Below are 144179 nucleotides of genomic sequence, written 5' to 3' on the forward strand. Positions count from 1 at the left end.
GGAGCCCGAGGCGACGGGTGTGAGAGAGTGTTAATTATTCTTCAACTTAATTGCACTTATTTATCTTCCATCGACACGGCTTTGGCTGCAGCGGTTCGCGGCACGGAAATGAAGTCATCGACCGTGCTCAGCACAATCCTGCTGGGTTGTTTGTAGATCGGGTTTTCAACACCCCGGTGGAGACGGCGGTGTGGGATGAGGGGCAAATCCTATCCCAGCATGAAATCCCAAACACGCGCCAGGAATCCGGAGCAGCGAGGGATTAAATGCGGAGTTCGGAATGAGTTAATCAGCCATGAAGCTCCACAATGATTGTGTGCCTGCATAAACGGGTTTACCAGTTCGGGCGGGAGTCGCACAGTGTGTGATGTGTTGGTTTTCTTTTGTCGATGCTGGATCACATGGAGACACTTATGATGATGACAAAATATTGTGGCCAATCTTAAAAAAGTTAATAACAGTGGTGTGTGTTCGAGGTGATCGAGTCGGAAGAGATTGCTGTTTCGTAATTCATATAGAAGTTCAGTAACGGAAAACATTAAAAAATCTCTTATGATGCTTTCCTATCAACAACACCTGTTAGATGCGAGATAGATTCAAGCATAGGCTCCGGCGAGATTCGAACTCACGATCTCCTGTTTACTAGACAGGCGCTTTAACCAACTAAGCCACGGCGCCGTTCAAAACCGTCTTTGAATTATTAAAGTTGGATAAAATCTCCCACAGATAAAATATCGATCGATCACCAGTGGAACAGGTTCCAAACATACCGAAACCTAAGGGAATGTGTGATGTACGTATTCTAAATATAGAACACACTATTTCTTATGAAGCTTTACTTGAACCGTATGTTCCTATACATGACTAGAATGAGGGAGGCTCATCTCATCATCACTACAGTGTAACTTAAATGGGAGGGGAAAAAAATTCAAACAGCGGTTGTGTTGAAAAAGTGTGTGTTGGTATTTATGAAACAAGCCAAACTTGCTGTTCAAACAACACTCGTGCTGCTGACACACCATTTCAAAAGCTAAATGGTTCATGAATGGCAATACATTTGTGAACCGTAGTGTATTTTCTCATCTTCATTTAGCAGCTAAGCTAACTTTGTTTTGAGCAAGTCACGCTGATAAGAACATTTGATAAGCTCCTAGCACTGGAAATGTGCGTGCATTGCTGTTCCAGATCGCTTCTAGGCTTACCCCTCCCAACCGGCCTCTTTAGCTCAGTGGTAGAGCGCTGGTCTCGTAAACCAGCGGTCGTGAGTTCAATCCTCACAGGAGGCAGTTGTAAGAAGACTTTTTTTCCTACTTTAAGCATATCAAAGAATTATTTTTACTTGTAATAATACAGTCAAACAGACTTGAACTGCTGTCGCTTTCAACCTTGACCTTAATTGATTCAGATTTTCGCAAATTAGTGAAACACCATGCTGTGTTTTGGGCCAACTGTGTACCCAGTTAGACGAAAGGTAAAATATCAAAAATATCTCCTTTTAAGTGAACTTTTACGATCGCTTAAAAGTGATCCAAAAAGGATAAAACCTATACGGCCGGCTCACAGCAGCCGAACGGAGGCGGTTTTCCAAAGATTCATTAAACATCCCGCCAACGAGGCAGGGGAAGGCTTTAATGTATGCCTACACACCATTAAACGATACGAATTCCGTGCTAATTAATTAACGACCAATCACTTTCGCCGCGATTTTCCCTTTTCCTGCGGGCGCCATTACGAGCCCGGCCGGCCCGAGCGGACGGTACTTTATATGGTGCAGGTATTAAGAGCATCCAGCGGAATCAATCGAGCCGGCCACGATCGCGCCATGTTTAATTATTTTCCCTAACCGTTCGCGATTTCCAGGCCTGACCGTGGAGGTCGATCGCTGGTGCACACTCATTTGCAATTCGACCACCGCGAATGAGCTTCGCGTCTCGGCCGTTCTTGTTTTAATCGTATAAATTTATTTTACATCTTGCCGCCGTCGCCGCCAACGAGAGCGTTTTTTGGTAGCATTAGTGGTGGTAACGCAACAACGACAAAATAAAAAGGAAGAAAAACGATCGCTAAAACCCGCCAAGGTAGTGCCCTCTGACCCGGCGAGAGCACAAATTAATAGCATGTTGTAGCGCGGCGGAGATTGGCTAACGATGGAGGACAAACGGTGGACTGCGGACAATTTGTCACCGCGAGAACCGATAATTTCTCGAACCTGGCACTTCACAAGCAAGACCCAGTGAGTTGTGCGAACGAATTAGATTACCCGTAGTCTTATGGCGCTTTCGATTCACCTTCGCGAAGCGCGCTGTTTCCTCCCGATGGATTATCGGGTTGAGCTTGTCACATAAACAACACTTTTCCATCGTTGTTGTTCGTATCCCGAAGGACGGGCCAACTGTCGGCCCACGGTCCGCGCACCGGGTTTCCTCAACTCAATTACGATAAACTCGACGTAACGTCCAAACAGGAGCCTCCGGCAGATAGTTCCGTCGAAACCGGAGAGGCAGATGGAAACGGCGACTCATCTATTAGCGAAATTGATGGTGATGGTTTTCAATTAACTTTACATTAGCGAGCGGTTGGAGCTTTCGGTGGGCAGTGGTGCATCTGGTTGCCTGCCAGCCGGAAAGTCGATCAGCCTACACTCTTCAGAGGAGTGTACGACCACCACGACAGGACCACCGGATTGTATCGCCTGATGACAATTGATGGCGACTGGAAATGAAGCTTAGCCAAATTCACAGGGAAGTGTGAGGAAGATGAACTAACTAGGTCGTGTTAAATGCAAGAGTTATAAACTCTTTACACTTTCCCTCACAGTGATTGAACTCCGGTGCTCCAGTGGAAGATAGACCTCCACGAACCCGCAGACCCGCGTAGACTTTATTGCATTCTTCGATAGGAGTTTCTATGTTGTGCGGAACAGGTCTACGGCAAGCATCCTCCGCGTCCGGTCCACCTTAATGGGATTTTGTTCGTTGTCAATTTATTTCAATTATGGAGCTCTTATTCAAATTGCCCTCTTGCGCCGGTCGGTGGAGATACTTAAGATCCCCGTTTGTGGGCCGGGAGGGCGAAACTGGTTCGTGGCCTCGCGACCACAGATGAGGCTGCTTGTCGCGCGTCCGGTGGGCTCGCCAAGGTTCCTGAGTCTTCGACGGGGGACGCGCGAAGTTGCGAACCCGGTTGACATGCAAACAGATAAACACATAATGACGAGCGATTAGGGCTGCATGGGTCGGGTTCCTAGACACCGGCCCGGATCTCCATTGTCCGCAGGAACTTCGGCGCCCGGCCCCGTCATGCATATTCCTGGCTGTCTAATCATTTTAATTGAGGTCTCGTTTGATAAATCGACCACCACGTGTGCAACAAAATGGCATAATTGCATCGCACCAACGCAACCCTTGCTGGACGTGTGTTTGACGCCACGCGCTGCCTTGTTACGAAAACGGGGGCTCTGAAAAACGGGAGCTGCATCCCGTTTAATTCCAGAACACTATGTAGCGGAAAGGGTTGATCTTCGATGGAATTTTTCTGAACGATTCAACTGAGCTCCTGAAACCGGACGAAAGAATTCGACAGCAGACACCGAATGTGGTGGAATCAACTCTGGAGGCTTAACTTGTAAACCTGCCTTTCCTCTCTAAAGTTGGACTGGGCGTATGAACCCGCTTCTTCTGCTCAAGGAGTATTTCATCTGTGGCTCTTCGCAAAACACGTAGCTCACAGCTTGATTTCGTTTTACGAGCGGTGGCTTATCAGAACATAAACCCCGATATGCGACCGTGCTTCCGTCGTTCGCTCGATCGACACGGCCATCGGCGGATCGGGTCCTCGCGGGCTTCACGGGGCGGCTAATAATGCGAGATTAAAATCGGAGTGTTTTTAATTGCAAAAACTCGTTGCACCAGTTCTGTGGTACCATCTGTGTTGCCAGTCGTCTCGCACGAGTGAACGTATCGGCCGGTACGTCCCACCGCGTACCCCCTTGTTCGGTACTTCCTTCGGTAGTTGGCACCTGCAGAACTTGATCTCCGATCGAAGACCGTCTAATGGACCGTCTTTCGGGGTCCCTTCTCTTTTCTTCTCTTCCAAGCTTCATGCAACAGACCGTGCAAAAATTCACCAGAGCCGACGACGCGCTGTGCTCATAGACGATCGGGATGGTTATCGGAAATTCCACATCTTGGTACACCGTTTGGGCCAACCCGACCCCATGAAGACACTTGTGCCCGGGCACGATGACGTCGGATAAGGTCTCGAAGTAAGCGTTTTCACCTTCAAACGAAACCACCCCGGTATCGCTATCGTCATCGTGCGCGAAAAGGGCGGCAAAGGGGGCGAACTGGCTTGGCTGCACGAGGAGGACATAATTCAAATTTTCCGCCCATTACTCGCACCCATTCGCATCATCCCGTTCGCCCCACCCAGGCAATCATGAGAAACCCGAGGCCCACCGTCGTGGCATCGCGCGTATCGCCACCGGCCGATCGGCTGGCTCCTTCGGATATCGACTTTGGCGGCGCTTAATTACAGTGCCAATACAAATCGAAGCACTTTGCAATGCCAACAACGGATAAATGGATGCACCTCTTATCGCACTATCTACCGCACGCGGGCTCTGGCTCGGCGTTCCGCCAACATGGACAGCGCGCGAACGACTCGGAAGAAAACGGTCCGACCTGATTTTGCCACGCTAAAGATAAAAAGCTTTCCGATAAGCGCAGGTGTAAGCACCGAGACCCTAGGACGAAGGAAAATGGCTCCAAAGTGTGCGATGTTTCGTATCGACAACGCTACGAACTGGCAACACCGAGCTTAAGGTTTGCGCCGCGAGATAACTGGTGATAATTTGCGCTGGTAGCGTTGGAAACTTATCGTTTCTTCGAAGCCTGCCCATTTTTGCAGTGTTTGTTGTTTGTTTTGGACTTTTAGAGCTTTTCGTCTACATTTTGGCACCTTTTGAATGTCAGATAATCAGTGCCAAAAGGACTTTGATAATGATGCTGTATGCTTACGTATTACTATTTGCCAGAATATTCCAAAACATTTACGATTCCATCTTCTTTTCATTCTTCATTTCCATTCGGGCAACAATTTCTTCAGTTTGTTGAAATATTTTTATTTGATTTATTGGCCCTCAAGGATCATAAGGTCTTTTCATACCCAACTTTACCGTCTAAGAAAATCAGTAGTTTTCGCATGAACTCAAAACTGTTTCACAATGTGACGCAACTTAGATCCAGAAGGTTCTGACCCTTGAGCTCCCTCGAACCACGCGTATGCGTCATGTGACGTTGAACGGATTGTGACAGGTGAGCACTTCAAAGCCGCTACTCCATTTTCTTTACCTTTACCGATCGGCGTGTGCATGAGACGGCTATAGAGAAACGTCGGCGGGGCAAAGGGAAAGCCTAGTCGGGACCACCTCCAATCGTAGCCAACATTATCGCCAGGCGTAAGTGAGGGGCTGCCGAAAATCCTTGAAACTCTGCTCCGCCACCGATGGGGTGGAGCCAAATGTTCAGTTTGACATTCAACGCCGGACTGACCGCCTGCCCAGAGGGTGGGAGTCAGCCCATAGAGACTGAGGATCGAGTGGTTTCCAGTTGTGGGTCACCCTGTGCGGACGGAATTCCGTTCGACGGAAGGGCAAAGTGGTTTCGACGAGGAGTCATCGAGTGCGGTGATCGCGTGGAGTTAAAAAATGGTGAACGTCAAAGGTACGCAGGTGACTGGCGCAGTTTGGTTCGAGCGCGTGGTAAATGAGTCGCACAAGTCGCGTCGGTTACATAAGGCTGAGTCGCGTGAGGACTCGGACACCTCCATCGAATACTCACACACACTTGCACTTGTAATCCCGGCAGGTGCCGGTAAAGCTCCGTCAGGGTGAACGTGGTCACATGCCGTTCCGAGCCGCTCGCGTTGATTGGCAAAGGTCGAAGACGATGGTGGGAGATTCGAAGTCCACATGAACATGAAGCTAGAGTGCGATCGTTCATCCACTTGGAGAGGGCAAGACAAGCTGTTTGGGGCTGCAGTTGCACTACACTGCAGCAGTTGTGGAAGGTTAAGTGAAACTTTTCCACACATTACACTAATTTCGAATGGTATCGCTGGTCTTATGATTGGGTCATACATTATTATACACCTCGTCTCGAGTGCGATCGTTATCCTTTTGATCGATCGTTTGCTCACATGAAAGGCGCGTGCTGTGTTTTCTTGACTACCGCCGATTATTTCGAGGATAATGTGTCCTGGACCACGCTCCTCGACACAGCTTTAATCGTAAAGTACATGAGCTCACGAACACTTGCCACCAGTTTTGGCACGTGACTCACCGCCATCACCACAAATCGATGTAAAACGCCCCCATTTGCACGAGATGTGAAAAAGTAAAACAGCCACTCACACCGCGCTCGTCATTCTAGACACCCTGGCGACTTCTCTCACCACCTTCCGCTACCCTTAAGCCATCTCCTTCTCTGCCTCCAACGTCCTGGTAAAGTTTTAACTGAATTACACTGGAGAACCCGCAACCTTCGGTAGCGCCTCCTACGTGCGAGATGTAAGTGTAGGTTTGACCGCGTTTTAATCTCGCACCCCCAACTTCCGCCGCACCGCCACCTCCCTTCCCGGCCGAGCGCCCGGCCCTGATCTTGACTGTTGAGCCGATCGTCCGTTCTTACGCGAATGTCGGTCAAGGTCGGTTTGTTTATGACGTTTGATTATTTATAGACCGCACCGTGTCACCGTGGAAACTGATCTGGAGTCGATCTGGGGCACCATTGATAACATCGTTGAAGACCGTGCGTAGGTGATATATGTTCAAGCATTTTAATGGGGATACTTTCAACATTTCATTTTGCTATGCTTTTCAATGCCTCTTTCGAAAAGTTTTGAAGACTTTGGTTGTACTAAATTATTTGTAAATAAAAAAAAATCTTTTTAGGTAGAATTTGATACCCTTAAAACAGATTACCTATGCAAAGTTTTTAAATAGTGTTTTGAACCAAATACGAATCAAAAGGTTCTCGTCTGATTCTTTGTATGATTTTAAAAACCCCAAAAAATGAAATTACTCTACAACATAAAACATTTAGTTTTGTTTAGTAAAAATTACCATTTGTATAATTTATGACCCATGGTACAAGGAACTTAGATGTATCTTTACATTTATAATTCTAAGTTTCAAAGTTGAGAAGAGAGAATAACCATAGCACAAGTTAGAAATTGACAGGAATAGTGTAGCTTTGAAGTGCAAAACATCAATTTTTGAAGAAAAACTGTAATATAAAGATTTTTCCATTCGGGATTCGAACACTAATCCTTTGGAACGAGACCAAACACCTTGAACAGTGCACAATCGTGAGTAACGAAATTGCGGAAAATTACAGATAAAAATGCCTCTGTTAGCAAACTGAACTACCAAGTTTTTACATATGGTTATGATAATTTGAAATCTATGTTACAAAATATGTTAAAATTGTAACATTTACATAACATCTTTAAAAAAGCAGTAATGAAAAACATGTTTTTAACAACCGTCAAATTTTTCACAGTCCTGTTTTGTACTCTGGACCTCCGGAACAATACCATTTACTACATGACAGCAGCAAAATATTACCGATTTTGCCAAATTTTGTCAACCGGGTAGTATACGTTATGCTTTGAATTGGTTTTTATTGTTTCGTGGAACCATTAGACATTTTCTTCTCAAAGCATGCTCTTTGTTTACGGCAATTTTATGAATTACACAATACCATATTATGAATCGATAATCCGCTGGGATTGTATCTTTATCTCGCGCGATCGCAGCTTTGCGAAAGTGATTTGGATTTGCATAATACTCGAGAGCGAAAAACTGCCTTCGTCAGACTGCCGTGGACAGCATGGACAGTGGTAAAAGATCCGACGGGTCGGAGTAGAGGTTGGCCACATTTTGCTCATTCGATCCCATCCGTTCACGGGCTTTTCGCCAGAGGGACAAACTGTCGTATGTTGTTACTTTTTTTATGGGCGATATGTTTACTCGGTGCCATGGTTTTATGCGTTGCTCCGAAATGTGTTTTTCTTGTACGCCCGCCTGCGGGGTGCTTTCCTTCCGTTCCACCCGGCGCTGGTCTTCCGGCAGCGTTCAGTGCATATGACACATGCTTTACTTTCGGCTGGTTCCGTCCACGCCGGATCACGAGGGTCGTCGTAATTATGGCTAATCCCCTTCCCGTGGCGGCAACTCTGGATCAACTCTGGTCGCGAGCGCGCTCGCCCTCGGGATCGATTTGTCGAAGCTTGGCGTGTCGGCACAAGCGAACAGTATCCAAGTAGAGCACCCGGGCCGACATTTAAAGATCATTTGCCTGAAAGGCTCATGTTGTGCCCGGGGAAAAGCACAAGCAGAGCCGCGTCCGTGTTTCCCAAAACACCCGAACAGAGAAAACCAACAACAAGAAACGAACATACATGCCGAGCGACTCGCGTGGAGAACTGGTTCAAGATGATGCCTTTTTTGGAAGTAGGTGAAGAAGTGTAAATGGCGTGCCAATCGAATCCGGCCGCCAAGCATACTTTCATGACCGGAGTCAAGTGGACCAAAAATAAAAACCTCATCGAAATCGAGACGCAGAGATGGAGCAAAAAAAAACGACAGCGTTCAAAAACTGGTATTGATTGCAAGCAATTCAATGCTGGATGCTAGAACTGACCTTAAGTTATAAACCTATGAGAATTTTCCCACCAGAAGTTTTTTTTTCACTGTTCGAAGAGATTGACCGCAAGCATAAGGTTTCATTTCACTTTGAATGGGATTTCACTGTTCTAGCAATTAAAACCTCGAATGACAGTTTTCATCTGATGGATTAAATATCCCCAAAAGTGGTTGGGCTCGTCGAAATGGAAATATCAATTAAGCGACTAAAAACGGAAGGCCTTCATTATGGGCCCGCCGATAGGAGGTTAATGTTATGCTTCCAAATGCAGCGCCGCCACCGCACGAGCCACGCAATCGTAAAAGGACAAAATTGATTTCCTCAAAACTGAGACAACAACTGAACGGGGAAAAACAAATGAACCGAACCGCAACACCACGCGATGGCTAATTATACTGCCGCGGCCGTTGACGTAGTTAAGCTTAAAATAATAGCCCTTTTCACCCGGGAAAAGGAGGTGAAAAGGAAGCTGGAGGCCGATCCTAGTCACGACTAATCGTCCGCCGCCGTTTCGTGCCGTGCTCGTGCGTGCAGGAAACAAACGGACAGCATTTCGGTTCAACAGGCAGGCCAAGTTCGAGCCGTCTGGCTCGAATACAACTCCGTGGTACGATTATGTTTATTTTGTGCATTTCGATGGTTGTTTTGCTTTGTTTTGTTTGTGCGTGCTAGCTAGTGCTTTTCCAGTGTCGAAGCTGTTTCGGCTTTTCCGAATCGGAACACCTGTTCGGAGAGTCTTGTTTTGTTTTTATTTTTCCCCACTGGGATTCCTCCTCAGCTCGGAAACGGTCGACTTGCACCGTTAGTGCTCTTTCATTAATCAGTAAACTGTCGAAATCGAAACTAATTTATCTTTAACCTCCCCGAAAAAGTCTTATATTTCAATTTTGCCGTTAACATTCACGCTTGGGCACGGTGCGCGATTTCTCCATTAGCCCCTTTTTTTTTGGAAACCCACTCCTTCGGGTGGATTGTGTGTTTATGTGTGCACCCACCGATCGGTGAACCTCAAGACTGCTGCTTCTACAGATAATCTCTTTTTAATACCACACTGACCCGAGCTGACATGGGAAAAATTCGGCCGACTCCCTTTCGATAATGGCCCGCTCGGTTTCGGCCAGTTAGAGTCAGTTTAGTGGCGAATAGTACTGCTGGCGATGAAATGCGATGCACGGACTGTTCAATTGTGGGGAGAGCAAACCAGTGTTATAGAGACCTCATCGAAACTAATAATCGTCCCCTCGGGGTGGTGCTTCAACAGGTGAGATGACCCGTTGACGGGCGACGGTTGCATGATATCTGGCTTTTGGCAGTCTGATTGGAAATTGTTGGAGCACATAATTAGACGCCATGCGATGCCCGACGGCCAACTGAGCTAAGGCTGACGAAAAGGTCATCGACAAGGAGCAGCGATTTGTGTCTTACTTTAGAGCTGGGTAAACTTGGGTTGTGAGGGATTAAGTCGTTGCCTTAGTAGTGGGTTAACTCAAATATACGAAAATATTGAGTTTTTTGGACGACTATTTGTATAAATATTAAAAAACAATAAAACTCAGCTTAAACACTGAGTTGAACAATTGCATTCAGTAGGAAAACGTTTTTATCTTTTAAATAGTTTTTTTCGCTTTAAGTTGCCCATTTATGCCCCTAATGGTTGAGCTCTGTCTTGATATTCCTCGGTAACTAGAATTCCATCCTCTGCTTCTCACGATCAACCACAGGCCGCTTCAGGACGGCAATGATGATTGATAGCGGAAACCAGAAGAGTTACTGCCGCCACCGGCAGTTGCGGTCTTTTGCCGACTTTACCATCCGTCTATCGCGTTTCCTCCGGCGGAACTCGTTTAGCGAGCGGAATGAGTGAGTTGCGAGACATTTCCTTCCAGGCCTGGAAATCAGATCGACTCCGGACCACACCGCCGCCAGCCAGTCGAAATGGGATTATTAATAAAAAGAAAACGCATCATCCCGTGATTCCAGCACCGATGGACCGATTCCGCGACAAACCGGATCAGCTGATGCCCGGTAGTTGCCTTCCGACCGGTAATCTACAATTAATTGTTTCATTACAACGATCGAGTGAAATAAAACGCTCATTAGTCACCGATTATGGGCCGTTTTGTGAGGGCTTTTTTTCCATTGCGATTGATTGCGAAGTACATGATAGTTATTTTCATTTCCATTTTGCTTGTTCATGTGACTCACATGAAAATGATAAATGGGAGATGAAAAGATAAATTTAAATATGAGTCAAACATATTCCGCCACAGATAAACTAAAGAGCTGCGTGCAAGAGTGCAACATATTGTTACAATGTTAAAGGTAATCGAAGCCAGGTTTTCTCGCTTCATTCGGAAGCAGCCGCACAATAAATCTTTTATCTTGTCTGCGGAACATTGTAATATAACATTGTCGAGGATAAGATGGAAACCGACTATGACCACCGGAGAAGTTCGGTGAAAACTTGTGCTCCCTTCTTGAGTGAATTATCACACTTTGGCCAGCGGGTAGGAACAATCTTTTGGCGAAACTGCTGTCCCACGAGAGTTGCAAAACGAGAGGTAAACAGAGTTGTTTGTGCCCTTTGGCGACGGTGGCTCGCGATAGCTGATTTATGATACTTGTGTACATGCTTCTTATTGCCAAAACTTGGGTGATCAAGGGCAGTAAACTTTGCTTCAGCGGTAGAAGAAAATCAGATAGTTTATACAATATGTACTTTGTTCAACCATTAACTTCTGAATGTAGCATTGTTATATTCCTTTTCTGAATTCTCTGCTATTTTTCTGTCTATATATGGCTAATGAATTGATGATCGGTTGGAAATATTTGCGAATGAATATTTACATGTTTAGCATGCCTTAATAAACGCGAACGGTAGAAGAAGGAACGTGCGGGGAAGGAAAGTGTTAAATTAACAACCTTGCGATAAATCGCTACACCGTAAGCCAAGCTAACACCTTCACCTCAGTTCTTCTGGTTCTCTGTTGCGAAACAATGAGCATTCCAAAGGGTCGGCAGAAGTTGTGAGAGCGAAAAAACAGTGAGAAATTTGATCGGGTAATAAATTTACGAGTTGCCCCTTCTCATGCTTCCTCTGGTCCCTTCTTCGGAAGGAGCAAAATTAGCACATCAATCGCGAGCGCGCCGAAAAGGATATTTTGCTTTGGGCTGTTTGGAGCTCCGTTTTGGAGCCTTTTTACCTTGAGCGATTTCTTCCGCTTTGATGGGGTTCCTGAGGGAAAGCCGTGGAAATCCTCTGGGACTAACCGGAACGGCCAAGTGCTAATTTTCGCACCTTTTTCAGTGCACTTTTGCTCGAAGCGAGCGGGTGATAAATTGCGGACGTCGCAGTGGATGTGGAGTTGTATGTAACGATTGGGTCGATAAAAAACTTTTCCGCTCTGGAGAAGCAAGTTTGCGGCATCGAGAAGCACAAAAATCGCTTCGAATCGTTGAACGATCACAACGGTACGATAAGCAACGAACCTTTGTAATACGACGACGCCGCCCGCAAGGACGTGGGAGACGGTTCGCCTTTCGGTGTCCGTGGTCAACGCCAGTGAGTAATTGGAGGCACAAGATTCACCTGACCGCACCTCCGGAACGATGCAACGAACGCTGGCCAAGAAAGGGAAAAGTGGAATAATTTTTCCAACGTTCCAAACAAGTGCAGGGCGGTCGCGTCAAGTGAATTTGTGTGTATAAATATATGCAAGGCTGTGTGGTCGGCAAAAATGGGGCCTCATGGGAAAGAGATCATGCACAGGAAACGATTCCGATCGCGTGATAATGGCCCATGATGTTGAACGTCATGTTCGATGAGCTTGATATTGAACGGACACATTAAACGAAGGTTAGCTTTCGATTCGCGATTTCGCTTTGTGATTGACATCGCCTAGTTTTACCGATTTTTGAATGGGTTTCAGAAGCGTTCAAGAATGCAAAATATGTTATAGAAAACAAAAACTGGATGATGGATCAATTAACTTTTTAACTGTAACCCATTAAATCCAATATTGTATTTTAATCCTCTTAAAACACCACGCACTTCGAAAAATCAGCGACACGGGAGAAGGATTAAATAAATCATTAAATGGGTGCTGGTTTAAAATTCCAACCCGGCACAATTAAAACATCAGCCAACCTTATCCCGAACGTCAAATCGATGATTTAAATTCTTTTATTTTTCGGCTCCACTGAACCGGTTTCCGCCGTGGCGGCTTTGGAGAATCCCCTTTCCTTTGCAGCACGCTGCAGACAGCCGTCTCGGAATGCAATCTCATTTGGTTCCACTTCCACCGAATGCTATCAGTTACTTCCATCATTTTAATTAACATGTAAGTGCCTGTCGAAGTGGCGTTCGAAGGCAAGTTTTGCGCATGCAAATGCGTTTTCTGCATTATGTTAAGGTAGCATGACATGACTAACAAAGATGAATTTTGCGATGAAAGAGTTTCGGAGAAATGATTTGCACTTTCCAAAAAGGCTACTGCATTTGCCAACCAACTTTCGAGAATGTCAGTAGCATAACGAAGAACTTGATGAACAGGACGAGATTTTCTGACACATGTCTGTTTATTTCTCAAGTAAAATACATCCTGTTTTGGGTGAATGGCGATTGATTGATAAATGCGACATCCATACATTGAACTTTGTTTCGTAATAAGAAACTTGTCTGACGTGTAACGATACATTTTATTTCAATTTTGAATAATTAAAAATATAAATGTCACCAAATACAGTGTCTGTGTTTGTAATGCAAAGCCTGAAAACTAATATTTTGCTGTTTGTTTGTGAACGACAGAACTGTCTGTGGATAAACTACAAACATGAGAATAATTGAGCTACAGAAGCTACAAAAGCAAGCGAACTTAATTTTGGTGGAAAGGAGAAATCGATCAATTCATTTTGGTGGTTCCAACAAAGTCACCTTGTTTCAAGCACATTCAAATGTCTTAAAATTGGCTTATTTTTGGACACCAAAATGATTAAATCCGTACCTTGGGAAGGATTCGACCAAAAACTGTGTGCTTGTGCTGTAGATGAGGAAAACAAAAATCGTGCTCGTCAGTTTTCTCCTTGCAAGCCGTTGGAAGTCCGGCCAAGAATCCAATAATCATTAAATCATGAATACACGAGTCGTAAACATGGTTGTTTTACTTTGCCGATGACGTTCGCTTCTCTTCTAGCGGAGAAATTGGAGTTTCCCCCGTAAACATTCCCGAAAACTGAAAATCGTCTTTTCGAAGCACGTATGCCCGAGATGGATTACTTTGCAGGCTATTTTGGTGTGTGTTCCTGTTGATCCCGGGACGAAGATCCCGCCTTGCCGAGCGTCACGCAAATACAAGCTTACGACGTTGGCCCATCCGCGCAAACAAAGCGGTAATAAATAAATTGGTCTGATTGTATCTCTCCGCGGATTTCTCTTTGGTCAGATGGTGATTTTCCTTACGGGGTAAAATTTTCATCAACCGCAAGAGTTATTTTTTCCCACACCTTTCCGCGATGTAGATTGGATTCGCCAAGGTTGCCAGCCAGATTGCTTCTTATGCCGAAAGAAAAATATTCGCAGTCGATTGGATAAATTTACAAGGATTTCATTACGAGTTGCATCGAAAACGGAGGGGGTTCTTAAGGATGTGACCTCTGCAGCGGCTTGATTTGACATCGAATGCCGAAATAAATGGAAACAGTGGACACACGAGTTGTACGAGAAAGGATAGAGTTTTCATCATCGCTGATTGGATTGGAGGGAAGCGATAAGGTGCAATGATAATGCCTCAGAAAGAGAGATTTTTAATGAATCCCTCTCACTCAATCGGTCTTATTTATTTGGCTTTGTTTCAGAAGTTGATTCAGCTCATGTTGTGAAAGATTTTATCGGATGACTTTCCGACATGGGATCGAATAAATTGGTTTTGCTTCGGCCAAGCAAGGGATTGTCAGCATGAAGGGTTGAAAGAAAGAAAATCATTTAACGTTAAATTATTCCTGCAAATTAACGAGACACAGATAGCCTGTTCGAATAGAAATTTATTCCTCGGTCGCTCGAACTGAACTCACATATCGATTAACCCCGAGTGGGAGTGATCCTTCAAGATCACTCTAGCGCCCCTCCATGAGGTGGTCCATTAAATTAAAATCATGCTCCAAAATTCCTGCCTTCCTTTTCGGTCAAGCATGATTTAAATATTTGATTCCGTCCGTAGATAAACAGCCGGTGAAGGTTCGCGAAGGTTCGTTTTCCCTTTTCGCCAATTACAGAGCGCGTGCAGGTTATTTTCCTCCTTTTTGTGTATCGTGCCCCAATATTCAACTCGTTCATTTTGAGGTGAAGTTGGACAGTTGGACTTCGTTTCGGCGCCAGCTGACATGCTCATGCTCTGCCCAGTGCATTTTTACATTCGAGTGCATCGCATTCGACTGGCTGGAGCACCGTCTCTATTGAGTTTTAAGCACCGAATTGAAGCAAGGGGTCCCTGGAGATTTGCCCGTGATCGATCGGATTTGTGGCATGCAAATGCTTCCAATGGCACGTAGAAGCTAACAATGCACTTCGCACAAGGATTTTGTTCGTGTGCACATTCCTCACATCGTCTCATCGAGCCTCTAGGCGCACGCGACTTGCAAAGATGATTAGCTGGATTATTGGAAGCTTCTCAATCGATCGGTTCCAAGCGACGAACGATTTCGCCCGGACCGGTGATCTCGTTTGCCGCCACTGAGAAAGCGTTTTGCGCTACTTCGGATCAACTGAAAAAAGAAAACTTAAAGGAAATAGGTAATGGGCTGGCACTGGTGCGGACGGGTGCGGCATGGAAAGGGCCTTCGGAATTGGCTTACGCGCGCAGGCGCACCGGCGCTACCTTAAAAGGAAGCGTTGATTGAACCTCTTAATCTTCGGCGACGAAAACCCGAAACGAAACGCCAGCTCAGTGCTGGCCGGAGAAGGTCGCGGGACGGTACGGGGGAACGGGGTGCGGGAACGGAAGGAGTTGAGCAAAGCTGCGCACGGGTGAAAGACGACTGGGACTAATTTTCTGCCTCATTTAAGCACGTTACTTCGAACTTTTCGTCTTCGCGGATGGAAGCGGGGAATGGGAAGAAGTTGCAAAATTGACAAGGCTAGTGTAGGTCTGGTGGTTTCGGGGGCTTTCGGGCAAGGCGCGAGGGGCACTGAGGTAGGCAAAAGAAGCAGAAGAAACGAGATTAAAAGCGAGTCGAGCAGTTCGCTAAATGACGCGTTTAGGGAAAACAGCGTTAAGTGCGACGGTTGCTGAGCGGTAGCGCAACGAAAATCGCACCGCTTCGAGGGGAAAGGAGTGGCGGGCGAGAGGGAGAGGGGGGGGGGAGGAGGGTGTATGCGAGGAAAAGGAAGTGACGGGTGAAGGTTGAGCCGGTGGCACGGTTAACAACAACCTGCCAACAACCGAAACTTGCGGTGAGGAAAAAATCAAATAGCAACAAAATTACTCGAAACGGTACCTTGGAAAAGATTTCGGCCAAACTCAAGTGAAGAGCGTCATTATACTCTTTTGTTTTCATGTGCGAGCTTAGTGAGCCTACACATATGAAAGCATTACCTCGTGGAATATTTAGAAGAACATTTGATTCCAAGATCGACCAAAACTCAGAAATAATATTTGATCCACAATGCACTTGCTTGCTGACCATGAGATCTCCATGATGTTCACATACGTCGAAGGGTTGTCGTATCCTTGGCGGACCACCAACATGGCTCGGATCGGAACAGCAGGCAGTAGGATACGACCCTCAGCAACACGTTGTCGGATTCGTTGTATTGCCATGCTTCGATCCATTTTAATGAGCCCTATTTTTTCTCTCCTCCAACAGGCCAACACTTGCACATATGCAGAGATCGTTCGTGCTCGAGTTTTATCGCCTTCTCAAATGGCCCTCCCCGTTCCTTGCCCGTAAGGTTTGATGTCCGGCCGTTGTTCGGACAAGGTTCGGGAGCAGTTAATGTGTGTGGTTTTTCAGCTCAGTTCGGTTTGGGCCACCCACAAATTTTCACCCTTTCCGATGTTACCCGCAGCGAAACGGTAGGGGAGGGGCGTGGTACTCCATTCTTCAGGTGGCAATTACGACGCCGGTGGTCCGATCGATTCCGATTCGGAGGCGAGGATGGTTGTACGATCGAAAAATTGGCCCATTTAGGAACAGAAAACGTATTACAACCGACAACTGTAGTGATGGTATTTTCTTTTCAGCATACATTTGTATAATTTATTTTTATTTTAAGGAATCATCGAAGGTTGAAATCATCCTTGAATTTATTTTGAACTTCTTCTTTTGCTTCGAAGGACATTAGTATGCGATGGTGGTAGAGGAGAATGTACTGCAAGCAAAAAGTCAACATCAGGCAAACTGAAATGCAAAAACATCGCCCCTATTGCGTTGCATCCAATTAAAAGCATGTGCCTTCCCGAAGGTGCGAAGGGAACCTGCGTGAATGTCTAGATAGTGCCAAGAAAGACCGCTTCGTTGCGTGAATCAGAAGTTTTAACGATTGCGTTTCATTTTTTTTGCTTATCGCAAAAGCATATCAAGCGGCACTCCGCAAAACATATGCTCAAACACTCACAAAAGAGTGTTAAAATGGTGGGCCTTCTTATCAGTGGAGCAGGGTCTCGAAATGGCTGCTACTATCATCTTCAAGGCAGTATATTTTGACAGTGGCAGTTGAGGCGAGAAACGCCAGCAATCGATGGCGCTGCACGTGAGATAGAGCTTGGCAGATTGTGTTCCGTATTTTGCTACTCAATTGAACCAGATTAGTGAGTCTTTTGATGTTAAATAGTCTGGAACGAACGCTAAAGAGCGCGTTTAATCATTTCTGATCTTTTAGTGTCTTCTTTATGCCAATGTTATTTAGTTGTGAGTCGGCAATTTTACTTCGTAAATTAAATTTATCAATTTTATTTAGTTTTAGTTCATGATTCATCTATTGGATGTATACTATATAGAATATCATTTTTGTCATTATTTATCTGTATTTTTAACAACAGTGTTGACAACAGGATCATGCATAACTATTAACATAATAAATATTTGGTACTAACTAAAACTTAAATAATATTTAATCGGAATTTCACTGAACGAGGTAAGTGAAATTTGGCAGCTTAGAAAATACGTTTAAATCCGCGAGTGAATATTTCGAAATACACAAACAATGTACTCGACAAATCGGAACAAAGTATATCTCAAGTAAGAATACGTTAATTCTAAGAATTAATTTATTGATATTCTTATTGAGCTCTTACAGTAAATTGTCTAGCAAACCTCTAATTACCATTCTTATATTTTCTAACTACCTTTTATGCATTTGTTTTTGCTCAGAGACAACATTGGATGTGTAAGAGATAAACACAGATGCCCTAGAGGTTTAAATGTCGAAAGGAAATGCGTTTGACATAAAAATTGATGAGTTATTTCAAAACTAGTGCTTTAGAGATAAAACCGAATGCTTTTGCGACAAAATTCACTAGCAACGGCTGATAAACATTCAAATAAAGGATATATTTCTTATTTTCGCTAACATTTACGGAGCAACATTTATGCCGCTTGGTTTTCATATCGTTTATTTTGAACAAATGCTGACACAAATCAGCAGCGGTCATTTATTTCCTGTATATATTTCTCCCCCCAACAGATCGGTCATCGTCATCGTGCGATCATCGCCATCGCTATCGGGTCGCGGATGCCGGGAATGTCAGTTTACCATTTCATTAGCTTGACGGTTACGGGTTGACACTAATTAGGCGCGATCGGATCGTTGCGAACGTTGCCGGGCCGACATTTTCCCATCCGCCCCTTGTGGCAGCGGATCGAAACGATCCGAAAACCGGACGGCCCGTCTGCGCCATCCGGTACCGTCCGGACATCGCTCGAGTTCCTTTCGAATGCCATTCGGTTCGCGGCTTTAATGGCGAAGGCGCAGCCCAGCGCAGGCCAACGAAAGCGGGGAATTTGAACGTGGCATTAGACGAAGAAGAAACAGAAGATGGTGACCAGGCAGTGGAAAGGAGCAGAAGGTTACAAGGGTTTGCATTATGTATCGAAGCATATATGAACCGTCCGAAACCACCGAGGGCCCGTTGATCGACGCCCCGTTCGACAGCCGAACAGACAGCGCACTTCAAAACACTCGCAAACAAATTGCAACCACTCGTGCACTCGTGCATGGCGGCCGAGCGATGGCCACTGATTCGCGGGCCGTTCTCCATAAATATATACATTTTCCACGGTGCACAAGCCTCCACTGGGTGGGCATAGTTTTCGCCACGAGCCACTGCCAAGGTTTTGAGCGCTAATCGCACGTGACGCCCAGCCGCATCTCGGCCGCGTCGGTATATGGAAGTCGGTACACACCCTACTCAGAGGCTGTTACGATTCTGTCACCCGGACGGACTCCCGGACCTGGGGAGGCATTCCCTTCGGGCGCGCGCGGAGTGTAACGATTTTGACATTTAACGACATCGCACACGCCGTCCGATCGGAAGAGGGCAGAATCCCAAAGGCAGCTACCCTCCACGGGGCCGTCGTTTTTGTCTGACACTCGGTGAGCAGCATGGTGCAGTGCATCGAACACAATGGTGAACATTAATAATCCTCTAATGGGGCCCAACAATTCGCACGCCCTCGCAGCAGCATCGCTCGATGAGTGGGCTTTCATGCGCGATGGGCAAAAGCGTTGAAGGATTTTACACCTCACAATGCGTGCATTCGGGATGGAGAGAATGCGTAGGTCTTGCGCAGTAATGAGGCAAAATGCAGAAGAAACATGAGGTGACAGTCGCGCTTAAAGGCAACTCGGATTCCGGATCGAAACAAACACTGCTGGTACAGCTGGTGACAGTAAAGCCTACCTTTTACTGTCGCATTAGACTGGTTTACCGCAGCCAGTGATTTCTGGTGGCTTAACTTTGGTCGATGGGGAGTTTTGACGAATAAAAACAACTAAAACAAAACCAGTCTCCATTCGACAGCCAAAGTCGTCTTGACAGCTCTCGTTGTGAGCTCTCATTTGAAACTGGTCGATGACATGAAGCACCTGACATCGGACAATCGTGGCAGGCCCAGGCACACTTGCTAGACCGCAGATTCCATGCGCCAGATTGTTTGGATTAACCGAAACCGCCAGACAGGGGTGGGAAACCTTGGATCGATCTTGAAATTTCATCAACTTTACTACGTCTCACGTTTGACGGTGGCCGAATGGTGTTTCAGGTGGAAAGAAACTCGGAAATAGGCGATTGGGAAAAAGGAAAGCACAACCGTTTGTGGACCCGACATGATCGATAACTACTTGTCGGAGTTGCGATTCTATCGAATGTGAGAAGTTTTCTCAAGCCCGACGGGGGGTTCTTCGATGTCCATTCAACAGATCCGGTGGTAGAGGGAGTGGTAGACCTTATTTCCGCCCTATGATTGCTTGAAGCAAATCGTAAATTAAAGAAATTCTATTCCCTGTTCGCCAAATTACTCTCACAGCCCGTTGCGCGGAGTTTACAACTCGTTTCATTAGTGTTCGCCGTTGTCATTTAATGCGATAAATGAACAGCCATCCCGTTAGGTGTTAAAATCAACGTGCGGTGGAATGAGCTGCTCTTAATTTGAGATACAACACCTTGACATCGCTCACGAGAGATCAGTAGTGTCGAGCGTTGGCAAAAGTGACGAACCCTCGTAAATTCGCCACACCGCCACCGCGATGATCTTCCCCGTTGCCGGTGAACTAATTAGTATTTTACGATCAGTAGCAGATTCCATCGGGCATACGCAAACACACACAACACACACAACACACACACACGCATCATTCATTCGGTTGCGTCTTCACTGGCGCGGGATTAGCGGCTTCATTAGCGAAATCTGATCGCGAGCCGGGGAAGTTCCGTGGAGGAGCGGGCCAAACGGAAGGTTTCCCAGCTGGTTTGCGGTCGAGTAAGGCAAACAAATTCGTAACTGCGGCGTGGAACCTCGGGACAACAGTGCAAACAACGGCATTGCGGGTCTTCGGATTTGCTTAGAGGCGAAACCTTGCGAGACTGTGGCATTTGCACGCGCGAAACCGGACGTTCGTGTTTTTTTTTCTTTCTTTTTGAGCGTGCGGCAGCAGGTTGTCCAGCTGGTCAAGCATCAGACTTGCCGTATGCCAGAAACCGAGTTTTGGAGTGGTACTTGAGTAAAAATGGAATGTTGTTTCCAAATAAATAGAAAAAGACGTAACTAAACAAGAGTTGACTAAGAAATTTGTATTAACCACATTCAGATAAAAACAGGCCCGAAGACACCTTCGTATCGGTATTTCAACTCAGCTTTCAAAGCGATAACGAAACGTTTATTATCAATCATCAGTAAATCTTCTTCGCAATTTATTTACAACGCAATGAAAAATGAAGTGGAAACATATTGCCATTAACATGAATCTTTCATAACTATCTAAGCTGATTAAAATCTATACACGGATTTGTACTTAACATTGAACAGTTGAGACAACTCTCCGCGTTTATACTGAAGCAGCATTTGGCAAATATTTAGACACTTTTAATACTCACGTTAGGAAAGTCATGTATCACAACATAAAAACCAGTCGTGAGTTAAGAAAAGAAAACAAACACCACTCGAAGAAACAAGAGCTCAATCAATGGAAAAAAATGTTACCGCAGCATCGGGCCTTTTTCCCCCTGTGCAGCCAAATATCAACCACTCAAACCTAGCTGCAGACGGTGGGGAGGTAGCCGAGGTGTGGTGGGTGAATTGAAACCGGGAGCTCCCTTGCGTCCCATTATCCGAGGGTCGGTGGAAACTAATAAATTCAATAAGTTTATCTAGCACTCCACATCTCGGTGTTTTCCTCGCGGCCAGACAGTTACATACATAAGCTCGCGAGGCTGCACGGCCAAACGGTGTTGGGTTTCCGCCCCTGGGGCCATCATTCTCGCCTCGAGGAGATCCCGCTCGGAACGATCAAGTGAATCCAATTGTGCTTGTTGGTCGGCAAAGTGTGGGGCGGCCGGGGAAGGGCGTGTTGCCCATCCGTTGGCGTTAGCTCGGGGAGGAGGAAAAGCCCGAGCCGGGTTATTATTCGGCACTGAATGGCATCAAACCACTTGAGGTGTGCAAGATTCAGCCACTTTTCTTGCCAGAGCAATCGATGCGAGCAACTGGTCGCCCAGCTCTTCCTCCATCCGATCAAATTGTCGATTGGCGATTTTTATCGATTATTAGTCGCAGCTTATTAACTCTCGAATAAATTACGCCTCGGAATGAGTCTATCTGGTTTGGCGTGAAGCGAAGGCTCTCGTGGCACTGGGGGAGGGGTAGGGCAACAATGTTCCGGAAGGGGGAGATCGGTTATCGTATCTGAGACCACAGCAGTTGGCCGTACTCGAAAGCAATGCCAACCATAAGGTTCACGCTGAGGTTTCATAAAAATTCAGAATGTATACGAGTTCGCTAGGGTTGCCTTTCTTTACTGCTCGTTTTTCTCTTATCTCTCTCTCTCTCTCTCTCTCTCTCTCTCTCTCTATATCCAAAGGTGCACTACTTCGGTGCATAGTTTACGGACGACGATTCAACCTGAGTTTATGTCACCTTCGCCCGACCTCGTCCTGCCGTAATCACCCGAAGGCACCTGCACCAACGCCAGCGCGATGCCAATTACGAGAAAGCGCAAGGAAATTTGCATTTCGGGCTCATAAATTAGACGTGAAAATTGCCACCTCGAACCCAGCGTCGGCGAAATGTTGGGGCGCAAACCGCTGTCACCAACGCGCAGCCCAATTGGATGCCTTTCGGGCGCATATTTTGAAGGCTCGCAAAGCACCTGTGCTGAGAAGTGTCGTAGCGACCGAAAAGGCCAGCTTTTGTGCCGAATGTTTGTCTTGTTGCCCGCGACAACACTTCAAAGTCGAAAATGATAAACTCAAACGGGGTGTAGTGTTGTTTTTTTACCTTTGTAACTTCAGCCTGTCAAAACATTAGTTGGCTGCGGGGAAAAGAAGTCCCGCTTGACAATGGATAGCGAGGATAGCCCTGAGGGATGATATTTCCAAATCTATTAATTCAATACGATCAAATTAATCTAACGTGTGTCCTGAAATGTTTCGAACAGATCCGTGTATGCTGCTCTCACGATCACGGTAGCTGATCGCTTTTCAAGACCAAGCTGGTTTCGGGTGGGAAAAAAATTAATTAAATTTGTATCAGATCAGAGGAAGTCCGTAGGCTTCGCTGGGTTAGATCGAGGCCAGAGTTGACACATCAAAAGACAAATAGTTGTAGCTTGGCGCGCATGCGAGGTTGGAAGCCGAACCGGGTAGCAAAAGACGGGGCTAGGAACAAATAAAAACATGATGGAAAAAGGTTGTTACGCTGCAGGGCACAATCTGGAGAAAAGGAGATAAATCTCACAGGCAAACAAAATATGCCGATATAAAATCGGGAAAAAGAGGACATGTTTCGGAGCCTCTAAAAATTTGCTTTACAATTCCACTAGTCTTTGCTTCGGTTTTCAGCATGAAAGTATAACGAATTGTACAAGATACAACACTTTGCATCGAAGAAAAGTTCATGCAACATCGGTATAAACAGTGAAAAGGTTCATGCAACACAGAAGACTGTGCTGTGACTTTTTCACTTTGGAGGTTCGTCGCTGATGATTTTGCCTACCGTCACCAAGTCTTTTGATTCGAACTGAAAACTAACGAAAAAAGCGCCAGACGATTTATTGGGTTTTATAGGGCAAGATATTTAGAATCCTGAAATCAATACCGTGCGAGAAAGGAAGGAAAGAAATCTCCGTTTTTCGTATGGTAGCGCGGGCATAAAAATTATATTTATGTCACGCGCAGGCTGTAAATTACACTCTTCACGATGATCTCCAGTTCCTTTCATCGACACCGGGCGTTAACAGCGGCATATCGTAAACCTGACTTATAGGCACTCTCTTCTGCACAGTATCTTTTACCGACGCTTGGACACCGAAAACTGCAACACAAAACATCCCCGAACCCCGGTACATCCTTTGCGTGGCGGACGAGGAAAATGATTCGATCGGCTTCCAATAAATGAATATCTTTCGCCTGTAAAAATAACTCCCGCGAGGAAACCGCGGCCAGTGTTGCTGCGGTGATGGTGGCCGATTCGGTTTTTGGCTATCTTCATAAGTCTTGTGCCATTTTATTAAACGACCCACGGCGGTGAAGCTGAAGCCGTTCGGCGGAAGGAGGGGTGCACTCCATTAGGAGAGGCACGTCGGTCAGCTCAACCGTTTCGGCTGGCAGAACATAAGTGGCCGCCTCGAGTGGATGATATGAGGTCAAACCGGTCGCGCTGCAGCGGGAATCACGATCGTAAAACGTTTCATCCGTTATTGTCACATCATCCGTGGGGCCGAAAAATCTGGCTTGAACTTTTCGCTTTTCTCACCCGGCACAGGTTTGGAGGGGTTTATCCTTCATGCATATTGGCAACGGGTCCTCCGAGAGGTCAGCAAAGATGCTTTTGGGGTTTTTTTCTTCTCCTTAACGGTCACTTTTCAAATCCACTTATGGCACTTTTCGGATTCCAAACATAAACTTCACGGCTTACGAGTTGCAATAATAATCTGCTTTGGAAACATTTGTTTCAAAAAACAAACAATACATTTGAACACAATATTAAAACAATGTGTAGAATAATAAACAGTTCTTCGAGATTTAAAGAAAATGAAACAAGTGTATAAGCAAAAACACAATCAAGTATTATTTCACCAAAGAAAACATGAAACAAATAAAAACCTTGATCGAATCGCTCGCAAATACTACTTGCCATAGCTTTTCTTCACATAAAAAATAGTCTGAATGAACGTCGTGCTATTCTCATGGCGAAATCGAAACCACTCCAGACCCAGCAAAGAAGCAACGACAGGTTGCCTCTGCGTTGAAATATTGTTAACCTCCTGTAAAACAGCACAAAAATTGGCGTCCGGTCGGGTTCCGTGCCGGGCTCGCGCGCGCGTGTACATTTCATCGCATCGGCAATAACTTACGCCGCGACTCATTCGCTCATTTGTGCGCTCGAGAATTCGTTCCGTTTTGGTTTGTTTTTTTTTTCGCACACGCTTTCCTTCGCCACGAGAAAATGTTATTTAATATCCACCAAAACCCTCTCGGTTCCCCAATGACGTGTCATCTGACTTTCCATTCATGCGTTCCACCGTACGTCCGTCCATCGGTTGATCCGCAAGCCACGGGAAGACACGAAAAGCACACGAGCAAGTGTTGGCAGTTTTGTAGCGGCAAAAAGGCGGAAGATCTCCAGACGAGCGCGAAAGAAGGAAAGCAAACGAAACATGTTAAGGAAGAAGAACGTAGCGGAGCGCCAAAATATGTACTTCACGCATTCAAAATTCGAGTGTTGATGAACATAACGTTGGCACGCTTGGGAGCCCCAGAGCGTGGTGGGGGTGAAGTGGGGTGGAAAGGGTAGCCCACGCTCCCTTTTTTCGTCCCTGTTCAACGGGGTCTGATACATTTCTTAATTTGTTGAAATGTAATATATTTTAATGGTCCGATCCATTGAACCGTTTTATTATTTATGATGTTGTTTATGCTCAATTAGACCATATATATAAATATGGAGAAAACGACGCTCGAGCCGGTCGGAAAGAGAAGGTCCCTATACCCGCCTTCTTCCAGCACTGCTCTTTCCCCCTGTCTAGCTCGCTTGCCGTAGTTGAGATCGAGTTTCGACTCGAGGCTCCAAGCGTCCTCTTTTCTGCGCGCGAGCTCTTGGTGGTGGTACAAGGGGAAAGATCTTGAAAAAAAAAACATTGGCAGAATGGGATCCTACTCTCACTACCCTGTCCTTCTCCCTCACGTCTCTGGCCCTTGCAATAGGGAAAACATGGATTATTGCTGCCACGGGGAGGCAATTTTGGAGCAGATTCGTCTCAGGGAAAAAGGGGTTCGGGGCAAAAGTGGAGCGTCGATGCCGATGATGGCTTGTAGGTTATTTTTCTGGAAACGGGACCGTTTCGCACGGGAATGATTTATTGATTTTCATCCCCTTAAGCAGTCCCCGGTCTAAGATTCAGCGACGATGAAATGCCCGGAGGAAACTCGTCGCTTTGCTGGGGAAGGTTGTTTAATAAACTGTTTCAACTAGGGAAGCTTAGGAGGCAAAGGTGCCCCAGAACTAGATCAGTCGTTAGATATGGCCCGTTCAACAGCAACGGCCCGTTTCGGGTTTGGGCGTCTGCGCGCAAAGGGGAAGAAAATGAATTTATTACCAACGGAACTTAAATGCGTCCGCCACGGATCGCAATCTCGACTGCCTCCGACGCACAGCAGCAGCACCGGCATCGTCCACGGCGTAAAAGGAAACAGTACCCCGAACGGCGAACGAGTGGCAAACGAGTGCGCGATTTTTATGTACCATCGCACGTTTGTTTGTTTTGGGGCCGGAGCTGCTAGGCAAGGTTCGCTAATAGGCTGTCGTTTTCTTCGGCCGCCCGCAAATGGTTTTCCCCGAGTCATAAATCACTTTTCTGAGCGCTAGAAACGACCGCGGGCCCGGCGGTGGACGTTATCCTTGTTCCAGTTTCCACCCCGGTTGATGGTGGCTTATTAAAATATTTGCAGCGAACGCTCGTCCCAGGGCCGGCTCTCGACAGCGATCGCTTAGAAAAATCGCTCTTGGGGGAATAAAATTAAGTTCGATCTGTTTTGCATCATTCCTGGGGGAGACGGTTGCGATGAAGCACGAACACACATGGCAAAAACAAACCAGCACCGCACCCGGTACCTGTTTCTGTCGTTGTCCGGCCAACGCTTGGACAATGATTGACAAATTGATTCGTCCTTTGTGGAATCCAAATTTGGGCAATTGCTTCATTTGCAGACACGTATCAAAATGCCGCCCGAAGGATTGCAATGGTACAACCAGGCATGTTTGTTTGTTTTTTAAAGGAACAATCTGAAAGAAAATGACATCGAAACGAAAGGGAACCCGAATGACGACTGTGACACAGTAAAAATGACAAAATTTTCGTTGCAAAATGAGCTTCGTTCTCTCACCTCACGGAGGTTCGGGTTTTTCGCGGGGCAAAAAGAAGGTAAATCGATAACCTTGTTACAGGCGTCAATTTGTCATCGGGTGGCAGCATTTTTGTCAAGCGAAGGGAAACAGAAAATTTAATTTTGCGTGTGTGTGTGTGTTCGGTTTTTTGTTTTTACCGGGTGGAAAAACAAGCACAACTTTGCACCAACGTGCTGTTCAAGTGTTGCCTCCTTCTGGAGCGAACGTTGCGTCCTCCCGCAGCGATAGCTTCTTGGTTGCATTCAAGACAGCCTGCTTCCTCCCCGGCAGGCAGCGGCGCGATGAAAATGGAACCGCGAACGGGAAGATTAATGACGTCCCCGGTCGCCAAACGGAGCTGGTGGGCCCTTCGGGCGCCGTCGATTTTTTTCGTACAAACGAGAGAGTCCCAAACGGAGGAGATCGTTCTTTTGTGCCGCTTCCCGGGTCCGGTGTTGGAAATGCAACGTGGGAAGGGCGCATGGGCTAGGGTTGAGCTTTAATGTGGTCATTTATTCGAGCGTCCGGGTTGCGTTTGTGGCTGAAGACGAACATTGTCAACGGCGGCGAAATGATTTGTTTCCCCGCGCATGACAGAGGTTGCACATGTGCAATGTGTAATGCGTTTGTTCCCTTTTGCGGGAATGGAATGCACCCGGTCGGATGCAATGTTAATGGGTTGCAAATGGTTTTACTTTGTTGTGATCGGTAACACGATTGTGTTTTGACAGAAATGGAAGTGCGCCCGAATGGCGATTGGGGTTATTGTGCATACGCTTTTACACTGATGTCTCGTTAAAAAGAAAGGTCTGTGGCATTCGTATGCAATTCTTGTTTTTAATTTATTTTACTAATAATTATTCATCCAACTGGTTGTTCCATGGTTGTTTTTAATTTGTACGATGTTTTGCATTTTTCGAAAAATATTTACTCCTCAGGATAATTTAATACCATTAACGAAGTATACTACTATACTATACAAATATGTAAATAGAACAATGAAGGTTTAAAATTATAATTTTTGTTTGTTCTCAATCATTGATTGCTAGGCAGACCGACAAACTAGGCTAATGTGTTATCTTTAATATACAAAGTAGTTTTATTCAAATAATATGTCACGTGGAATTAAAAGTCTTTTACTCTCTAAGTTATTTTAATACTATGCCATTTACTAGTAAAAGTAAATTCAAAGCTATCATAATTTGTTTGAATCAAACACGTATAAACTTTATATGAATTTTGACTCTTAAAAGATGAACAAAGGATAATTTAACTTTTGAATCAAATATAGCACTGGTTGCCAACTAATTAACGAGCTTCAAAATTAAGCTGCATGGTTTATGGTTTTGTGTATGCTACTGATTATAAATCAACCACATCTACTTAAAAAATAATGCAATATAGCACGGCACAATAACAACGGCACGCGTAGTTGAAAAATATTTGCGTGAGGAAAGTAATTGACTGTTTGATATGAAATAAATCGCGAAACAAACACATCATGAGTTAAATAAACACCAGGCGTAGATACGGAAAATGGAACGTGAAGAGCCTTTACAGCAACCATGAACCGCGTGATTATAACTATGTGTATGCTCATTTCACCTCGGCTTCCGTTGAACCGCATGCTTCTTATTTTTCATTTAAAGTGCAAGTGCACTCCATTTAACTTCACTGCATATGATCGTTGGTAGCTGACGATGGGCCAGCTCATGAAGCAGATCCACTCCATGGGTCACGACACTCGCACAATTATTCATCATATTTTATGCCTCCAACCCGAACGCGTCGAGTTGTGTGAATTGCGGGCGGCATGCAAAAGAATCAAACGAAACCCGTGCGTGTTCACATCTCCGGAGAAGGTCGGCAATGAAAGCTCCTCAATGCGATGCGCTCTGCCTGCAACCATCGCACGGAATAAACGCATCATCGTTCGTAATACTGCTGACGTAGAAATCCGCCTGTCAGCTTCACTTTCCGCTGCATGCGATCGGGTAAATATTTTACTGCTGAGTATAAAACGAGGGCTTCCGGACGAACGCCGAAATGATTCAATTGTAACGCATAAAGAGGTGGAAAAAGATGGGGAGAAATCTCAAACGAACAGTTCCACGCCTTAGACTAATGCATTCCTACATTCCATGTACACTATCTTGCAACCTCGCGGAATAGAAGAGCGTATCATTTTAATAATGAACACATTCATCACTCTGCACGAACAACAACAGCGTCGTCCTCAATTCCATCCGGCCTTCCGTGCCGACGCATTATTTCACTCTCCCTTTTCTTTCCCTTTTGCCCATGCACTCACGTCAATGTTTTGATTAACGGTTTGTCGAAGGGACGATTTTTCATCAACGTCGTACGCGCGTCTGTGTGAACGTGGACGAATTCGTAAAGCGGCAACAACATCAAGTTGCATCTTCACAAGCAAGTTGGAGCGTTGCACTTGCACTTTTACAAGCGTTCTTTCATCCCACTGTCGCAAACTACTTCGACAGAGTTCCCCACACAGCCAACTCTGTCAAGCCATTGTTCGAAACGGGTACACCACCAAAGGCTTGCAAACTTGTCATGTCATCGGGGGGTCATCTTCTGTGTGTATAAAAAATCTCTTGGAATCATCACACGCAAACACACACACGCACATAAACACTTGGCAAGACGCGCGAATACTAGCACAACATCCGGACACTTCTTTCTTTTCCTTCCACACCATCGAAAGCGATGCGCCGCGATAAGATTACGTAAACGAAAGAAGACGCAAGCGCAAGCGACGAACCTCGATAGCACCTTGGGTCAAACCCCCTTCATTCTGTGTTTACCCCTTTTCCCCGCACACACAACTCACCTGCTCTCTGAAGATGCGCTTGAAGCCATCGATCGAATGCTTGTCTTCGCCGAGGATTGCGCTCAGCTCGGAGATCATCAGCCAGCGCCGTTTATCTCGGCGCACCTCCAGCTCCATGGCGCTAACGGACGGTTTCCGTGGTTCTCCTGAGGGCGTCCCGTTGGTGGGCGGTTGTCCGCTCTCACCCAACCCATTGACCAGCCCGGCCGCGATCGGATCGAACGGTTTCGGTTCACTCTTCACTACGTCCGCCGGCTTCGCGGCGTTGCTGCTCGCCGTCGCCGTGCTCGCGCCGCTGCTGGACGAGTTGGTTTCACTTTCGTTCGAGTGCAGCGAGCTGCGGCGCGTGTTGGGAAAAACGGTCCCACCGTCGGTCGTCGGCGACTGCGCAGAACTGTGCATATTCTCCAGATAGCTGTTGTTCTGGCGCAGCACGAACACGAACGGATTCTCCTCCTGCGAGCGAGCACTTTCACTTTCGGCCACCGCGGGGGCACCTTTCTCCCCGCTGCCCTGGGGCAATTCGTCGGAAAAGGACACTTTCTTGGGCTGCTTGTGCCCGGCCAACGGCGACGGCGATCGGGAACCACCGCCACCCGGCGCCGACGGTGCCGTCGGTGGATCACTTTCGCTTTCGTTGGCGGTGAGCGGCGGGGAAGTGGGCCGGTCGGGCGCGTGCGGTAGGTGCCCTTCCATGGCAAATTACTGCTCCACTCTCGTTTTTCTTCCCAAACACTCGTTCTTGATGTTGGCCCCAATTATTCTTGCAGATAGGAACAATTACTTGAGAAAGTATTTTTTTAAATTTTCTTTCATCCAAACAGCACAAAACAAAAATTATTATTTGTTGCACACACGCGTGAATCTGTTTTGCTAAGATTAAAAAATAAAAGTGTTAAAAAAAAACAACACGCCGATAAGCAACAGCCTAAAGCACGAGCGTTGTACGAAAGACTTCAACGGGGCTCATGAGCGAACAAGCGACGAACCTGCACTGAAACAAAACTTAAAGGAACACAACGGCTGCAGGTTTTGCACTTGTATCCTTCCTCACCCGCAGGTGGCAGATAGGTGTAAAAATATAAAAATATATATATATATTGCGCACGTACACTCGCACGTACCCAGGCACACGTACACGCCACAAAGCACGAAATTAAGGAGAGAAAAATAAAAGATATCACACAAACGTGGGGCACGCGCGACGGAACGCCACCAGAACGCCCTGTGGCACGCGGAAGGGGAGGAAAGGGATGCGTTTACGGTCAGGAGTCCGTCGGGACCTGTTGGTGGGCTGGAAGGATGGCGCGGATATACTTTGCGCGGACAAAAGCGCTACGAATCGAAACGAACGCACGCCGGATCGAGCAGAAACTGAACTGTGGCACCGAGCGGCACTCAGGTGCGGACGCAGCGACGAGATCGTTAGCTGGCCACCGCGCGCGCAGCCTCTGCAGACACCGGCCAAGATCGGGCGGCGCGTGAACCACCGCAGGTTTCTTTTGGTCTCTTTTTCGCTTCTCCAGCTGCGTTGGAGCTCGTAGGTCGTGGTGCAAAATGAACACGCAGACTGCAGCGTTTCGCGTAGGGCGAAACGAAGCCACGAAACGCATGATGAGTTCCCGCAAACCACGCGTGGACCACGAACCGAACGAAGATTCGATCCCGAACGGACTGTTGTTTGAATTCATCCGAACGTGATCGTGACGGCTTCGAGCTCTGGGATACGTTTGATTTACTTTGAAATGTAGATCGGTTTGAATTTTTCGTTTAGACTTTGATCGTAAGTTATGTAAATCATGTGATTTGATCAACAAGAAGAAGCTTTAAATTTTTATTAAATTATTATTTTGAAACTATTGGTTCTTTCAAGGACATCAATGTTCATCATAAGTTTTATTTAAATCAATTTTTTCAATTTAAATTTTATTTTTTCATATGTTTTCACCTTCCGAAATCCGTGAGGCAGGTTGTGCTCCGGATTAGAGTCCACGCAAGTGATAATTATAAATTGAATCCAATTATCTTTCAACTGGCAGCGTCAAACATGGCCCTAGACATGGGTCGGATCCGACCACACGAACCAGCGACGACCGCGTCCCGCTTCGACCCCGTTATTAAACCTTTTTATTTATTTTTTTGCGACCGTAAGCCGTATTTACTTTTCATCTTTTTGACCAGCGCAAAAAAAAACATACACACACATGAAACCATTCATGAAAACCTCACAACCGCGGAATCTCAAATAAGCGTCGAATGACGATGCGGTTGTCGATTGCGCTGGAAGCGACGAACGGTCAATTTCGGGGGGCGCTTTTTGTTGGGAAAAACCGCAGCTTTTACGCTGCACAAATTGATCGGCTTTGGCCGTCCCGATGCCTTTCGATGGCTTCATTATCGAGCGAACTTGACCACGCGTTGGCGCTACGGCGATGGAGGTGGAGCACACGGCCTAGCGCACCAGAAGCCCTTCCAGGAGGTCGGTGGATGGGTTTTCCGCTGCGCCTTAAAATCGGTGCCGCTTTATCAGCGCCTCACATCCGCCACTCGATAATTGGAGCCGAAGTTCAGTCACAGCTGCCTCCACCACGTCATCATGGGAACGGATGGAACGGATTGAGGTTGCTTAGAGGTCGCTGAGAGGTTCAAAGACAATTCCAAGAAATATTGAAATCGCAGCGGTTTGAGAGTATCTTTTTGTTGAATATGAAGCAAAATGGAAGGCGATCTCATGTTGAGAAAATGTGCAGAAAAAATAGGTTCCATCGTTTCACTTCAAGAATAGATGATTGAATCGGCTAGGGTTAGGTTTTTTTATCTATTGCTTTTGAAGTGTCTCTTTCGTGTTTGGATTTTTGGCTTTAAAATTTTTGGATTAAAAACTATAGAAATTAAAGAAACGTGGAATTGCTTAAACAATTCATCTTTAAATTGTTTATTTTTATAGTTGCCAATTTTTTTTGATCTGGGTTGTGATGATCAATAAACAAATCATAATATAAGACCAATTAATATAATATAAGATGTAGAGTATCACACTACTTAGAACAAAACAACATCAGTATTAACTATTCCGTCAAATCAATTTTGTTATAAATATTTTGTTTTAGTTTATTTAGTAATTTATTTCATTATTTATTTATATGTTCATTTATTTTTTTTATCTATTTAATGTTTATCATGTTTCTCAAGGATGTAAGATGTAGTTGCAAAAATATGAATCTATATTTGTTACAAAAACTGTATTACATAAATTATTTCTTGACAGGAAACAAAATGTTTTTCCCTTTCCGGGGATTTATTTGTGACGATCACTCAACGTGGAGGTGATCTTATTGATGCGTTATCCTTTTCACTGTACATTTGGAGCACCTTCACACCGTTCGTCTGTTCTTACGACAAAACTGTCCAAGAAGTTTTTTGTGTTCCTTATGTTTTTTGTCACCCTTAAAGGGATCACCGCGGGGAGTCTCGCCAAGGGCTGTTTAATTTATCATCATGCTCACGAAAAAAAAACCCTAAGAAACACATCCAGCGGTGCATAATACCCGACGAAGACATGATGCCTGGGGCGGAGAGCCTTCCGGACTTGCTTCGTGAAGGGATTCGGATGGCTGTAAAGTATAATTTCTGCGTTGTTCCGTTTCGAAATATTAAGATTAATTGGAGTTGTTTTTCATTCTGACGATGGATACCTTTACCACCGTATGTGTTTTTGTGTATCAAGACTCGGTGATGGAATTATGCTTCGACGGTGGGTAGGCACACTCTGGCAAGGTTACATTGCTCATATTGACGTGCATGATTTGAGTCAGTAAAATAAATCTTAATCGTGGGAAGACACGGCATTCCCCCGGTATGAATCGAGCAGGAAGCGAAGGGATCTTAAATGTGGGTCGGTGAGAAACAAACATTAATTGTTATTGCACGGTTTCAATCATTCCATCTTGTTTTTGTTTGTGAACTGAATGTGAACGCAGCATTTTACGATGATCGCCCATAAATGATTGTGCTCTGTAGAACACAAAAATTGACGGTCGCGCCACAATTTCCTCGCGCTGATATTTCACAACGTACCGAAAATCGACTCGCTTCGAACAAGTTTCGAACATCCTTAAAGGTGCATTAAAGCTGCTAAAACGCAGCAGAAACCCTGGCTACGGTCATAAATCCACCCCATGGGACCACCTCCGTGGCGCGGGATGTTGGTTTGCTCCCATTTCGTCGGGGTCATTACAACAGGCGCGATTCGGCTCGGCGCCGGCGTAACGTCGATTCAATTAATGCGAGTAAATCAACTGAAGATAGCAATCGGGGACCGGTGGTCGGCTCGGAGCGAAAAAATAAAAACCCTCCAAAAACTCGTCGTCCTCCCGTCGATTCGGAAACACGACGTCTTGGACAGATTGCGGATGGCCGCGGTTGGTCTGTGGTGGCACGGAAGCACGAAGCTTCGATTAAAGGGCCTTCAAATCCACCTAGCGAAAGGCGGAAAAATTACGCTAGCGATCCGTATATGGAGTTCTTCCAGATCTTTCCAAAAGGAACTTTTGGTTAACAAAAGTATTTAAGAATTGTTTCTGGCTCAAATAAATCTAAAAAATAAACACTTTATTTAAAAATAAAACGTTTAAAAAGGAAGAAAGAACCGAATTGGATATCTTTGTTTACAAAATTGTACAAATAACAAAGAAAAAAATATTATCAGTCAAAAAGTATTTTAAACCAAAATAACACCTTGTCATTCGATCAATTGGATGAAGTAACGATATAAACTGTCGGTTGCTAGTTTATAACTTCCGTTAACCAAAGGAAGACATAATCCAGACAACAAGAACCCATCGTAAACGGATTATTGGATAAAAACGTACATAATGTTTGCTCGTACAATACATTCCATTCTTCCGAAGTGTTCAAAACATTCCCGCAGCCATCTGGAACGAACCCGAAAGTCACCAACGACACAAAAGCATTCACGATCGACAGCGTTAATAAAGAAAAAGGACGAGCATAAAATTTCACTGGCTGCAGTTTTCCGGCAGTTTTTGTTTCCAGCAAGGGGAGCAATCATCGACACTGGCTTCAAAGCGTTCCCGTAAAGTTCGCGCCGCCAACGACGTGCAGTTTATTTTGGGCCAAATTTACATCATTATATCAATCACTTCAATTATGATGACGGCGTTGGCGATACCGCTTGGCGTGACATTACTGGCCATTTATGTTTTCTTTTGTTTTGTTTTTGCTCATCGAGCTGCATGCTGCCCATGTTTGCGCCCCGAAACGAACGCATCGCGTTGGTTTATGTGCATTACCGCAAAGCTCTGTCCGCATGATCATATTATAACGACATTAATGATTTTAGCCCGGGGATTTTTCGGCGTTTCGGCATGTTTTCCTTTAGTGCGAAAATGGTACCCGAGCATGTCACGATCGGAAATATGTATCGATCGGATGATAAATATTATGTTCAACATGTGGAGCAATCAATCAGGGGGGTCTGCACTTTCCATGTAACCTTTTTGCTGCGAACGATATGTTCAACAAGTTCATTTAGACTGTTTGAGCAAGTTTATCCTCCTTCGGATGCATCGATGAAGATCGTTTTAGTTTTTTTCACGGCCTTTAACAAGTTAATTAATCTTTACGGAATTTGAAGCAGCCGGTGAACGGTTTGCTTAATCCGTTCGGTTTGGTGCGGATGCGATTTCAATGTTAAACGCGAATCATCCGACAACCTTGCGGCGGCTGTTGGACCTAGGTCGACGTCGAAAACGAGCGCTAATCTGATTCAGTGAATCTTCCATCTGTACAAAAAATAAATACGCAAACATCCTCCGACTGGAATGAACCTTAGCCATGGCTAAAAGGCAGAAAAAGAAGACTCCTAACCCACTCGAAATTGTGCCAATCCAATCAATTGGCTTGGCGGAGTGTGTGAGTGTGGATTTTTCTTCGGATGAAGGAAATTAGTACCACTTTGTTTCGTTAACGATGATTAGTTCATTCATTACGCCGGGTTGGAAATCAGTTCGGTGCGATCTCTGCCGTCTGTAGCCGCCGGCCAAGCGAAGTTCGAACGAAACAATCTTCACGTCGGCATCAAACAATTTATCAAGCGCTGGGTGTGAAAAACACCGTGAATCATCATCGTGCGAAGCAACAGAACGCAGCAGACTTGAACATCATTACGATTGCGGTGGTAGCATATGTAATGAGAAAAGACTTACTCTTCCGAACCCCAAGAGGCAGGCCAATGCTGGATGGTTGGATAAAATCTTCACAGCAAGAAACAATCTAAAGCTTCACCGGAGTTTCTTCACGCCACTCAATTTCGTTCCTTCCAAGTCGACCAAATTTGAAGGAAAGAAATATCGGGCGTGATCTATGGTTTACAAAATTCCGTGGACAAGGTGGTTAACGTAGAGTGGGAGAGTGTGGAAAGGAATCGAATGAACTTGAACGACGCTACAGGCAACCTTCTTATTCAACAATAGAAAGTGGTTCACCCGGCGGGGGTGTTAAGGGGATAACAAAGACACACTGTACACTAATTTTCATTATCCATCCATAATTACTTCAAAAAGTGGTTTGTTTATTATGTTCAAAATACAACACCCTTTCTTGATTTCAATTTTCAAGAGGCCAAACTTCTTTCGTAGAAGTTCAAAATTGAAATCAAATTATGTTCCGCCTTTCTAAAGTAAGAACAACCGCCAGTTTCAGTCAAAAAAATTGGAAACGTATTTAAAAATATTGTGTTTCAAGAATATTTCTCAAACCATGATTTTGGTGCAAACCTGATGCAATATAAACCTTCCAACGGATCCCAACCTAGACTGCTTGAGTGGCACCACCCTACTGCTCACAGGAAACGTTTGGGCTTGGTTCAACCTTTCATTCCGAATAACACGGAATGGAATATCGGGTGCATCGACGGTCACACGACCTGACGACCAGGTTCACTTCTTAGACGGCCAAGCCAAAGTTACGATTACAATGAAATTTTATGGTTCTATAAACTTCACGGTTTATAATGATCGTTTTATACTGATCTTGTTTGCTTTCGTTTTCCGTCTCCGCCTTCACGGTTTACGTTTTTTTTTTATGCTTTCTCAACGGAAAGGGAGGATCAGTTCCAAATGTGGTGAGCATAAAACCCTCTTCTTCCGTCGTCCACGATACACAAGTGACCTTTTTCGTGGCTCATAGAAGGGAGGGAACGCTTGTCACTTCGATCTTCTTTTGTTTTCAGCATTATCCGTGGGGAAAACTCCAACTACGATTTTTCTTACGGTACATTACTATGTTTGTATACATTGGTTGTTTTACAACACACGGTCGGGTACGTAAAACATCGGTGCAGCCGCCCAGTTCCTAGAAGCGAAAGGTCACGAAAACGAAGTCGTAAAGAAAATCCTTTTCTCCATAAAAACAAGTAATAACACAACGTTGCACCGCAGCCGCCCCGCAGCATAATTGAACGATAATTTCTTCGCCTGCGATCTTGCGAGGGAATCCTTTGGCAAGGACGAAGCAAGGCGTAACCCTCGCCATGCTTTACGATGCTTCGGTGGCCGCAAACAACAGGGCAGTGTCTATAATTCTGCACGTTTTGTGGTGCACAACGTGAGCATAATATTTTTCGTCTCCGACGTACATAGTGGAGCAGTTTTCGGCCGACCATCAAGCATTACACCGGGACGGTAGTAGCTGGAAATGGCGGCGTCCATCGCAACGATTGGGGTTGATTGCCAGTATTATTTTACGATAAGCTGCTTTTAAAATGTACCGAAAAGTAGCGTAGAGCTAATTATTTTCCTCGAAATGGGATACTTTGGAGCGGCGCTTTTGTGAAAAATAAATAATAATGCTACCCGATGTTGTGCCGGCTACCGGATGCTCTGGTAGATTTATGATTTGTTGGTATTAAGTTTAATTTTACCCTCATCATCCGTGAGGCAAAACTAGGGCAATACCATAAAAGTCAAACGTAAAGTTATTGCCTGAAACTCGGTACACACACACTCGGTGCGGCAATTTAATATGATTGAAATAATTAAATAAATCATTGCCATTTCTTTCGTTCGTCGAAGGAGACCCGATCGCAGGAGCTCGGAGCCTCAAGGACAAGCGAGTGATCAAAACATTGGAGCGTTTGTTGAAAGCCATCAAAATTCCCGCCTCACGTTTCCGTCGCTTTCCCCATTGTTTTGAAAAAGCGGAGCTCGGCTGGGATCGGTCCGTTTCGTGGCGCACTCGAATCTAATGAAATAAAATAAAATAAAATACACACACACGCACATGCATGATCTATTGATCCTTCCCTCCTGAGGCGCGGACGCGGGAGATTGTTTGCAAAATGCGAAGAAAACAACATGGGGAAGAAAAAAAACTCCACCACACTGCCGTTGCCTGGACGAAAGACAAAACCAAATATGATTGATGGTTTCGCTGAAAATGTAATAATTAGATATGCCCGATGGGACTTGTCCCTATTTCTGCCGCCCCTTGCCCCCCTTGCGTCAAGCCTTCGACGGCTGATCGCGTTCGGTTGCTAATGTTGCGTATGGCACGACCTCCTGTCCCGCGGTACCACGGTGTGCGATCCGGGGTCTGATCTAATAAATGAAATCAACAACTCCCGAGACTCACATGGGGCAAGACCGCACCGATTGGTGGCCTCACAAGATGCCGTACGCTTATCCGGTGGAGGGCGAACAGCAAAATCCCATCCACTGGGTGCTGGTGGTGGAGGTGAAGAGGTAGGAGACGGACAACGGGGATGTGTATTAGATTTGATCTTGTTTATCCGACAAAAATAAATGGCTATCCAAACAAGCCGTGCCATTTTTGTGGCCACATTTGTTCGCTCACTGGGTTGGTCGGTAGGTTTGGGAGGAACCGAAGCTACAATAGGAAAAGAAAAAACACCGACACCGACACACACACGACTCGTAGAAATAATGCTGAGTTCGAGTTCGCAAATCCGCACCCGAACTGTTTTCGTCGGGACGACTTCTCCAAGCCGGGCGGAGGTTGAGTAGTGTTGATTTGTTTTAATTATTTTTCCGCCCCCAAAGCCTTCCCCGAGATCGCGGCGTTGGCGAATCTGCAGAAAGGGGTTGTGACTTTTATTTTCATCTCGGACATGATTCAATGTTCCTTTTTTTGCCACTGTCATCGTCGTTGCACACACTTCATTGACGTCAGCAGTAGCCATTGAACCGTCAGCTCGAGGAACGACGTGATCTTTTCACCGGCGCTACGGCGGAGATTACCGGGCATTCCTTTCCCAGCCGTGTATGCGCGCACCATTTTCCTCCCCCAGCGCTTAGGGGGGAGCTGGTGTGTTTTCCCACCGACGTGACACGTGTGGATCGTTGCAAAATGTATCGACACCGAGAGGCCATGGTCCATGTTTGGCAGTGCGTCGGTTCAACATCGGCTCAATCGGTCCGACAGCTGCCACTGCACTCGTACTCTAGTCGAGGAAAGTTTGAGTGCCACTGTCTGATGCTGGGAAGCAAAGGGCAATTATTCTAACTTACTCAGAAAAATTATCAAGTTTTTAAACTCACAAAATTTCCGGTTTACTAAGTAAGACACCGAACTTGCAAGCGAAAGAACTGTTTGTTGGAGTATTTGTTGAGCTTTTAACTACTTTATTGGTCTTGCACATAATTTTTCTAATTTTTTCCGAATATTTGTAAAGTTTTGCCACTACACTAGTGCTTTTTTTGAGAATGAAACTGAAGATGAAACGAAATTTAATTCAAGCTCCTCAACATTGTACTTACTTATTGAACTTTCAGTTTACAAAATTGACATTTTATAGAGCTTTGGTCAATTATTTTGAACATTTTGCATCGAAACATTTGCAAAAACACTCCACTACAATCGTGTTTCCATCAAGTGTGGTTTGTTCTATTGGAATTTGGCGAGGATGATTCTTCATTTCTTGTTTCTTACAATTTCCGTAGTCATACGAAAGTTATACAGGTAAACGAACTCAAATACATTTTATATTTTTAATGATTTCATGCTTGAATTGCAGCTGTAATTTCCATCTAAAAATCGGTTGAGTTGTGTACATTTTTTAAAATCTTTTTCTCATTGGATATTATTAGTGCATAGTGCATCAAAAATGTTTTGCTGTAAATGTTTGAGAAGCCTTGTCTTTTCATGTTTCACAACATTTGTTTATATCTCCTTTATAATTTGAAAATAAACTGTACATCAAATGTACAAATTTACTGTAAAACATTGTACCAAACATATTAACCATCGTAAAGGCAAAGTATTGTAAAATTTATTACTCGTATTTATTAACTTTGACAGCACTCTTTGCGCTCTCATTAATTAGGGCTTCGTTAATCTCAATTAGTTTCAGGTGGATTGGTAGACGGTTCATCTGTTGCACATCTTCATGGTGGGAGAAAAAAAATTACAGAAACGCACGACCCGATACAATTCGCAACCTTTAAGATCAAATTTTAAAGCTTCGATGTTTCATTCACAAAAAGTACCACAAATTGGGTTGGAGAAAAATTACCACGCGGCTGTAAATGAACCAGAGCTCATTTTTCACCTGACATTCAGTCGGGATCCGATATTCTTCGTTTGGGATCGTTTTTTCTTCCTATCCCCGTCTCGCCTTACACTCGATCATCAAGAGTAAGAACCCTGCCCTGAACGATGTGAAGCAAAGCGTGCCGGCTCGACAGCGTCGAATGAAAAGTCTTTAATCTCGTTTGGTGCATACGATTTCTTGCAGGTACAAGCCTTGTGGCCATAGGCTTGGCAGATAAAAGCATTACTTCACGATTCGGCAATTAAAATTAAACATTTCAACCCTCCACATATCGCATCGCCGGTGGCGGTCGAGGACCAATCCAGCGAGACGCGAGATAGTACATAAGCGCAAATTTCATAAAAGTCTCGTTAACTGCAAACGCCCGCGAGCATCCTTGGTTGGGATATACTGGGGATCAAAAATGTTAAAGGTGGGTGTCACCACATCCGCGTTTCGTTAACCCAAAAGTTGTCGTTGGTAAGGCGTCTGTGTTTTGGGAAGGTGCGATGAAAGACGAAAGAAGCGGACTATTTAACGGATAGCGTGAAGAACTTGGTTTACGGTTGGGATGGATTTATGAAACGTGACGCAAATAACTGCATGAAATAAGGCATAAATCACAGAGTTTCATTGCTGGTCGGAGCATTTCTGGTGAAATGAGGTGGGAATTTCATAAATGGTAGGTGGAAAAAGCAACACATTTCCATGGACTTAAATGATGTCGCCTTTCTTTGAGGCTTTTGCATAATTCAAGAACAAAAACTATAATTATGGTGCACAATACTAAAATTTAATCCACATTTCCATAGCAAACTAAAATCTTTTTTTATGCAACCGATAATCCAAATGCTATTCATCATCCGGGGGTATTTTTTCTCGATCGTGAAAGTTAATCTCAAGCCGAGAAAAAATATGTCCTCTAGGCGATTAATCAAGATCATTTCTGTACCGTTTCACCTTGTCCACACCGGAGTCAACTTTGTGCGAAACAAGTTTACACTCGCGAGTGCCTTCGCTTTCGAGAAGGATTTTCCTAAACACTTACGACTCTAAGCCACGTCTCGGCAGATGATGGATCGAGTCGTAGTCGAGCCACGAAGGGGGCGACATGAGATAGATCTTCCCGCTCAACCCACAACAGCATTAAACAAGAAGAGTTGAAGTTAATTAACAAGCAGTTGTGGTTATCAGTGGTTTCGATCAAAGTGAGTCGATCATAAACCTACTTATACAATGTTTCATGTAACTTTGCAGTACATTAGATCGCGGCCATCATCCGTAACATAATTGTGCATTAAATGGGAAGCGGATAAAGACTTGTTTTGTAAAACATATCACTTGAACTGTACCAGATTGTATCGAGCCCTTGTGTGATGAATATGAATGCAGTGCTTCGGTGCGTTTGCTATAATTTATCACCTCTTGTCAAACGTTTGCCGATCCAATAGATCGCGAATCAATTGGATCGTCTTGCTTCTCTTCCCGTGCTACCTCGTTACGATCGATGACTTTTCAATTGATTCGTTTGTTGCACTTGCACACCGAGGAGGGATTTGTCGCTGCCTGCGTTTGTTAACGAAATGTATCGAATAAAGCAATCTCCGTCCGCAATTTACACGAAACGCCCCCTCATCGTGGTGGCTCTTCCGGGGACTCGACGTCCGGAGATTGATCGTTCGGTGAGCTTCCAGTTTGACCGGGGTCCCGACCGGTAATCTGCGAAACACACTGAACCTGGTGCGAGTGCAGGACCTAGAAGACGAAGGCATCGAACATTGGTGCCTGATGGTGGTCGTTGCATTCATCATATGGTCGATGCGTTTCACGATAGCAGTAACCGCCGTTTAATGTAAGTCTTCGTGAACCGTCGGCTTTCCATCCTGCGACTCCTGCTTGACTGCTGTTTTGACGAGTCGAACAGAGATTAGCATCAGCATCACCATCGTGATGGATAAATATTGATGCAGTTGGCAGCCAGGAATGCGCCGTGCCAAACGTGACTGGTTCAACTGGCTCTGACTGATTACTGACGATTCGACACTTTATCCCATGGTGGATTGGACAAACATAAGGTAGTGAATAGAAGTGTTGGACTCAAGATAATTGTATCAAATAAGAGATGTTGGTTTAGTTGAATGTTTCATAAAATTTTAGATTTAATTTAAATGATAAAATTTTCTTTAAAGTTTCGTTAACCATTGGTTTGAAATTATTACGTTTTCGATTGAACAGGATGATGAGATATACTCAGAATATTTTTTTATAGTTCTGGAGTTTAATAGAAATCTAATGATTAATCTCATCATTTATAACGATCAAGGACAAATATTTAGATCATTGGTTTTTTTATAAGTATACGAATGTACTAATTAATTTAAAAAATCTTTGAGAAGTGTGTGCTTTTGGTAACATGATTTTCATAACATTTTTTACCATTTTTGACCAACTATAGGTAAATGTCAACGTTTTCCGTTTAGAGTCCTGGAAACAATATTATTTCCCCTACAATTGGAAAATATCTGTCCTCCTAGATGTCCAACTGTGCGTCTCTGGTTCGTCCGCCGGTATGAAGTGCCCCACCATTGGAACAACCTTCCGTAAAACGATGACAAATCGATTCGCATCCGTCTTGCAGCAGGAAACCAAGCAACAAGCCCTTGATGGAGAGGCTAGCTTCGAGGGAAGGAATTTAGAAGACCCATCGCCGACTGTCGTTGCCTCGCCGGAAAGGTGGACAGAAAACATTCCAAATTGCTCCGTAATTGAAATCGGGAACCTTCAATTGCGCGCGGCGGGAGAGATTAGTGATGAATGCTTAGATGTGGCCATTCATCATGCCGTCTGGTGTTGGTTGATGTCATCGTCAGCCGCGAACGAGCAGATGATCTACGGTCCGACTAAGCGAAGTTTTGGTGAAGGCAATCAAATAATTTGACAACTGGAATGATGAAGCTAGTTACCAACGAATGGTGGTCAGAAACTCGAACGCGGGTGCAGAATTAGAGTTGGAAAGTAGGAGGTATCTTTTCCAACAGGGCCTTTCGAGAGTCCCACATGGTTTCCGCCCTCTGCTTAATCCCACCTTTGAACATTGCCTACACTTTCTTAACCTACTTTTTCACCCTAGCAAGTGCAGGATGATCCACTTCCAGATCAAGGTATCGTACGACGGCGCGAGTGGTTTACATTTCCCACTCCAACCCCGCCAGCCCACAGAGTCCAACGAGAAACCCTAACCTACAGAGGGTTCCTCGTACCTGTCGATTTATCTTTGCCGACTAACAATTCAATTAACATATTAATTACATCGCCGCTAAGTGCTAGACGCTGTACCGACTCGGAAGGGTTTCCTTTCCTTGAGAAAACGTTCACCGTTCGCGATCCCGGCGGAGGTCGGTCGTTCTGCAGCCTCCCGTACGGGAGCCGACCGGCCGCCGCCTGGCATGGTTCTGGGCACATTAGGCTTGCTCCGACCCGGCTACTGTTGGATTTGCGTAGCTGAAGGGAGAAAAAAGGCAGGCAACTAAACGATCTTCCATCGAGGCTGGCTTTCGCGATCGGCGGTCGATTTCCACATCCACCGGGAGGTTTGCTCGGGAACCGTTCGACATTCCCGACGCACGCGGCATTTGGCCAGATTCCTTCTCTCCATTCCGCTGTTCGAAGTCGGTTCCCATCGACGATCGACGACGACGACAACGACGACAAGCACGACACTCACGAGACATGTCATGTCCCAAACGGCGCACTGCTATAAATTATCCTCCACAAGGAACCTCCCTGTCGCACCGAGCTCCCCTTCAAGACCCTCCCCTTCCCGGGGCTTCTAGGAACGACATGCGACGACGATGGCTATCTTCCCGCCCGGTGGACGCATTTCTTCCTTCGCGCGCTCGGTCCTCAATCCTGGCCAACGCGTGAACCCGCTGGTCTGCTTACGGGTTTCGATGTTGCGCGAGTTTATGGTTCTTTTTTTCGTCCCCAAACCGAACCCGGTCGCGGGTTCGATATCCCATCGACATTCAAACTTATTTTTTTACTCAATTTCTCGCACTTACACTCCGGAACCCGATCGGATCGGGAGTACGATTGCGTAGCGATTGGGAACGAAGGTAATTAAAAACAGCCCGGTGTCGGGTACCTGGTCGAAGTACTTTGCCGTACCGGGGATGGGGTTCGCTATTGCATGCCCATTACCGGCCCGGGATTAGGAAGATGAATGGTATTGGAAAGAAGAAGTCGTAACCGATCGACAGGGAAAATCTCGCGCTAATGAAGATGTGACTTGCGTGCAAAGGGACCGGCAAGGCCGGCATGCGGGGTAGATAAATTCTATCGATTTAATTGAGCCGTCTTGCGATAGGGACGCAATGAATTTTCCGACATTAGCACCGTGTCACAGGGGGGAGATTTAGATTGCAGTGCATTTGGCTCCGTTAAACAAGTGCAGTTTTCTTTCTTTTTTTTTTGCTGTAGATCGGTGCACCGAGTGCAGGACGAGGTTTCTTAATTAAATTGCGGTGACAAATTTTATCTTCTAATGGAAACAAACGCAATAGCAAAACATGGTGCTGTTCCACTAAATGGATTATCTGTGTACACCGTTGCGAAGAAGGTTGTGTCGAACGAAAACGGTCATTTAATAAGATTTAAATTATTTATCATCGTCGTAATGTTGGATTTATGAACGTAAAACGCATTCTGAATTATTTGATGGCAATTTCACTTTTCTTTTTAAACATAAAATAAGGCACATGATAAAGTGATAAAGTTATTAGGTCGATCAGGAAACGGACGGAGTGACAGCAAAGAAACGTTCACAATCTTAAGCTGACATCCGGTTGATCAACCGTGACACACAGAGAGCTTTGTTCCCAACCCAACCCTGATCCGGTCTGTGTCTGCAGACACATCTTTAACTCCTGCGCACTACCACGGTCATAATCGGCGAGCATTACGATAAACTGCACGAGTCATAATAATAAACTGCTTTTGTCACAACCGGAAAACGGGGTCGGATTATTTATGTCGCTGAGAGAAGGAAAAAGAAATGGAAGGTTTGTGACAATAAACGCCACAGAGAATGAGATCATGCTTAAATCACCCGTGACGGTGAAGTCAACACGATGATTTGAATTTGTTGAAAATGTCAACCCATGTTTTGCTGTACATGTATTAGGATTTTTTTTACATATACGAACTTGAATTTGCAAGCAGAACAAAAGGATCAAATTTCAACGTGCATTAATACATACTAAACTTTTTTTGTTCATTCTAAATTCATCGCAAATCACTCAACCATAAAACATACAGCCTGTTGCAGTCGGATTAGGCGTGCGCAGTTGATTGATATTTAACGATTACTTTCCAATACTTCCTAATTATGTCTTTCATTTCTACATGAGAGCAGCGCACGATTAACACACGCCTCGTCGAACTCACGTCGATGATAAAGGCACGATCCTCAGGCACGTGTTTGTTGTTGGGAGTGGCAACGTGCATTTTTTGTTCTGCCTCTCGCCATCCAACGGCCATGTTTAGTTTTTATCGGCGAAACATTTATGTTTCGCTTCTTTTTTTTCCTACACACATGAGATAGCATTTTTGCATAAACGCTGATAGTAGCTTCGAACATTGGCGATGGCGTGGCCAGACCCTAGGAATACCGCCCAACCCGAAAACCCAGCCCTGTGCCAGCAGCAGCGAATCGATGGTTCGAAATTTGAAACATGCGACCGGCAACAAATACACGAGCTATTTAACTGCAAAATAAAAAAAAATAGGTAGAGGGTGGTTAACGAAAATAATAACCGCAAGCTGAGGGTGGGTGCGCGAGGGTGTATGGAATGCCATACTTGACGCGGGAAAGGAAACCCGAAAAATCAATCGCGTGCTGCAAAGTGAGTTGTTTGGCGATTTTGGTTTTCTTTTCCGTTTTTCTGCGCGTCGGTGTTCCATTTTTCATCCGCCCCCAAACGTCTTGTCTTATGGCGTGCAACCCCTTCGCGAAGGCACACGGCACAAGATACTATCAATATTTCTGGAATTCAGACCACCGAAAACGAAGGCGGCCTTCCCTTGGTCCGCATGGTTGGTCCGTTTCTAGCGGCCCGTCTGGGTGGCGTGACTTTGAAGCCATTTAGCCATTTAGAGCGAGAGAGAGGGAAAAAAGAAATACAGGGATCAAAAATCGAGCTCGCAGCACTTAATCGATCGCTATTAAGTGAATTTTAATCGCAATCAAAACAAAGCCCGATCAAACCGATATGCAACATTCCAGTCACAGGAAGGAGGGTAAACGGATGAAAGGTGTGCATTTTTCAACCCCCGAAAACCGGCCGTTTCGGGAAGTTCGCGGGAAGGTGAGGAAGCAACGCTGAATACCAAAGTAGCTGGCAAATTATCTCCTTCGCTGGCGTAAACGTGGCACAATTAGAGCCTCGGCTAACGAGAGTCCTGTCGAGGTCTGGGTAATTGTTGCGGTCAAATGAGAGCAGATTCTTCCACGTTCCGGCCACAGGACAAAGGGGATGATGAAGAACAGGGCGGTTGTCAGGCTTGTCAAAACTGCCGCCGGCCAATTACGATCGCCGGTTGTTTTATTCACTCTTACACCCAGAGATGCTGACCAGTGGACGACCGAAATTCGGGCACGACCGAACGATCAAAAGACAATATCGTAATTATCTTGGGAACCAGGTACTCTACTTCACGGTCCTTTACTCTCTGCTCAGTCGCTTGTCAGCAATGAAGAAAACTCTGGGAAGCCTAACTCCGCGTCGGTCGCTTCAGCATGAACAATTTATGTGCGGCTGACATTCTGGACATTTTTTTCACGAGGCTGCGTTTGGCTACCAAAGCTTGTGTCACGACAATGGGACATTTGTATAGCAAAAGAATTTTAAATGTTGCACATTTTAACACCGAGCATGGATTTATTTCAACGCTTAGCCGGAAGGGATACAATGTTCATAAAACCGGTGAATTCGCCAAAATAAGAAAAGACAAACAGGTCTGTGCCCATTGTTCTTGGGAATTTGTGATCCTTCATGGGTCATTTGATAGGTCACAAAAGAATGCACAGGGGGAAAATTATAGCACTCTTTTGAAGAGAATGAGGCTTTAGCGTAAACAAATCAGACAATCAATGATGGAACGAGAAAAATCGTTCGAGGAATTTGATTCGACGCAATTTTCCTTTAAATTTGCATAATTTGTATACATGTTCCACTTATTCCTATTTAGAGATACATTGTTGTGGGGTAACAAGGGAAATGAAATACAAAATCGTTTTTTTTTAATTCTGGGAGGAAAAGGGAGGACACAGTTTTCAACAATTTTCAACAAATGATAAACGAATTGATAACAATATCAAAGTGAAATGGCTACAAAACACAACTAAACGGCTTATTTTCGTGTGTACAAGTAATAAAGATATGGTTTCTTTAAATGTTCCTTTTTATAGAATTTATGTAGGTCATAAAGTTCAATCATCCAAATTACCTTAATTATATGAAAGATCATTGATTTGTATTTATTTTATTTGCATATTATGGACGTTGTCGTTATAACAAGTCCCCAGATACACCGTCGACCATTTTGTTGCACCAGGTATTTTCTCCCTACTGTTCAATCTTATCAATAATATTTAGTTTATTTTTAGTTTTAGTAGCTATTGAACAAAAGTAATAACCAAATATATTCGTTGAAGAGAAACTCCGAGCGAAAGCAACAGTTTAAACTAACTCTAATGCTGTTATTTGTACAGGGTAAAGAAAAAGATAAAATAATTCCAGGATATACCGTACTTTTTTTTTTTATAGTCATCAATTATGATAGAGAAAAAATTATCTTAAAAAACTCATAATAGGTCGAATCAAAAGGCATAACATTTTATACGAAATTGAAAAAATGTCAGAAAAACGTTCAAGGAGAAAATGAACCCGACGATCATAATAGAAATGAGAGCACGCCCTATGGCTTCAAAGATAATTAATAACAGGTTACATCTTCCCATATGCTATGCCCCGCGGCTTTTCTTAGCGTTTTCAGGCGATTTTTAATCGAATTCATGTCGAACAACTACCGTATGCGCGAACCCTGCGGAAATATGGGAACGAGCGTGTGGCGTTGATCCGGTTCGAATTCCCTCCGCCGGTGGTCGCAGCGTAGCAATGATGCCGATAATGCCGACGGTGGCATCCCATCCATTTATCATTACGAGCTGAGGGTTCCGCGGGAGTGTACGATACGCCAAAGCGTACGCATAGGTAAGCTCCACCTCAATAGTAGCCCAAGCGGGGTTGATTACCAAGAAGGTTGAGGCTAAGAAGTTGAAAGGAGAACAACTGGATTCGGACATTGCTAAACCACCTGCGAACGAGGCTGAGAAATTGGTTTCATGTCAACGCAAGTATCAGTTTTCCCTGCCGCGAAGCCATTGCGTCACGAGGTGTGTTCCATTTTCACCCCATTTCCCGAGAGTTCTGGAAATTTTCAAGCAAGTGCTGCTCAAGGGTTGCTCATGCGGCAAGTGTATGAGATGCTCTTAAGACACACAAGCAAACCAGACGTACAAAATCGTGACTTTAATTTAATACTAGCGTGCACTTGGACTTGTTTTAATCTTCTCCTTTCGAAACATGTGTAACGGAAAAGAGAAAAAAGGATTAAGAAAAAAATACATCGCATCTACAAGTCATAAGTTTTCCTAGCGAGACAAACTCCCCGCTGCCTAGCTTACCGCAGGACATCGAACATCGAGATGCAACCGATGCGAGAAGGAGTGCCGGGAGGTGGCATAAATTAAAATGATAAATTGATACCGCGAGACTAACTCCCAACATTCCAGGGTTGCGTTTGCTCGCCCAGCCGTTGTCGCGTTGAACATGCAATTAGCTTTTGCCAACATTATGCACCGAGAATGCAACTAAAACAACCACCAACACCCGACCGCGACGACTTGGCGCAGACCGGGTACGATATTCCTTGGCGGTACGATCTCCGAACGAATCCATTCACTTGACTGCACGCTGTTTCGCGTACATAAACTTGTCTATTACCATGTGGCGAGCGGCAAAGAGGGGCAGAGGGAGGGGGGGAGGGGGTTAGCTTTCCCACTGAGGTCACATTATTTCGAGTAACGCATTTATTTATTTTCCTTTCCCGCGTTCCCTTTGCGATCGAGATTGCTTTATCATAGCCGGGCGGAGCGTGAAAAGGTCAGGTTTTCTAAGCTCTTCGTGCACTTGTGTCGCTCACTAACACGCGAATAAAGTGTTTTTTAATACACGAACAAACATCATTGTGTGACTTTGTGCAATCAGTTACAATTTCTTGTTGGTTCCATGTCCTTTCAAACTTGGAACGGGAAAACGTTTCCCATTCTACTGTCTTTAATTAAATTGAGCAGGTGATATTCATTGGATTTAAAATGTCCTCGAAATCTTGCTATATGATAGATTAAGTTAGGTGTTTACATTTACATACACTTGATCTAATCAATATACCCAAATTGTTCGCCACACCAATTTTATATTAAAATAAATAAATAAACATAAAAATTTATATTCATCAGAAAATAAATTAAACCATCGCAAATACGTGTTCTACACGTCCTATGCGTAATCTTTACGATGTACATTTCTTGCTTGGACTGTCCATTCGTTAAGCTGCTCGTAAGTTCAAGTCTCAACCATGTTCCATTATCGGTTAAAGTAAGGACACGGTGTGGCGCAGAGAAGCGATTCATAAATTGTTCCTCGAGAAGAAAAGCCACACTGCTATCAGGACGAACAAAATGTTCACTTTGTTAATGGTTGTTTATTTTATCGCGAATCTCTGCGCCACCGAAGCGGGCAGTTGTGCCAAAGGTGTCGTTACTTTTTTTAATTTTTCATTGCATTGCAGACACCAACGTTGTCGTTCAATCAATTATCGAATTACTGTAATGTCAAAATATTGCGGCTTCGGGTATGCGATGCGGTATAAATGCGGTATTAATTCGAAAACGAAAGAAACACGAGGAAAACGTTTTGTTTTTTGCATACTGCCATCATTATTACAGCGTTTTACAGCTCACCTAGCAACCGGTGCAGTGTATGTAGAACATCAAGAATGATAGCCTACTGCAGAGTGTTTGATGTAGAATAGCAAAACCCACAAGTGGCAACACAAACCGGTAAGTAGAATATCCATCACTTTCTAGGATCTACCAGAATGAAAGTTGTCGCGTGAATTTTTGTAGTAGGCACGACCAGTTGAGGGGTGCAGGTAAAAGTAGGGGAAAATCGCTTTCCGGTCGAAAACATACTTTTGCGAGGATTGTTTTGATTCGCGCTCGTTTTCTGATGCGAAAAAGCGATCATAGCCTACCTTATCCTGTACCTTTCAACTGGTCGTCTCTACTTCGAGCATCCATGAGACAACTTTCATTCTGGTAGATCCTAGAAAGTGATGGATATTCTACTTACCGGTTTGTGTTGCCACTTGTGGGTTTTGCTATTCTACATCAAATACTCTGCAGTAGGCTATCATTCTTGATGTTCTACATACACTGCACCGGTTGCTAGGTGAACTGTAAAACGCTGTAATCCAACGGTAGATATGGTGTGGGACGGGTGGCATGAGTCACAAAACCGGGGGGAGACAAGGATAGTTATGGAATTAAGCTGAAAATATACGACATTACATGAACATTTAAGAAAAAAAAAAGTGTGTTAAATGAAAGACAATAGAAAAAGTTAAAAAGCGAGTAAGCGAGTAAAACTGTAAACATTGAACTTTGAAATTTAGTTTACAAACCAAGAAGGCGTTGCTGCAAGTACTTTTCTTTCAGTAGGCTTTGCCCGGCGTTTAATCAGAAATTAAATATCTAGCATTTTGGCGAGTGTTAAACGCGAAGTGTCAGATATTTCTACGATGGCCCCACCGAACTGGATCCACTGCAGCCTCTGCTACAACCACATGGCGAAGAAAGAGCGCCAGTTCTACCATCTCTCCTGTCGGCACATCCTCTGCCGGCCGTGCATGGCGAAAACGAAACGCGGAACAGTATGCCCGGTGTGCCAGGGTTCTCTCAGCCGATTCGTCGAGCTGAACAATCAGATGGAGCGCAAGGACAAGATGTTGTACGATCCGTCCGCAGCCAAAATCTACGCGATCGCCTGCCAGACGCTGATATTTCAGCAGAAGCACCGCCAGCATCTCATCCAACGAATCATCCAGATGCGTAGCTCGTTGCCAAGGCTGAACGAGCTGGAGTCGCAACTGCGAAAACACGTCATGCAAGCGCAACGTCGATACGAAAAGATGCGCTCGTTCCGGAGAACCTTGCAGGACAGTCTTCGCCGGTCGATATCGTCAAGCTCAAGCCGGTCAACAACTCAGCAGAGCATAACGTTCGCGAATGTGCGAATTCCCACGAGGCGTCTGTCCACCGAAAGCACATTAGGTTCGATTCCGTACACGCCACAGCGAAAAACAGCGGTAGAATCGTTTAACGGATCGTTCGGCGTGCAGACCTTTGGGTCGAGAAAAATAATGCACCGACGGTTTTCGAACGATTCCGGCATAGAATCTCCGTGTAATTCTAGTTTTACTGGAAGTGCGAAAAGGGTGAGCTTCAATCTGAGTGCCACTAGTTTGAATAGATCATTATTAAACACGAACTCATCAAATCGACTGTAGACAAATAACTCTTTTTTTGTTTATCGATATAAAATATTGTGCGAAAAATGCAAGTGAGTTTATTTTAATTCTACATTATAAACATCTCACATTAGAAAAAGTTCTGATTTGCCTGTAGATAATCAAAAATTGTCGTTTGGAGTAGTCTTCTTCTTCTTCTTCTTGGCGTAACGACCTCTTGGTCATGCCTGCCCGTTAAGTGCTTACGAGACTTGTTTCCCTGTTGTACGTGGATAGTCAGTCCTCTCGTACAGGGTAGGGTCCGGTCTCGGTTGGGATTCGAACCCACGCCGTCGAGGTGGTGAGCCCCGGCGTGGGCCGATTTTCTAACCTATACCTAACCTTGGAGTAGTAACTATATTAAATAAAGGAAGAATCTCAATGCAACGAAATGCAAAAGTAATCAAATAACTAATATAATTGTCACATTATATGATCTTTTAATTTTCTGTTCCTAAAATACTTGAAAAATCCCCGCATGAAGTAATCATGGTCATAAAAGAGTGTCCATTCTGAAACGATGACCAATAATAGGCACAGATTAACGTGCCATTAGAGATGCGAAACATGTGTCGCCAATCAATAATCGACAATCCATTGCTAGCGGTCGCCACGAGTAGTTCGGCACCCCGTTAGCTGCCTATTGGTTACGTTCCAATCGAACATACGATTCGCGCCGATAGATCGAGCGTCGCAACCATGAACATGATGCAGTCATTAAAAGACTCGTCCAATAACGATAAACTGTAGGAGAAAACGCATAACCATAAATATCGGAAATAAAACAGCGTTCCGCCCGGTAGGCGTAAGGATGCATTTTATACGTCGGAAGAAATTACCAGTAGAAAAACCATTACCATTTTCTTCACTCGTGGTAAGGCGGTTACGATGTTCATGACTTCGGCCAGATTAAGCGATTGAGAGAATTATTATCCAAGTGCAGGATTGATTTCGTCTAATCAGGTTGCCACCGTTGTGAAGTAGAAATTAAGACATCCGATGCGGGTTAGGATTGAGTGATAGTAGTGCTTCAAATTTACGATCTCGGCGCGGCTCCATGGCATGCACTTTATTCTAACGGGCTTGTTGGTGGAAAATAAGGTGATTTTTCGCCGGCGAAACGTGTTCCCCTAGAGGTTTTTTTTAAAGAGCCGGTTCTAGTTCATCTCCCTCGGCGGATTTCTAATGGCGTAAGCCTGCATTCCTTTTTTTTGCATTACACACATAAGGAATCATGAGCCACTGCGTGACGCCTCTCTGAGTTCGAAACGACTTGATGGTCGCTGCCTTTCGGGTAAATTGCATAGTGCATCGACGAAAATGTTCGTTCTTTTCCATCACATGCCTTGCAGCAGCATATTTATTTTTTCTCCTGCAATGTCATAAATGCATTAAGAACTGCGTTAACCAGAGCGACGTGGAACTAAATAATCCAAGGGTGTGTGTGTGTGTGTGGGTGTGTGTGTGGGGGCGCATGAAGGGCAAATACATTGTACATTGCGTGTTGCAGCATATTTTGTCTCGGAATCTCGTCCCCTCCTTGTTTCGTATCCATTTCTATCCCCCTTGGCAATCGAGGGTGTTTAATGAAGGTGGAGGAGAAGGTTTTACGCGAGTAGGAGTAGTATCAGTTATTATGTGGGACCTGCAGAGATACCAAGCCCTGGGAGACCCAAGCTTACCTTACACTGATGCATGCATGCGTCGCATGTTCTGCATTAAATCAATGGCAAGTAATGCATAGCCTACGGGTGAGCTACTTCCCGAGACGTCCCGGGACGTAGCAAATAGTGGCCGGGTCGTGTTATCAAATTAGGCACAAACCCACACGGTTGCTGAGCGTTGCGCTGGTCGGTTGGTTTTGCCTCGGGGTTTGGCCGGTGATTTGTAGGCAAATGAGTAGCGTCGTGCCGGGATATCCGCTATATTACCTAGTATCTTTGGCTCATCTTACGGAACGTTTTCCGTCTGGGTGTCCTAGACTTCAATGACGACTCCTCCTCGTTATCGGTGGAATCTCGGATGTAATGCCTTCCGGCAGCCGATCGGCAAACATCAACCTTCCGCGGCGCTGGCTTCATTAATTCCTCAATTAAACGCAAGTGAACGGTGAGGACTCCACCGGCTGGCTTCCCTTACTTACGTTGATATCATCCAGCTGTCTGCTTACGGATTCTTTCGCGAGCTCGTTGATGCTGATGACGGCTTTAAAATTACAGACCGGATCACACGTGAGCTGAAATGAATCCAAACGTGGACGGCGTGAATCATGACTCGGGCAGTCAACCAGCCGACAGAGACGAAGCGATGGCGCACGTAATGAGTACGTACGTCTGTGCGCGGGGTTCACAAGAGGAGTGTTTTACGCGGCGTCTCGTGACTGTTCCACTAGGGGGTTGGCCATAGTGAGCCCCGGACAGTGGTGTGGTGGAGATCAACCTGTCTCGTGATCGGCTGCTGCGGCTGCACACGTCCAGATCGAAGACCTCGAGAGGCAGCCGAGTGTATGCGTGCAATCGATGGCGGTCCACACTCGAGGACTGCGGTACGTCTCGTGCCTCGGCGTCACGTGATGCGCCCCGTGAGGGGGCAGGGTAGGCACCGCCTAGTCCGGGCGCCGATTGGACAGTTTGGTAAATAAATCACCTCAATCGGACATCGGCGGTGAGTGAACGAGATGGTGTGGACTTGCCTTCCCCTACTGCCACAGACAGGTGATCCGATCGTTTTCCCTCCACAAAACCATGCACCAGAGGAGCCTGGCTGAAGGTGGCAAGAGGTGCGATATTACATAACCCGTGCGTCAATACGATTAGTCCCCTCGAGCGACCAGCTCGGACTCGGTACCATTCGGTCGGATCGGGCAGTTTATTGGTTCGGCACGACGCGTCACACTGCGGGGAATGAATCAGGATCCTGTGACTATAAGTCTCACGCGTGGCCCAACCACAGGGTGGATCAAATTTCAGTTAGTAACTCGTTGCGATGTCGATACATTGTGGTGTTATAGGAGGCTAGTTTTTTAGATAGAAATAAATATCTTATAACAATTACTTAGTTTAAATTATGCAAGATGTAATTGCCACTAAATCAATTCAATGTTTACTTGAGATAAAATCTAACTTTTATTTACATTATTTACAGGAAATAAAAACTGTTATAAGAGAGTATAAATGAATTCAACAAACAAATCTAAGGAATAGGTAACTGACCTGGTCTCAGCTTATTGTAAATTTGAAACTTGCAGAATTACTTGTAGATATGAACATTTTGGTCAAGATGGTACTTTTATCTTCTTACGGTGACATAGACGGCGCGAAGATCTTCTTTGACTATAATATTAATGATAAGCGTCAACAACAAGGCTTTACGAAATTCGGTAGAAGGTAACCCTTTCGTAAGTCAATGAGGAGAGAGGATTAACCACTTTTTGAGATAATAAAACTAATATACCTTATGCGTAAAGATAATTTGCCTCAAACTAGAAGATGTATCCTTACACGAAATAGCACAAGCAAAACGTCTTTACAAAGGTGTGAAATAATTAGTTTTTAATAAAATCATTAGATGCTCATATCATAACTTTATGGTGCCTAAAGGACATATACATAAATTTATGAAATCTAAACCAAATATTTTTCAAAGTAATGAATATATCATAATTATCCTGGACTTAAAAGCACATAGTTAAAATTAAAATAAAAAAGTTTAAAAAGTACCTAATGCTTACTCATACGAATGAGAATTTTATCAAAATTCATTGTAAAACAACAATACATCAGCAAACAAACAATTCATTGAATTAAGCATTAGTTAAAATAAATGCAACACTACTTGAAACAAACACACAAGATTTGAACAAAACTATTTTATTTTCATTTGAATTCAACAGATATTGAATGTACAATCCATTGCCAATTTGTTCCATACCATGGGTTCTAATTATATGTAATTTTTCATACTGCTGCTCAACTTTTGCTCCCCTGTGCTGACATTAGCCACGTTTAACACTATTAACATTCTAACGCAATAAAATTATAGGCCCTCCTCGCCACCTTGGCCGTTCGATTGCAATGCTTAAATCTCCGCTGGGGATTATTATAAAACAATTGTCGACCGGAATGTCGTCCGTGAGTTCGTGTGCTTAACCGCGACTGCCTGCAGCTATTAGTTTTATGACCGATCTCGTGCTGGTACAACCTGATTCCGGTGTACCCCCCCTCTCTCTCTTTCTCTCTTTCCCTGCTTCGCTTCCACACTTTTTTCACCCTTCCAGCTGTGACACTTTTGGATAAAGTTGGTCGCCAAGATCCCTACCACCATGGTGCGCTCATGTTCGCAAGTTCGGTTCCGCACCGCACTCGAGCGACTTTCGATTTCGCTGAATTTAACCGACTTTGTCAACCTGGTGCAGGGTATGGGTGGGTGGCCTCCTACCAACCTTCCCAACCATCCGGTGCTCCGGACGTCGGCCACCCACCGAAGTCTGTATGACGCGCGTTATTAATAACGTACACTTCCCTCCTCGCAATTTCCAGCCCACTTCCATGTTGGCGTCTGGGGAGTTTTGTTTGCTGATCGATCACGAGACGCAGACGCGACACGACCCTGGTGACATTCTAAGCCGACCTATGCCTTACAGACAGTCGGCGTACTGTGGCAAGGGAAACCTTGCCGGACGACAATATGGCAGGTTGAAAATAAAACAAACGCCACGGGTCTCTCTTGGTGACAATGTGACAATGAACACGATGAAAGACACGATGGCAAAATCACACCAAAATTGACAAGGGCAACGGAAGGCCTTCCAAAAACAGTTTTATTGGTGCACAAGCGCGGAAAGAGCTTTCTGACTAATGATAGTGATGGCATGATTCATGGGATGACGCTCATTTCATCTACATTTTTTTGAATATTAATAGCTGGTTTAAAGCATTCCAAGCTGGCGGGGTTTATTTTCAAAGAGAGATGGAGAAAAAATGCGTTAAACGAGAGGATGATCAATAGTTTCGATCCGTTCTGTTTTTGCCTCAAAAGAGATCGCCAGCCAAAGGACCCCATTTTGATTGGATCCATCGAGTGGTAGCGATCGATCGGACGTGGATCAGGGTCAACCGAGGGAAAAATCGTGGCACATGTTGCTGCAACATGGACGCAAACACACGACCGAATGCGGTGCTCGGGTGACAAGTAGCGTGAGATCGGCTCGGATGCTGGAAAAAAGCTGAAGGTCTTCAAGCGACGAACGGCATTTCGGTAGCAACGGAGGCGTCCTCGGAGCCTTCACTGGGGATGATCGTGCGAGGGGTCACGCTGGGGTCGGCCACTACCAAAACCGAAGCCTAAAATCATGCACTAATTGGCACGCGGTTGGTTACGTGTTGATTAACGGAGTGAACAAAATTACAATCGACTGCAGCGATCGGGCAAGCGACGAACCTTTGCGCGTGCTGTGGAGGAGTCGAAGACAATCCCTTTGGTGCGCTATAATGATGCTGCCTGCCCGCGGACGGCAATGCAGACGGGAAGGTCAGTCTGGAACTTGAAAGCCCAGCACCGAGTGTCCCGAGGTTTCTGCGATGCTTCAGCGAGCGCTAACCGAACGATCAATTGTTTGTTTGTTTGTTTTGTTTTCAGTTTTTCTCCTCTTCTTTTCGAAGGGCACACCGCGACTACGGCTGGTGGCTTCGATGAATTATTGGTGTACCTTTGGCCCACATGTGGCACACGCGAGTGTGTTATTTTGCGCCATGCGGCATCCTTTGAGTTATGGCTAACATTATTGAAAGGGATTATTGTTTTTCGTGCGTTGAAAATTTTCTATCGAATGGGTTATTGGGAGTGTAAAAAAGATTCATGGCAGAAAATTCAATTACAGATAGTTGTTCCACTTGAGAGTTTAATCATTTTCCATTGCCACATTTAGCTCGCCAACAGGTCTTTTACCCTGAAATTGAATATCTGATTTTATGAAATTTCAAATTACGGTTCAAAAAAATCATGCACCAACAATACATAACTTTTTAATGCTTCCAAAATGCAGCTTTACAGTAGATATGAAATTAAAAAATGTTAATCCCCAGTAGAAATAAATGTAACTATCATTTATTTATTTTTAAATTATAAAAAGCCAGAACTAACCATATTTTTAACCTTGTTTTCAAGGTTCCACGTTCGTAATAAAATTGAGATTAACAGGAAAAAATCGGGAACCCGTATTCCCCCGTTTTGACAGGTATTTACTGCTTAAAACTGGATCGCTCGTTTCGTTTACGACACTCCGCACAATTAGGAGGACCGAAGAGTTCAACGTAACGGGAAGAAGAAGATAAACCATACGAAATCTGCTCGTACCACGAGCTTTAACTCTGCAGACAGGTCATTAAGTAATTCAAGTGTAGTAAACCTAAGCTCGTGTCGTTGTTTATCTGGGGTTTTTGTGCAATATATACAGTTTTTTTTTGCATCTGCTTTGCAGTTTAAACAGTCTCTTCCAAGCAGCTCGGGACGCCCGGGTCCCATCCAACTCGCAGGCGCACTCTTAAGACCGGTGGCTAGGACGGTTTTTGTTGCTCTATTCAAGCATCGACGCACAGCCGAGACGAATTCTCCCACAGTTAACGCTACGCCTTTACTTCGTGGGGCGCAGAATTGCCAAGACTAACAAACTAACAGCTCGCCAAACGCCATAAACCTTGGCGTGCGAGATTTTTATGCCCCTACGAAAAAGTTTGCACCCCGACTTTTGCAGCAGGCGACCAAAAAAACAAGGCAGCTCCCTGACGAACATGGCGACAGGCAGTGTCCCGCTTTTGGCGACGTTGTGCGATTTCCTTCTATCGGTAGTTCCGAGCGGACTGGTCGTTAAACCTAAACCCTCCTTTTTTGCCACCATATATTTCGCTACTATCGCGAGTGTGAAGATAACAAACCATTTCAGATTTGGGCTAGGCTGTATCGCAAATGGGAGAGAAAAAGGAGAACGTACAAAAAACACAAACAAACTGCTTTCTGGTTAATCAAAAGCAACGTTTTTGCTAGAGGATAGGGTTGACCTTTTTTGAAAAAAAAACACAACCGACACTTACTTAACCAAATTAGCCCCAGTTTTGGGGCTAAAGATTCAAAGGTTCAAGTATGGTGGAACTAACCGAAGCCATATCGCTGTCTCTGTTGAGGGAAAAATAGAGTGCTTAGAAAACACTTCAATGGAAAGGATACTTGAAATTTAATCTAGGTGAGCCATATCATGTCAAGGAAGTTACACAATTACTTTAAAGTACTTTCAACTCTAACGAGTTGTACGTGGGAGTGGAACACATGTCCATGGAAGAAAATAAGAGAGGTTCAAAACAGTTTTCGGTTTCAAAAAAGCTAATACCAGAGAAACCAACGCACAATGAAAGCAGTCTTGAAACGCGACAAACGACAAAAATACGATCGTTCACGGGAAGCATAAATTATTCCCTGTCGATGCGGATACCAGAAATTAACGTCCACGGCCACATGCCAAGAGCGGATCATGCTGATCAGATAACACTAACGGACAAATCCGACCCTTCCGGGGATCGTGCGCCTTAACGATCGTGTGCTCCAAATTCGTACACGCCAGATAGAGAACCGCGATTGAGCGCGCGATCGTAAAGCATGAAAACCTGCGGCGCTTTGGGCTCTTCAAGAGGCTCGCCCGGGTCCTTACTGTCACCGGAGGGAACGGAAACGATCGCACAACGCCGGCGCACTTAACGCACCGAGGCAGTGATTGGATCTGTCGTTAAAAGAAAGTAAAGAATGTGTGCCTTAATCTTATCACAGTTTAATAGCGCCGTTAAAGCCAGCCTTTATGGTCCATTCCCGAAGGCACTGAAAGGCCGGAGGCCAGAAGGGAAGTAGACACTTTACCCTCGAGCATGGTTGTGGAGTATGGCACCGATCGCCATTGGCCGGAGGTTTTATTTGCGTGCGAAACAAAACCAAAACGAACACGCACATTTGTTGAAGTTTCAAAGTCGGCCGCAGGGAACATGTGAATTCGCACATTTTACGACCCGAGTTAAGTTTGTGGTCGTTTGCGCTTGTTTTTTATTGTGTGGTGCGTGAAGTTTGAAAGATCCGAAAGTTACCGTTTTTTGAAGCACTCTCCCGCTGGGGTGGCAATTGACGAGTATCTGATCGAATTCCGATCCAGTTCTACCAACTTTAACGTGCGTTGCTTCACAATCGAGAACATCAAAATCATGTGCTAAATTTCTGGATATTTGAAACCTTTCGTGTGTTTCCACAAAATATATTCACAGACTTCCAATTCAACTGTTTCAGGATTCTTGACATGATACATTTTTTTTGAGAAACCCGGAGGCATCCCACGCTCAGAAACATGGAAGTAATCCGATGGTAAACGGCGTGAGCTGCGACCGTGAAAGCCGATTACGGTACACATTTCACTGCACTTTAGTGCATCGATCCGAACGTACGACCGCACCTCGAAAAGGTTACGCACGAATGCAATTATATCTGAAGCCTTTAATAATTCGCCCCGCTGTCGGGTCGCGTTGGGCGTAACATTTCTTTCCGTTTCCTGCGAACAACAAACCGCACCCGGCAGCCAGGGTTGATTTACGTATCGTCACGAGCTCCCGGCGAGCACGGAACGGAAAAAGCATCGAAATTCTGGTGCAGCCGCAAATCGACGAACGACGTCGGGAGAGCACCGACTCCCAAGGACATTATTATGGCCACCGCAATCTGGAGGACCCTTTGCCGGCGAGGAGGGAGAGACAATATAATTTACGGGCCATTATCAACCCACGCGAGCAGCGGCGTGTCCGAGAAGTACGAACGGCGTGTTCGGTTATAATTTTGACAACATTATTTCCATCCGCGGCTGGACGGGCCGGTAAGGTGGATGCGGCATCGAAGTTTCCAAGTACCCGATGCGAACTTAAAATTAAAAAAAAGGCTGCAGTTTCATGGTCCAATTGGAAATTCGGTCCAGTTCCAATTTAACGACCGCGGGAATCCTGTTTGAAACACCAGCGGGATCCTTTTGCTTTCGCGTAAAGTGTTTGGTTCAATTTTTATTTTTCATTTGATTTTTCTCTTTTAACTGTTTTATCTCTTGTTTTCCTGGATCGATGCTTGTGGTTTTTGTTGTTGTGGGTTTTAGGCTGTATTTTGCTGCCCCGACCAGAGTAGGCGGCGTAAGACGTGATGATCAAATTTTAATTGCGTTTACGTTGCCAGTTTTATTTCTTTCGAAGCCGAAAATTATCCCCGGGGCCATCGATTGTTTCCCTTGCCCAGTTTCGTGATTATGGGTATTAACGGTAAGTAAGTGTAAAAAACGTGGACTTCGTAAAGAAGGAAAACATACCGAAGGGGTAAAGTTAATAAACACAGTAAACAAGCAAGCGGAAGAACAAACAAACAAATAAACAAGCTAATCAACGCCGATGGTAATGCGATTGCGTGCTTTTATGAGCTTAAATAATTGTTTTTCCGGCAGGTGCGATAAGTTTCAATTAAGTTCTTATAGTTTTTAAAGTAAAGATTGTTTGTAGCTAAAACTGTAGCAAAGATTTGTAAAATGTTCGATTGTGTTCTTACACCATTCTTATATTCGTTGCACGCGCACGGAAAGCGTTTATCTTCTAATGGTGATTAAATAGAAAGATATACCACCAATCATACTTATGTGTTACGAGAAGGTTCAAAGATGCATCAATTTGTGCTATCGATTACGATGTGTTCGCCTCTTGTATCGCTATGCTACCCTCTCCCTCGGCCGTCGCTCAAACGAGATTGGATTTATGAATAAAATCATAAATTCTTGTCCCACCATCGACACCGCGACACGATCAGTTTCTTACGAGCTGCACCCGAACGATGCATTTATACATGTGCAAAGCGTTTGCATTATGACGGGCTGCGCCGCGGGGTGCGTACTAATCTCGCTTTTTAATGGGATTGCTGGGACATAAAATAAAAAACCAATTTAATTTCCCGAACGCATTAATGCTCCACATTCGCGGCGTCCGATCCGTGCTTCACCCGTGGATTGGATGGGTTCAATCGACCGTTGGAGTGTGCATATGCCGATGCTGGAATGTATGTCCTATGTCCTGCTACCACCCCCTTTTCTCCCCATGCTCTTCCCTCAGGGCAAGCATGCAGGAATCCGATGGACGTGTCGTGCGAATTCCATCGGCGATTGCGACCGAATGGCGAAGAAGTTCGTGCGTTTTTCTCGTGCGTCCATCGCTGCGGGAAGGATGAAGTTGTACGCCACGATCGCTCAGTGGGTCTTTGAGGGAGATTGGACAAAATTTGTGGGAAGCTGGAGTGCCACCAGGCTGCCTCTACATTCCGGAACGTCGATCCACTTAAGGCGTTGAACAATTTTCTGGTGCCAAAGTCGGGAAGCCACGCCAAGATGCGCACCTCTGCACGAGATGAACGCGTTCGCAGGAAGGTGTCCCGCTGCTGTTCCCGTCCCCGGAGCGTTGGGAAATCCCGTTCGACTTTTCAATTACTCTCCGACGCCACCGGGGTCCCGCCATAATTAATAATCACTAATTGCCGATATTATCGCTCGGCGGCAGGTCCTTTCCCGGTGTCGCCAGAAGGAGGTGCACAAAGTTTTAATATATGGTCTTGATTTTTTTTATGGATGTGTATGTTTGTGCCTCTGAACACCTGCAAAACAGCGCATTTTTACACACCCGTGTGCGACATGTTCAACAAGACTTTACTAAACGAAACGAAATGAAAAAAAGGAGAAAATGCACCCCAATTGGGTCATTGTTAATGAAATTGTTGAATATGTTCAATTAACGGCCAACCCCTCGGTTCAGGGCAGCGTGCAAAGATTGATGAGCCAGGATAGCAGGTTTCCTGCTTTTGGTGCAATGCAATTTTGGTAACATCATCGTTAACATCAGCCGTCAAAGGATTCTGGTATTTTGGTTGACGGGGTTGATTGATTTGTGTGGTTGACTTGTCCGAACAAAGATGAAAGAAAAACTGACTTTTAAAAGTGATAAACAATAAATATAAAAAATAATTAAATTTATAGAGATAACAAAATATTATAAGAAATGATGTTGGGTATTACCACCGCAATTGTAGTGAGCAATGTTACTAAATATGTGCAAAAAATCTTCATTCAGTATTTAAATTATTTTTTTTAATCGTTGGAAGTAATATTTATGTTAATTGTTTAGAGGAAAATGCACCTCTTAGGCGCAAAACATTCATTTCTCCATGGGAGAAAAATACTCTAAATACTTACAAATCGATTCTCTTACATCTCTTTTTTTACCAAAAGGATATTAGAAGTCTCATCTTGTTACTAAAACAAACATTTTTAAGATCACGTCAGCGTCATTTAAAATTGAATTATAATTTCATTAGGGCTAGTTGATACTTTTTCATTACTCATAATTTTTATTAATTTTTTACTCAGAAAATGGATGACAGATTCAAGGAGTGTGGTTATATTAATTTATAAAATTAAGTAAGAAATCGTTCACATTTTAATAACACTTAGTAAATTGAGTTGGTTAAGTGTTTTTCCTAATATTTATGCCGGCCCATTCTGTCACACACTAGCTAGTGCAGATAAACCTCGGATGAGAAAGTTTTAGTTTTACAACCGGAATACACACCGTGTAAAAGCCATAACTATATTCAAGTAACAGCACACAGCAGCCAACGACTGTCGTCTAGGGTGGATGACATCGTAGACCTCGAGCGAACCCTCGAAAGACGACTCCGGAGCAGATACGCCGATGTAAAGGACCTCCCGCGGCCGGACTACGGTTAGGAAACTAGGGTGAGATTTTAAGAATAAGCGAAAAACTCAGCTCTGTTCTGACCATAGACCTAAGTGGTAGCAAACCAAAATTATATTTTTACAACTTCTCGAGGAAGAAACTTATAACTGATACATCTTACTTCATTTCAGGCTGTTTTGCAAAACCGTTAAAAACACGCTAATACATTTCATCAGTTCATATATTTGAAAAATAAATAATTCAGCTAAATTCATGCCGATGCCGATAAGAATATTTTTTTAATTCGTCAATCAATTAATAATTATTATTATTAATAATTCACAAACGGAACGGTAATGAATTGATGTTGACGAACAGAACAATTCAAGAAAAAGCGATTTGAAGCTTGTATGGAAAAAGATTCGCGGTTGGAGATGCCGGGTATCGATCCCGGTACCTCTCACATGCTAAGCGAGCGCTCTACCATTTGAGCTACACCCCCTGATAGGAAGAGGGGTGATTATTTCACAACAGATCAGCTGTGATCTCACCGTACGCTCATGCGCAAGGATCTTGTTTTCCTTAATCTTGAAATAAACACGAAGAAAACGCTGTAAGCTTTTTAAATCCAATAATCATGGATAGATTGTTTGGTGTTAAGACGTGAATCCCTCAGTCTTATCTGTCATCACTTTTCTCTCGGTATCAAACCCATGAAGAGTAAAGGCATTCTCCCACATCCACATGCACCTGTTGAAAGCCCCTAATTCAAACAATATAGAGACATACTGAAATGGCAACCGCCAGCAAGCAATCTTTAAGATATACCTTCGACGTACGTACGTGTTCCCGAAGGTGCTGCTTATCAACAGCACTCCTTTTGATAACGAACCCATCAACTGTTTCCGCGTCAAGTGCCGCTGCGTGTTGCCGCAACCAACTTCAATCAAACCTCCATCACTCGGAGGTGTATGGTTCAGTTTGATTTCTTTACTCTGCGAGACCAAACCCGTGCGCTGGTTGGGCCTCTCTGTTTCTGGTTCGAGAAGTTTGGTAATGTTTTGCCTTCGGTACGGTCTCTCGATGCCTGATCAGCCGGATATTGTATAAAGAAAGTGAAACCCCAAAAACCAAACAGTTTCCGACCGACAGAAAACAAACAGTGAAGAAATATGTTCAAACAACGGTGGAGGGATACGTTGGTGGTGATAAACATTCTCTCGCTGACTGTGCTGCTATCGGGTAAGGGGTTTGCGGGTTCGGAACCACTTGTTTAAAGAAGTGCACTCTAGGCAATCTTCCTTTCCTTGCTAGGGTTCTGAAAATAAAAGTAAGGTACAAAACAAATTTTCTTGTTTGGCAGCTTTCCTCTCAATGGCACCGAATTGAATGGGTAGAACTGCGCTGCTCGATAAGATAAGCAAAGTCGCGCATCCAATATTGCTATCGTTAAATGACGTCGAGGGTTGGAGCTGAAGCACCGCTGCGTGTTTTGCTCGTGATTCTATGCCCTTTTGAATTTTCATACCCCAGATTAAGCTGGAATAATCCTAACAAACTATATTTTAGTCTCGAACAATGCAGCCCAAGCGCAGGAGCAGCTTAACGGCGAGGACCTACCGGATGTGCCGCCGGTAGTAAACGACAAGGCAGCTGACGGATCCCTGCTGGACGACTATGTAAACTGTCCACCGGATGATGCAAACGACGGTGCTCAAGGGGAGCCAACATTACCCGACAGCGTGACCAGTTCCTCGGGTGACACAATCGTGGAAGAGAATGTTGACAATCCATTACCAGAGGATAAAGGACCAACAAATGTTATCAGGACGAAGTTCGACGATTATCCACCATTGATTAAGGTGCGCGATGACCGCGTGTTGAAAGCGGGAATAGGAATGCGGCCTGGTCCATTCGACGAACCGAAGATAATCTACGATCAGCAAGATATTGAGCTGCTGGATGTTACGGACAGCGTAACATTGGACGATGTGCGACGGGTTTTCGTTAATGTGGCTGATGACAACATTGAGGGTTCCGGTGGGGATGAACCGCAAAAAGAGCCGGAAGTTGTAACGGAGACGCGCGAAGAGATCCTCATTCACGTCTCGCAGCAGAAACCACTAAGAATTGTGGATTCGAAGCAAGCCTTAGAAGAGAGTGATGTGGAGGAACAGGGACCTTTGAAGCATCTGGACGCAAAAACATTGTACGACCTGTTGGAAGGTGAAACGAGAGAGCAAGGAGTGCGGAAGTATTTCGAGAACCATCCGGATGAAATTATTCTGTCGTCACCGGAATACCCCAACCCGTACCCGCTGGAATGGAATGAAATGAAGAAGTAAGTGATATATTTTGTCAACATTAGGGCACACTTGGTCGAGAAATATTATTGTTAATTGTTATTTAACAATTTGTAGTTATAATATCATTTTTTTACAAATTCAGGTTAATTACGTAGATGATTTCAAGTTTAAAATATTCTGCTCTTATATTCGTAGTGAAATTCACATGGATTTATAAAATTTCATAAGCCAGTTGATTTTTTTTTTACAAAAAAACTTAAACTTTTCTTAGCGTTCACATTGTTTTTCACGTTAGTGTTATAAACTGCACCATAAAGCATACTCAATATTGCATGATTAAAGAACCTCCCACCCAAAGATATTGGGTTGAAAGTGGATTAATATGAAAGATATTATATTACTTTCTTTACTGCTTTTTTTCTTATTTTTTGTAATGTTTCCTCAGCTTGAAATGTAACATACATTCTTCTGGTTTAATATTTTCTACTTGGCCAAATTTTTATTTTGACTTGTAATTAGAGAATTGAATGAAATTAACTAAAATTTATAGATTGACTGATTGACATTTAGAATTGAAACATTTTTAAAAAAGTATCACAAATTTTGTCATATTAAAACTTATGTCAGATAATTTCCTGTGGAGAATTCTTTAAAAGAGATCACAAGAACAAACAAGAACATAAATTTTGTGAGGTTGCTTGATCAAAAAAGACATTCAATAAGCGAAGGACAAACCTAAAATGTGCCTTACTTTTATAAATGTTAAGGCTATTGACGAATTGTGCTATCGTTTTGCATTCTCATTCAGTTTTTCCGTCGATGGAGGGCGCGGTGTGCAGATCACCATCCACGATTTGGATCTGAATCCTACCACCGACTTCCTGTACATCCGTGCTGGAAACATTGAAGATGTCGAAGAGAAGGGACCGGTGCTGACGGGGACCTACACGGAACCGATACGGTTTCTGATCCCTCAAACGACGTACTTCACCATCCACTTTGTCGCCCAACAAGATCCGGATGGTGAACAGAAGCATCGAGGGTTTCAGCTGTCCTACGCCCCGTTCGGTGAGATGGTATCGCCGACGACACCGACCACGACAGAGATCATAGTGCCGCAGGAAGAGCTCCAGTGGACGACCAAGGAGATCGTCATGACCCCGACGATGATGGAACTGCAGAGCACCTGGTCAGAGATCAAGGAAGCGTTGTCGAACGCGAGCAACATGTACATCGAGAGCCGCAACCTGAGCTACATGCCAAGTCGGTGGGTAGCCCTGCGGCCGATAACCTCTTTTGTATTACGAATTAAAACTATGTCGTTCCCAAACAGGCCGTTTGATGTTAAGCTGCTCGCCCGCAAGTGTCCGGACACATGGCGTAACCATGAGAACTGCGTCAGCCTGGAATTTGCCGTACCGCTGCGTCCGATTTTATACGAACCATCGTACGACGACGACGGGCTGGACATGGGTTTTGGCAACAAGTTCCTGCAGAAGGGTTTCATCTCGATCGTGACGACGGAAGCCACCGAGCCGCAGTACGAGCTGGATGTAGCGCATCTGGACGAAATGTGGAACGAGTTTGGCCAGATGGCGGTACAACGGGCCGGGTACGATGGCTACATTATGCCCGAAAGTGGCCGCATTCTGCTCACCTGGATCGGCATCAGTCTGGCGATCGTGGGCACGTTCCTATTTGTGCTGTACATGATTTGGAAGATTGACATCTTTAAGGACTACCGACGGTGAGGATTGTTCACCTTCGATTAGACCAGGTCTTTATTGGTCTGACAAACACTTCCCTCTTAGGATTTCCCGGACGAGTCACGCCGTGGCGCCGGACGACGACAAGAACGAGCTGAAAAAGAAGGAGTTCGACATATCGATGTTCCCTTCACCCCATCAGGTAGTGCCAACGTTCTTCCCGACCGGTGAACCTTACGGTCCAGATGCCGAAGCACAATACGGTGAGTTGATCCAATTATCCGGTTCGGATAAATGATGAGGATCGTTGGTCCAAACATGACACACCATTCAGCATCTCCTTCCGTTTGCTTCCTGCACCTAATATGCCAATCCAACCGGAGGGTGATAAATATTACACTTTAAAGCACCTGAGCTGACAGAGCGCAAAATTAACTAAAATCAATGGCCACACTTTTGCAAAATCTTCATCACGTCTTATTACCGACTGTGTTTTTCCCTGTCTTCTCCCACGATGCCAGCGTACGACAACACGACGATGAGCCAATGGCCGGAGGACTTCAGCGAACCCAAGTATCCCGAAACCTCGTTCGGCGGTGGTCCGCCTCAGCGCACCAGCCAGCAGCGGACAACCGGTCTAGCCCGGCCGTACGAACCCGTCTCGCCGATGGACCTATCAACCGCTCCGATGGATTTTAATGGTACGTAAATCGGTACCAAACATGGGCCCCGAAAATGTGCACGGGATGGTAATTTAGTAGTATCAACAGTGGCGTTTGTTAAACGTTGGTACCGTTGGTTGATCCTGACAGAAATTGGCCTGATTTGAGTTGATTGTTTTTAAGGAAAATATCGGCACAGCACGAAAGGATTTCATTTTTGTTTTGTTTAATTTTCGTTTTCCTCCTTCCTTTTTATGTTCCTCTTGGACCGTAAACTCGGACAGATTCCCCCCGAATGCCGCGTTCGTCGGCTGGCAACAGGGGTAATCCATTTTTATCGCCACCCGGAGGAGGACCACGGACGTCCACTGGCAACCCGCCGCCCGGCCTTCGGTAATAAACTGGCCGGACGAGTTAATTAAAAATATGCGAAACAACCCCGAACGGTCTTGGCACATTAAGCGCGACGGGGACGGGTGAGGGCGTGTGTGATAAGAGTGGACGGTGTGGTCTTGGCGAAAAATATATAACAAAATTACGATCGGTGTATAAAATATCTTGTTCGCTTTTTTTTCTCCCTTTTGCTGCATCATCAACAAACGTATCCTTGCTGTGTCCTTCCACGGGTAATAGGCTCTGTGTATAGATGTTGGTTCTGTTTTCTTTTAAGTATGATGCAAAATTCGTTCAAAACACTCTCCGTCCCGGCATATCGAACAGAAACGCGTGCTCCGGTAAGAGAGAAATCAATTAATTAATTTTATGACGTTAATCTCCAATCAAACCCGTCCGAAGGTGGACCTTCCCTGGTCAGGTGTGGGGAGAGGGTGGGGTTTTAAGTTCAGCGTCAATCAGAAATCGATCCAATTTTTCGGCCGTTCAATTATCCGTCCACTGCTGCACGCGGCCAATCAAAATCTCCTCCACATCCAAGCAGGCAATCTCCGTTCGGCAACTCATCAGCGCCTTAGCGTTCATCAGGATGGAAAAATGGTTCGTTTCGTGTCCGACAGCCTCGTCGGATCATTTTCCATACCGATATCGTACCAGCCTGTGCAGAAAGTGCATTACGGGTGGTGATCATTAAAGAAACGAAACACCTTCTCCGTGGTGGAGTGTTCCACATAAACGTAATAGTTTTCGTTGTTCCTTTGCAACGTATCCAGCCTTCCCGCATGGCATCGAGAGCGTTGGTCGATATTTAAATAAAGTTTTCATTCCTTCGTTTACCGCAAATTAAAGTCCCATTCAACATTGACCCACAGGACGATGCAACAGAAGCAAACCAGTGCTCATAACCGCATTTAAAAAAATATATAAAAACGGTAGAGATTGTTAAAAACGTGGAACCATGTTCTTGAAGGTGATAATGAATCCCGTGTACCGTACACGGTTCGTTTGTTCGCCACTCCTTGTTTTTAATTTCTTTCTTGCGCTCCCGTCTGATTACAAGTATTGGGTAATTGGAATAATACATAATAAGCGACAATGATAATAATTTCCAGCAGCGTAAAATTGTTTGGGGCGGTTCGTGTTGATGTCTTGCCTTGTGGTGTCCTCAGGAGCAGATCGACCTGCGCCGAACCCGGACAGCATTTCCGGAGAAATCAGTTCCATTGGTTTTGGTTTGATGTTTGAGCGCTTGTGCCACTGCTGCCATTACATTTGGCCATTCCGTAAATGAAATCAATTCTTGTATTTTTTTCCATTTATCTATTGCATGCTTTTCAAAGGAAAGGGATAATGACTGCATAATGCTACTGAATGAAATTGAGTTGAGTAGTTAAGGTTTACGGTTTACGTAAAAACTCTGGAAAAGGAAAGCGACAATGGATTCGTAAAATATTTTGAACATTTAAATAAATCACTTAAATTTACGATGATGAAAAAATTTCCCAAAAACCCTTTTTTGTAACTAATATATAATTGAATTAAAAAAAAGGATGGATAAAATTTTAATTAAATTAAAATAATCTTAAAATCAAGATATTTTTTATCATATCATATGTTGAGTATAAATTTTCAACTTCTATCTAATTCAAATCAACAATTACTCTTTTACCATTAAAACTAATGAATTATTTGAAACTACAATTTTAATTAGAAAGCTTTTTCTACCAAATTATTTTTTTTTAATAGTTCATGCTAATTCTACAATATACTATACAGCTAAATCGAAATCGAATGAATCTACACCAGAAAATGAGAAACGCTCTTTTTTAACAATTAACATTTCGCCTTATTTGGCTTAATCTAGAGTTTTATTGGAAACGGACCCCAGACGAACAAACTAGAGACCAAAAATATTTAACAATTATTTATTTTAAAACAAAAAAACAGCTACCTGCTGTAGGCTATAACCGATTGCTATATAAAAATATATGCTTGACTCAACGCTTTTGCTAGGTTCTTTTCTCAGGACGTCTTACAAAGCGAGTTTCGTTTCGTTTGCAGTAATAGTCATTAGTTCGGCTCTGTTATGGCGTTTAAATTTTTTAAATTAGTGCGCAACATATAATATAAGGGTGACTAAATGCTACCGTATTTCCATGTTCCTAAAGGGGGAGACAATTTTAGTTCCGGCTCTAGAGCGTTTATCTACACATACACACTCACACTGATGGAGACGAGGAACTAAACGTTCGTTATTGTATCATCGTTTGGCTTTGTATTGACTTCAGGGTTCAGTAACCATTTTTATTTCCCTATATATAACAACTATTTGTTTCTCGAGTGTACTATAAAATAGCGCTAAAAATTGACTTCGTTCGGTAACTTTTTTTTTTACTTCGGGTCACCGGTACCTAGTAGAAAGAAGCTATATAAAAATAGGCAGGAAAAGGTAAAGAAACGTAAGGTAGAGTTTCGAAAAAGGTTAGCCAGTTAATCGAGAAAGGAGAATAAAGCTAATGAAATTACGTTCAACAAACCCATCCCACAGTAATTCCAACAGGCTAGTATACTTTTCGTAACAACAAGATAGCAATAACATTTAGTTTCAGTTAGATTAGGTTCTTGGGTTGGGGTTTTTTAAATTTTTCCTTAAAGGGATTTTTTCTGTAATTTTCCGTTCAATCATTTGTCACCGATGTGTCCATTGTACCGCCTTTGCCGCATTTGGAAAAAAATCTACATCGAAGACGGATTATTATTGCATTGAAGATGCATCCTCAGTTTCTCTGGATAAACCGGTAGATTCTAAACAGCACCACGTTCTACGCCCTTGTCAGGTTTTGGGGTTGTTTTGTTTTTTTACTTTAGGCCACACTTTAGGTATCATGCAGTAGCGCACCGACGACATAATCCGGCGACGGTTTCTCCGCCGTCCGGTGCACGGTGATACCCTTATTTTCTATTGCTTTCTTGGTGCTCGGCCCGATGGCAATGATCCGCTTGCCAGTCAGGTCTAGCCGATGCTTTTCGAACACGTGCGCACAGTAGTTGATACCGGACGGGCTGAAAAAGAGTAAACTATCGATCGTTCGATCTTTGTTCGCGTCCCCGTCAGACCGAAACAGGGCGACCAGATTGCGCTCCAGGTCGCGATGTGGCACCGTTTCGTACACTTCCACCGAGTCGAGCGAGTAACCGTACTCGGAGAGCTTATTCTGCAGCACATCCTGCTTGAGGTTACCACAGGGAAAGAGAAAGGGCATGGTGACGGTTTTATTGTACAGATCGGTCTTGATGAAATCCGCCAGATTGCTTGCGTTCCCCGAGTGGTGTCCTTTTGTGTCGAGATCGAGAGATCGCTGGATCAAATCGCGGGATGTTTCGCCGACCGAGTAGTTCTCCAACGTTTTCCAGTCGTCCTTTAGCTTCTGACCACGTACTGCATCCCGAACGGCCGTTATGCTACGCGGGCTGGTGAATATGAGACCGGAGTACTTGTACGGCGATAGCAGCCGATCCCGCAGCACCTCCAGATTCTTGAAGGAAAAATCGAGCGTCGGAATAAACACTGGTTCGAAACCGTGCTTCTCCAGCAGAGCACCGTAATTGTCCGAGTTTTCACTTTCGGATTTTAATATCACCACCACCTTTTTCATTGCTTTGCACTGTCTTTAGTCCTGGGGTGCAACGTGTACAGTTGCTAATTTTCTACTGCACCTCGATAACCTTTGCTGTACCAGCAGCAAACGATTGCAAAATTGGTGCAGATTATGTGCGAAGTAAATTTTCACCAGATATCGATGTTTTTGTTTTGCTTTACTACCCCGATTTGACAGCTACATGATATCCAAGTAAACAAACATACGGTACGATGATTCCGATTCGTTTCAAGAGCGTATTGTTAAATAAAATTGATTTCGCTGCTCGTGGTAAAATAATATTCGTGCTATAAGATGGTATCAAAATTATTAGCCTTTGATGAAGGATACTTAAATAATTTTTAAAACAAGTGTGTTAACGGCACGGTCCTGGAACAGTCGACTATGTGATATAAACTTATTCACCCTTGAAAGGTTGAACTGTTTACGTTTTGCACCGCAAACAGCATGCCATGCTTCTCAAATAATTTACGATCCAAAACATGAAAAGAAATTGTTCCACAGAATTTTAGAAGTAAAGGACACTCAGCCATAGAGTTTCAAAATTTATCTTTTTTTTTATTCAAAACAAAGCAAGAGTTTTACTCAACGATTGACCCTTTTCCGGTACAACTTTAGCCACTTTCCTCGGTTCTTTGATCAGCGTTACGGGACACTGAACTTCCGTCCAGCAGACCGGCACCATTGGTATCGTTTCGGCACCCGAGTTGGCTCGCGAACTAGGCGAAATGGCCACCACAACCCCAAGCTCGTTATCAGCCGTGGAAAGATGAAAAACATTCAGCTCAATTTGATGGAGTACACGCGCTAGGATGATATCTCCCGGACGGAAACATTTGTGCATTTCCACCCGATCAACCTCCGTCGCACGAACGTCTTCTTTACGAATGATCCCTCGGAAGCCTCGATTGAGGGCCGTTTTACCAATGCACAAGATGCGACATTTGGCTAGACGATGCTGCACTCCGGTAATCCTTGCCGTTACGATGTCGCCTATAACAGGTACCGTGGCACCACCACCAAACGAAACCACCGAGATGTAGGTATTTTTTTCACGTTTCTTCATCCGCACAATGCCGGCCAGTGTGGCGTGCACGTAGCCGAGCTTTTCGTAGGTACCCTCGCTGGCCACTACGAACTCCGATGCGGCGCACAACACTTGTCCAGGAACGCATATTAATGCTTGTTCTTTATTTTTTTCACTCATTTTTGTGAACGTTCCGAAACCGCACCGGTGGGCCAGCGAAATTTTTAGGATAAAGAAGTTGGTAAATAAAATAAACAGACAACATTGAGTTTGACGTTTCGGTCAAGGTGTTTAAAATTTCATCAGGTAGGGCAATCAGGTAATTTTGTTCCAAAGCAATCTATTTTTGGAACATTATAAAAGTAATCCAATGTCACAATGATTTCAAAAATGGCCGTTGAACAAAAGTATAAACAGTCAAACACAAACAATTTATCTAAATAGATAAAATTTTGATTTTATTCCGTTGACATTGCCCAGATAGTTGAGCTCCATGCTGCTTTGGATTTAAGTATATTTACATGCATATATGTTGCTGAATGCCGCAAATAGAAAATAACATAACATATCAATGATTTTTTTTATTTACCGGTACTCATGAACCCAACGTGAAGTATTGCGTTATTGTCATTAAAAGCATAATATTGGCCATTTGTGCTACTCTAGAGCCCCAAAGAGTTTTAAAATATGACTCAGTTAATAACGTTTATTCTAATGTTATTTGAGCAGTACATTTCATAGGTTGGACATTTTACCTTTAATTTTCAATACGATAAACGATAAAGTAAAATGTGAACAACGATCTTGATAATTAGTGATTAAAGCTTGCCTTTGTTGATCTCAGAAACATGTGCCCACAGCCTGGTTAAACCTGAAGGCTGCTAAATCCCCTATTTTTTCTCTTCACCTATTCTAAAAGGATAACTTGTTTGCTTAAAGTGTCTGTTCGACAGAAGGCTTAATTAAAAATTTAACTGATTCCATTTTGATTCTGCAATTCATAGTATCATGGAACAATTCTATTGTTCCCTGTTTCATTTCATCAATTCTATTCTTAACCAGAAAAGCACAATACAGATACCGCAGTGAATAAATCATCTCAAATAAAATTTGCCTTCGCATTATTCGTGCATGCATCAACAAATTAAGACATTTACTGTCGCCTGAAATCTAAAACCTGTAAATTCGGATTGTAAAATTTGGATTCACTGTAATATACTCTCTGTAGCACTAACTTTTTTCAGTGTCATACAAACCTTGCCTCTCACTCTCCAAATGCGGTGCCAAATGGCTCTCGCAGAAAACGCAAACCATGTTGAAGTTCGGCTCCATGCTGGAACCCGAGCATGCTTGTGGGCTACGCCGAGGAATAAAAACAGCGTTCCCCTCTAGGATACAAACTCAGTCGTTGGCGGGATTCCAATCTAACCGGAACGGTAGTAGCACGTGCGCTTCGAGCCAATTCACCCGGGCCTTCCGGGAAGTCGCTGTACAACTCCCGTTCGTCAACCCAAAAACGACACGTGCGTGTGCGTGCAATTGCGTATCCGGAAGCGAGCGCTGAGCCATCCCTGTCATCATCGAATTACATATCAAGCACGTCGTCCATCCTGCGTTCCCATATCGTCCACATCAAAACCCCTGCCCCCTTCAGTTGGCGTAAAGCTGATTATGTGGTAAACGGTGCCGGCCGGTGGAGCGTTGTGTTTTGTGAAACCCGACCACGACACACGATTGTCCCGTGGCAATTCGTCAGTTGTCACCGAGTGGGACTTGTCCACTGCTGGATTTGGCTTACACATTAAACATAATAACCATTAATTTATTACATTAACGCATCAAACCATCGCGCTCCCAGTGTGACGTCAGGCAGAGCAAGGAGTGGTGAAGTGAAGTTTGTGCGAGTTGAGGAGAGTTTGTGTTTCTGTTGATAGCATTGAAGTGAGTGAAGCCGCCGACGGCCATCTCCAATCCTCCCCATCCCTCCTTCCTCCACTTCGAGGCCCCTTGTGGTGTGTTTGCGGTGGGAGCGAAGCATAAAGAACAACCCAACCTAACGCAACCGCCAACCGGCAGCACAGAAATGAGTTCAAAAGCATTACCAAATCTATTTATGCTATCAGCGGCGGTAATTGTGTTGATGGCGGTGCTGATCGCCGGACCGCAGCCGGTGGTCGCCAACGACAGCCAGAATATTAACCGGCTGCTCAACAATCAGGTGATTGTCAGTCGGCAGATCATGTGCGTCCTGGAGAAGAGCCCGTGCGATCAGCTCGGTCGTCAGTTGAAAGGTAACGTACCGCAATAGACGTTAAATGTGGCATTAGTTTCCGATGTACTTATGGTAGTAGTCAATCTTTCAATCGTCTGATGATGGCTACCTTGGTAACAAACCATTGGTTTTCTTACCAAATAAGACTTTGTTAAATTTTAAACGCTTTGTTTTGGCTTCTCCTCTTATCTTGATTATATTTGGTTGGAAAACCCCTCTTATTTTGATTATATTTGAGTGTTATGTACGAATGTTTAAATGCACATAATACATTTTTTTAAATAATTATGATTGTTGAATATTCTACAGTTTCAAAGGTTTTCTTCCTTTTCGTTTGATAATATATCATGTAAAATTGTTTTCGGCAAATATTTGAAACAATTGAAATTTGAAACAATGTTTATACAATTTTTCAATTCAAAGTGGTCGTTCGTAGTCATTATACGTTAGTTGTTTTGGCTTCATCCACATCATCATTATCATGATTGTTTTGGAATTTCCATTTAAGGAATTTAGAAGGAGAAGAGGAGAAAAATTACATAATGTTTTGTTATCTTTTTTACTATCTGATAATAATTGACAGGAAATTATTCATACTCGGGAAACATTTAAAATCATGTTTTAAACCATTTGCCAATTATTATGTCAAGAAAGTGATTTTGAAACATCCCCTTAAATGAGCTAATGGGACTTCAGCGCAGAAAACATGATTGTAAATAAGTGCTGTTCATCAGCCGCGCTAAATATCTAGTACAGCAAAACACCTCGTCCGAATCTGTCACCAAGTTCTACGAGGGAATTTTCCTTTTAACGCCAATCACCACCAACGCAGTAACAAACAACGTCCAGCGTGCCACTTTGGTGTCGACTCTCAGTTGTCATCCATTTTCCGTCCTCTTGATCTCTAGACCCTCGGGGAAATCGGTCAAACAACGTTTCCCGCCCAGAGCAGAATAAAATTCCAAGAAAGCGGAAAGGTGCCGGAAAAATCGGATCTGTATGTGTGTGGGTGTGAGTGGGCAGATGGCGGACGGAAATTTTCTAAAAAAGCACATCCGGCTCGAAGGACTAAAGCAAACAAAGGCCTTAGTCAACAAAAACCGAGCACCAATCTCAGGGAATTCATTAACGGTCCTCATAATGAAGTGAAATAGGAAGAGATTATGTTGGATTATGTTTGAATTGTTTTGCTGGCCCGTTCGGTTAGGCTGTGTTGGTCCTGGTGTTATTTTGTTTGCATTTTAAAGTCGTGCAATAATAGTTAAAAAAAATAGAAGCAAATCATGGTGGGGACTGATTTAAGTAAAAAATGGTACCAGTTTTTTAACAATGTGCCACTGGTACATGATTCGAAGAGCTTTTCTCCCATCCAACTGAGTATTATTTTTTATTTCCTTTCGTTCGGCTGGAGTAAAGCACCAGGCGCCCCCATAATGAATTTAAACGAGTGCGTAGCTAACAATACCATGTTCTACCTAGAAAAACATTTTGTTGGTAATTGGATTGAAAACTGCACTGCCAACTTTCGAAGCAAATTTTGCGAAAGTTTCACTGATTTGCGCACTGTAGACTATTGTCCGCGATGAAAGTTTGATGCTCATTAATTTTACACTCCAGCGGGAAAACTTTATCCGATGGACATGGTTTTGCATTCCCGATATGACTCGTATGTTTCATGTTTTCGTTTCATATCGTGAGCCTCATTTGTTAGGTGCTTTCTACGTGCTGGTTCGATGTTGTTATTCAATTTTTAATCCCCTATTACCAATACGAAGGTAGTAAAATCTAAGAGAATTAAAACACTTCCGCGTACGTGATCGCAATTCGTATTAAAAATTTGTTGCTTGTTTTTTTGTTATTTCCCAACTACAGTGGACGTGAAATCACGTTAGCACGCTTATATGATTGAGTTTTGTTTGATTTTTATTTCTCGCATAGTTCTGCTGCTCCCAGCTGTACATTCAGAGGTTAATGTTTTTGATGAAATGTGTAAAACCGGATCCGGAAAGGATTTGAAAATGAAAGCCGCATCTGTCAGAATGGAAGAAGTTTTTGTTCTGCGGGTTTTTTAGCTTCCTGCTAAATTATTATATCTCAAATGAAAAAAAAACAGCTCCAATAAGGGGAAATAACAATTCAAAAACTCGAATGAATCCAACGCTAAAAAGAAACCAAACTCGAGATTGTAACATCTGTTTCTTGTTTTTGTGTTGGTTTAGTCGTGAGCGAAAGATTTTGTTATGTCCACTTTTCCATTTATTTCCAACCAAAACCTAACCGAAACAACTTTAACCTTTCCATTGTTTCTGTTCTGTGCTATTATTTTGCTTGCTTTGTAGGTCAGGGTGGCCGAGTTTTGCGCCATTCGGAAGCCACCGGTCCTTTTTTTTCAATAAAACTAGTCCGTTGCTTTCGACAAGATGAACGAAAATGAGTGAACAAAACAAAGAAATAAAAGCCGTGGGCAAATAATGACCACCCGAAGAACACAATGGTGAACGGGTAAGGCGAAGCAAAGGGATGGAACGAGATAAAATCACACTGGAAGCCTGTTGAATGTATGGAATGGAACGTGAAAAAACAGCAACATCTCATAATCAGCTGATAACCTTTCAAGTGGTGCTTTTATGATTTTCATCCTGGAAACAGATTATCTTCTTTAAGCTATCCTTGCAGTAGGGGCTCTTTGGATGTGTGTTTTTGTAAAGTTGCGGAGATTTTTACGATCTCTAGCCAAACATCAGCCCGGTGAGTTATAGGTTTTTAATAGAACTATTTCCGCACAGTGAAATATAGCACTGGAATGTGAAAGCCTCTTCCATGTAGAAGTTGCGAGAAAATCATCTCAGAGAGTGCACTCAGTCGGAAACATCACAGACGAAGAGGTACTCCAGGGTGGGAAAATCTTCCGATCAACAAAGACGGTGCGGAAAATAACATAAAATCCAAACCGAGATGAAAATTTCTCTTCCCCATACCGGAAATGAAGCGAAAGTCAAGGAAATGTTTCGAAAAGAGGAACTTTATGCCCACCCTAGGAAAGCGAAAGGACATGAAAGACTACGAACCGAGGCCGTCCTGTTGCACCGTTTTCTGCATGGCGCATCCTGAATCTTCCGTCCACCAAGCGGGAAACCGAGGCTCACGTGGGCATCTGAGAGTAAGAATGGAATTTTCACCTCTTCTGCGCCAGAAGAGGAGGAGATGGCGAAAAGCGAGGAAAGCATTTACGGGAAATTGAATACTTTGCCCGTCCGACTCGGGTGAGCAAGAATGGCGTGGAATTGACTAGGAACTGGTATTTTATCGTAAATGCTTGAGTGCGGCACGCGGAACGCTTGTTGACGGCGCCATAGCTTTTGTGGCGCAGATTGTCTTCCGTATCCGGGACGAATGGAATGCCGACTGTGCTGTGTGGAGTGGGACGGTTTCACGAGTGCTCAAATTGAATTGAGCTTCGCGTCGAGATTGTATTAAAAATTCAGAAAACACATTTTCTCTTCGTGGTGTTCGAAAGAAAACTTTACCACGCGCGTCATCTGAGGTAAAACGGTATATTTTTAATGAGGAAGGAATCCAAAAAAATAAAAAGAACTAGTCAAAATTACCAGATAGATACCTGACATAAATTGCATACCTTATTTATACAATGTCATTATCTAATCCGTAAAGCTTTCAGAGAATCTGTTAAAGTTCCTGAGCTACGATGGTTTCTTTTGGGAACTTAATTCAGAACTGGCATTTCGAAATCAGTTGAACAAATCAACGATGATGCAAAGAAGACTTCACAGATTTGAAAGTTTGCATGGTAAGGTTAGGCAAGATGCATTCCTTAAGTGAAAAGTATCCATTTCTCGCAGTCTGTTCAAGAAATGTAGCATACATGGTATAGTTCTATTCATTAACAACTCTTCTATTGCCGAAAGAGTTCAATTTTGAACTAAAAGCTATTGAATGGCTAAAGGAAACATAAACAAATATTTTCATGACCACTCTTTTTCGAGCTTCCTTTTAAAATTATGGAAAAATGGTTTAACTCTTGGGCCACACACTGTTGAAATAATTAAACTATTGCTACTTATAACGATTCTATTCTTTCCATACATCTGTGGTTTTTAAAACAAGGTATAACAATTGAATGTTTCTAAAAACAAATAAAATTACATTTTGTTGTGATAGGAGTATGCTTAAGGATATATCCAAAATTGACTTGTGTTGCTTGATGTTTAACAGAGCTAGATTTAATAAACAAGGAAAATTATGTATTATTCTTTTTTTTCTTGGGTTCTGCCGCGCGTTATCCATTGCATATTATCGCCCGATACGAAGGGTGATTTCGTCTCCATAACAAGAATGCAAGCATTTTGAATGCAATTCGTTTGGAATTTCCCTCGGTTTTGATTCGATTTGTAAATATTATTATAATGAGATCGTTTGAATAATTGAACATATCATGTGCATTTTCCAAGCGATCCCCAACAGTAAGGTTCCTTAAGTTATTTCACAATAAAACAAATATCTTTGTGAAACCCGAAAAGTTAGTATCTGCAGCGTTATTTTTGCAATATTGTATCGATATCAATTAAATATCTGAAGTAATCAAAATGGAACAGAATGCTATAAAAACATGATAATGTTATCACATCAGATAGTGCCATCATTTCACATCCAATTATTGAAAATTTATTTTGTTGCAAACAAATACTAAGCACAATTTGCCCCTCGAAGAGAAAGCTCACGCGCTAATCCATACAATTAAACTACAAATCCAAGGGAGGGTGCAATTTTTCCTCAAACAACCGAGCTCAAAAATCTTCCCATGAGGTTCACGCTCAACACAACCAATCCATGTGGCTTGAAGGAACTGGTGAACAAATGGGGTGCCACACCGAAAATGTGTCAGCAACAATACACAACCCTCGTCACGAATGTTAATTATGTCGCGTCCAACCACAACCAACCGCTCCACAATGGATTTGTTTGGATTAAACACTGCCGGGAGGAGTCAACGAGGAGACAAAATGACAGGGAAGAACCATCATGGGACGGACGTCCATTATTAAATGTACCCAAATTTGGTTCTTTATCGTTGACAGATGCAATTAATAGGCTTCCGATGAATCTCGTTCACACTCAAACAATTTGTCTGTAAAAAACCCTTACATATCCCCTTACGAAAATTAGACCCAATTGAAGCTTAAAATTGCACACCCATAAAGTTTATGGTCGTCATTTTTATGGAATTTTTTTTCTGTTACAAAACTTACTCAAACATAAAGCTTACCGGTTTTTCCGGGCATAACCATAAAATGTCTCTTCCATTGCTGAGTCGTTTATCCGAGGCCTAAAAGGTCAGAACGAATTGTTACCATTGGCACCTCGTTTATCGATTTTGGAGCACGGAAAACAAAGCACATCCCGAGATAGAACGGATCCCAAACATTTGAAACATCCTGATAAGCCCGCGGCTGTACTCCGGTTTTGGCGTGAAAATTCGGATTTGCAAACCGTTGGCCGTTGGGATCCGTCGCATCCCTTTTCGTGCGAGCGCTAGCCAAGGGCCCAACGGTAGGGATTCTCTGTTTTAATTTCACATATTTTCCCCCAGCTTAAAGGCTTTTACGACCGAACTTTAGTATGGCTGTAAGGATGTTGCCGTAGTTGTACCGCGAGAACGTTAAGCATGTAACAAGCGACTTGCCTCACTTAAAGCTTTCATTCGGAATCGATTTCCAAATTCATGCTCACCGGACTGTTAGTGTCGAGGTAAATGTTTGTGGTGGCTATGAAAGTGCTATATTTCCGGCACTTTCCCAGCGTAATGGTCGACGCAATCGGTCTTCGGGATGGACAAGGAAAATCAGAAGTCAATCACATTCGAATCCGCACGAAATGATAAACCACGGAAATGGATGATTTTTATAGGTGACCGTAAAGAAAAAGGTACCCAAGGCTCGTAAAAAGCACCGCGTGTCCCGTTAGGGGTTCGCTGCTGTGTCTCACTGTCTCCTCGGTGGGTGATTCCTGGAAAATGATACTAAAAGATTTATTTGCTCATCATAAAGCGCTTGCCCGCTTTTTATGGTCACGCCAGCTGACGATAGCGAACATTTTAATGACAATATATTAGGGTGGAAATAAGAGAAAAGTGCGGAAACGGAAATCGAAACTTTCAAAATTCCGATGACCTTTGACTGGGATGGAAATAAAAGTGCATGAATGTTACCGACTGGAACTGGGGAAAATATGATCTTTCTGTGAAATAGATTATTTGGAAATTTGTGCAATTGTTTAGTCGGCTTTTGGAAGTTTCCATAAAAACCAAAAACCACACTTTCTAGAAATCATAAAAAGAAAAAAACGAAAAAAGAAAAATAAAATTTCGTAAAATATGTATTTCAGCTACCATTTGCGCGTTTATGATAGTTCAAAGAATTTGGAAAATAATCATAGAAATATGCAAATTCGAAGCATGCCCATTCATTTCTATTAAACATCGAGTTGTGCGTTGAGCAATTGCAATTGATTTCCACTACATTTATTTTGAAACAAGAACTATGAAACAAGGACGACTGAAGCCGGGCATGCCCATAAGGAAACGATACCCCCACCCCATATTGATCTATGACCTCATGAGCTTGTGTAAATAAGGTAACGTTTTTCCCAACCATTTTCATTCTCCTTTGTCGCATGATAAGGGTTGATGAAAAGCGCCCAACGTCAGCGTCGCATTTGGCGGGCCAACTCGCAGAATGTAAGCCCCAAAAATTAATTAAACTTTTCCAACTACACCACCGTACTCCATGGTTCTCATGAACCGGCCATTTTGCAACCCCTCGTCAGTGGTGGAACGCTTCGAGAAACTGTTGGCACGTTCCGATGCTGGTGGAAAGGAACGCGTGGTGGTAGGGGAAATGGTACAAACCCAGAAGCTGACAGCATCGAACGTGAAACCCTCAGTTCGGAAAACACAAATGGAAATGGGAAAGCAAAGAACGCACTCACTTGGTAGGTGGTGCAATCGTTTTCCGCTCGTATTAATTTGTAATCATTAATTTTATTTCTTCGAAATCAAATTTCCAATAAATTTCCTCAAACATCGGGCTCATGAGCGGACGAATGAAAAATTGCTTTATGCTTGGCTGCCATTGCAAATTCATTCATCATTCTTTCAACGAAACATTTCCATTACCCGCGTGTGCACCACCAAGTTTGGCACCGAATGAAAGAAATATGGAAAATAGCATGTTTTCGTTGATTGAACTTTGGTTCTAGGAAAATGTCTTACATGCAGCAAGCAGATATTTGTGTTTCAGCGATACCGAATGGTTTCGTTCGATTGACGATTGAGAGCAATGTTTTACCATGGAGTCGTACCTTTTAGTCGGTTGCTGTACGATTCATAGACGATGAAAAATTCCCCGCGGCTATTTTCATAGAGTAATGGATGAATTCATATGAACCACATGAAACCAAAGCAAATCAAACATGGAAAACGAATCCAATTAATCTTTTTCTCTATCATCCATCTGGCCCTTCAGAGATTTTGTCGGTACATAAGGGGTTCGATAGGAAAGAGGCTACGAATCAAAGATTGGAAAATCTAACAGTCACAAAAGCCTTAAAATAAATCGCATTTTCCTATTCATCCCAATTTATATTTTCTATTAGATTTCAGAGCTGAATTCCATGTCGTATCTTTGTCCGTCATGTGTTTTGTTGTTCTGATTGCCCTAGAGACTACTTTTTAGACAAATCTACCCGCAGTTTCCCTTTTCTCTAAAGGCACACCGAACAATCTGACAGCATCGTAAAGCAAGAAGCAAGAACATTACCGACCACAAAAGCTCATTAAACTTTTGTTGAAGAAAACATAAATCGAGCTTCTCCAGCTGAAGGGTTAATCTGTGATCGATGGTCAAGTGAGTAGGGTGAGGGTGGCGAGGTACATGGCACATGGTACAATCAGAGGTTGATAGAGTAAAACTTTAGATCCCGGAGGAAAACACGACCCGCAGCTGGAACGGAATGAAGCATGCCTAGAAACAGGGAGAATACAATCTCTGCAAGTAGCATATTTTCTTGCTTCCCCTTGTGGTGAGGTGGTGGGAAAATAGATGGTGATAGAGGGTGGTGTGGCGGTCCCAGAGTTTCAGGACAAATGTGCCATCATGAGCGTCGCATCGGTCCGCCGGTTTGTTTCATTTTATGGCTCTGGGGTTTGAGGATCGGTTTCGAAGCCGGGGAACGTAAACTGTAGCTTCGAAAGCAAGTGGAAACTTGTGCTGGTTTTGTGCGGAAGGCACAGACAGAGAATGAACAAACCCACCCGTCACAAGCCGGTTGTTGAAAGAAAGGATAAGGAGACAGATCCGGCTATCCATTGTTTACGTCGTGATTGAAACTAAGCAGAAGAAATATGGTTTGCTTATGTCCTTACACCGCTTACCGGTCTATTATCATTTCGGCACACAAAGCACTCGGTTTTATTCACCAGTGGGAGTTTTGCTGACAGTGAAATCAGGCATCTCTGTTTACAACCCAGTAGCGGAATTAAACGGAAAACAAATACTTCTGCATCCTTCTAAGATTACCAATATGGTTCAGTTTGAGACTGTGAGTAGAAGGAAAGACGAATAATCGGTTTTTCATTGAAATTTATATCTATAAAGTGTAACAAATCATTTGTAAAAAATCCTTCCGTTATTTTATTCTCTTCTTTTTGAAAAGTTTGATTCAGTTTAATAATTACACAAAGCTTGAGTGGAACTATACGTCTTATTTTTTGCGGTGAGCATGCGTTCACATTTTTTGAATATTTTGCGACTGTTCCAATTTTTGAGTATGTCTTGTGAACTTTTTCACAATACCAATTACTTTTTCTCGATGCTTTGCTTCACTAACTTTATCAAATGCTTTTATCTGCCACTTGTGCTGGGCCGTGTGCTATGGTGCTACCCAACACACACAGTACAGTAAAGTATGGTACCACACACGCACTTTGAAAACAAATTCTCGTATCAAAAGAAAGTGCCATACTGTCATGACAATAAAGTTTATAACTCATACAATAGTATAGAAGGAAAATAATTTCCTCATCTTGCACCAAATACCGGCTACACGCAGGCCTTGCACATTGGCATAATCAGTGCCTTATGTACGAGTATTTCCAAAAGTCAGCAATGTTGAAACAAAAAAGCAAAATTGCTTAACAACTAGTAACATAGCGAATGTATTATTCAAAAACTATTCATCAGACAAAATTTCAAGTGAATTTATATACATTGAGTATGAGTTATAAGTATTTTTTGTGAGGACCATAAAAATGTACATTAGATTCATATAAACATTGTGGCTGTTAAAATTTCTAATCTTGTTTGAATTTTAATTGGAAGTTAAGCAAAACATGTATACGTTAACTAAAACCACCTAAAATCGAAACATGAATCGAATAGAAGTGAACCAAATGTTACTTTGAAACAGTTTGTTGATATTTTTTCTACAAGTTGATATTTTGCATTCACATTCAAGAATCTTAATGTTTTATTCGTTGAACGAATAATTCTAAATCATTGAGTAAGGGATTCATGGATATTCAAAGCTTCGTGTGCATCCGTAATATTTGGTGGGGAAGAATCTGAATCTAAAGAATATTGAATCTTTGATCAATCATAAAATTCATGAAAAAATTAGATTCATCTAACATCTTTAATTTCAATTTCGAATATTTCATTTTGATTGTTAAACATTATCTAGCAAAATGATTCGTAAATACCAAATTTAAGCAAATTGTAAATTATATACTCAACTAAGTTACAACTATGCAACAATTTTCTCTCATACTTTCTGCTTTCGAAGGACACATACAATTTCTTCGACGCGCAACTTTGTTTTCCTTGTAGAAGCATAAGGAAAATCCTGCTAATGACATCGAACAGATGCTAAGAACATAAGAGAAATCCTTTGATCCCACCCATCACCGACCCTTACCATCCTTCTTGTTCAGGCAAATACATATTTGTCTTCGTAAGAAAATGTATCGCCTATCGGCTGACACGTGCTGTAATCCGCTTCCGCTAAAGCTCGATACGATCCGTGGCGCGAAACGTGACACTGCCGAGCGCCGTCAGAATGAAAATCAAGATACTCGACACACAAATGAGTTTCATTTCTTGGATCCACGGCTCCACGGTCGCTCCACGATTTTACCATTTTTTCCCCGCCGTCTATTCTGCAGCTATCATCGAAGATGACAGGCAAGGCCAACGTTACCCTGTGTTTCCACCTTTTACCTTCGTGTTTCTTTCAAACTTCCCAATCCGGCCTGTCATAAAAATCCATCCCTAACCGCTCGTCCATGGAAATCCATGCGACGATGATGTCCAACTTTACCCAAGTAACCTATGCCCTGACCAAACAGGGGGTGAATGAAGAGGGGTGGAATATGCAGAAGCGTTTGGAATGCGCGGGTCCGCATCCTTCCGTTCGGCAAACTACTTCCTTCCAACATTGATATGCCGCTACATAGTAGCGTGGCTTATCTCTTGTTCTCTTTCTCTCTCTCCCTCTGCGGGTTAAGGCAGAAAGGAAAAGGAAAAAGGTGCCATCAAAATTCCACTCGGTATGACCGGTGGAAGAGGCGGAAAAATGCGCCCATCAGACCGCAGCACACCCGAAATGCCATTCCACTTTTTTCCGCATTGCGAGTCGCGTACGACGCCGAAACTTGCGTGGAAGAACGACCTAAAAGGGCCCGCAAACGGGGTCTAAGGAGTCACCGGGAATCCCGAGGCCGCGCTCACACGATCCGTCCACGTGGCGTGTCGTGGCGGGAAAAGGTTTTTCCTTTTGCTTCTCAGCGGTCGTTTGCGGTCGGCAATGAAATGGAAGAGGACAAAGAAAAAATCCCACCCATCATGCAAAGTTGCAAAGTTTTGTATGGGTATATGTGTACGCCTGTGTGTGTGTGTCCCTGTGCCTGTGTGCAGTTTGTGGCGAAGGAGTCCACAGTAATTTCTCTTGCAAAACGGGAGTACCACACGTGGAAGCAAACGTCGCCCGAGGCCGGCCATTTGATCCGTCATAAATTATTCAACATCGTTAAGTCTTATCGCCGACGTATGGTGGCGTCCGGTTTCCGCTGGCATGTGACCGACCACGGCGAGGATCATCTGGTGCCATAGGAAATTCACATTTGGGAAACCCACAATGTAACGAAAGAAGGAAAAATAACCATGCACCCATTAGAACTTGCACCGGGCCTAGGGATATTTCCCGTCGAATGTGAACTTTTCCTGAACATTCCTGAACAAGGAAAAACCCATACAATCGCAAACGAAGCATTCCCCCCGGGTGTATCGTCGTTAGGGTGCTAATGAAACGTGACGAGTAATGGAATTTTATCGCCCGTTACGGCACGGCCATGATTTACAAGGCATGGGGCCGGGAGGCTGGGCGAGACAAATTTTGTAAACTTCAAGTGAAACCAAATTGATTTCACTAATGAGCATTCCGCATTCAAAGTCAATCTCTTAATTTGTCTAAAGGCTTGCGTAATTACTGCGGGAGCATTTTGCAGCGACGCGCGGAGTATTGGAAACAATAAAACCTGCCAACATTCCCTGGCGCCAATTTTGGTCGGAATGAGGTCAAACTGTAGCGTGCCTTCGTTCCGTCGAGCGAAGCATTTTCCATCGCAGCATTCGTTGTGTGCCCAAACATCGCCTCCAGCAACGGGAAGTAGGCTAGGGAATTTGTACATGACGTTGATGGTACTCCTTTTCCGGAGGAGGAATGCCAATTTTCACCCTGTAGCAAAAGAAAATGGCGCTGAACGGACGTTCCCTTCCATCCTCTACTCAATATTGCCTCGGGAAATGTGCTCCAAGAATTTAGAGGTAAATTTTGTAAGGTGGCAAACTAATGGGACCGAGGCATGAATGGAAAATTTCCAACAGCCAAATGAGCAGCTTCTGGTCGTTTCCATGTTTCGGAGTTGTTCATCAACGCACACATACAAGTACATACTTTTTGTTTCAAATTATGCAAATAATGCTGGAAATATGCACCTACCGTTGAGTTCAAGTTGTGTGTTTATTATAACATATTAATGATAAAATATCAAAATTTTAATATTAAAGTTCACTATTAATGGGTGATGGAAATCTTTTCGAAAAAGATCTTACTTAAGTGCCAAATCATCTACATTTAAAAAATCAATTTACTCAATGTACAATACAATCAATCAATATACAATTTAAATAAGAATGTTAAACTTGTTATGTAAATCCTTTGAAAATTAAAAAAAAAACTGATTGAACGAAAAAGTCAATTCCAGATCACATGAAAAGATTGAACAAAACCTTCAATTCGTTCTCCTTTCCCAGGTAGTCTCGTTCCTCCAAATCGGTGTGCCGTATATCCATGGAAAGGTTGCTCCAAAATATGACATCGACAAACATCCAGGGGAGATGTTTAGCTATTCTTTTTCCTCCACCCTCATCCCACCATCTATTCGTTTCGCCAAAAGCGTAGGCTAGCGAACTAGAAGCAAACAAACTAACGAGAAAACAATACCTTCCATCCCCGGGTGCCAGCCGGCCGGAGGTGAAAGTTTCGTGTTTGCGGATAATAAATTTTACAAACAAACAAAGCAACCCCACATCCACCCCATGGCCAACAACCCTCGGCCAGGGTGCGGAACTTTTCCGGCCTGTTTATGTTTTATTTTTGTTTTTCCTCTCCCCGTGCACGACAGAGAGCAGATTTGATGCAACTCGGCAACTAAACAAGTTCGACTTGGAACGTGATAAATTCACCGCATGTGGAAGTTGAGTTGACTATTTGAGGTGGCATAGGAATGTAAAGAAAGGGTAAAACGAGTACGAAGGCATCTCAATGGAGACCAAGGAAAAAGCCCACCAGCCCAAGGTTGAATGACGTTCGACGGAAAATCACTCGTCTCGATCAAGGCGCGCAAGAGGATTAAAAGACCTTAAAATACTACCTAACCCACCCAGCAGCTCATCGATTTTCTTGCCCGGAAAACGAGTGCGTGTATGTGGAAACTTTAACAGCCGCCGAAATTCGGTCAGAAACAGTCGCGCAATTGTTTCTCAACCAAACTGTACGAGGGAACTTTATTTTGAGGGAATAACTTTACCCGAAAGAGATTAACATATCGCACGCGTTAGACATCAAACTTATCAAACTGCGCATCGGGGTTGAAGCTTGGCAGAAGGTAATAAAAATGGAAAAAAACATGATTCTTGGCTGGAACAAATTTAATGTTGTACCACTTTTCCAGCGAGCGCCAACCGAAGGTGGGTGGAAAGGCTTTCCCTTCCATCGAAAGAGCATTGCGTCGGTCTTTGAAAAGAAATCTTTCGCACGAAACTTGCCACCGTTGAATTTTCCTTCCATGTTTTGTGCTGGTGAATAAAAAGTTCTTCTTTCGAGTTTGAGTTGGCAAGCCTTACCTCCCCCACGCATTCTCCCTCTTCCTCTACAGTAGCTACAGGAGAAGAACGATTCGACGATAAAGAAATTTGGGAGTTTTCTCTTCGGTGGATTGTATACAAACGCAGAGCACGCCTCGATTACTCGGTTCGCGGCTGGTTACGCAAACATAGGGACTGAAATTTAGGCGTAAAGGAAACAGTTCCTCCCTTACACCGAGGGTTTCATCCCAGAAGCTACTTTCAACAATCCGCCCGGCTCGATACATCATCGCTCCATCAGCGTTTTTGCTGCATGCTTTCTCTCCTCCAAACGTAACTCGCCTTTTTCGACATTACATCCGCCGCGTGCTTTCGTTGCTCCACCTTCTCGGGACTACCAAATTTATTCATTGCCGAAAATTTGATTCTTAATTTCACGGATCAATGGCAGCAACCGCGCCGGCAGGTTGCGAAGTTTAGAGAGATTACAACAGTTTCTTCCGTTGCCTCGCTATCGATCACGATGAATGCGTAATTTGGTTTTATAAAGCGTGCGGGTGATCTTGCCAATACTAGGAACTGCTTCTTTGGGAGTATTTTTTGCGTATTAACGGAGTAGATTAAAATGGAAATTTGGGTCTGAAAAAAGGTCATCTTGATACTAGACACACTAACTCATACAAAATACGCTGTCGGAAGGTGTCGATTTCCGCCGGTGACGGCATTGCTCTTTTCGTCGTTTGATTTTTCAATTTCGAAATTTGATTCCCGTTTTCGACCCCTCCACCCTCCATTCCGATAATCGGTCCTCCGATAATCGACCTTTATGGATGCGGGAAAAAATGGTCCCATAATTGGAAAACCTTCGTTATAGCGTTTCCCGGCGTTGCTTGCTTTCTCGAAGCGTCTCGTGAATGGTGGAATCAACGAAGGAAAAAAAATGTTTCATGAAAAATGAACAGGCTTTCCCCGGCACGCAACAACGCAACGGTTGAAGGAAACGCTAACAAAAAAACTTCGAAAAAAATGAAGAAAAAGTAGGTCCTTCCGTAGTAAGGAAGGAAACCGCGCAAAAATAACAAAAAGCGCTTTCCGAACGTGGAGTGCACTCCACGGAATTGGATTAACTTTGCGCAGTTTGCAGTCGTGCATGAATTCTTTGGGAGTAATAAATTTATTGATTTTTTTGTTTACAATGATTTATACACATATTCTACTTGTAAAGGCAAGAAAAAGTAATGATATTAGTTTTTTTTCGATAATTTACCATCCAAAATACACCTGTTGTTATATTATGCATGGTCAAATTACATGCTGAATCTTTGTAAAATCAATACCTGAGGTTATTAAGAATCTGTTTTAGGATTTATTATTTACTTTTTTATTATTTATGATATAATTTAGCTTTTTTTATTGTTTAGAATTTTGTGCATACTAAAAACTCGCCCAATACTGAATCGTTACTTTTGAAACTTTTCACAAATTAATTGTAAGCACTGCAGATGTCGTTGATGGTTTGTTACATTCCTGGTTTTTAATAAAATCATGTCAAATTTACGATTAAAAATTAGCCTTTATCTTATATAAAAAATAATTATTCATAGCAATTGCACGGAATTCGTTAGTATTTAGTTTCTAAATTTTGGTTCATACACGATTCAAGCTAGTTGAAAATAATCGTGGAAGAATAAACTTATTCATTAAATCGAAAAAACTTGATTTAAAATAATTCAAAACTGCTGACTAAAAATAACCAGCACTCTTAATGTCCATTACTTCCTCCATTAAATTCTTGTGCGATGAAAAAAGGCACTAAATTTGAATAAATAATTTTTACAACAACTCTACCATTGAAGGATAATTGATCATTTCGTTTTTTCGAGAAGAGAAATCTCAACTTATAACACTTTTTCATGATAAAAAAAAACTGAAAAAGCCACCCCAACGAAGACCAGGACACTGACTTTCAGTGCATCCCTCATCGTTGTTTAATTGAGATAAATTACACGCTTCCACTTAAAGCCATTTAGATAGCGGACAGCTGGAAAAGCGGGCTAGAACTCAAGGCCGAAAAGAACGAATCCCCCGCCGGCCATTCGATGTAACGTAGCAGCAGTTGGACGTAATTAGGGGCTCTTTTGAAAACAAAAAGGGAAGGAAAAATGGCAAAGAGATTTCCCCGAAGGGGAAGGAAACGCTCGCTTGCTGCCAACATTTATTACCGAGTGCATCCCACATCCTTTCCGATCGGGGAGGATAAGAAGCGCCGTCGGCGACACACTCGTCTTGGACGGATCTGTAAGGACCCGTCCAACAATTAGTGGACGTTAATGGAAGTGACGAAGCAGTTGGTAGCATCGTTCGGGGAAAAGTGCCCAGCCTGCCTGTTGACTGCAGTTTTCCTTCGCAGTGGCACTTCGGAGCGGTGTATAATTAGATTTTTACAACGTTCAATGGCACGACGATGGCGTCCCGGTTGGACTTGGCTGTGGGTGCTTCCGACGTCGTCAGGCGTTGTCTTTTCCAGACAAAACTGAAGTGTCATTCTTCGAACGCTATTTTCTTTCACCGGTGATGACACAATTTCCTCAGGCTCCTATGGCACAGACCGCCACTACTGAGGAAGGTTGCATTGAAATACCCAACATTTAATACCTTTTGGAAACAAGTGAAAACTTGCAGGTAATTACAGTGATTGAAGTTCGCAACAATGTTTGAGTACTCGAACAGCTTCAGGCAGTGGCCATAATCAAATACTGGAATCATTAACTTGATTGCATCTGCTGTGCTGGTAGGAAGTAGTTTGCTAATGTGTTACCTTATCTTAATTATAGAATACATCACTCTTTAGAAGTGAACGAATTTTGCTGCAATTTTACGACAAAGTTATGATCGTTTGTCACGCAACGGAAGAACACCCGGAAAAACTTTTGCTCAGTTATTTGCCTGCAGTATGACTTTGCACATTTCACATGACAAATGTCAGTTTTTCTCCTCAAACCAAATCGTGCTGTGGGTTGCACGAAAAACTATGCAGCCAGCCGGTTCATATCAGCGTTCACAAACAGTTCGGTGAGTTGGGATGCACGACTTTCCAACTATGGCAAAGGGTTGCAAAAGCGGTTGCTTACAATTTATTACAGTTATAGCCGTTTAAAAATCACCTCTTCGCTAGCAGACATTTTCACCTCAAAAACCCTCATTTATCACATCTATCGCGAAAAGGGGTTAACGAAGGAAAAATCAGCATCGGTTTGGGTATTTTACCCTTTTGCACGTATTCGTAACAGTTTGCACGTATTTAATAAATTGTACTTCTCATAGTTAAAAGTGAAAAAAAACTTTGAAAACTATTCATTGAATCCTTAATAAGTTACAGTATTTTTGCCTTAAATCGAAAATCCAATAAGGATATCTTATTTCAACTTTTTTTAGAAGAAGCATTCTTCCAACGAATCTTCTCTTCAGCTGATCAGGTGGCAAATGCAATTTGCCGAGGTGGAAGAAAAATTGACTCCATTTATCGCCGTTCCGCATGAGCTTTCCCGGCCATTTATTTTCAAAATTGAGTCCTTTCAGACCTCTCATGTAAAAGTTCTACTCAGCACAAAGTCAGCACAGCGACGTAACAAATTACACGACCATCCTACATTTCCGGAACGGGCGGCTAACATTTCCTGGAAAAAGGCACATCACCACCGACAACTGGTGTTTACTCCGACACTGTGCACCTGGGGATTAGAGAAAAGCAAGCCAGACTAGAACCGTCAGCTTGGTTGGGAAAAGTCGTATCAGGCGGGTAATCGATTGGCCGTGAATTTTTACACCTCAGCAGATCCGTTTCGGGCTCACAATAGAAGTTGTAATTTCGACGGACACGAAACGGAAGCAAATCAACCGCGTGCGAACGTGAGCCATTTTGGGAATGTGAAAGTTTTTAATTGGAAAGTAATTCTATCCTGTCGTCTATCTAGCTATGGTATCGATAGCGTATCCTAGGCACGATAAATACTTTATCCTGTTACCCGAATCGGGAAAGCGAAGGCATTAGCTGATAGCTCAAGTGTAGGCGCATGCGGTTCCACCTCCTAAAGTAGTCAAGTGGGCGTGAAATAATTCATTCTTTTCTCTGCTTCCCGGAAGTAACCTCCTTTCCGAGCGAGGCTTTTACAAAGAAACACTTTTGTGAACATCGATAGATTAACAGCCAATTAGTGAGTAACAGATTCGGTTACATTTGACAAAGTATCACGGATTGGTTGATAATATGGTAAGCGGATGGGGATGAGCAGTTGCAGGAAAACCATGATGTACTTTTAATTTAATAATGATTCGAGATAAAACACGAATTTATTAAGCAAGTTTCTTGAAGTGCTTTCCATCTCATTTGATGTGCACTGTATTAAACAACCTTCACCCGGTGAAATTCAATAAGAATGATGAAATTGGCGCACAGGACAACTATTTCCAAACTCACCTACCTTCATCACTTTAAAAACACTGCAAATATGTTATGTTTTTTATAACCTTAGCACCATCCGTCGGGTGGTTTATCCCCTTCATGAACAACATCTAATCGAGTGCACAGTATGCTCTCGTGGCAGCTGCATTTCATCCCAACCTCTGACAACATCGTCAGCATTAACATGCACTAGCCTTCACTCGGTACACAACTTTGTACATCCACATCATCATCGTCAACTTCTCAGGCTGTGAAAACTTTTGAGAAGCGAAAGGTTATCCCTTCCTTCTTAAAAGCTAACATTACTTCGAACGGGGTACGGTTGGAGCGCACGATAAAGAGCAAACAAGCGCATACCGAGAACGACATCTTGGCTAAATATATTATCAAAACACCCCGACCTAACGGGGGCAACGGTATGCTGACAGTCTTGACTCCCTTCTGTGCTGTCATGCTTCGGGTCTGGCTTGGAAAGGACGAAGACTGGATTCAATTTGCTGTCCTTTAGAGCTACTCACACTCTCCGAGAACCGATTAACATCTGCTAGAGTCCTTCGGTCTGCTTGGCGTGTCAGTAAGTGCTGGTGCAGTACAAAGAGTGCATCGAGGGCGATACCCTGGCGTTGTTGACGTGCCTGTGCTTTCATATCGAACCACTTGGCATCTATCGGAGGGTTACGGCATAAGCATCCATCCCTGCAAGCCTGCTCCACACCTTTCCGTACTCCATTTGCACTTCATTGTGGCACTCGTTCATTAACGCAATTTGCATTTAAAGCCTTGCCACGGCACGCTTCATTTCCTTCCATGGGTTCTGCACGTCACGCCAATGCAGAATGACAATAATGGTTCATTTTCATGAGCAAATGTCCTATTTTCCGTCACGCTATGCGCTGTGTTCTACTTTTCAATAGGCGCTGACACTCTTCACTAGTGTGACAATTTTCCTAATGGACGGATGGTAATGGATGGATCGCACGCCACGGCTTCCGGCACCGATCGCACGATGTCGAGTGCGCACTCCAAACGCCAACTTGTCAATCAAATGTTATTGATAGGTGCTATGTCTTTCTTCTTGAGAAAACCGAATTGAACGAAGGACCTTTCTTAGGCTGGCGGCAATTTTGAAACGGTCCTATGCAACTTGAGTTTTGATTATGTTATTGAGCAATCTGTCTCTGCTAGTCTTTTTCAAGAATTTTAAAAATAGACCACCAAGGGTAAAATAAATCGTATGTGTTACAACCTATAAAAGGAAGTTTGAAATGTAACACGTAAACTTTGTTTCTCTGCAACTTAAAAGAATCGGATACTACGCAAGTAGTGTAGTATTTATTGTTAGGTAAAAGATCATTCTGAAAAATCTTTGACAACCCATTTCAATCCCACAGACGCGTTTGAATATATTTATTCCAATTATTCATCATTAACCGTGACTTCAACGGAAACTTTCACAACAACTTCTATATCTTTTGAATGGAAAGAAAATATCTTCAAGCGAGTAATTCTCTGAGCTAGTTGTTTTCTCCTGTGATTTTTATAAACTGTTTTTGTTATCCTACATCAGGATCTCAACCATCATGTGTGTTGAATAAGATGATTAAACACGTTTAGCTTTATCGCGATTTGATGTTAAAACAACTTATTTTTATTTGTATAGGAAATCTCTTTCAGCTTTCACCTTAAAGCTTCACTTTCAGTACCAATAGATGGGCCATAAATATAAACATTTCCTGCCTGAATGAACTGGAACCAATTGCACACCACCCCATGCGTGCCCAACGAACGAACCATTTCATCCGCGTTCGTGCATAAATAAACCTGGAACTGGAACCATTCACTGCCGTCCCTTGGTAGTGGAAAATGTATTAAAAGTTTACCGAGAATGTGGTAAAATCAATTTGTCATCCCTCCGTAGCACAAGCCCTTCGAGCACCATTGAAACGACCTTACATTTGATTAGCTCGTTGCGGGTGAAGCGTATAATTTTACCGAACTCATACGTCTAGCATGCGATAAGCGGAGGGTTGTAAAATCAATTACACTGGCGTTTTCATCCGGTTCCTCTGGTCACGGGTATCCCGACCACTAATTGGGACTGTTTGTAGAACCGATCGCGACCCAACATCTCGTTGTGGATGATGATGAAATCGACCACAATTGAGGGCTCCATCCGCCAGCGTGGAAATGTTGCGCTTGATTTCCATAATCCACTAGGTTTGGTTTGGGCCGCGTGGTAATGTTGTGATCTTTCAAATACATTGATGAGGATATGGGCTGATGGAAAGAATTTCTAACATTGTTTAGTTGTTCATAGAAACGGGTACGTATCTTCGTAAAAAGATTTTAAATAATCTATTACAATCATTATACATCACACAATTTTAATTAATGTAAAATATATGAAATATGCTTGCATTGTATGGATTTTACCGATACGCTTGTTAATGCGCTTCAATTATAGCGACGAAATTCATCCCCAATACTGAGTGCTGACAGGGAGCTCCAAATTCGCTGTTAAGCTGATCACTTTTCCACCGAAAGCGGCCGGAAAGGAACGCTCAATATCCAGCTCCGGCAGCTCCCGACATAATCCATTTCCAGTTCGGTGGCTTTTGGATAACCACCGAGAGGCACTGAATGGGCGCAGAGATGTGAAGTGAACTTAACATTAACCGGCTCAACGCACACTCTGCGTTTGCGAAGCTTACCGAGCGCTCCATTGCCTGATAGACACACACCACCACAGGTTGGAGGGTAATTTAAATGTGCTGTTGCTCTGCGAGGAAGCTGTTTAAATCCAATGGAAAAGGTGTGGAAAGTAGAATGGGACGAAACAGTACCGGAAACGAACACCTTTTCGATCACTGTTGGGACTTTTTTTTCTGGAGGACAGAAAGGAAAGAGCTCCCCCCGCCCCTCCACCCCGGGGAGGGAGGGATTTCACCTTCGATCCGTCAAGCAATGGCGTTGGGTGTTGGTGAAGTCGAGGTAAATATTTATCAAAGGTACTTTCATTGGACCTGAGTGCTTGGGGACTAACTTTTACGTCAAGCTGCGTTTTTACACAAACATTCTCCAAGGTTAAACCCAAAGCGGGAGTTGTTGTTTTTCTTTACACTCCCGCATGGTGCAGTCAGGATTGGAAATGTAAATAAACATGTCTCAGAATCAGAAGTTAGCGTAATAAAAACAGAAACTACCTATCTACAGCGAAGATTTTTCCAAAAGATCATCATTACTTTTGCATGAGCTGAAGCGCGGGATTTTAAAAGTCGTTAAATTGGTTACTTACATTTATAATACAAGTTAGAAAAACCTAACATACTTTTTTGCAACTAAGTTCTCTGAGCGGTCCTGGCATGACTGAGTTTTGCTCAAAACCACTTACGATCACCTGCTAAACTTGTCCGATTCCAGCGAAAACCCAAAACAAAGCGGTAAACACTTCGAAGTAATAAATCCTTCCCCGTTTGAACCAAAAATCGTCAAAATGAGCTGAATAATTAAATTATAATTGAATGTGAATTTCATTAACTGCTTGAACCTGTTTCTAATGCTAACATGCTTTACTCTTCCCTCTTTCGTCCACAGCTGCCCTACCGGAGGTGATACAGCGAAACTGTCGAAACTGTTCGCCGCAACAGGCCCAGAACGCCCAAAAGCTGACGAACTTCCTGCAGACCCGCTACCCGGAAGTGTGGGCGATGCTGATACGCAAGTACGGGGCCGTTTAAGCGAGACTTCGCCTCTACAGGAAGGGCGCACCACACTGGCGGAGAGAAAGTTCAGCAGCAGAAAGGGTTTAAACATTCGCCAAATTTTCATCTCACACCCAAGACTATCAGACAAAACATGAAGCATCATAACCTGGGCCTAGTTGAGAAGCCCACTCTGTCCATAACCGAATTATGCAACTACAACCGTTGGTAGAAATGTAGGGTAGAAATGGAGACATTTTGTTGTGAGAAAAATGAATTGAGAGACGCAGTAGGTTTCAAGACGAAGCAACACAACACATACACGACCCATTCAGCTGAAGTTGAAAACTGAATGGCGGATTCGAAAGAAAGTAATGGGGGCTGGAGTTTCCATTCGCAGAAATCCAAACGTTTTAAACATTCATGTTCCTTTCCCATGCCGCTTGAGACAGCTATCGAAGGTGATCTCGGAGCCCTTCTTCCCGGAAGCTTTTCGTTTATTTTCTGGGCGCTGTTCCTGTGATTCTTTATTTCTCCTTCAACAAATATAACAAACAGGGAGCACCATGTTCCGGTCTTCTTACAAACCTTTCGAGCACTTTAACGCAATTGTTGCCTTTCGTTCAATTGGCGCTTGCTCACTTTCATCTCACTTTAATACGTTTCGATCGAGTTTTGTGTGAGCTTGTCGTATGGAATTGTTGTCATTTCTATCTCCTCGGCGACGCCTGACGAAAGCGGCTTAACGAGTTTTTCCTTGTGCCCATTCCAAGGTTGACGCTCGCTAAATTTGTTTGTACGACAACGACCAACAGTAACGGCGTGGAGATGCATAATCGGATTATGGGCCCGTGGTGGCTTACTTGGCGATCCAAGCCCGTACCATCAGTTTCATCAACAAATTCACATATTTCGAACAGCGATCAAGCGAAACCATGCGAGTTGCGAAAGCTTGCGAGAACAGAGTGGAGAAATATTAATAATATCACTGCAGCAAAAAATAATAATACTATGTGATAGAACCATATCCCTACAGAGTCCTAAAGCGTTGGCTTTCGATTGGCGATAGACAAAGGTTTCGTCTAAAGCGAGAGAAGCCTGAGTACGGTATGAGAAAAAGCGACACAAAGTCAAGAAGTCGAACAACCAGACATTAAATAGAGCGATAACCATAAAATCCGTCAGCAGATGAATGTAAAGCAAATGTTTAAATTTACAGCTTCGATTCCAACATGGATGCCAAAACCCAGTCCACTATCCCTCCTCTCGCAACAACAACATTGTCTATAACGGTCCCACTCTAGCTCCTTAAAAAGCGTTTACACGTTCAACCAACAGAGTTCATACATTCGATTCAGACACGGACACACCGTGGTAGGGCCTTTTACCGTGTAGGACTTTTACAAAAACCAAAACAAAATAAAAAAGCAAATCAAAATTCGATTCATGTGATTCGGAAACTAAACGAGAAATATCATCAACTTTTACAGTGTAATCCAGTGTTTAGGTTAGTTTGGAGTAATAAAGATGAACGAAGAATTAAAACTACATGTTTCACGTTTTAAATGTTCTATTTTTATTTTTTTTTCTCTACTAGATGGGTTATTCCTACGTTTGGTTTTGGTCATTTCCTTCTTTATTTGATTATTCTTCGCGTTCAAAATTACTTATCCAATTTGATCGACTTTAACTCTGATATATTCCGAAATAGCTACCCAAAACATTTCCCGGGCACGTGTCGGACGATTTCCTCAATTCGCCAAATCACGTTCGCGAACGTGACGTTGAATTAATTTCACACCCGAACCCGGTTTAATATAACGTTCGGCTCCTTTTCGAAAGGATTTTACATACCCCGTTTCCAAATAAAAAATAGGAATGTTGAGAAAATAATCATCAATTTTGATGTAAAATGGATTAAGAGCTTTAGTACATTGAAAGAAAGATTTATTTTCCCATTCATTTGAATAAAGGTTCACTTTATATTACTCGCATGGCAGATTTCTAGCACCGTCAGTTTATCAGTTTATCGCCATCACATAAACAGGCAATAAATTTCCTCCATCGGATAATCAATGATCAATTCACGGTGTTCACCATGCCTCACACATAGGTCCCTTTCTGCTTCTGCTCACAAAGGCAGTATCTTCATTTTATCGTTCGTTACACTTCTTGTGCCATCGCTGGTCCCAAATTTCCCGCTGGCCAATGAAAAACCGGCCAAAAAAACCATCGATATTCTTTTCGTCTCACGTGAAAGAAAAAACCATTCAAGCTCCTATTTCTGTAAATCCGCTTAATGGCAACATGATTCAGTGGCTTTGCTTGTACCGCGCCCACCCGCTGCCACTCTTTCCCTCCGGGTCATTGTAACAATACGGTAACAAGATCTGGCCCGGCGGCACGATCAACCGATGGGCGACCGGTCAAACGGGTCGCCCACAAATCGGACCGGCACGAATCCTTAACGAATGTCACATAGTGTGCCATTCCGAATCGCCGGAAGGACAATTTCCTTCATCCGGAATTCTTGCCGAACTAAGCAAGGCACAATACACACAATAAAGAAAAGGTAAAGCTTGGGGCCGTGAAAAGTGGTACAGCATTTTCTTTCTACGTTGGATTTTCGATGGAAAATAGGAAGGCCTCTGGCCATGTCCGGGATAATCTGGGAAGAAAGGCACGGTAACAACAACCGCCGAAGGGCGAATTGTCGAAGGACACCGGTGCCTCGTATATCGAACGATATCGTCGTTCGTCTTAGGGAAAATTTATTATTACTTTTATTATCGACTCCAACCAGCACGTTTGGGGTCCGCACGTCTTGCATACACAGCAACGGCCAAAGGTACGGATTCGTTAAAACGTATCCGACCAATATGTGTATCCCAGCGGGAAAAGAAAAGAAACCGGTCCCAAATGCTCTAGAGTCATAACCGTCCTCCTCCTGTGGAATAGTAGTCCACGCCATTGAGCTTATCAGAGAAGCGAGAAACTGTCCCCAAAATCCCAGCAGAATACAACGGGGAGGAAAATATTGATTGAAATCATCGTCCCGTCAACAAGGATCGGAGGCCCGCCATTCGATGATGCGTATCGTTGCGCCAGCCTAGCCGTTGCCATGTTTGAGTATTTATTTGATACGACTCTCCTCCACACCTCCTGTTGATATTTTCTTTCATTCCATTTCCTACAGTTAGTTCGTGGCCACCATTTTATTTTTTCCATTTGTCCTCGTCCCCCAAATCAGTGGATTGACGCCTTCAGCTTCCCGGTTCTGCACGGCTCCGTGCAAATGGTATTTTGGGTGGGCAATTTTCATCCGGAGCGATTCATCCGAGCGTCCGCCACCTTTTTTACTTGGAAAAGCATTTCAGTTGACTTGTGTTTTTTTTTTCCTAGTACGAGAAAATTCTGCAATATCGCAAAGAAAAATTCCGCTAACGGTGCGTTTTGTTTCAGGTTTCATACCGTGAAAGCCGTACCATAAGCTCCGATAATGACCACAGCCATGGAATGATCTAATGAAAATCCTTGGAAAGTTTCGATACCTCCGAAGAGGAATGTTGGAAGGCAAGATGGGTCGTAAAATTACCACTGGTCTTTTCGTACTTAGAGAGCTTCTTAGCGAGAAAAAGGTTAGAGCCAATGTCTTCTTTCCCAGACCTACTTCATCTATCTTCTTCGTACGAAGTTCGTTCCATCATAAGCGCAAGGATTACGGTTAGCTCTTGCAAAACTTTGATCCATTTTGACGCCACTCAGTTTTGTGCTGGTTGAACGAGTAGAACTTTCCTTCGCTTCTCTTTGACCAGTTCAAGGACCACCAGGAATGTCCATTATGGAGTGTGTGTATGTGTGAGTGTGGATACCGTCTTACGCTATTAAAACTTAACAAACCATCAACCAGGACGGAATGGTGACCAATGTAAATATTGGATGACATACGCCTCGGTTCGTTCCGACCTTTTTTGGTACGAAATCGGATCCATGCCATCCTTGAGGGATGCGTACTTTCGTAAACCATTCTGCCATCCGAACCGTCCGAAAGGTTCACGCTTCGGAAAGGGATAGCCCATAAAACGGTTTATTGTCCCGCCGTGGAACATTGAACCTTTGTGGCTCACTCTTCAGCGAGTGTCTCTCGTTTCCGGAAAATCCTAATTGAAATTAATACGATATTTTAGGTATGATACGTAGGCGTGCGGTTTCGGCTGGGGAACACCAAATACATTAACAAACTGCTGGAAATCTAAGACTCTGGAGTCCCAAAACTTGCAGCAAAAATAAAAACAAATGGAGTAAACAATGGTCGACAGGATGATCAAATTTATCCAACCCAACCATACGACGGTCGAACTTTCTTTTCTTGGCAATGCGTAGTGAAACTTCCCATCCGGCCCCGATGTAAGCCATAAATTTGGCATAATTTATGCGTTGCCTGTGCGCAACCGTTAATGCTACCGATGCGAAGGTAAATGAGAGAAGCTGAAGACTTTGAGGGGAATATTTTGATGCGGTGCTCCGGACAGGAGGGGTTCCGCATTACAATGCTCTTTATGACCACACGTCGGTGTCGTAAAACGGGACAGATTTTTACGATGAAGGACACGTGAGGATCCAGTTTACGTGCTGAAAGGAAATAAATTGTGATTATTAAGCAAAACATTTGAGCTGACAAAAACATGTGCGTTTTATTTCAAGTAGTGCGAAAATGATTCCATTGTGCTTTTCTTTTACTCTTTTCGTTGGATAATAGATGTCGCCGTGTTCAGCTGCTAATCGAATCGAAAGGTTCTTTATCAAGCTCTCCAACAGCGATCATTATCACAAATCCATCGGCAAGCACGTATTACTTATGTTGTTATTTTAATCTTGAGCACTCAGGCGGAATTTGTCAAGGGAGTGGTGGTACATTATTTTCTTTGAGCCGTCATTGGCTCCATTTCTTGCCCGACCAGCCATTTCCCAGCTGGGCCGAGAGGGACTTTAGTTAGAGCCTTCAAGTACGACGAAACGAACACGAAAACACATCGAAATCAAGCGGAAGTGACATCAGCGAAATGGTGTGCAGTAAATCTTTCCCCGTTCGCTCGGAACGTTTGGCCTTCCGTTCGACTGGAAGCAATGGTACAATTTATAGCTCCCCGGTTGCACTGGTGCTGGTGGAGAGAAAAATTGGGCTACTTCGATAAACGGAAATAGAAAACCAAGCTGCTGGTAACGACCGAGTCAAGATTCGAAACATGTTTTAGTGTTGTCGAGATGAGATGGCACTGACATGTAACGTCCGTCGATTTGGAGAAGGGGTGGAAAGTGGCGCAATGGGAAGGGAAAAAAACTGAAATTGAAATATTTTCCATTTACGCGCCAAGCTGACGATAACGCTTTACTTTGGCTTCACATAGGGGACACGCGATTTTTCAACGCAACCACGCGAAGCGTGTTTCTACACGTCGATTTCGTCGATATATCCAAACAGTGAGAAGTAATCGATGCGCTGCCAGCCCGTGGTGTCTCAAGAGGTACGAAACTTCTACAACCACAAACAGGCACCCTCAACATCGCCCCTCCTCAGTTTCCTCTCAGTTTGAGCACCAAAAATGGTCCATGCGAAAGTTCTCAGCCATCGAAAACATGTGTCCTATCGAGACATCCTTTTCGGCGCTTTACACAATCACGCACACAAGCGCATGCACACACAAGGGGACCGGTACTCGATGTGGAAGTTTCTAGTGCTGCTAATAAAGAATACTCGACGCTTGGAAAAGGAGCAAAACCCGACCGACGCCACCAGGGCCCGTACGGTAAAGTTTATCCTTTTTAAGAGCTTCCCCGGCCCGAAATCCCGAATGGAAAATATTCAATGAACAACATGTTGAGTAACGAGCGGGACGTGGGTGGTGGCTGCGGCGGGACCCAAGTAGGGTAGGATAGTGTTGGTAGGTGGGGGGGTTTTCTGGAGGTGTTGACTGGAGGAGTGAAACCACTTCCACGTACTACTCCATCGGCAGGAACCGGAAGCACTTGTGCAAACACAAACATATTGACACTGATGCATATTTAATCAGTGCGGAAAATCTCTCCCCCTTTTTGACTTGCTTCCTTTCTTGTACGCATTGTGAATGATTTTCACTTAAAGCAATGCCGGCGAGCTAACGCAAACTTTGCGCACCTATTCTCGGCCGTATTTGCTGATGGCATAGTTAAAGGAGAATCAAACAAACGTTGTTGTCGTAGAATACGAGAGTGTGTACACTCATCCCGGCTGACCTTTGCTGAAGGCCGTGATTGATTGTGTCGGAAAATCTAAACGGTCGCTGAATAGAAACACACACTTCATACACACAAAGATGGCCGAAGAGTTTTAGGCAGCGCTGTAACACCAGAAACATCGTTGGTGCTGGAACTATCGCTGTTCGAGTTAAGTAGAAGATACACTCAACTAAAATATCTGCTAGGATAGTGTAAATTTGCAGACACTAATCTTCAATTTCGTCTAATAATTTAGAATAAGAACGAATAAATTTGTTCTAAACTTGTTATATTTTCTCTTTCACATCAGTTGAAAAATATGTACAAGTATTTAACGGGGTTTTCTGGTAATTTCCTGAAAGCAAAAAGTCCTAACAAAATGTGTGTTTATTTAAAATGAAAAAAAAATTGCGTTTATGAACAAATGTAGATGAACATAGTCACTCCCATCATAATCAATGTCTGATGCATATCTGAATTGATGTCTATGTTATGAAGATGGATAACTTGGTTTAGCTAATTAAATAATCAACAACTTCACTACCACCCGATTTATCTGTTTAATATGATAAATAAAGGAAACAAACTGATTAATACCAATTTTAATATTGTAGGTAACTATTATCGATTCCTTTGATTTTGAATTGCGTAATATAAATTATAGAATATAGTTATTGTTCTGCAGCATTCCAATAAAATGAAAACAAGAAAAGTTCAAAGTGAATTCTAAAATAATAAAAACACGTTGAGAGTGAGTAATAATTGAGCTTATGTGCATTTAACTAAAATGTGCCACAAATCTATTGAAAAATATTCACTGTACGCTCAATATTTACAGGAAATTACAGTCACTGTTTTGGATTGCCTAACCCGCATCACATTTCCCATATTAATTACCATTAAAAGACGTACACACGAACGTACACCCGTGGCCCGGTTGGGCAAACGATCAGCAAGCGATAATGGGTTTCCTTAAGCACCACTTGATGATGTCAAGGAATCAATAAGTAGACTTACCTTCGTCGGGTCGGGTGACGATGCCGGAAAATGGCTTTCCATGGCTTCCAACACCTTGGTGCAGGAGTCGTTAGGAGAAATTGTATCGTTTGCTTTTCCCGCAACAGCGATACCTATCCGGAGTGAGATAAAAAAAGAAAACGATGAAAAGTACCCTCTCGTAAAAAAACATTTTCCAGAAGCACAGTAAGAAAGATGTGCCGGAAAAGGTTCAACGTCAGCAGCTCGACGGCTTTGTGATGCCTTTTAATTGGATTTCCCTGCAGGGCGTACCGCTGGAGACGACACCAGACGACGCGGCCGAGCCGTGATCTTTGAGCAACATTTTCAACTCCATTAATCATGATTAATTAAACAGCTCAAGCTTCAAGCTTTTTGCTTTGCGCCTCCCGGAGTGGAGGTTAAAATCGCTGTCTCGCTCGACTCGGTTGCCAAATATGTGAGGCACTCACCAGCGACTGGGCGCCTCCATCGTCCTTCCAGGATACCGAGAAAGTCGGCGGTGCAATTTCGGCACCGGCCAGCGCATAATCTCAAGAAAGGAGGCAATTAAAATTTCACAAATTACTTCTCTTCCCATTACCGTGTGCCTTTGCTTTATTTTCTATACACTTACTTTTTTCTCTCTATTCGTCTCTTTCCGATTCTTCCACGCAGAAGCCCTTTTCCCGGTTTTGCTTTTATACATTCTACCACCCACGGGCGAACGTGGCTGCGACTCAAATGGCTCACTAATGATTCAGCTTACGTTACCTCGACCCGGTGGGTAGCTTGTTTATACGGAGGATTTTTGCCTTTCCTTTATTTATTTCCCTTGGACTTTGCAGCAGCGCCGGGAGCGGCATGGCGGAACCGAGAGGGCCATAAAAGTACTACCTAGGAAGCCATCTTTTTCCTGGATAATTTGTGTCGAGATAAACAAAACCAACACGGTCGTTTCACCGTATGACGCTCTCACCGTTTTGGGTTTTTATTTTAACCTTTACGAAGTTCGTTCATTACAATGTATGGACTAACATTTTCTTAAATTACCGTTTCGTTGAGGCAATTCGACAAACGGTGGCACAACATTGTGCATAAAATTACGATTCATTAAGCTCACTTTGTGTGATTGTGTTAAAAACTCGTAAATTCATATGCGAAAATTCTAGTTTCACAGCAAGAAATCAACCGAGAAATATTTTGCGTACATACAGTTTAGTTAAACATATATTTTTTTATTTAAATAAATTAAATATCATAAGCCGCATTTGCAATTCAAATACTAGCAAAAGAAACATATATTTGGAAAGAAATTAAAACTCCCTTACGGCGAGCAACTTCTTATCGACCGTGAGCATTTTATCTTCTTCGAAGCGCGTTCATCCTTCGTGGTGATTCTGAAGCAAAGCTAAAAAAATAAGCTGAATTTTGATACTACAAAACTTTAATCCCTTTGGAAGGAGAAACATAATCCAAACGAAAAAGAGTCCCCCGCTGGGACACGCGGCGTCAAGATGGTATGGTTCACCAGAGCAGGAAATCAAAGGGAAAAAAGTTTTTCAAAGTAAAAGGTCGACAAATTTCGTGTTCACCATTATTCGTGGCCACGGTCGTCGCTAATAGCGCCGAGATTACTTTCTTATGAAAGTGCAGGGAAAACAAAAATGTATTTTTATTCTTCTGCCGTCTCGTAGTTGGGGCGAAGAAACGATAAGTATCGTCCGGTCGTGCGACGGTGTTTTAAATATTAAGGTAATCCTTCGCAAAGAAAAGCACGGTGAAAAAAATGTTAATAAAAAGGGAAAGAAATATCCCAACATGCGGCAGCTAAAAGCGAAAACTCAAATAAACGAACAAGACTCTTATACTCTGAGCACTTCGGTCAATGGTCTTGCTGTCTTTTTATTCATAGCCCGTGAATTATATACCCAGCGTGCTCGACAAGGTTCCTTCAGGTTTACCACGCAAAGAAAGACGCGTGCGAGGAGAAGATTTTTCATTCCGCTTGATAAACAACCAACAGGATGCTGCTAAAAAGTTTGGAGCTAACAATTATTTGCCAACCTCGCTGTAGATTCAAATTTGCATAATTACATTATATCAACATCCGCTACCAAAGTCGCGCATTCGGCTCAAGCTGGACACGTTTTATGAGAGATTTGTTCGGGGAACGGTACGTACAGCATGTTAATTAGACGATAAGGGAAATACCCGTTTGCTAACAAAATTATTTCTCAACAAATATTCCTCAAAATAGAACACCATAATGCCAACGATGAGTTACGGGGTTTAAACTGTTAAAGCTACATTAAAAATACATTTTCCGAGTTGGACGTGCTTTATTATCAATTTCTTTCTACTCTACCGACCCGTTTTCAACCGTGTTTGTGAGAATAAATAAATTACATACACATCAGCCACAGGAAAGCACTAAATTCAATCAAATTCTACTCACGTCCGACAACATCCTTTCACGAGCCTACGAGCCCCAGTTTGTTCAGCCCGCTTCGGCTTTCTTTTCCCGATGAAGTCCTCTTTCCTCGGGAATGTTGCTTTTGCCAATAAAAACGATATAATTCAAACGCCCCGCCACCAACGCTTCGTTATTGAACTGCTTAAGGAAAATAAATTTTCCTTTTTTATTCGACCGTGATAGGCATGGTTGGGCCGACCGCCACCAATGCCATACCCGAAGGCGTTGGTAAGATCTTGAGTAACAGAAGGGGCTAGACGAGTCTCCTCCGCCGTAAAACGAATACGTTGACAAAGGATTTTTTTTAACCATTTCAACTCACAAAGGTCGCTAACGAACTAGCCAGCAAAATTGTGGCATCGTTTTGATTCGTTATTTATTGGTGATGGTGGGATTGGACTGTTTCCTTTTTCAACATTACATTTTCCATGCCAGTCTTACAAGCGAAGTTATGATATACAATTGAATAAAATAAAAAATAAATATTTTCTAACTTTCACCCATTTTCGTTACTGTAAGTTAAACTTGCCACCATATTTACATTCAATATCTCAATAAGTTTAGCCTTAAAAGCTGATCATAATTTATTAAAATTATCTATGTTTAATTCTTTCATTTGAAATTATCAGATGTTCTGTATATGATCTGTATCTAAAAGTGAGTAATACTAAGAATATTGTTGTTTTTGAATAAAAACTTTACCAGTGACATGACCTAGCTGTAAATTAGAATCAACACGGGTTCTAGGTCAAAACATCATTAAATTATCAAAAACAGTATTTCAGTTCATATTTGGTTGGAAAAGATAGAAACAATCCTTTTATACATCATTTATTTATCATCCAACACTTTAACATAGGTATTAACGAAATAAGGTCATAGAGTAGGGACATTGTTATTTTAATAATAATATTTAACTGTTAATAAGATATTAAAAATAAAAAGAAATAAATGTTAAAAATAAAGCAATGCTGAATAATAACTGTCCAGGTGGAGAACCTGAGAGACATCGGATGCGACCGGTGATGGAGAACAGACCGAGTATCCTGAAGAACGATTCCTAGTCACCACCAGACCATATTAGCACTCATCAAGAATGTCAAAGTTACAATAAGTTGCTTCAGTAAACTACAATTGCTCTTGATTTATGATCAAAACAATAAGCGCACAAAGTTTTCAAATATTTTAAAATAATAATTTAAGTTTTTCAACTACACAACAGAAATCATTTCTCAATACTTAAATCGAGTTTTTACGTATGGTAAAAAAAAGTTTTTGTAAACTATATGAACTGCATTTTTATGGCTAATGCTTGAAATTTTTATCTGTTAAATTTGGCAATTCGTCAATGATTTGCATTAACAATTTACAAATTTAATTAATTGTAATGCAATACTTTGTATTTGTGAATAACATTTGAATGCAGTATAGATCTGATTCAATGCGATAACAGTTCCTCTGCCCCACAATTTCATGAATACTAGCATTACTTCGAGGTCGAGAATCGAGGTCGAGAATTTTCATTCAAACAGAAGAAGGAGCTTCGATGGACTCACCTATCCAATGATGGAAGTGACTACAGCTTTCACCGCGGTTCCGATGCAAACCAAATCAGGTGTTCCTTTTACAAAAAGCTGCACTTTACGGGGACGATTTGTTCACCCAATTCGATTTCGAACAGTATATCGGCTACTAATGATTCGAGTGCTAAAATGCTGGCGAACCAACCATAGCATCCGATAGAAACCACATTGTGCGACATGGCGTTCATTTCGTTGGCCAGCCCCTGGTGGTAAACCACAGGGTCAAAAAGACAAAAACAAACCGTTCCACCCTTCTCCTTAAATGCATAGGAAAACTTCGTTTCCAAACCATACCGGAAACACTGTAACTCCAAGCCCTCCATGGGGAGAAACCAAACAGCATTAAACCCCCTGATGCTAGTTTTCCACGTACTTCCGGCGGCAGCGATGCTACGCAAGCTATTGACATTTACTAGCTGCGAAAACGATACGAAACAGTAAAACGAAGCCCGGGCAAGAAAAACTTTACCGACCACACCGAACCGAGAGTTCGGTTTTCTTGTTCAGCAAGCAGAATTCGCTTCCGATTGCATTTGCGGGCAAAATCAACAACTATTGTAGAACTGCTCCAGTACTGCACTCACTTGGCGCGGACGGTAGGAAAACTAAAGAAAACGACCATGGCAAACGATGGAACGAAGCTCACAACTTCCATCGCGATGAAGTTTACTTTTCTTTCGGACTTTATTTTCCAATTCGCTACCGGATACCCTTTCTTCCGATTACTCAGGCTGCGAAGCGCGAGAAAAACACTTGGTATTTTCGCCCAGAGGAAAACAAAGCATAGGACGCTGCAACAAAGAACAGGAGTGCAAAAGGACGCTCTTTCCACCAAACACCAAACCCAGGAGCATATTGAAGCCCAAGCACGTGGAACGCGAATCGAGCTTGGAAGCGAAGTGAAAAATAAAAGCTTATAAGGACCCCATCGCACTGCTTTGCAGAATCCGGGTTAGTTGGATCCATTGCCTAGAGCTTTTCTCCGATTTTTGCGATTCGTTGTAACACCCACCACAATGGATGGGAAAATGTCACTTGTCGAATGTGCCCGTTTTCTATGGCGCATCCCTGCGTTCCCGGTATGGAAGGGTACAATTATTCCAATTTCATTGTTAGGAAACTAAGAATCCCCATGGAGCCTGGAGTGTGGGGATTAATCGACCCTATGGTGAGAGGTTTTGTCACACCAGGCGCATGTAGGTTTTATTTCTTGTAAGTTGTATTGTTTGTTGGCAGTAGATCTATGGAGGTGATTTATTTTACATCCCACGTGGTAGAAAAATTGAACATAATTCTTTGGTAAAAGCCAGTATAAAATTGTCAGATGATTTTATTCGAACATGCTATGCAGTTTCAGGCCATAGTAATAATCATTAGAATCATAAGTTCTTCATCCAGTTAATTTCCATATCAATCGGGTCATGATTTTCACAGCCGATACTTGGCCGCACGGAGAATCGGAAACTTGTCACCGGAACACGATCCACGGAAATCATCCAGCCCCAGATCATTGATGGAAATGCCACCCAGTCCCTTAGCCTTCACATAGGCCGCCTTGTTGCCAGCACTCTCCGGATCCTCGTACGACAGCCAGATACCGTGCTCCTGATTCTCGTCCGGAATGCGGAAGCCGTAGGGGCCGAAGCGCTTGGTCGGATCGTTGATCTTTCGCAGCGGATACTCAGCACCCTTGAGATTTGCGTTGCCAGGGTTCGGCAACTTAGCACACACCTCGCTGAAGCTGTAGAATCCGGGAGTGGAGGTGTACGGTCCAGCAGGCGAAGGACCATCGGCCGGGATTGGTGGCATACCGGTAATACCGGAGTCTTCAGTAAGCTTCCATCCCCGCCCGTATGTAGCAATTCCAACGACGATCTTGTTCAACGGGGTTCCCTGTTTGTTCCAGTCCATAACCTTTTCGTCGATGTTGTTTCCAGGCACGCGTTCCGACGGCTGGTAGATAGGGGCCGTGTAGTCTCCCTCCTTAGGATTACGTTCCGGAGTTTGCTGATCGTAGGCAGCGACGTTCACGTAGTCCAGGTTGTCCTTCAGCAAGGGAATGTCCAGGAACATCGTTTGATTTACGTGGGGCAACTGGGTGAAACCAAGCTGGAACTTATCATGCACGAAAGCGTTCTTCAAATCGCGAACCAGCGCCGTAAACTCCTCCCGATGTTCATCAGCCTTCGGATCGAGGATGCTATCACCGGTAAATAGTTTCTTGAATCCGTGCCATAGCCTGCCGGGCACGCCACGGATGCGTTTTGGTTTCGTTTGCGGAAACTGCCAGGCCAGATCGAGCCCATCGAACTCGTACGTCTTCAAGATCGTGTAGACACTGTTAACGAACGCCGTACGCGAACCGCTCGATTCCAGCAACGATAGATACTTCTCAAATGGCTTCTCCTCGCTCAGGTCATGATAACCGCCGACGCTAAGGAACACTTTCAAGCCCGGATAGCGCTTCTTCAGCGTCGTCACGGCCCGGTAGTGACCTTTGCCCGAGTCCAGGTCAAGGTCTGCATTCAACGCAGTCAACCGGTACGTGTCGGCACTGACACCAGCATAGCCGTAGATTAGATGCGTACAGAAAGGCAGTGCCAGCTCTATATCAGTTACGGTCACTTTACCCAGTCCTGAAATGGAACGAGGGAGAGTATAAGCGTATGTGTGTCATGTCTCGAGCTTGTATTCAATTCCCATCTGAAGAAGTGCACGATCGTTGTTTATGTTAAAGTAAATCTCTTGTCCTTCTAGAAACATCTTTACAATTGTAGGTCGCACTTTTCAGCTGATAATTGAAACTGTCTGCTCGACTGTTGCATGCAACTGCCTTCTTTATCATCTCATTGAACGAACACCGCTGCTCAACCGACAAGTGGCTTCAATTAATCACACACTTCCACCACTAAGATCATTCTTACCTTCTCTCAGCGAATTCCTACCGTCGTAGTAACAAAGTACTTTCGGTCCGCTGGTGGCATTCTGAGCCCGAATGGTCACTCCTAGCAGCCCCATAACCAGGGCCAAAACGCTTGCCCTTATCGACCACATCTTTATCGATCACACAGTCCCGGCACTGAACCTTAACGCACGAAAAATACAACTTATTACGTTCACGTCTAGTGGAGCACTGCTGCTAAACCTGCTAAGCTGATCAGCTCTTATAACTCCCATCAAGCGCAGACCTCTATTACGTGAGAGAGCCGCTTGCTTGAATCATCCTCACGAGATCAAACGGATTTGTGAGAACGCCATTGTATTTGAAAATTACACTTTTGAAAATATTCTCAGAGAGTTTTGAAGGATTCTCTTTTTCTAGCGATCATTTTTACTATTTTCTTTTTCAAGATTTTAATTAAACGTAAGTTTTATTAGGTTCTGTAGATGACGGAAAATGTACCATGAACATAAAAAAAATACGCTTGCTAAATAACAAAACTAAATTTGTAAGACTTTTACATCTAACCAAACTTGCGAATATACAGTAATAATTTAATAATTCCAAATCCAAAACTTAATTTGTTGTACTTAAAGTTGTTTTAATATTAAAATATAGCATATGTCATCAAAACAAACCATCAGAACAAGTGACACACTCTCGAGAGATTATATACTGTGTAAATGAGTAAATTCTTTTATTCGCGGTGGTTTTTTCATACTGACTTTTACATGTGTTGTGCAGAGCGAGGCCTTTATAACGTAGAACTAACTGGGTTTGGAATTCATTAACAGTTGATAAGTGAACAAGGACAAATAAGAAGATTCTAAGTAGTTGATAAGAATAATGCTTGCGTGGATCATATGTTTTAAACGAAAAATGTATGGCATTATTGATCGCATAACTTCGTTTCGAACAGAATTTCACAAATGATCCCTAACCGCGCGTACGATTGGAAACTTTTCTTCGAAATATTGACCACGATAGTCATCCAGCGCCAGATCGTTGACCGAAATGCCGGCCAGACCCTTCGCCCTCACGTACGCCGCCTTGTGGCCAATGCTGGTCGGATTTTCGTACGACATCCAAACCCCACTCTGCTTAGGCATCGGAAAGCGGAAAGCGTACGGACCGATTCGCCCGGTAGGATCTTCGACTTTCGTCAGCGTAGGATCTACCATCGACTTTGGTCTCAGACCCGTATAATTTCGAAGTCGAAAGCACACCTCGCCGAAGCTGTAGAAGCCGGGAGTTTGCGTGAACCCTCCCTCTTCGGAGGGACCATCAACCCGGATTGGGGGGACACCGGTGGTACCGGATTCCTCCACCAGCTTCCATCCACGAGCGTACGCGGCGACACCAACGACGATCTTATTCAGCGGCATCCCCTGAGAACTCCATGCATTCACCATGCCATCGACGCTATTTCCCGGGACACGGTCCGTGAGATCGTAGAGAGGTGCAAAGTAATCGGCCTCTTTTGGGTTACGCACGGAAGTTTGTTGATCGTAAGCCGCCACATTGACGTAATCCAGTGTGTCTTTCAGCTGTGAAACATTCAGAAAGACCGTGTGATTCACATGCGGCAGCTGGGTGTACATCAATTCGAGGTGGTCCGCCTGGAACGCAGTCTTCAAATCACGAACCAGCGACACAAATTGTTCACGATGTTGTTCGGCCTTCGGATCGAGAATGCTATCGCCGGTGAACAGTTTCTTGAAGTCATGCCACAGCTGCCCGGACCATGCTCGAATGCGTTTCGGTTTCGTTTGCGGAAACTGCCACGCTAGATCCAATCCGTCGAAGCCGTACGTCTTCAAGGTTGCATACGCACTAGCGATGAACGCCTTACGAGCATTCTCCGACTCAAGCAATGAGAGATACTTCTGGAAAATTCCTTTCGACAACACATCTCGGTTACCACCGACGCTCAGGAATATCTTGAGTCCCGGAAAGCGCCTCTTCAGCGATGTGACATCGCGATAGTATCCTTTGCCCGCGTCCAACTCCAAAGTGGCGTTTCGCGGACTCAAACGATTTGTTACGGCATCCACTTGAGCGTAGCCATAAATAAGGTAATTACACAGCGGTAGCGCAGCTTCAATTTCCGCTATGGTTATATTAATAACATCTATAGAACACACAGTGAATACGATAGAAAAATTAATAACAACCGGGAAAAATCTCACATGTCAACAACTATTTACCGTTCTTCTCATAGAAGCTGCCATCATAATAGCAAAACAGTTTCGATCCATTATTCACATTCTGTGCAACACAGACACCAAACCACAGTAGCGACAGGACTGCAATCTTACTCGACCACATTTTTAGACAGCTTAACTGCGACAACTAATCCGACGTGTGGCGTTCGGAGTTTTATAAACGCACATGCTTTGGAGTACTGCTCGTTTATTTATTTCAAGAGATTTCGTTTACTCACTCTCGGGTCACGCAGAGGGTGATCATTCTAAGCCAATCTCTGGGAATTCTCGCCAAACCCCTATTCATGGAAGTTCATTGTCCTGAACCAATTGTCCATAGATGGAATGGGACATTTTTTTCCTGATTTGGTTTCTTCTACGGACAAAATGTCCATGAGTCTAGTATCTTCAATTTTTGACACGCTACAGTTTCTTTGACCTCGGGATGATTTATACTCTTTTTTTATTCCAGAAATTGACTTTAGGCCTTAACTCGTCGTTCTTTGGAAATTCATCAATCTTTTTTATATTTGTTTTGTTTGTGTTGTCATGTTGAATAGTTTCTTCATTTTCTATCGTCAACAAGTGTGGAAGGAATCGAGATTGCATGAAGGTTGCTTGCCGAAGCATGACGGAGAGTAGTTTTTTCGCTATGCCTTTCGAGTTGTTTGCGGTTAGACGTGATTGTTTCTGCACGTGTTTGGAACTCACTAATCCAATAAAACAAATCTGCGTTAATCAACAAGATCTAGTGGTAATAACACCAGACTGCATGAATAAATGAAATCAACTAAACCATCTATTTTGTGAATCACCGCTTGTACGATGTTTATTTCCATTAAAGCCATGCTTTGGTATTCAAGAATGTTGCCATAATAATCTGCAATCGTCTGCGTCATAAATGTGTTGACTAAATCGGAGGGTGAAAGATCATTGCTTATTTTACACGGGTGCGCTAGATGCTCCAGTTACATCGCTATTACAAAACCCCTCTTGGAGTATTAAAACACCGCTAATTATATTCATTAAAATGTCGTTTTTATTTTTTTATTCAAAGCTTTTCTTTACACTCTAATCACGCCACATGTACAAAGAACAAAATAGTTTTAATTCATTGAAACAACCTCATTTACAGTCGGTATTTGGCTGCACGCAGGATTGGGAACTTTTCCCCAGCACAGGTACCACGGAAATCATCGTACGAAAGATCGGAGATGGCGATTCCTCCAAGGCTTTTGGCCTTCACATATCCCGCCTTGTTGCCAGCCGTGTCGGGATCTTCGTAGGACATCCACACACCATGCTCACCGTTGCTATCGGGTAGTCGGTATGCGTACGAACCGAAGCGCTTGGTCGGATCACCAACCTTGCGCAGTGGAGCCTCAGCTCCTTTCAGTGCGGTGTTGCTCGGATTGGGCAGCATTGCGCACACCTCCGCCCAGCTGTAGAAGCCTTCGGATTGCAACTGTGGGCCAGGGCTGCTCGCACCATCTGCGGTGAGTGGAGGGACACCGGTTAAGCCGGAATCGGAGTTCAGCTTCCATCCACGACCGAAGGTGGGGATAGACACAATCAGCTTCGAAGCTGGAGCATTGCTCGTGAGCCTGGTGATGAGAATTAAATTACATTGAAATTATGTCTTTTCAAGAAATGTCATAGGATGAGTTGAAGCTTACCACTGGCGAACAAGCCCGTCCACATTGTTTCCGGGAACGCGATCGCTCAGTTCGTACAACGGTGCAGCGTGATCCGCTTCCTTCGGGTTACGGAACGGAGTCTGCTGATCGTACGCCGCAATGTTCACAAAGTCCAGATAGTTGATGATCGCCGGAATGTCCATGAAGATGGACGAGTTGACGTGCGGCAGTACGGTGATGCCCAGCTGGAAGCCATCTGCACGGAATGCGTTCTTCAGCTCACGCAGCAGCGCCGTAAACTCCTCCCGATGCTCGTCGGCCTTCTCGTCGAGCACACTGTCGCCGGAGAACACCTTCTTGAATCCGTGCCACACGCTACCAACCTTCGAGCGGACCTTCTTCGGCTTGTTCTGTGGGAACTGCCACTCCAGGTCGATGCCATCGAAGCCGTACGTCTTGACCAGCGAGTAGACGGAGTTGATGAAGGTAATGCGAGCCGCACCGGACTCCAGCAGGGTCAGATACTTGATCGATGGCTCGGAGAACTTGTAGCCACCGAGGCCAAGCAGCACCTTCAACGATGGGTATTTGGTTTTCAGCTGCGTTACCGCACGATAGTTGCCCTTGCCGGTGTCCAAATCCAGGTTCGGCTGACGGCTGACGGCTTTGTTCGTTTCAACGTCGATCCCGGCATAGCCGTATACGAGATGGGTACAGAAGGGCAGGGCAGTGTCAATGTCAGCGAGGGAGACCTTTCCCAATCCTGTTAGAGCAAAAAAATAATCGAGTTTCTCATGAGCATTATATGTTTGCCTTTCAACTACACCAAACTCGCAGCAATCAAATGAAGCATTCAAAAATTATCTGCTACATTCATCCGTAGCGGGAGCCGTTCAAATAGGGTGAAGGTTATCAGGCTGGAGGTTGAGGATGTATGGAACGAAGCGATAACCACCCGGCGAAAGCGGACTCCTTGCGGAATCACGGATGCAGCCAACTTTGTGGAACAGTTTGCGTAGCCCGTTTCGGTCATGCATTACCACACGCCACCGGGACGATAACGAAAGAAGTAAACATCACCCCGAAAAAAATCCCCGTCTCAGCTGCATGAATATTCATCCACACTTTTTCATTCTTCTTCCTCGCACCGTACAAACAATCAAGGCAATCAAATTGAGACTGCGAAAGATGTTTATTTCTTGCCACTTACGTAACGGTTGGCCGCGAGGCCACACAATATAGTGCCTCAAGGGGTTCGTTCAATGTGCCCCAGAACTTGGGAGTGTTTTAGAAAATTCTCGTTAAAGTTGTCACGCCTCTGTGTTACATGATGGTGCTAATTGGTTTTCACAATCTTGTGACCCATTATTTTGCATTTGCAAACCAAATATGGTTTAAAGTAACTGTCATTAAATGCCTCATGAACCAGGCAAACACAACATGAACCGGCGAGGAAATTACTTGAAAGTTAAACTACGTGTTACAATACTCCAGCAGAAGGTGAAGATCATCCCAAGGGTAGCCGACATTTACAAGCCGGCGTCATTATCATCCATTAGATACATGGTACTCTGAGGTTTAAATATAAATGAAGTGGTCTAACAATGTACATGAATTAAACTTCATTAGGTTGTTAACGAGCTCCACAGTATATCTGTTACAGAAAATCACAATAATCTTTCTGGCATTACAATTTGTAGAAATTAAACATAGAGCGAGAACAGTTACCTATGCCAAGGTACGTTTTATGATGAAATAATAAATGATCTTGAAAATAATAAATGATCATTTTGATAATCAACTGTGTTTGTCGATGTATTGAAAACATTCCGTATTTTATTATAAACCATAGAACGTCCTCTACCACATGCATCTTTCTCATCTCCAACCATCGAGAGCGAGCCCCGAGCCAGCTTATCGTTCGAAGGTAATCTCAGAAACCTCAAACTAAACCACAATGGCCCCGGTGTTTAAACCGGCGAACCGGCTATCGCTGCGAGACAAAGACGTGAGAAAAAATTACCAATTCGAGTCTTGTCGCTGCACCATTCGCCAACCTAACCAACCTAACCCAACCTAACACCGATTTACAGGGGAGCGATGCGGCCATAAATCGGTCTAGGCCGACAGCAGATGACATCACCACGGTCTGATAGCGTATCGTTTTGCTTCCTTAAACTATATTCACTGCCGATGACCGGCGGCCATGACTTACCTTCGATCAGGAAGTTGGCTGCATCGTAATAGCACAGAACCTTCGATTGCTGCGATTGCACGTACTGACTGCTGGCAACCACCAGTAGCAAGGCAACTCCGAGCTTCTTCCACCACATGATGACGCCTTTCGCACTATATCCTTTCCGCTTGACACTTGGTAGTAGTCTTCGCAGCACCAACACCAACCACAAACACTAGCAATGGACGACTGAAAGCAGTTGCCGACCTGAGAAAGCAAACTGACCGGTCCGGACGGCCGCTGGGGACCTTTTTATAACGCGTTCGCTCTCGGGGAATCTCGCAGATCACCCGGACTGTTCGAATCGCCACTCACTCCACTGTTACTCCCGATTTCGCACGAGAGCAGGCGAGTCGCGATCGCGCGAGAGATCTGCTGTCGTAGACGATCATAGCATAAGTTAAAGCTTTCAAGCTTGATTTCTGAAGCTTTCGCCTCAAATATTTTACGATTCTCATGATTTGAAATTACCGACATTATATTCAGGACGCAAAGTGCGTTCATAATGTTTATTGTGTTATCATCAAGGTGCAATACACCAGATTTGGCTAGGGTTTGCTAGCTTGAGCATAAGGTGTAAGCAATCCGTACTATCCTGAGAATATACTAAAAGTTTGTGAGGAATAGTGTTTAAACCATATCGTACAGTCAATAATTGTTATAGTATAGTAAGAATGCGTTCCAAATTGAAAATTTTCAATGTTTTGACTTTGAAGGATACTCATTTTTGTTCAAGGCACTGTTCATTTTGTTTTCGTTATACTCATTAATCTAAAAATGATTGAAAATTTCTGCTCAATTATATTGTGAATGATGAAATTTCCATCTTCCCCTTACTTACCAACTTAATAATACCAATAAGCATCGTTGAGAAAACAAACGATAAGACAACGGAAGATCTCAAACAAAATTCCGGTTCACCGAAACTTTTTGTGTGTTGTTGGCACTTTTTTAATTACACATTGGTGTCTGCAGAACTTTTCCTAGCAACTCGGTAGAACTACTCCGAACACGCACACATGAAAAGAAGATCATTTTCCTTAAAACATTCATCAGAGAGGAAATGATTGGAATCAATTGGTGTAACGAAAGCGGCATGACTTATAAGTCATATTCTTTCGAGAAATTGAATGAAAATATACCCTCTTTATTTTATTACTAAATGATCAGCGTCTTTACTCTGATGCTCAATTAGTTCTTTAAGAGATTATTGTTTGGAATACTATTTTTGGAATATTATTTCTTTAAGAGATTATTGTTTGAAGTAATTATGTTTATGAATTTTGTTGCTCAACACAATCTAGAAAAGTTATGTTCAATTAAAAGAAATCTAGAAATATTTAATTACAAAATTCGAAACGCTAACATGCCTTACGGGAGGAAAGAAGGATTGGTTTATGCTAATGACAAATTTGTCAAAATAATAAATTTCTATCAACGAATAAAACCAACCATCCAAACCAACCAAGCGCTTATTAAAGTTTCGTTCTTTTCTCGAATCGATTCATCAACCTTGTTTGCCGTTGCATCTCTCCCCATTTAAAAACCAACAGGTCCTGATAGAGTTGGAAATTGATCCTGCAAACATCGCGTCCTTTATGGTGGAATACACCCAATTTCTCGGTTTTTTTTTCACTTTTTTACTAGACCTTTCACACGATAAGACTTTCCGGAAAAGACTTCCCTGTTACGTACCGATGCACCATCCTCGCTCGGAGTGACTTGTTGGGACACATATGAGCAAAGGTAACATGCTTTGTGTAATGTTGAATGCACACTCGTGCCGTTGTTTGCGCAACCACCATTGTGACGCTGAATGGAGCATGTTTGATGTCCGTAAACAAATTTCACAGATAGCGCACCACGGGTGCATTGTGCGATGCCAAAAAGGGCTGGCATTTTCCTCCTGCCAGCATGCCTTCAGCACAGACACATTGCTACAGATAAAACGTTGGCTCGTTTCTATCGAAGTAATGTTTACGCGCTTGGAACTGACATGGTTATGTTTGCCCCGTTGTTCGTGCGAGGAAAATGCGTGTAATTTAAAGCCGGTCTCACCAGAACAAAGGGTAACTGCACATGAATGGATTGGCTTTGGCAGAGAAAATTCTCTTTTTTTTCTATTAAATCATTTCCATCAACAAACGGGATCAAATTTTAAAATATAGTTTTTATTGTACCTTTTGCAAAAGAAATTCAAATAAATTATGGCTCATTCGATATGCGGTCCTTTTTATATTACTACCCTTAACTGTGTTGAAAGATGAACGGAAATGTGTAGTGAAAATCTCCAAATAAAAATGCTAACAAGTTTTCATTTCCTTGAATCAAAGTTGGAGAATGTTGCAATAATGGTTCGTGTCAATCTTAAGGCACCTTTTTGAGCGTATCTACATTGCCTCTGGATGGTTTTGTTTAGGTAATGATAGATCTTGCTTGTTCTATTGCTGGTATTTCGGTTTTGCTTTTTCTACTATTCTATCCCTCCTTATGACGCATGGCTGAGTCGTTCTACTACGCCACAGAAACATTCACTCGTACACAATTATATCACAATCTTCCGAATCCCCGTGTCCTGCAATCGCCTTAAAATTTCGATCCATTTTCCATACTATCCATCCCGAGGGGTACATCATTCTTCTTGCCTGGGAAATCGGTTACTCCTCGGATGGTCGGTGGGCTATGGGGGCGTTACTGGGGGAGGTCGCAGCGACACTACCTTACGATCGCTTGTTGAGCTTCTCGAACTTGCTCTTGTAGATGCCCTCCGGATCGTACTTGTCGAGCAGTTTCTTCCACTCCTGCGGCTTGCGGTCCTCCAGGTGGGCGATCACCTTGCGGGAGCTGGTCCGCTGCTTCTCGCTGCACTTCTCGCAGTTCGTTTTCAGCGCATCGGGAAGTGTTTCTGTAGAAGACAAATAATTTTTTATGAAATTTTGAAATTTTGTAAAGGGTACAGCTTTCGTTGCTGGCTACAAATATTTGAAACATTTAATTTGGGTTACATCCGATTCTTTAGCAATGAGCTTTACTCTTCTATCATATACTATTAAAAGTATTGTTCCTTTGGATTTTCTGTTTTTTTTTAATAATTGACACAATATTTTTCAGGCCAATAACGGTTTTTTCTCGCTTACAACATCAATTTTTTCATCCACTGTTATTGCTGCAAAAAGTTGTAGTGTTGATGCACGAAAATTTGATTTATTGTTATGTTTTAGTGCTAATGTTTCTATTTGCTTGGTGTAAACATCGAAGCCATTGGACAATAAACTGGATTGAAAATGATAAATATCCTTACATAAGCTACGTACTACACATAACAAATCTTTAAAAAGAATTGAGTAGTTTTAAAAGGAGTAATTTTGATGGTGTTAGATGGGTAATGTAATACACACGAAAATAGGTAAATCCTTACTATCTGATTTAGCTTTTAAAGCCAAAACAAACTTTGTTTAGATAAAATCATTCAATTTGACGGAAATCATTTTCTTCCTCCTTGATTTAAATTTAATCATTTCAATTGTTTCAATTGCAGGCTTATTTATACTTCTCATTTATGCTCTTTAAACATAATCATCTCGACAATCAGTAGTCCAAACAACAATTCCTTAACGAATATCTGTAACACTTACTCTTCAACTCGCGGCCCTCCTGCGTGCAAGGTCCCTTGTCTAGAAGGCACTTAAGGTAATTGTTGAGAATTCGGTCGTTGGAGAGGACGCGGTCCACGTCAATATCGTCGAACTTGGAGGTGTACTTCTGGGCGCTTACCAGCACCACCAGCATCGCCAGAACGGCCACAATCGAAAGGTTCTTCATTTTGGGTGGCTTGATTTGTTTCTCTTCTTTGTTGCTGTTTGAAATACTACCTACAAGTGAAGAATTGAATGAAAAGGTTATTTAGAGGAATTTAAAGAAGAAAAAATAGATTCTATTCGTTCTTTTTCAATAAGTTAATCAATTCAAAATTTCATAATTCAAAAGTTCGACACACTACAACATTTCCTGAAAATGTCATTGCAAATTCCCAACCTCAAAAACCCCAATGCCATAAGAATCAATTCAAAATCGTAAAAATAATAAAAAATTGAGGCATCTATCGCAGCTCAACCAAAACGGACCGCACGAGTGCGAAGTGAACGGTTAGAATCCCTTGAGCCTGGACTAAACCAAAAGTGATAAAGCTCGTCATAATTCGGATCACGTTGCTGACGTGTCCAAATGGTTTGACTCATGAGAGTGTGTGTGTGTGTGTGTGTTTATGCGTGACTGTAAGAGAGTGCCCCATCGTTAACGCTTGGTTGATTACGAGCACTGTGAATTGTGGAAACAATCGAACTAAAGCGTTGAAGGATGCGAAACCATTTGCTAACCCCCATTTACAGTACAATCACCCTGAAAATGTGTCCTCTTCTGGCAACAATGGTATTCGTCGATTCGATATAATTCGCTTGAAGGCGTTATGTTGAAATATTGTTGAACATTTTTTTTTATTTAGGCGTCAACATCTTACTCACAGAGTAGCTAAATCTAAATGTACCTAATCGGACTTTTTCGTCTGACAATGGTATCCTTGGCAGATATATAATCATAAGATTATCACCAATAATTATCCACTGCCAAATTTTCATAATGCGATTAAACGATCATTAGCAAGCCTTGCTTATCCAGATAATGTCATCTTGCTCCATCTTATTCTCGTAACAGCTGCTACCGTTCGGTTGTTATTACTCAAACGAAGCGGCCATGATTGCATTAGCATACCGATACCACGAGGACACGCGAAACATTTCGAACATTTTCCGACGAAATAACCCCTCTTTCTCCCGCCCCATTGCGGCATCGGATTACGTCGCCGTATCGCTTTTTCGGCGTCGTCTTTCGAAATTGAATTATCGTCCTTTCTCTGGTCCGAGTTAAGCGTCCGCCCATGCGGACGACGTAAAACGACGATTTTCCTCTCCGGTGGTTGCGATAATTAATGTAAATCTTACAAATTACCCAAATTTACATCTTCCGCCCGCAGCACCCCAACTAAGAAACCACGGGTTGCTCCGTAGCCTAACCAAACATTTCGCCAGGTCACCATTAAATATGATGGATCGCTCAAGGTGACAAACGATCCGTTGTGGTAATGAATTGGAATTCGTTTCTGGAACATTTTTTTTATCATTTCCATTTGTATGGAGCATTGCTCGCTGTTCAAACATCAAATGCTGTGCGCTTCAACGGTAGGGTTGAGTTATTGGAGCATATTTAAATTACAGTATCTTTTAAGAGAAAACGGAAAACATGTTAATTGGATTTCATCAATTTAAATCCACCAAAATAACGCTTTGACACGACATTTCAAAGATCGAGCACCAAAATCCAAATATGAAACGATCCCGATTCAGCGGGAGAAGTAAGCCCGAGGAAAGTATAGATACAAATTCAATTTCGTGGTTGATCCCCGGCCCGAAATTCCCTCCAAATTGTGTTGCTGCTGTAAATAAGGAACCCCATCGAGAAAGATTGGGGAGACAAACGAGACTCGCATCATAGGATTTTCTGAACGAATGAAATCTAATCAGCCGAAGAATTGCAGAAAATTGAGCAATTGGCAATGTACTTTGCTTCTTCGTGTGTTTTCTGTTAGCAAATCCTTTGAAGTGCGTCCTGTAAAACGAAAGTACTTTCGTGCATGTCTTGTACGGTTTCTCTGTTTTGATTGCGTGTGTGTGAAGAAATGGAATCTTGCGTTTCTAAAATATAGCAGCAAAAAAATATGTTACACACGTCTTTTATTTTATTTTTGTTTTTCTTAAACCTAAATTAACTCTGTAGTTGTCAAATTCTTCGATCAACGAAGGTTTCGTTACACAATAGTTATAATTCCTCCAACTCGTTGATGTTTATTATTGCTTGAATAAACAAAGAAGTGTGTTCGATTGTCTAGACCGTATGCGTTGTCGTCATTTCCGGAATCTTGAAGATACATTTACACTCTTGATGTCTCCAAAGATCCCTTCCAAACAACTCCGTCAGACAACAAGACATTAGTAATCAATAAGCAAACCGATCGATCCACGAGAGAATGGAACGTACAACCTTAGGAGAAGCACGGCACTGAGCCTCAACTTGCGTATGCTAATAGCACTCCATATGCGTAACCATTGTGCCACCCTTGCCCCCCATTTAAGCGTTGGTCAAGGGCTAAGGGTAGGCAAATTTGAGTAGCTCATCTACGGCATCAATTGCCACGCGGAGGGGCAATTAAAGCCTGGAGATTTCCACGTGCGCATTGCAATGCGCATGGGGCGAAGTAAATGAATGCACGCGTGAAGAGTAAGTAGTTTTTACAAAACAACACAACCCGATAGTACGAAAAAGGCAAACAAACAAATGGAGGAAAGCACAAAAAGCATTAACTTACACAAGCTCAAATAAACAGCTTAAAATCATGGTTGTGCCGGGCCATACCATGCCTCAAACTCGTCAACCCGTTGCATAAAAGAAAGAACCCATAACCATTGTTATGTTTTACAACTACACCGCTGACAAACCAACGGAATTTAATATCAACAATTCGTGTCGCATACTAAACAACAGTGCAACATAAAAATAAAAACTATACGGTGGCGTAAGAACGTCTGTCAACGTTTATGATGTGTGTCTGTTGTCCGTGTTTTCTCACCTTTCTTCGGCACACCCAACACACCCCGGGTCGGTTTCACAATATTTCCACACGCTTGCAGCCAACATCATCCGACATGGCGGCGAAATTGGCACGACAAAAGCAGCACATCAGTGAACGATGGTGCCATGTTCATGACCATGACATGAACTTGGCCAACATTCGGCCAATGATTCATCTACCCAAAATCACACCTCCGTTGACGCAACTCTCCCTTTCGTGCAGGGAAATCCCACCAGTGCCATCAGGTAAAGCTTGTTGGCAATGGTGGGCACGATATTTTCTTTAAGACTAATGTCATAATAATGAAAACACCACACACGCACACAGAGATTGTTGAGTGATACGGCGCGGGCCGGTTCACCTTCCCCGCGCCCAACGAAAAGCAATCAAGGTAACACATTAAAGTTCCTCTTACTACACATTTTAATTAGTTTTCAACGACCCTCTATGTAGCCACAACAACTGCGCCAACGATCTTAGAAGGCTCCAAATTGACGCCACTTCAAAGTCGTTCGGGCAGCTTTGTCGCTTGCACGGGCATCGAAGTCACCGCGGTCCGTTGGTTCTATTCCTTTGCACCAACGCTCGAGCTCGCTTTACTTGCCTTTTCGTTTCAATTTCTGCAACGACGATCGCGACCGCAAGCTCGAGACCCGATCAGTTTTGGCCCAATTTGGTGGCGAGTTTAACAGCATCGTCCACTCGGTCATGTCGTACCCTGTCGGTGTGTGAGTATGTGGACACACGAATGGTGGCAATGGCAGGCGGGCGCAAGAGTGAGCCACGACCAATTACATAACTCGCGCTGGTCCACTTTGTTGTGGGCTTGTGGTCGGCGCAACGGAATTGATCTGATCCGGCACGGAATAAAAGTTGAGCCAGAAGCGACGCACGACCGCAGGAACGGTTGACGTTGGCGTCCATTTTATGCTGATACCGCGTCGTAATGGCGCAAAAGTGTGTTTGAACCGTTACGGAAAAAGGCTTTAAACCCACATTCAGGTAAACGTTTGCAAACGTTTCGTAAAATGCAATGCGTCAGTGGGATATTAAAAATTATGAAATGCCTTTTAACTGCATCGTTATATCACCAGCGTCGGACACGGAAAACCCGGCTCTGCCCGGTACTGCTGGACCAATGGAAATTCACTTTCCATGGTGTAACGGCGAAAAGTAAAACGGCACATCATACAACACATCGAAAACACACACTCACGAAGCGAGATGGACCTCAGTCTGGGCCATCGGCCGCGAAAACGCTCCAACCTCCGAGAGGAAAAGTGGCTGGAACCCGCGCTACTTCACCATTTCCCTTCGCTCTCACCTGCTGGCTTGCACTGGATTCGATTTCACTTTCGTTCGATACGTCTGTGGAACAACTTTACGCTTGACTCTACGGCACCTCCACACGGCACTATCTATCGGACGAGACTAAACGCTACCGCCGGATCGGACGGTTGTTTTTATACCTTCCACCACCATCACCATCATCGCCACCAACCGACCCAACACCCGGGCCGGTGTGTTCACTTACCCGCGGGTACGCCGTACGTACGTCTCGAGAGACCTGTTCGCGAGACCACCGTGCGAGTGTGGCCGTGCTTGGTTGCGGACCGTTGGCATCTCAATCTAACTTTGGGCACGCTTCTTCTTTTCGGGGTAGTGGTTTTGTGCGCAGCACCCCGGACGGACGTCGTTAAGGGTAGGTAGCGGTGCTCCGGAAGATACAGACCCTACTCGAGTCAAGAGGTAAAACAAGTCAAGTATGGCCCGCCTCCCAAAACGGGTCCGGCTACCTAAATCCTAAATGCATCAAGAAATTTCAGTGCAGCCGCTAGAACGCTGCCTCGCACGTTCCGGAACGGGTATTTGGATGTTTACAGGATATGTCCATTCAATTCGCATCATAATAAAAACAAATCAGAATAAATGTAAATGATCAACCGCCAGGTAACATAAAAATGTCAGGCCATCTGAATTATTCGGCAAATCTGGATTAAAAATATGTCAAAGATACGCATTGAATTAAGAAATTGAATTAGATATAACACAATTTGTTTTATTTAAAAAATCAGTTTGTGCTGCAGTCAAGTTTATTTATTGATTTTGTTTTGCTATAACAGAAGTTTAAACAAAACACGAAAGTTAACGATATCCTATTAGATTTGTTTTGTTAGAATTACAATTTCCAATCTGTTTTCAGCACGACGGTTGATAAAAACCTTTTTCAGTAACCTTTTCAAACTCAAATTTTTTTTGTTTTACCACCATCCGATATCATATTAAAATTGGAACCGTACATTTGAAAGCAGCTCGCGTAAGGTGATAGAGTCATGAAATTAAATTAATGCAATTGAGAGCTTTAAAGATATTATAGTTGCTAAAAAGATCATAGATGCAACTCCAAAGATGTATATTATATTAAGTTCTTGGTCCCTCAAATGATGAATCAAATTGACAGAATAGCACAGTTAGTATTTGTTTAACTCATTGGTCATCATGCAATGTAACCAAAATATATCAGCTATACAAATTATAGTCTTAAAATGAAACTAAATACATTTTACAAACATAATAAGTTTATAGAATCCTGCTATGAGCGTAAGATTTCCACTAAAAACTATTATGATCGAACATATTTCCTAGTAAACGCCAAAGGCAAACTTCCATTAGTATGCCTTCCATTCTATGTTGGGAGCCACACGTTTTTTGCTGGACTCTCTGGCGTTGTACGCCGACGAGGGACGTGTGTCACCAACTGGTTCTCGAGTATTATAGCACATGCATCAGCAGAGCTGTTAGCCAGAAACTGGTTCGGTTCTGCAGCTGACGAAACATAATAATGGCGCCCCGTGCTCCACAGCTGCGGTTCCAGCGGACCATACTTATGACGGACGGTACGGAAAGGTGCAATGTTGCAGCACCGAAACTCCCATGCGGATTGAGACTGGTTTCTGCACCCAGTTGGATTTCCCGTAGAATTTCCCAGTGCTGCGTGACAGCTATTGCTTTCCGGTGGTATGATTTTTTCTTTATTATTTTACGGCAGTTTCATCACTCTCCTTTTCTATCGAACATCGTTTCTGGGTACAAATTCTTGCTGCGTGGTACATCAAAAATAATCTTTAACTATTTTTCCTTGAAACAAAGCCTAATCCCACACGCAAGTAGAATATTCCCGAAAGTCACATATTCTTTGTTTGTTTCGTTTTTCTAATCGGAGATAGGTTGTACCGCAAACCGGAGGGCAATCAAAGGCCTCAGACATTCGAAAGGTTAACAGGATCCGTTACGAGAATTGGAAGTCTAATTGGCGTCTAATGCTTTGCTAATTATGTGCCTTTTACAGTCCTCATCTCCCGGCTCGACATCGTCTTTCTTACATTTGCTGCCGTGTTTCCCGTTTAGCTGCGTAATTAGATTTCAAAGATCAAATAATACCCCATCCCCTGGGGTCCCAATTCGTGACATGGCACATGAGAATCAAAACTAAGAATAGACAACATTAGTCATTAGTAGCCCATCACATCAAAACGGGTAACGTCTAAAAGGGCATGGCAACGTTCACTTACTTCCGAGTCGATTCCGGAAATGGAGAATCGCTCCACCCTTAACGGCGTTACCAGACCGATACCCTTTCACGGATCGGACCATCTTGTTCCTTACAGGTGTTGGTTTTATGGCGCGGTTTCGTTTCAAGCACGTCGCCCAGGAAGCCAACGTCGGCAAGGTCATAATAATACTGGCCGTATTTTTTAGCAACTCTAATGTTTACACAAGACGATGATGAGCATGAGCAAAAAAAAGTATTCACTCGTTCCACTCAAAACATCCACCAGTGCACATAATTAATTGACCGAAAATAATGATATGCTAGAGTTTGGCTTTCCGGAAAATTCCATGCGCAGCATGGGAGAATTAATTGAGGAAGACTCACTTTTAATGCAAAAATTATCACGCCATCAGAGGAGGTATTTTATGCCATTTGGGAGTAATAAAAACAAAATGGTTCTTTATCTCCATTATTCCTGATCCCAGTGGGGGACACGAATTTCTGTAAATATTTTCCAAAGGAAATTACTTTTCCCGTCGGGTTTTTGATGTGCTTTTCTGCCCTCGAACTCCAGCTTCCGGTAGGCGGCGGACAATGATAAAAGGACGATCAAATGTTAACCAAATCAAATCGCAGCTTGAGACAATCAAACCGCTCCTGGGTGTGACAGTTTCATTTGCCTGTTTGCGTGATGGTAGGAAATAAATCACTTTTTAAGGATTTTCCACCATTGTTTTTCCCGAGAAGCGTACGGCAGATGCTGCCTTGACAAATCTGATTATCTCTGAGCGGTCGGATGTGTTGTTTTCGAGTGTTTTATTGTTCGCGTGCTGCGTGCCCGGGCGCTTATACTAACATGTGTGCTTTTTGCTTTATTGTTTTGTCTCGGGTTTTTTTCCACCACGCACATAACATGAGGAAGGCATCAAAAAAGCCAAATCCACATATCCACTTATCACCGTTTGAGACTGACAGCTTTGACACATGCTGAGTTCTTGTTTTTTATCTATTCTTCCGTATTTTTTCCTGTTGCTCTGCTCTTGGGAAAACTCTCTTATTGTTATCATCATATGTCATCGCCCGAGGGAAGTACAATCTTTGCCGCTTGGTGTTGGTGGGGCGGCAAGATCCATTTAGACTTTATCCAAACGCCCTTTGGCACCAGCTTTCGTATCAAAAATTTACCGAAAAAAAAACAATAGAAAGATCCAAAAAGTAAACGCCATGAACGGTGCTTTTTATGTGTCTCCAAATTGTGAGCAAACATTGGTGTCTCGGCATGGCGTGCGTGCTGTTGCTTCCGTCTGGCTTTATTCTGCTTAATGCTCACACTCATGGAGGCGTCCTCACGTCCAGCACTCACCAAAACCCGCCCGTGACCTCCAGGTCGTGGTTGGTTTTTATTTACACGCCCGTGCCCGGCTTTCGTACGTGCGTACTGATACACGCAACGGGCTTTCCAAAGAAGCGCCTTCTCCCTTAGTTGAAGGTTGCCTCGGAGACCTAAGGGGAAAGCTGTGGGGAAAAACCCACAAAATCGAAACACACATCCCTACCATCTTTCGCTTATGTGTGGCTCGTACGCGAACTTGTCTTGTCTGAGCAGTCATTGCATTGCGTGAAAATGTAAACTCTCGCAGCACGGATCGCAAAAGGTGGAAAACAACTTATCGCCGAAGGTAAACCGGCGCAGAAGTCGGAAAACAACGCTCTAATCGTGTCGTAAAATGGATGTCGGCACTGGGTAACTCTGCAAAAGCTCTGCATATCAAACAGCGATGATTACGGTTACGGAAACTCCATTAAAATGTTAAACGGCGCTTAGATGACAACAATGAAGATTAATGCCCGTTCGGATTTTATGCCCATTCTCAGTTTCAACCTTTTGTTTAAGCTCCTCTGAGCCACACACACTCATTCAATACGAACATCCGTTTAAGAACAGAAAAACCTGCGGGCAAAATTAGCAAAATGAATCATTAAGAATCCGAGGTGTGACTGTGTGGTGTATTTTAATTTACACAAAATGGGGCAAACAAGGAAAAACCCGAAAGACACGGGCGAATGATTTAATTTGGTTCGACGCATCAAAGACGCGCTGCGTTTGTTGTTTGCGAGCTTGGTTTCCCACCCTCAAGCCGGCGCTTTCCACGTGTTTCTCAGCAATCGGCGAACTCGCTAGACCCTAGAGGTTGCGGCTGAGGGCTGGTAGGGGCTTACACATGCTCCGACAATTGTACTATTTTGTTTGACGATAATTATGCCGCGTAAGTATAATCGCGAGAAATGAACCAACCATTAGGTTCCTATGGGTGATTAAGCGTGGTCATAGAAACAAGTCCGTAGAATAATTGAAAAATAAAAAAAAAACATAGCTTTTATAAAGAATGTAGAAATTTAATTATTGCATTTCGAAATCCATCGTAAAGGAAGTCAAATGAAAAAATCTAATCAAATCAACCTTCCTGAACAAACCGAAAAACATAATGTGAAGGATAACGAACAATCTGATCCATTTCCATTCTCGCACCCGGTGCAATCAATCAACTGGAAGTCATCCAATCTCTCCGCACTCATATGTCCTTCACGCGATACACTGTATAACTATGTTTGCTGGTAGGAACGTTGTCAGTTGAGATTATCCAGCTTTCGTCTTGCTCGAATTTGTGAATTTCCTCCGAGCGTCCTCTGAAGCTGCACACTGTGTCTCATAAATATTTCATTTCCTTCACACACGGCCACCGGCTAATGCCTTCAGTTTCCACCCGGAAAGGCCACCGTAACGAGACTTTTTCCGTAATCAGATGGATTTCGTCCAATGCCTGATATACGTGTTCTTTTTTCCCCTTTTGCCGCACCAGCTTTAGCGCTTTCGTAATATTCTTTCTCTGTTCCGAAGCCCTAAGCTCTTTTATATGAACAAATGCATTCAAGCTGACAGGAATTTCAATACGATTTCCCTTCTTGAATCGTCTTCCCTGCTGTAGTTTTTCCTAGCCCCGAACGAGGTGAAATAGTCCTAGAGATGTTGGACAAAAAAAATTGAGGAATGAAAATCCGAACAGATCAGCGTTATGCAAATTCAACCGGACGAGATTTTTCCGTACAAAAAAACCAAACCAAAGGACAACATGTTTCCTTTCGCACGGGACAAAATCGACTGCATATGGAGCTCACGAAACTCGCACGTGTTCGCACTTTCGAGAACGTGTGTACATTTTAAGGTATTCGAACATTATTTGTCCACCGAATGTTTCATGGATCTTTGTCCATTCGAATGAGACAAATCTCTCCACCACTGAAAGCCAAATTAAAATCTAGTTTGTCCGACATTTCTTGCCTCCAAAGCGACGGTCTTACCAACTGCTCCACGGTAATGGTTCTTTGCCGAATCCGAATGCTCGAGACGATCTGACGAAGCGTTTAACTATGTCCTTGTCGACCATCCGTTCCTTTGAGTGCTCCATAAAATTGTAGCAATTTGCTACCTCCATCATTTTTCCACTTTTCACCGAGGTCCACCTTGTGAGTGGAAAACACGGGAGAAGGTGCAAATTTAAATCGCTTTCTATGCTTGCACGGTGAATCAAATCATTTCCGCCAACTCACCGTCCCGACCACTCAATTTCCCCCATCTTGCTCATCCCCCGTGCAGTGGAATGGCAACGGTCTATCATGGCCGAACGTGAAATGAAAATTCTACTACTCATCAAAATCGTCCTCGCGAAACACTTTCGCAAATGTTTGATCGGCCTCAAAAAAACTCGAACGGCTCTCGTAACGATTTTTCAACGCCTAACGGTAGGCAATAAGGCATTGAAAAATGGATTTAACCCTTGTAGGCTCAAACTGCATCTAAAACGGTTTCACGGGCTTGTTGTAATTGTTTGACAAACGTTTAAATAATATTTATAGAAAATGGGCATAGTGTGCTGCTAAAACGTTATCTGATTATTTTTCTGTTTAATAAAAACCTAATAAACTGTGCTCAGCACATTCCTACTTGCTAAAATCATATCAACATTTTAATTCATACGAGCAATATGGTAATTTCATCCTCTTACGGTTCACTTTACAAAATCGGGGTTCCAATTTGTTTATTATATCAATTATTTTTTAATCTATTTACCAACTTTCAGTGTGTTTTATCATGCCTACCTGATGCTATATAAATAAAAAGGCGACTCAATATGAAACGAAATTATATTATTTTAATATAATTAAAATAATATATTATTTTAATTTACCAAAGAAGTTTTAATTTGTTCTGGCAGTTTTCTTCGTGAACGAGAATAGTCAAGTAAAAAGGAAAACTGGAAGTATAAATGAAGTCAGATGCATGAATGTATCAGAGTCTTTACTTGAACCCGTTATTTTCATAGCAGGATAACTTCAAGGGGTTGAGCTCACTGAACTGTGAGTTGATTACTTCCGCTAATTATGACTCCCAGCGTCCTTGAATGTTTTAACCTCATAAGGCTGACAAAAATATTTCGACGTTTAAAAGTAAATTATTGTGTGCCATTAGACTCGTCAGCAAGTCCAGCTTTTGAAACAAAATGTGGAAAACCTCTTTCACAGTAGCATGCCTTCTGAGATTTCCGTAATGGGAAATCTTATGTTCTATTTCGCTCGACCACCAGCCCACCAGCCCATTTGCTACGATGAAAACCAATTTCCAAAGGACCGCTAGTAAGCAGGGCTCGGGAACTAGGGAGAGATAAAGATGAGCAGCTCCGACAACGACTTACGCCAGCATGTATGGACACACGTCATAACCGAACATTTTCTCGTGCTCACGGCCAAGCGAGAGAGGAAAAACGAGAAATAAAAATATTCAATGTAACTAACGTCCCATGACCGATGTCGATAGCAAGACTACGCTCTTCCGCTTCCGGAGCCGGTAATGGAACGAGCACTTCAGGTTTATTTGATTTCTCGTACAGGTACGCTCGCAGCGGGAACTAAGACTCGGCGCCTGCCACCAAACAACTGCTGGCTTCGACGGCGCAACAGGGAAACGAATGACGTTTAGAGTTATGACTGCCAACACAAGATCTTTTTCGCTGTTCGGCCAAAGCGAAAAAACGCCTGCCTGCAACGAGAATGATGTATCTTTCCATCGTGAAAAAATATGGAAAATTTTCATCTCCAAGAGGATGGGAAAATGAAATATTCAACCATCGCAAGTGCCGGCAAAGTGTGCCGGCACATCACATGGGGAATGAAAAATGAAACAAAACGTAAGAAATTCCGTCTGATTTGATTGCTCGTGCTCCAATTTGTTGCCCATGCTCAACGAGTACATAACTTAGTTTTGACAGAAATTGCACAGAACATTCTCGTCAACGTAAACGAAGAGAGTGAAACACGACAAGATTCTATCGGGAATTATACTACCACAACATTTTTATTCAAAATACGTTTATTCAATAATATGATAAGATACATTTGTAATCCATGGACCTTCGTGATAAACCCTGTATACACTTTACTTTTGTGTGTGTGTGTGTGTTTTTTTTTTTAAAGAATGCTACGAGTAAAAGATTCTCAACAAGTTTAAAGAAAATAACTAAATTTGCAAGTACAAAAGAGGAAAGGAAAGCAATAACGAAAATTAGCTGAATTGCGTTTACAACGAATTATTTTAGACAGTTTTCCAGCGGCAAACAAAAAGTCTGGGACCACAAAGTTTCCCGCACTACACCAAGATAATCATATTTATTATCACTGTACTCAATCACAGAAGTTTTGCTCAATTTAGCTACGTGTTGTTGCACAAAAGGATTTGTTATTGTATTTTTAATTTTTTGTTTTGTGTCATTCGTGTATCGATGTGGGATTTTGTTTGTAAGGTTAGGTTTGAGGAGTCAACACTATGTTAGAAAAGATCTGATTGAGGATAAGCCGGTTTTCGAAACCAATATGGGGCAAGGTTTTGGGGTTTTGTTATCTTCGCTTCTCTGCACGTAATAATCACACACTGGACACGTATTCTCTATGGATGGAAAACTAATGCCTAAAACGGCAAGCATTCTCACATAATTTCAACAAACATTGGGTCGTCGCTTATCGCCCTCGTTTCTCCTCCCGTCGGGCCCCACGCGTAAGGCAAACTTTTCCCAACCAGACGACTGCAGTCAATCGGAACGGCGAACGATGGAAACCCATTTCCAGCCATTTTCATCGACTGGCGGGAGGAGGCACAGGATCTCGGGCCAGCTGCATTCCCGTTCTAGGTACGCCGGAGCGCCCGCTGGTGCGACTGGATGTGGCTCGTCACCAGGACGTCGACCGTTTTCTGCAGCATGCCGGCGATGGCATCCGCGGTGTCCGCTATCTTCGTGCCGAGCTGATTCCAGAGTCCGACGATCGGGCTGGGAGGCAGCGGCGGGTTCGCGGCCTGCGATGATGGCGGAACAAAGAAGTGATCAATAATGCTGTCCGGGGTGGTGCCGTACGGTGTCGGAGCAGAGTCCGGCACGTAGATCGGTGGAGGTGGTGGTGGCGGAGCGGTCGCCCTCGGTGGCGGGGCCTGAGGCCGCTCGTAAAATATGGTTGGATAAGCCTGTTGTGGCGGTTGTTGTGGTGCCTGTGGGAGTAGTGGTTGTTGTTGTGCTGGTGGTGGTAGTGGTCGTGATGGTGGTGGTGGAGGTGGTGGTGGTGGAGGTCTTGGTGGTAAAATGGTCGTCGTCGTTGTCGGCGTCGTTCGTGAAGGTGTTGGTGGCGGGGTCGGTGGCACACGTGTGATCTGCGAAAGTGAAAATGATGTTGCTCTAGTTGTTGCGTTTTTTTTGTTTTTTTTTTTGCCAATAGGAAAAGTTTTTCATTGTTTTCATGTTTGTGTGTCGTGTTCGTGTTGCTGTCCACTCAACTAAATTAGACTCCAGTGGATCGAGATAAGGATTATTCCGATTAACTACGTAAGCCACTTGCATAGCTCTCAACATAATGAATTACCTTCATCAAAGTTTAATCAAGAATGGTTATTGTTTCGCAGTGTAGTTCAGAGTAAACTCACCACCATTTATGTTTCGCCCGCACCTTTCTTTAAATTGTCTTATTATACTAAAAGTTCTTTAAAAGTGAGAGATTATTGCAGCAAAAAGTCAAATTCAATTAAAAGATTTGCTTCATTGATTTCTAAGAGCAAAACTTATAGGTTAAGCAAAATTTTCAAAATGAAACTATTTGTTTACAGCAGATTCTTTATGAAAAAAGACAAGCTATAGTTTTTTTCTGATGTAATATGTCATGGTTACATTATTGATAACAATTCACGTACTGAACATGTTGTAGCCGCTAAAACACTGTTAAATTGTATGCAACAGTTGTGAATAATGCAGTTAGAAAGCTCCTATATTTTTCAGTATGAGGTTTTGTTTGAATTTTTCATGTACTCTCAAAATTTGTAGCCTAATGTCATGTTAAACTATGGCACGTTTGAAACATATTGTTAAGAACCTTTCAATAATTCTTTAGCACAATGTTTTCAACAAAAAAACAATTCACTTTACGAATCACGCGCAAGTAAATAATACTTACAAATCTGGTTGTAGTGCGTTGAGTATTTCGGGTCGTGGTTTGACGTGTTACTGGGCGCGTTTGCCTCACGGTGGTGGTTGTCCTTTGCGTAGTCGTGGTGGGCACCGTTTGTACCGGCGGTGGTCTAACCGTGGCAGCATCTTCACCGAATCGATTCACCACTACCAATGGCGGAGCCTACGAGAAAGCATAAAGTTTAATATTGCTTCCACGAACTTGCCATACTCCTAGAAACATCCAAAAAGTCACAACAAGCAAACCGTCACCTTCCACTAAGATTCGTTGGAAAATCTTAGCTCACATTACTGGGCCACTTTAAGGATGAAATTAGAATTTACTCAAACGTCCCCTAGAAGAACCGAACCGAGGAAAGAGGACCTCTATCAAAAATCATTCCAAACGAACCGATACCGAAGCGATACAAATTTTGTGTTAATTTTAGTTTTCAGTGGAAGCCAATGTATACCGTTGTGAGCTCGTTCAACACCCGATCGGCGTTGGAACTCGCTGGCCGTGGAAGCGCTCCAGTAGTTTTCGAAACGTCAAATGCAGAAGCCAATTGGGGTGGAACGTTGCCACGATTTTGATCCACCGAAAATCCGTCAACTACCGGAAGCGCCAAATTTTGCCCCGCAACGGATGCCGCTGTCCGAATGTTGGAAGCCAATTGGACCGAAACTGAACCGCCTGTAATCACCCACGATTGTTGCTGTCCCGGCGAAGTTGATTGTGCCGAATTTAGTTGCTACAACGGCACCTCTGCCGGATTTGATCCCAGTGGAACTTCATACGATGTGGTGTTCAGATGCAGCGATTGAACGACGAAGTTGTCCGAGGCGGCGAACGGTAGTCTTTCCAATTCGGCGTGGGTGGTTGGTGTGTAACGGTCAAAAATTCATTAGTGATGTTGCTGCACCCGCACTGCGATGGTGTAGTTGTTGAAGTGGTACAAGTGAAACAAGGAATGAGGCTGTGGGAAATGCAAACCCAAAAGGTAGTGAAGTGCAAATGCAGGTGCGTAACTGAATTTATGCGGGTGTCACTCATACTAATTAGCAAGCGAAGGGGAAACGATCGGACTGTGCTTGGCTACTTAAATGAATGGTGGAAAGGCATTTCCACATACATTTCGGTGCGTGTTTGCGATTCGTGCTGTAAAGTGCAGTATATCCTTTGTCTTGTTAATTACTTCAACCACAATGCTCCCCAGTTCATGCTTCCCTACCAAATCCTTCCCCTAAATTGGTATACTTGTAAGAGTGAACCTCATTGTCAAATGAAGCTATGACCTTTTGATAACCCTCCGTTATGAACTTGAGCAGGCTTTAGACATTATTCGGTTTTGTCCCATTAGATAGCAGTCTTTAATCAAAATTCTTCTTATGCATACATGCAGTAACCTTCCTTAAAGCGTACTTCACACCTAACGAGTACAACGTAGCGTGAGTTTAAACTTCACGACTCGCCATATTGCCTTGAGCTGCACGAGATGACCTAAATCAAATTCCAAGAAACTAACCGATACGCCTCAGGCTATAGAACAATGCAACGCATTTATGAATTGAATTTTTTTTTATGTTTGTATAATACAATTGATTTTGACTTGTCTTGTAAATCTCATTTGTGCTTCAATGATATTTAAAGGTATTTTCAAATTGTTTGAGTTCAGTCTAAAATACAGGACACTAGGACGGGTTTACACCCGTGAAAAAGCTTCGATACTTTATAATACTTCTTATTGTAATTTGATAGTTGTTGACGAAACAATTCGGTCGATGACTAGTAAAGAAAACAATAGGTGGCATCAATCTGCTCCGTTATGTCCTTATCGTGTCCAAAATAATCTCAAATGGGTTTTAATTTACCAGTGTTCAACAAATCATCGAAAATTAACACGGATATTTGTTACGCTACAATGAGCAACAGCTTTAATTAGTGTATGGACAATCTGCACTTCATTGCTGCAACTAAATTAAAAATGGGAAGTTCTCTGCTACAACCAGCAATGTAATTAATTGAATATTTGTCATCATTTAATTATTCCTTACATTCCCTTTATTTGATATCTCCTAATGAACAGATCGAATTACTATATTTATGTTATGTGATGCCACGAACAGCGTTTCATCATTGTAATTAATTTGTTAAACAACACAAGCGAAAGAACTAATTGTATCGCCTACCTACCGAACAATTGGTTTCTTATTTCAATTTAATGAAGTGTACTGCAAACAACGATAAATTAAACGGTTATCTGAACGCTAGTAAATGCCCTTTTTGCCACAGCCTGTTGGCAGTATTAATGGTGCCGATAGATTCATCCATTACACCCCTGCATCCTGTTGGAGGAAAAATTTACGCGAGAATGGACGATTAAAAGTCATAATTCATCGCTCGAACGCCCATTACACATTAATCCCGCATGAAGTTCCGGTGGGTAGGAAACCCGTCGAAATCCGGGCACTAAATCAGGATGCTCGGTTGTTCGTTCGGGAAAGCTTCGCATTTCAGACGCCTTAAAGTCAATGTGTTGGAAGTCCTTCTGGATTCGGGCAGCAGGAGGAATGTAAAAAATCCGGATATTGGTTATCTCAACGTTCTGGATCCTACGACCCGAACATCCGGTGATTCCGTTGCGTCGTAAATTGTTCACTCAGGTTTTCGCTTTCATGAGGAGGTCTCGGAGTTTATGGTGGAGTTTGTTTGCAATATACTTTGGCTTCCAAGGTGGAGAAATCTGAATCTTATATTAATAAGATGCTTACACTAAAGAGAACCAACCACAAACCAATTCATCCGTATGTTAGAAATCGGTATCAAATTTGTACTATATTTGCTATTAGGATATCTTACATGCGTTCGAGTATTATTAGTTGTTTAAATCTGAAACACAACACTACCGGGGACAGCTGCAAACTCTTCATGCTTCAATTCCGTAGCCCTGCACCAAACTATAATTTACGACTGTCCACCGATAGATGCACCATCCAAAGCGTTAGCGAGCCACCGTTAGAAATGTTGAGATAGTAATTTACCGGAGCCGGCACTACGGAGTCCTGGTCTGTGCCGGTGGAGACAGACGTTGCAGGTTCAGGACTACTACTGACATCGTCAGAACCACCGAAACGGCTAATTATAGTACTAGTGGATGGAGCAGTATTAGAAGTATTGGGCACGCCAGCCGTGCCGCTGGTAAGTTCTACTGATCCAAAGTTGGAGGTACTAGTAGTGGTGGTAGTAGTAGAAGTAGTAGCAGAGGTAGTAGTAGTAGGGGTAGTAGTAGAAGGAGTGGCAGTGGTAGTACGGGTTTCGCTAGTGACGGAAGTGGTAGGGAACAAAATTTGTGCTACCGGTGCCGGGGGCCTGGGTCGTTCGGTCGCTGGCGCTGGCGGTGGAGGAGGGTTGGCAAGGAGCGTATTCACACTGCCGCTGGACAACGTCGGATCAATCACTACGGCCTGTACATTGCTGCTCTGGCTTGCGGGCTGTCGATCGAGGTCATTTCTTACCGGCCTATCGTTACCACCACCGTTCTCTACCACCGTGTTTCCATTGTCACCACCAGAGGGTGCTTGGCCGCCATTAGTTCCTCCATTGCCGCCAATCTGGTTGAACTGCAGTCCCCGAAGGTAGTCCTCGAAGCGCCGGTGATACTCGCCGGACGGGTCCCAGCGTTCGCGCAACGCACGATACTGGTCCGGGTAGTCGAAGTACAGGCGGGTGATGATCTTCAGTGCATTCTCCTTCTGGATCGGCGAACAGCGGGCACACTTAGTCCGCAGTGCTTCGGGGAGAATTCCTACAAAAATAAATGCACAAGCAGAGGGAAAAGCCAACGATCATAAATCAAATAAATGAACTCACACTCAAGGGCATCGAAGGTTACATCTAGCGGCTTATGCTAAAAAGAACAGTGCGCATAGATCAATTACCGAAAACTAACAACTCTAAGAAAAACCACAACTCAAAAAACACCCACAAAAGAGCAATCTTCCTTTCCAGCTCTGCCAATCACTCATATCGTCATTTATTTTTTTCAGCCCCTCCTGTGACGACCTTTTGAGCTTAGGAAGTTCCACCTTTCAGTACAAACGTTTATACCGAGTCCAAAGCAATTTGTTTCGGTGCTTCATGTTTGCCGAGGCGTGCAAATCGAAAGTTAGTTAAACATCCTAATGAGTTTCGTTGAAGAATGAAGACTCTTTTTTTAGGCAGCTCGTCGAAATTACGGTAAGAATATGCGGATGCATGGGAACTAGTTTTAGAGTTTTTTTTACGAGAGTTTTTTACGTTCAACAAACTTTACTGCCTTTGAAAGCCAAATTACCATCGAAAAAATCAAACGGTTCACGGATGTGCTTTTAGCATGAAAAGCGTATGCAAAATGTTCAAGAATAGATAATAACGTCGACACAAAGCCCAATTATTGCAAAATGTTAACTATATTAGCTTATTATAGTGAATCAAAAAAGCGACGAACTTATTCAATGATATCGTAATAGTTTTTCGCTGAAGATCAAACTAATCCTATATTAATGAGATCTCTTATGAGCTTAGAAGGCGTATTTTGTACGATTATTGTTGAATGGCAAATTGAAAGCCTTACTCTGAAGAATACTTGTTTACAAACCTGATGTTTATTAAAGAAACTTTCAGTTTGTGATTCTCTTTCTTTTGAACTTAATCTACAACTAATAATGTTCATGATTAAAGCATTATTTACTTCTAAGAAAGAACGCATTGAAAATAAAGAGAACATCGTTTTCAATGTCAAAATGTGTTGTTAAATAAAAAAAAGTATGACTAATGCCGTCGGCCGTTTTATTCGTGCGTTATACGCCGCGATGAAGCAAGGAAACCGGCATCCTTTCTCGATTGTTTTCCCACTAGATTCGTGTAAAGAATAAATTAAATTTCAGTTTGTATCTTTCTACGCTGATGCAACGGTACGGAACGAACTCTACAGGTATCGGCGCGCATCTGTTTGCCACACCCAGAGACACCACAGCACGAATGCACAACAACTACGTGTTACAAAAGGCAAGCACCAACCGATGTGCACTCGGCGGAAATGCAAATCAAATTCGACACCGCGTGCTCGTGTCGGAACATTTATAGACACTTTTTGTTAGTTCTCGAGCACTGTTTTGCAATCTTTTTACACGAAGTTCTGTGTCACCCGTCTAGTACGAGGACTCTGCAGCTGAAATGGTGCATTGGAGTTGAACAGAAATTTGTTGAAAGAAAATGACATTCGCACAAAGTCCATGAGAAGTCCTCAAGCAACAATGGAAGGAATTCAAGTGGTCGATTTATATCTAGACTTTTCCCCAGTTCTAAATCATCATTCGTTTTGTCTCAACATTTTACTATCAGCTGGGGTTGAATTTCGTCCCCGGACATTGTTCCATCATTGAAGAGGTTAGATTATATTCCAGAGATGGTTAAAGGCGTTTTAAAGTTTTCGGTAAAAAGTGACAGAATCTAAGATTAGTCTGCCCTATTTACGCTCGTAAATCTGATGACATGAATTGATTTGCGGTCTTACTTCGGGTGTCGTTCTAATTTATGTGAAAGTACAATTATCTGATAGAGTTAGGCACAAGAAATCAACTTTATTTATCCCAGGACTTGCTCACATCCACAAGAGGTTTAAATCAAAGCAATCATTTCAGCCTTTAAATGGTCTTTATTGCTTTACCTTTTACCTCAAATTAAGCTGTCTTGCACATACCCAACATCCTAATGACCTTTTAGGCTACGTCTACATGAACGTTCCATTCTAAAGGGAAGTTAAAATCATTCCAAGAATAACATCATGAGTGTTCAACCATAAGCTGAGAGCTGCCGATTGATCGAACCTAGCGACACCAGCAGAACAAGCGTAATTTTCATACGTAAGCACATACTCGTCTGCGCCGGTTCCACCATCTTTCCAACGTCAATGGTTGGCAATTTGTGGCACTGATATGAAACCCGTCCGATACATCGAGCTAAATCCAGAGCAGTTAAGAGACCAGTTTTAGTTTCATTTCCATTATGGTTCCGTACATACGACACACACACACACACACACACATCCGCAATGAATGCACTTTTGCCATCTTGCCCATTCCTGTGGTTTTCGTGGTCCAGCTGGAACTAAAACTGGATCGTCCCTTTGAACCTTCCGTTGCGGACAAGTCAAGACCACCAGTTGGAATGAATAAATAATCGCGTCGGTGAACGGTACAGTGCATGCAGCGAACGTGGGCCTCTGGGAGTTTTGACACCATCAAACCAGACTCGAAACATCAGTTGGCTGGAGTTTCTCCACTGGATGGTCCTGGTGGAGTAGTGGGTTGTAAAATTATTTCCAAATTCACGGTCCATGAAAGCCATCCATCCAACTCCGATGAGGGATGTCGCAGTCTTTACCGGTTTCCCTAGTTAAGCACTCCCGCCATGTACATGAGATTAATCATGACGACTGACCAATTGCTGACCGGTGGAAGCCATTTGGGAGAAGGTAGCTAGAGATGGTATAAGATCTCAAGGGAGAATAGTGCTTAATGCCAGACAGATCTAAGCATGCAACGTGAAGAATATTTTGCTTTTTCAGGATAAAACACTTCGACTACTGAGACCAGAAAGTAACAGGAAACGAGGCGTACATCAACTGGTTTCATGATAGCGAAAGACCGGCTTCGACCAGTCCAGAACCTGCCTTAAAGTGCGTCTTCCATCAACAGGTACTGATGGGGAGACAGTCGCGATATTCCGTACGGTTCCATGCATCGCTTCCGAGCCATCAGCTTCCAGGCATCAGTTGCACGTTGTCGTAGAACCTGGGTGCCACGTCATCCCAACATGACGCTCGTAAATTACCATTTAATGGGAGATAAAATTGCATCGCCCCAGAGCTGCATTGTGAGCTGCGAATTGCACACTGCACACCGATGGCGTCCGGTGCATCCAGCGGGGAAGGGTCGTGTTGCGGAAAGAAAACATCCCAGACCCGTGTCTATGCGACGACCGGAGACGATGCACCTCATCGTGTCGCCGTGCGCTTCCCATGGATGCTGGTGTTGCATCTAAATGCCGTCGCTTGTCTAATAGTTGGGATCTACCGCATTGCGTTTATGGTGACAACAATGAATGCATGACATTAACAGTGCCGCCTTAGAGGTCTTATGTAAACTAGACGGTAAAGGGTTAAGTGAAGCCATCAGAGCCGGTTTTTATGCTATACTAATTTATGAACCACCTTTTAATGAGCCGCCAATGCGATTAAGTTGATTGAGGTTAATCAGCAACAAATAAAAAACTTCTGAGCTTTGCATTCTACTTTTCTAGACATTTGAACATCATTAGGATTGGAATAGACGTAAACAGAATCCGTGAAGCTTGGGAGGGTATTAGAAAACGAACATTGGCATCCCTGGTGAAGTGATTCTGGTTGCCTTCAGTTCAATAAATGGTAATGGTATAATTTAATTTCAACTATAATTTAAGAACTTTTGTATAGAAAGCATTTTCATTGCACATCTCTCCTTGTTCTGTTCAACCTCTTGTTTACCTTGATTACACATTGTGGGTCGTTGAATAAATTCTTCCAATTTCCCCAAGTGAAATGCCACCCCTCCCTCCGTATTGTATTGTTCTCGTTTATTCTACTCCTCCTGTGGTTGGAGGCCACTGCCAACACGTTCTACAGCGTGAAACAGTCCCTGCTTGAAATTTCCCTGTAACCAGAAGCCAACCGTGTAGGTGTTGTGCCTGTTTGTGAATCACTTTGCCTTCAATTACATATGTAAAGAGGTTTGCCCTGCGACGTCAGCCATCCCGAAGGAGCAAGGCAAGTGGAACGATGAGAATAATGTCCACCCAGGGATCCAGCGATCAGATTAGGCGCGTACGGGACATACCGACCGGAGTTTGGTCCGAAAGGTTTACCGCAACCGGCAACCCAAGCGTAAAGACCATCCCCACCGTGGGCGTTTCGGCAGATCTGGTACACGCACCCTTTGGGGATGATGATGAAGAGCCATGCACACACGCACACACAAACCAGCACCCAACATTTCTCGCCCCGGTAGTCATCGACACCCTGTTTTCAGCGCTGATGTAGCCGCATCGTTGACATACCAACGGCCAACCGAGCTCGGTATCCCGGGTTGCACCCCGTTGGACCACACCGACCGACCGAGATGACACGATCAAAGTAAACAAAACACGGCAACACAACAACGGCAACGACGCTGATGGTGCCGACTCGTCGTTGCTACCAACTGCAAAACTTTCTCTTCCAGTCTGTTCACGTCCGCAACCGACAGGGAGCAGGCGGAGGAAGTCAGCGGAGTGCACAACCATCCCACGGGGGAGCCATCAGTGCCAGGGATTGCTGGATCTCGCAGCGATTGCGTGCTACATTGGTGGTTCATTGCGTCCCGGGTGTAGTACATACACTCTGTCAATGCGGTGGACTACTTTCGGAAGTTTACTTTGCCGTCGGCTCGACTCTTCCGGGGGAGGCGCTATTGCTCGCGTGTCGATGTGCCGTACTCAATTTAGCCACTACTCACTCCCGGGGGAGTTGTTGTTATGTAAATTTGGAACGCAAAGAAACTTCGTGTAGGAGTTGTTAGTTGAACGAAATATTATAAAAATATACAAGGAATTTTTAACTAGTTACGACAATATTTGCCCAAACAAATACATGTATACTCTATTGTAGGTAAATTTGATGGCGATATTATTATTCAGTATTCTTGATAT

At 43.4% G+C, this 144179-nt stretch overlaps 9 protein-coding genes and 3 non-coding genes across 13 annotated transcripts in view; 4 read left to right on the forward strand and 8 right to left on the reverse strand.

Moving 5' to 3' along the window:
• LOC131266237 (uncharacterized) overlaps positions 1 to 30348 on the reverse strand; it is an 88898-nt gene extending 58550 nt beyond the window's left edge. The window contains exon 1 of the mRNA XM_058268663.1: positions 29653 to 30348. Coding sequence (XP_058124646.1) covers positions 29653 to 30348 — 696 coding nt within the window. The remainder of the gene's footprint in view (positions 1 to 29652) is intronic.
• Positions 605 to 678, reverse strand: Trnat-agu (transfer RNA threonine (anticodon AGU)). The gene has a single exon. It is a non-coding gene; the product is annotated as a tRNA-Thr (tRNA).
• On the forward strand, positions 1215 to 1286 carry Trnat-cgu (transfer RNA threonine (anticodon CGU)). Its single transcript has one exon. It is a non-coding gene; the product is annotated as a tRNA-Thr (tRNA).
• A 20797-nt stretch (positions 30349 to 51145) lies between the features above and the next one.
• LOC131264408 (RING finger protein narya-like) lies at positions 51146 to 51913 on the forward strand. Its single transcript, XM_058266712.1, has one exon. It carries the CDS (start codon positions 51146 to 51148, stop codon positions 51911 to 51913), a length of 768 nt encoding a protein of 255 aa, XP_058122695.1.
• A 4321-nt stretch (positions 51914 to 56234) lies between these two features.
• LOC131264409 (uncharacterized) lies at positions 56235 to 68902 on the forward strand. The gene is made up of 8 exons (XM_058266713.1): positions 56235 to 56334; positions 65257 to 65429; positions 65490 to 66028; positions 66802 to 67260; positions 67327 to 67740; positions 67805 to 67962; positions 68221 to 68400; positions 68646 to 68902. The coding sequence occupies exons 1-8, from the start codon at positions 56235 to 56237 to the stop codon at positions 68756 to 68758; spliced, it is 2136 nt and encodes a 711-aa protein (XP_058122696.1). The 3' UTR covers positions 68759 to 68902.
• Positions 64117 to 64189, reverse strand: Trnaa-agc (transfer RNA alanine (anticodon AGC)). Its single transcript has one exon. It is a non-coding gene; the product is annotated as a tRNA-Ala (tRNA).
• Positions 68903 to 71082: 2180 nt separating the features above from the next.
• Positions 71083 to 72548, reverse strand: LOC131262947 (uroporphyrinogen-III synthase). Of its 2 annotated transcripts, XM_058265052.1 has the most exons (2): positions 72402 to 72548; positions 71083 to 72290 (listed from the first exon to the last, which is right to left on the reverse strand). In XM_058265052.1, the coding sequence occupies exons 1-2, from the start codon at positions 72408 to 72410 to the stop codon at positions 71631 to 71633; spliced, it is 669 nt and encodes a 222-aa protein (XP_058121035.1). In that variant the 5' UTR covers positions 72411 to 72548; the 3' UTR covers positions 71083 to 71630. The 2 variants fall into 2 exon arrangements, with proteins under 2 accessions (XP_058121035.1, XP_058121034.1); XM_058265051.1 differs by having other exon boundaries at positions 71083 to 72548.
• A 397-nt stretch (positions 72549 to 72945) lies between these two features.
• On the reverse strand, positions 72946 to 73650 carry LOC131263751 (exosome complex component CSL4). The gene has a single exon (XM_058266007.1). It carries the CDS (start codon positions 73618 to 73620, stop codon positions 72976 to 72978), a length of 645 nt encoding a protein of 214 aa, XP_058121990.1. The 5' UTR covers positions 73621 to 73650; the 3' UTR covers positions 72946 to 72975.
• Positions 73651 to 75523: 1873 nt separating this feature from the next.
• Positions 75524 to 97350, forward strand: LOC131262783 (putative odorant-binding protein A10). Its single transcript, XM_058264858.1, has 2 exons — positions 75524 to 75731; positions 97208 to 97350. Exons 1-2 carry the CDS (start codon positions 75524 to 75526, stop codon positions 97348 to 97350), a joined length of 351 nt encoding a protein of 116 aa, XP_058120841.1.
• Positions 97351 to 112276: 14926 nt separating this feature from the next.
• On the reverse strand, positions 112277 to 113893 carry LOC131263904 (chitinase-like protein Idgf4). The gene is made up of 2 exons (XM_058266184.1): positions 113773 to 113893; positions 112277 to 113696 (listed from the first exon to the last, which is right to left on the reverse strand). The coding sequence occupies exons 1-2, from the start codon at positions 113891 to 113893 to the stop codon at positions 112489 to 112491; spliced, it is 1329 nt and encodes a 442-aa protein (XP_058122167.1). The 3' UTR covers positions 112277 to 112488.
• Positions 113894 to 114790: 897 nt separating this feature from the next.
• Positions 114791 to 117857, reverse strand: LOC131263905 (chitinase-like protein Idgf4). Its single transcript, XM_058266185.1, has 3 exons — positions 117622 to 117857; positions 115446 to 116169; positions 114791 to 115373 (listed from the first exon to the last, which is right to left on the reverse strand). The coding sequence occupies exons 1-3, from the start codon at positions 117737 to 117739 to the stop codon at positions 114899 to 114901; spliced, it is 1317 nt and encodes a 438-aa protein (XP_058122168.1). The 5' UTR covers positions 117740 to 117857; the 3' UTR covers positions 114791 to 114898.
• A 16255-nt stretch (positions 117858 to 134112) lies between these two features.
• LOC131265992 (uncharacterized) overlaps positions 134113 to 144179 on the reverse strand; it is a 15992-nt gene continuing 5925 nt past the window's right edge. The window contains exons 3-5 of the mRNA XM_058268317.1: positions 138716 to 139221; positions 135423 to 135599; positions 134113 to 134628 (exon numbers count right to left, since the gene is read on the reverse strand). Of these exons, the coding sequence (XP_058124300.1) occupies positions 134113 to 134628; positions 135423 to 135599; positions 138716 to 139221 (1199 nt within the window). The remainder of the gene's footprint in view (positions 134629 to 135422; positions 135600 to 138715; positions 139222 to 144179) is intronic.

Source organism: Anopheles coustani, chromosome 2 (genome assembly GCF_943734705.1).
Source record: "Anopheles coustani chromosome 2, idAnoCousDA_361_x.2, whole genome shotgun sequence".
NCBI classification, from domain to species: domain Eukaryota; kingdom Metazoa; phylum Arthropoda; class Insecta; order Diptera; family Culicidae; genus Anopheles; species Anopheles coustani.

Bases quoted from the DNA above. Each gene is read 5' to 3' on its own strand.
- LOC131262947 (XM_058265051.1), bottom strand. From the start codon at position 72,410: ATGAAAAAGGTGGTGGTGATATTAAAATCCGAAAGTGAAAACTCGGAC.
- LOC131263904 (XM_058266184.1), bottom strand. From the start codon at position 113,893: ATGTGGTCGAGTAAGATTGCAGTCCTGTCGCTACTGTGGTTTGGTGTC. The intron at 113,697-113,772 runs GTAAATAGTTGT...TGTGTTCTATAG, and splicing joins CAGCTTCTATGAGAAGAACG to ATGTTATTAATATAACCATA.
- LOC131264408 (XM_058266712.1), top strand. From the start codon at position 51,146: ATGGCCCCACCGAACTGGATCCACTGCAGCCTCTGCTACAACCACATG.
- LOC131262783 (XM_058264858.1), top strand. From the start codon at position 75,524: ATGAGTTCAAAAGCATTACCAAATCTATTTATGCTATCAGCGGCGGTA. The intron at 75,732-97,207 runs GTAACGTACCGC...TTTCGTCCACAG, and splicing joins GCTCGGTCGTCAGTTGAAAG to CTGCCCTACCGGAGGTGATA.
- LOC131263905 (XM_058266185.1), bottom strand. From the start codon at position 117,739: ATGTGGTGGAAGAAGCTCGGAGTTGCCTTGCTACTGGTGGTTGCCAGC. The intron at 116,170-117,621 runs GTAAGTCATGGC...TTGCTCTAACAG, and splicing joins AGCCAACTTCCTGATCGAAG to GATTGGGAAAGGTCTCCCTC. The intron at 115,374-115,445 runs GTAAGCTTCAAC...TCTCATCACCAG, and splicing joins GACGGGCTTGTTCGCCAGTG to GCTCACGAGCAATGCTCCAG.
- LOC131263751 (XM_058266007.1), bottom strand. From the start codon at position 73,620: ATGAGTGAAAAAAATAAAGAACAAGCATTAATATGCGTTCCTGGACAA.
- LOC131264409 (XM_058266713.1), top strand. From the start codon at position 56,235: ATGGTGCGCTCATGTTCGCAAGTTCGGTTCCGCACCGCACTCGAGCGA. The intron at 65,430-65,489 runs GTGACCAGTTCC...CCATTACCAGAG, and splicing joins AGCCAACATTACCCGACAGC to GATAAAGGACCAACAAATGT. The intron at 67,963-68,220 runs GTGAGTTGATCC...CCACGATGCCAG, and splicing joins AGATGCCGAAGCACAATACG to CGTACGACAACACGACGATG.